The 131,674-nt window shown below is 50.3% G+C and overlaps 9 protein-coding genes and 2 non-coding genes across 24 annotated transcripts; 6 read left to right on the forward strand and 5 right to left on the reverse strand.

Annotated features, from left to right (window-relative positions):
- Nucleotides 1–846: 846 nt before the first annotated feature.
- On the forward strand, nt 847–23,383 carry CHD4 (chromodomain helicase DNA binding protein 4). Of its 8 annotated transcripts, none has more exons than XM_076347365.1 (40): nt 847–949; nt 1,994–2,160; nt 4,201–4,328; nt 4,518–4,709; nt 5,101–5,219; nt 5,637–5,878; nt 5,965–6,092; nt 6,225–6,360; nt 6,806–6,987; nt 7,119–7,358; nt 8,313–8,516; nt 8,622–8,827; nt 9,068–9,199; nt 9,502–9,598; nt 9,987–10,178; nt 10,266–10,466; nt 11,507–11,644; nt 13,681–13,802; nt 13,915–14,088; nt 14,405–14,546; nt 15,033–15,164; nt 15,277–15,394; nt 15,609–15,733; nt 16,025–16,262; nt 16,429–16,601; nt 16,748–16,928; nt 17,005–17,115; nt 17,268–17,374; nt 17,460–17,593; nt 18,641–18,785; nt 18,972–19,137; nt 19,523–19,632; nt 19,870–20,005; nt 20,264–20,341; nt 20,457–20,594; nt 20,691–20,799; nt 21,125–21,257; nt 22,209–22,404; nt 22,528–22,703; nt 22,824–23,383. In XM_076347365.1, exons 2-40 carry the CDS (start codon nt 2,064–2,066, stop codon nt 22,839–22,841), a joined length of 5,796 nt encoding a protein of 1,931 aa, XP_076203480.1. In that variant the 5' UTR covers nt 847–949; nt 1,994–2,063; the 3' UTR covers nt 22,842–23,383. The 8 variants fall into 8 exon arrangements, with proteins under 8 accessions (XP_076203480.1, XP_076203486.1, XP_076203497.1 ...); XM_076347371.1 differs by having other exon boundaries at nt 19,873–20,005; XM_076347382.1 differs by having other exon boundaries at nt 17,286–17,374.
- LOC143156000 (small Cajal body-specific RNA 11) lies at nt 19,166–19,305 on the forward strand. The gene has a single exon (XR_012994553.1).
- A 681-nt stretch (nt 23,384–24,064) lies between the features above and the next one.
- On the forward strand, nt 24,065–29,796 carry NOP2 (NOP2 nucleolar protein). Its single transcript, XM_076347518.1, has 16 exons — nt 24,065–24,221; nt 24,311–24,356; nt 24,437–24,534; nt 25,179–25,441; nt 25,737–25,780; nt 25,943–26,112; nt 26,913–27,112; nt 27,215–27,304; nt 27,384–27,471; nt 27,566–27,706; nt 27,897–28,036; nt 28,312–28,401; nt 28,692–28,814; nt 28,899–28,996; nt 29,095–29,225; nt 29,337–29,796. The coding sequence occupies exons 1-16, from the start codon at nt 24,116–24,118 to the stop codon at nt 29,588–29,590; spliced, it is 2,082 nt and encodes a 693-aa protein (XP_076203633.1). The 5' UTR covers nt 24,065–24,115; the 3' UTR covers nt 29,591–29,796.
- Nucleotides 29,797–38,267: 8,471 nt separating this feature from the next.
- On the forward strand, nt 38,268–49,082 carry IFFO1 (intermediate filament family orphan 1). Of its 5 annotated transcripts, XM_076347693.1 has the most exons (10): nt 38,268–39,044; nt 44,161–44,221; nt 44,307–44,402; nt 44,654–44,794; nt 45,246–45,308; nt 45,737–45,921; nt 46,412–46,532; nt 47,251–47,343; nt 47,547–47,677; nt 48,310–49,082. In XM_076347693.1, exons 1-10 carry the CDS (start codon nt 38,338–38,340, stop codon nt 48,410–48,412), a joined length of 1,701 nt encoding a protein of 566 aa, XP_076203808.1. In that variant the 5' UTR covers nt 38,268–38,337; the 3' UTR covers nt 48,413–49,082. The 5 variants fall into 5 exon arrangements, with proteins under 5 accessions (XP_076203808.1, XP_076203791.1, XP_076203797.1 ...); XM_076347676.1 differs by lacking the exon at nt 45,246–45,308 and having other exon boundaries at nt 46,412–46,520; XM_076347682.1 differs by lacking the exon at nt 45,246–45,308 and having other exon boundaries at nt 46,412–46,520; nt 47,254–47,343.
- Nucleotides 49,083–59,096: 10,014 nt separating this feature from the next.
- GAPDH (glyceraldehyde-3-phosphate dehydrogenase) lies at nt 59,097–63,247 on the reverse strand. Its single transcript, XM_076347790.1, has 12 exons — nt 63,188–63,247; nt 62,600–62,643; nt 61,904–62,003; nt 61,546–61,652; nt 61,372–61,462; nt 61,072–61,187; nt 60,874–60,955; nt 60,554–60,705; nt 60,342–60,420; nt 60,016–60,099; nt 59,772–59,869; nt 59,097–59,401 (listed from the first exon to the last, which is right to left on the reverse strand). Exons 2-12 carry the CDS (start codon nt 62,620–62,622, stop codon nt 59,332–59,334), a joined length of 1,002 nt encoding a protein of 333 aa, XP_076203905.1. The 5' UTR covers nt 62,623–62,643; nt 63,188–63,247; the 3' UTR covers nt 59,097–59,331.
- Nucleotides 63,248–65,124: 1,877 nt separating this feature from the next.
- LOC143164870 (C-type natriuretic peptide 2-like) lies at nt 65,125–67,497 on the reverse strand. The gene is made up of 3 exons (XM_076347900.1): nt 67,399–67,497; nt 65,622–65,912; nt 65,125–65,362 (listed from the first exon to the last, which is right to left on the reverse strand). Exons 1-2 carry the CDS (start codon nt 67,495–67,497, stop codon nt 65,640–65,642), a joined length of 372 nt encoding a protein of 123 aa, XP_076204015.1. The 3' UTR covers nt 65,125–65,362; nt 65,622–65,639.
- Nucleotides 67,498–72,749: 5,252 nt separating this feature from the next.
- NCAPD2 (non-SMC condensin I complex subunit D2) lies at nt 72,750–99,436 on the reverse strand. Of its 2 annotated transcripts, none has more exons than XM_076347450.1 (31): nt 99,303–99,436; nt 98,350–98,425; nt 98,141–98,199; nt 97,502–97,683; nt 96,890–97,029; nt 95,837–95,964; nt 95,629–95,752; nt 95,400–95,547; nt 94,645–94,842; nt 93,983–94,117; nt 93,336–93,420; nt 92,530–92,704; nt 92,147–92,265; nt 90,949–91,158; nt 88,831–89,005; nt 87,028–87,112; nt 86,742–86,875; nt 85,212–85,344; nt 83,569–83,653; nt 83,304–83,465; nt 82,841–83,058; nt 81,545–81,656; nt 81,100–81,223; nt 80,744–80,899; nt 80,347–80,524; nt 79,201–79,295; nt 76,556–76,636; nt 73,742–73,928; nt 73,382–73,508; nt 73,076–73,234; nt 72,750–72,885 (listed from the first exon to the last, which is right to left on the reverse strand). In XM_076347450.1, the coding sequence occupies exons 1-31, from the start codon at nt 99,400–99,402 to the stop codon at nt 72,803–72,805; spliced, it is 4,173 nt and encodes a 1,390-aa protein (XP_076203565.1). In that variant the 5' UTR covers nt 99,403–99,436; the 3' UTR covers nt 72,750–72,802. The 2 variants fall into 2 exon arrangements, with proteins under 2 accessions (XP_076203565.1, XP_076203556.1); XM_076347441.1 differs by lacking the exon at nt 99,303–99,436 and adding an exon at nt 98,536–98,660.
- Nucleotides 97,758–98,080, reverse strand: LOC143156007 (small nucleolar RNA U85). The gene has a single exon (XR_012994559.1). It is a non-coding gene; the product is annotated as a small nucleolar RNA U85 (small nucleolar RNA).
- MRPL51 (mitochondrial ribosomal protein L51) lies at nt 98,956–99,700 on the forward strand. Its single transcript, XM_076347862.1, has 2 exons — nt 98,956–99,240; nt 99,431–99,700. The coding sequence occupies exons 1-2, from the start codon at nt 98,985–98,987 to the stop codon at nt 99,625–99,627; spliced, it is 453 nt and encodes a 150-aa protein (XP_076203977.1). The 5' UTR covers nt 98,956–98,984; the 3' UTR covers nt 99,628–99,700.
- Nucleotides 99,701–102,189: 2,489 nt separating this feature from the next.
- Nucleotides 102,190–107,166, forward strand: VAMP1 (vesicle associated membrane protein 1). Its single transcript, XM_076347887.1, has 5 exons — nt 102,190–102,272; nt 103,066–103,195; nt 104,000–104,158; nt 104,407–104,458; nt 104,856–107,166. Coding segments are annotated over exons 1-5 (360 nt in total). The 5' UTR covers nt 102,190–102,270; the 3' UTR covers nt 104,873–107,166.
- A 5,925-nt stretch (nt 107,167–113,091) lies between these two features.
- On the reverse strand, nt 113,092–120,880 carry SCNN1A (sodium channel epithelial 1 subunit alpha). 2 transcript variants are annotated; one of them, XM_076347554.1, is made up of 13 exons: nt 120,819–120,880; nt 119,776–120,146; nt 119,110–119,365; nt 118,043–118,230; nt 117,134–117,234; nt 116,277–116,440; nt 115,823–115,921; nt 115,535–115,652; nt 115,202–115,280; nt 114,825–114,882; nt 114,642–114,697; nt 114,010–114,085; nt 113,092–113,784 (listed from the first exon to the last, which is right to left on the reverse strand). In XM_076347554.1, exons 2-13 carry the CDS (start codon nt 120,120–120,122, stop codon nt 113,476–113,478), a joined length of 1,851 nt encoding a protein of 616 aa, XP_076203669.1. In that variant the 5' UTR covers nt 120,123–120,146; nt 120,819–120,880; the 3' UTR covers nt 113,092–113,475. The 2 variants fall into 2 exon arrangements, with proteins under 2 accessions (XP_076203669.1, XP_076203660.1); XM_076347545.1 differs by lacking the exon at nt 120,819–120,880 and adding an exon at nt 120,477–120,535.
- Nucleotides 120,881–131,674: the final 10,794 nt, after the last annotated feature.

Genomic DNA, 131,674 nt, shown 5'->3' on the forward strand with positions numbered 1-131,674 from the left:
GCGCCTCCGGCCGGGGGAGGGTGGTGCCCGCTACGGGCCGCCCGGGGCCTGTGTCAGCGGGCGGGCGGGCGGCGCGCAGGAGCCGGGCGATGCCAGAGCGCTCCGGGCTGCGTGGCTGGCCCCGTGCCCCGGGACCTTGACGGTGGCGCAGAGGGCCGGGGGCCGGGCGGCGGGCAGGGCCCCGGGGCGGTGGGCAGGTGGGGCGGGCGGGGCGGGGCGGGCGCCAGGGCGGGCTGGGGGGCGGTGGCGGCGCGGCAGAGCCCCGCGGGCTGCGGGGCGGGCGGCCGCGAGTATTATGGGATGCCTGGCTGGACGGTGGCTCCCGGCGACTATTATGGGATGCCTGCCTGGGCGGGGGGAGGTGGGGTGACTATTATGGGATGTGCGCCCGGGGTGTGACTATTATGGGATGTTCTGGGGGTTACTACAGCGTGCCCCCCCCGCCCCGCTCCCCGCAGGAGGGACGTGCCTATTATGGGATGGCAAGCCGGGCGGCGCTCGTGAGGGCGAGGGGCCGCGCGGCGGGGGGCGTCCTGCCCCGGCGCGGGGTCCCGGGCGGGGGGCGAATATTATGGGATGCCGGCGCGAGGGGGTGCGAGCGTGGGGAGTATTATGGGATGTTTCTTGGGGGGAGGGGGGGGACACGGACGACGTATTATGGGATGTTCCCGGCGGGGGGGGTTATTATTATGGGATGCCGGGCCGGGCAGTGAGTGGGAAGTTCTGAGGGGAGGGCGAGTATTATGGGATGTCTCGGGTGGGGGGGGTTGCCGGGGAGACGGAGGCGGGGCCTGTTGCCGGGGTCCCGGGGCATATTATGGGATGGAGGCGGGAGCGGGGCGGGGCCTGGCCGGGTTTTTTCCCCTTTAAGAGGCGGTGCCGGGGCCGGAGCCATTTTCCCTTCAGCAGCAGCGGCGGCAGCGAGAGAGCAGCTGGGGTCTGGAGCCGGGTGAGGAGCCGGGAGGGGACGAGGGCGGGCAGGGCCTTCCGCCGCCTCTTGGGGCGCCCCTCTCCGCCGGGCGCCCCACTCCGCCGGGCGTCCCGTCGGCCCCCGGCCGCAGCTTCCCCCCGCGGCCGCGCCGTCTCCCTGCCCGGGCGGCCGCAGGACGTTTCCCCCTCCCCCACCCGACACCGCGCCGGGGAGCGGCCGCGCCGCCGGTCCCCGCAGCCCCGGCCGGCCCCAGCCGCTCGGTCCCCGCCGCTCGGCCCCCGCCCCGGCGCCTGTCCCTGGGGAGAGGCGGCCCCTCGCCGCATGCGAGCCGGACTTCCCCGGCCCCGCCCCGCGCCCCCGCCCGGGAGACCGTGCCCCGCCGAGACGCTGCCCCCTCCCGCCGCCCCCGCCCTGCGCCGCGCAGCCCCGCTCCGGGCGGGGGCGCGGGTGCGGCGGGCAGCGGAGCGGGGCTGCCGGCGCCGCCGAGCCTGCCCTGCCTTTTGTGTGGGGCTGGCGGCGGCGGAGGAGGAGGAGGGCGACGCTGGCCTGCCTCTCCGGCCGCGGCGGTGTCAGCACGGGGCCGGCGCTCCAAGTTTGGGCGGGCGAGTTGGGGACTGCCGGCAGCGCCGGTTCTGCCGCTGTCCGCCGTACCGGGCCCCGCGCGGACCGCCTGCTCCCTGCCGCGGCTCGCTGACAGCGTCCCGGCTGGCCCAGGGTCTCCTTTGGAAGCCCAGCTGCCTTCCCTGCCTCGCCGCCTTCTCCCAGCCCAAGGTAGAAATAACCGAGGGCACCCGGCTGCAGAGGACAGGAGAATTTTCCTATAGGACAGCTGTTTTGGCTTCCTCGCCAGAGATGAGTTGCTGACTCAGTTTAATATCTGGTGTCTTGAAAGCCTGCTTCATCACAACTCTAAGCTGATACTTGCTGCCAGTGTTTCTATTATCCATAGGCTCCAAATCCAGTAAAGTTGCTGTCTAAGCTTTCTCACAGATCCTCGTGGTAGCACTATTGCTTGGGAAAACGGAGTTCAGGTCTGCTATAACTTTCTCTTTTTCTTTTCAGTGAAGTACTGGCTTGACTGGCAAGAAGACGTCACCCTGTGTAAGCCCAGGCCTCCCCCAGTTCGGAGGACATGGCATCGGGCATTGGATCTCCGTCACCATGCTCAGGGGGCAGCGATGACGATGAGATGGAGATCCTGTTGAACAACGCTATCCCCCAGCATCCAGGTATGGAGAGCCTGCAGGGCATGCGTGTGAAATGGGGGTAATGCTGGTCTCAAGCTGAATATGTGAAATACATGATGTGCTGGGGAATGTTTTTTCTTTTTTACTACGAGTCACACATATGTTTTTGATTTTGATATCCGAGTCCTAGGGTTACTTCAAAGTGCGAGGCTCGCAGCTTTGTGTCAGGTGGAGCTGACTTTGTTCCAAGCTGTTGCAGGTTGTTGGGCCTGTGCTTTGGGGAAGTGTAAGGGGTGGAGGCAGAGTGTCCAGTTCTGACAGGGTACCAAAAATGCCTGTGAGTTTTGTGTTTTGTGAATGGGGAGGGGGAAGGCGGGTAGTATGTGAAAAGGCAGGGTGCCTGGCTTTCTTTCATCTGGGAACTCAGACCGGCTGACGTCCAGAGCAAACTGCCCTGGGCTGTTGCGTGACCCACTTTCCTTCATCACCACACCCAATTATTGAGGTTTCTTGTGGTTCTCGCTCCATGCTGCTTGCTCACCTTTACTCTTGTAGTCTTTGTACCTTGCCTTTTCCCTTGTGTTTGCATCCTCATCATTAACATGAGACTTGAGTTAGAGCCCTGGGTACTCTTCTGTTTTGGGGTTTTTGTTGTTGCTGCTGTGGTTGTTGATGACTTGCTCTGTGGACCTACATCTGGATTGTCTGCTTCCTTGTGAAAAGGAATAATGTATATCCTGATGTGCTGGATTGTAATACAAGTTTGAGTTTTCCTACTAACTCATGCTGTAGTGTTGTAGTGTCATATAAGAGAAATGTTGCAACTGGAAAGGGAAAATGGTGTTGTGGGCTCTTTGGTTTTTTGTTTGTTTGGCATTTTTTCTTAAGCTTTGACTCTAGGGTTTTCTGGCACCTCTGAAATCTTAGGCAGAAGGGGACTGTCAGTAAGCCTTGTAAGGAAAATCTTGGTGAAGGAAAACTGTTAAAATCCCTGCAAAGTGGAGAGCTTTAGGTAATACGTTGGAAAGGATGGGACGCTAGAGGCTCTAAATCAGAACTTGGGGGAGAAGAAGAGGTGGGATCCCTGAAGGACCTGGTGTTGCAGGACCGTGGGAGTGAAGAGACATCCGTTGGTTGGGAATATGGCAGGGGCCAGGCGTGGGACCCCAGGTTGAGAGCTTGACCTCTGCCGTTTCACCCCTGGCTGCGGTAGCTCCTCTGACCTGTGGCTTCCTCCATCCTGCCCAGCTCCTGTGGTCAGGAGGCCATTTTCCCTTGGAGGGAGAAGGAGTGACTCTGGCTGTGTGCGGTGGGCGGGGCGGCGGGGGAGGGCGGGTGGCCAGGCTGCTCCCGCAGCCTGCCACAAAGGGAAGGGCTGGCTGGCTGCTCCTGCCCCGCGGGTGGGGGGGGGGGCAGGCAGGGAAGGGGGGTGCACAGATGGAAGCGTGTGGTGGTGGGGAGCTGGCATGTGTTCCTCTGGCTGGGCAGTGAGCTTGCTAGCTGTTGGCACAGAGGGAAGGGGTTGGGGGAAGGTTGTGTCAAATCCGGATCCGAACAGGGTTGCTGAGTAACAGCTTTCCTATGGAGGAGGACAAGTAGTGGCTTACTGGCCTATATTTTGCATGCAGCTGTAGGATGCTCTGCACTGCTGAAGAGGCTAGATAGTTGTGGGTTTCTTTTGTGGAGACCCATGGACTGAAACAGTACCCTAGTCAGGTTCTCAAATGTATTCACTGTTTTGTCTCCTTTAGATGTGGCCATCTATTTTATGCTTGTTCCTCTTCTCGTTGGGTTATGGCAAACTTCTGGCCCTCAAGATCTGGGTGTAACTCTGGTTGGAGAAGGAATATTGTGGAAATAGGCGGTGTTGGGGGGAGGGGGAAAACCATGTGCAGTGGTAACTTATGATATGATTACCTAGTATCTGTTGTGAACAGTAACAGAGTAAGCAGTTGTAAACACTTCTATGTTTGTAAGTGTGTAGCAAGCAGTTAGATGAGTTGAGTGATCTCTGTGAGAAGTGGGCTATGCTGTAGTGCACAGATGAGGTTTGAATGAGACATGTCGCCTCTTCCCCTCCAGAACCTGAAGAAGAGCCAGAAGAAGAGCTGCTGTCAGAGGCTGACACCCCCAAAATCAAGAAAAAGAAGAAGCCCAAGAAACTAAAGGAACCCAAAGTGCCCAAGCTCAGCAAGCGTCAGAAGAAGGAGGTAAGGAAAAGGATGCCTAAGGTCACACTCTAAAGTATGGATATATAGGGTGAGGGTGCTTACTGTTGTTGGCCTATGGCAGCAATCCTTTGTATGAACCCTCTAGAACTTGGGGAGAGTGTGGTGTTTAGTGCTTATCCAGGGTATTTTCTCACAGCTGCCTGATCTTCTCTCTCCCTCCCTCCCCAGCTGGGGGACAGCTCTGGTGAGGGGAATGAGTTTGTGGAGGAAGAAGAGGAGGTTCTGCGCTCGGACAGCGAGGGCAGTGACTACACTCCTGGGAAGAAGAAAAAGAAGAAATTAGGGCCCAAGAAGGAAAAGAAAAACAAAGCCAAACGCAAGGAGGAGGAGGAAGAGGAGGAAGAAGATGATGACTCAAAGGTGAGAAGCTACCCTGCTGACTGAGTGCTTGTTCCTCATTGCCATCTATCTGATTTTGGGGATCATTGTGCTTTCCATTTGTGATGGCACATGGAGTTGGGGCTGTTCAGTCTCTTCTTTCTCCACTAGACCTGCTTGACTTGACCGTTTTCCCACCTTGCATTCCTTCCCCTCTTCTGCCTTAAACACACCTAGAATGTATATTGAATCCAAAGACTTTTCCCACCTTCACTGATGTTCTATTGAGGCTGTGTCCTATGGCAGTGATAAGTGGACAGGGGGAAAGAAAAATGACTCCATTGAGTCATCTGTAGATGTGTGGAAGTTCTGCTCTTTCCTAGAGCAGAACTAGAGCTTTTTTCTCAGAGTTGCTGCAATTCTCTTTGCGCAGGAGCCGAAGTCATCTGCTCAGCTCCTGGAAGATTGGGGAATGGAGGATATTGATCATATCTTCACAGAGGAGGATTACCGCACTCTCACCAACTACAAAGCTTTCAGCCAGTTTGTCAGGTGAGCTACAAGCCTGCGCTTGGAAGGACTCTGGAGCAAAAAAAGAGATGGGACAAGGACTAGGTTCCTTGTTCCTAGAGACACTAGTGTCCTACCTAGAGCAAAAACAGAAGCAACAGTAAAATAATTGATCCACATCTTTTTTGTTTTCAGTGATTGAGATGATGCAAGTCCTCACTCCCAGCCCCCTTTCTTCCCTAATATGCTAAGTTCCATTTCACCTTCCAAGCCCCTGAGCATTTGCATCCTCCACGCAGAGTGAAGGATGGGAGTGGAGAGATTCATTGGTTGTTGAGATCAGAGATTAGAAAGGAATGTAGTTTGAGATAGAGGTGCTGATGGGGGTGGTGGCGGGGAGGAATAATGATCTAGATTTCAGGGTGATTTGGTAACTCCTCCTTCCTTAACTGTACGCAGGCCACTTATTGCAGCCAAGAACCCTAAAATAGCAGTGTCGAAGATGATGATGGTACTGGGAGCCAAATGGAGGGAGTTTAGCACAAACAACCCCTTCAAGGGAAGTTCAGGTGCATCTGTGGCAGCTGCTGCAGCTGCAGCTGTTGCAGTAGTGGAGAGCATGGTGACGAATGTGGATGCTGTCCTGCCACAGCCCCCTGTAGATGTGCCGCTCCGGAAAGCCAAGACAAAGGAGGGTAAAGGTGAGATGAAGAATCTGGCAGGATGGTAGAGGCTGAGTGGTGTCAAGGCACTCATCCATCTGACTCGCAGGGTCCTCTGTTCTCAGGACCCAATGCCCGGCGGAAGCCAAAGGCGAGTCCTCGTATTCCTGATATCAAGAAACCTAAAACAAAGAAGGTGGCACCTTTGAAAATCAAACTGGGAGGATTTGGTTCCAAGCGTAAAAGATCATCTGTAAGTGACACTCCTTCCTTGACCTTCTGAGGAGGAGGTGATGATGTGCTAGAAATGCTGGGATGCGTGTCTGATTGCTGCCCCCAGCATGCGTGCCTGAGTAGCATAGCTTTTTTTTCTTACCTACTTCAGAGTGAAGATGATGATCTGGATGTGGAGTCAGACTTTGATGATGCCAGCATCAACAGCTACTCTGTTTCAGATGGATCTACAAGCCGTAGTAGCCGCAGTCGCAAAAAACTCAAAGCTGGGAAAAAGAAAAAGAAAGGTATTGATGCTTGCTGTCAGCTGGAGACAGAAGCACAGCTAAGTGTGTAGAAAGATTAGAGGAATGTCTGTGCAGAATTTGGGTATTTAACAGCATACTTGAGGGAGGAGAATTGTTTGTGAAGGAAGAACCGATATTATTTTTAATAAGGAAAAGGTTTTTGGGAGTTCTTTCCCCCCTTGGTAGGGGAACAGACAGAGTGCTGAGTTTTCCTGGCCTCAACTACACCTTTAATTTTATGGGTGGAGAATGAGGCACAAAGGGGCTTGTTTTACTCCTGTTCCAGCTCTTGCTCCCTGCCCTCTTTACGTACCTAGATAGAGCAGGAGTTTTGGATTCTGGATCTCTGTATTACTATGTAGGCTGTTGGGAGAGTACCCCCCCTTGCTGTAGGAACCCTATACCTGTGGCTTGTACTGCTGTAACTCCTCACCACCCTCTGCAGGTGAGGAGGACTCCACAGTGGCTGTGGATGGTTATGAGACTGATCACCAGGACTACTGTGAGGTGTGCCAGCAGGGAGGAGAAATTATACTGTGTGATACCTGCCCTCGTGCCTACCACATGGTTTGCCTGGACCCAGACATGGAGAAAGCCCCAGAGGGCAAATGGAGCTGCCCACACTGTGTGAGTACTGGATTCCCCCAAACTGTGCAAGAGATCATGGAAGGGGACGTCAAGTGACTTGGGGCTGCTCTTGTGTGGTAATAAAATAATCACAAATGTGTGACTGGTTTTCTGATTTCCCTCTCCTATAGGAAAAAGAGGGCATTCAGTGGGAAGCAAAGGAGGATAACTCTGAAGGTGAGGAAATCCTGGAGGATGTTGTGGGGGATGCTGAGGAAGAGGATGACCATCATATGGAGTTCTGCAGAGTCTGCAAGGACGGAGGAGAGCTGCTGTGCTGTGATGCCTGTCCTTCATCCTATCACATCCACTGTCTGAATCCCCCGTTGCCAGAAATTCCCAATGGAGAGTGGCTGTGTCCTCGCTGCACTGTGAGTTTCTGCTAGTACCATTCTATTGCTACAAGAGGTGATTGATCTAATCCCTTTGGATCATCATATTTTCCCGGAAATGCTTAATCCTCTAAAGAGTCTATCTCCTCTTACCCTTTTGTCATAAAACATCAAGGCCTGGCTTTTTGTGGCTGAATTGCGCTTTGTCGATTGGCTGCTTTCTCCAGACAGCAGGAAGGACAGGGTTACAGCTGCTGAGGCTCATAAGGTTTGCCTATGTGCAGAGTAGTTGGGCAGTTTTGGGTCCAGGATGCCAAGGCTCAATTTTCTTGGATCCTGTATGTATATAGAAGCAGGAGAATGAGTGCAAGCAAATTCAGTGCTTAAAAAAATATTTTAAACTGATGCTGAGCCAAACAGTTTTTTTTCCACTGCAAGCTCTGTAATGCCAAGCCCTTTCTTAGTAGATGGTTGGGAGAAACGTCACACTTCTCCAGGAAGTTCTTGAAATGAAGTATTATAAATGGTATTAGGTGTTTTCATTAGGTGATAAGGACTTTTTAAGATGATGAACAAAAAAGCTGCTTCAGGACGTATTCCTATGCTGGGCTGGTAGTTCTACAGCAAAATATTTTCTGTACAAACTTTTGTTGGAGTTGTGGTTGGATAGACTACTGGGCTTGTCAAGCCTAGCAATTTATGTATTTCATGTAGAATTTCTGAATTGGTGTGGCCTTGGGGAGACAACTAAATTGAGATGCTGAATTCAGTTGGGGGTTTGTCAGTCCTAGAAAAAAATACAAACTGGAGAAAGCTCCAAGAAACGCTGGAGATATGAGCTTGAAAGCTTCCAAGTCCAAAAAGCAAATTCCATCTGCATAGTAAAGCTCTAATGAAGGAAGAGAACTGTGACTCGGTATGTTTCTACTCCTCAGCACTTGTGTGTTAGAGTACGTATGCTCTGATGTAACAAGCTCTGTTTTAACTTTTCAGTGCCCAGCTTTGAAAGGAAAGGTGCAGAAGATCTTGATCTGGAAATGGGGTCAGCCCCCGGTTGGCCCCCCTCCCCCACGTCCACCTGATGCAGACCCTAACGCTCCTCCCCCTAAGCCTCTGGAGGGTCGGCCTGAAAGGCAGTTCTTTGTCAAATGGCAGGGCATGTCCTACTGGCACTGCTCTTGGGTGTCAGAGTTGCAGGTGAGTGGAGGACTCTAACCATGTCATAAGGGTGGATAGTTGGGAGGAGATATTTTGGATGGTTGGGGGGAAAACACCTACTAACTGCTTCTGTCCTGACTCCAGCTGGAGCTGCACTGCCAGGTCATGTTTCGTAACTACCAACGCAAAAATGATATGGATGAGCCACCCTCAGGGGACTTTGGAGGGGAAGAGGAGAAAAGCCGAAAGAGAAAAAACAAGGACCCCAAATATGCTGAGATGGAAGAGCGCTTCTATCGATACGGGATCAAGCCTGAGTGGATGATGATCCACAGGATCCTTAATCATAGGTAGGGTGAGGTAGCAAAGAGGATTTTCAACAAAGATCTTAAGCAGGGCTAAGGCAGAGTGGATAAGCAAAACTGCAATATGACTGGGGGAAACAGTGGGAGTTCTTTTATTGGTATGACAGACGTTGTTCTTCTGTTTCTGTTGCTTTGTTAAGGGATCCCTTCCTCCTCTCCCATTTGAGTGTATTGGGTGAAAACTGTCATTTCACTGTGCTTAGGGCTTACTGGTTTCTTCCACAGTGTGGATAAGAAGGGGAATGTCCACTATCTGATTAAATGGAGAGACCTACCCTATGACCAGGCATCCTGGGAAAGCGAAGATGTGGATATCCAAGATTATGACCTCTACAAGCAAGCCTACTGGAATCACAGGTAAGAGAAGTATCTAGAGGTTGTGTTCCTTTCCTTTCCCTTAAGAGAAAACACTGGAATATGTCAGCCCCTAGCACTGGCTGGATTAATATATGGAGATAGCAAAGCACCACCTTGTTGCTGACCCCTTATTCCTTTGGGCAGGGACCTTTTGCTTCTCCACTAGTTCATGAAGGTTCCAGACCTGTTCTCTTGAGCCTATTTGAGTTGGGTGATCGCCCTCCTATTCTTTGCAATAGTTTTCCCTCGATCTGTTACAAAAGCCATTAAACTTGCATGTTCTTGGGACTATCTTTGCATAGGGAGCTGATGAGAGGTGAAGAGGGCAGACCTGGTAAGAAGTTAAAGAAAGTGAAGATGCGGAAACTGGAAAGGCCCCCTGAGACTCCCACAGTAGATGTAAGTTACTGTTTATTGCTTAGGAGCCATCTGATATACCTGCTTATTTTGGGGAGAGAGGCAGGTAAACAGGAAACCGAAGAGTGAAGAGCATATGGCTTACAGTTCCTTCCTGGTCCAAAGAACGAATGGGTTATAGAGCCTTCAGACAAAGGCCCACCTTGTCCATTGGATGAGACACTGGCTGGCTCTTGGTGAAAGGGCTTTACAAAAAAAAAAGCTTTTTGCTGGATACCTTTGGCCATTTGGGAATTTTGTCTGGCACTAGTCTGGTTATCATCTGTGAAGTCTCATCTGCACTAGGGAATATATGGGTGACTGGGAAAGGAGTCTTGGTAGCTGTCTAACTAAGGTAAAGGATCTCAACTCTTTGTTCTTTCCACTGTAGCCAACAGTGAAATATGACCGGCAACCAGAGTACCTCGATGTAACAGGGGGGACCTTGCATCCCTACCAACTGGAAGGACTAAACTGGCTGCGCTTCTCTTGGGCCCAGGGCACAGATACAATCTTGGCTGATGAAATGGGTCTAGGAAAGACTGTGCAGACAGCTGTGTTCCTATATTCCTTATACAAAGAGGTGAGAGCTGGGAAATCACTACCCAGGGAGATTCTGCCTGTGTTAGCGGTTGCATTCATCTAATGCTCTTACTGACTCTATTTGTAGGGCCACTCAAAGGGTCCCTTCTTGGTGAGTGCCCCACTGTCCACGATCATCAACTGGGAACGAGAATTTGAGATGTGGGCCCCAGATATGTATGTAGTGACCTACGTTGGGGACAAAGACAGCCGGGCCATCATCCGTGAGAATGAGTTCACTTTTGAGGATAATGCTATACGTGGAGGCAAAAAAGCATCCAGAATGAAGGTACAGAACTCTGCTGTAACACAAGCCTGAACTGAAAGAAGAGCTGCACTAGACTGGCTTTCAGCAGCTGAGATTCAGATACTCTGATGTCCCTGGGAACTGATTATACCTGTAGTTTCTAAGGGGAAATGACTGCAAATTGATGACTAGTGGGCGTTTAGACTCCTGCTCTAGACTGTTTAAACACTCCTACTAGTCTGAACTAATTCAGTACTGGAAAAAGAGTTGATTAAGGTAATACTGACCGTAGGCGAGTCCCTCTATCTCTTCTACTTAATCTATGAAGTTGTGCATCACTTCTACAGATCTATCTCTTCTACTTAATCTATGAAGTTGTGCATCACTTCTACAGATCTAAGTCAATGTCAGAAATGCCGTTGTATGAAAAAGACAAACATAGAAAAAAAGTATAAACTTTTTTAATCTTTCTGAGGAACTGGCTGACAGTGAGGCCATACGTAGGCCATATCTGAGAAATTGCATTCTGTGCCCAGATAGGAGGGAAAAGCCTGATCTAGGTGGCTAGTTTTTGTAGAACTTTAGTCTTCCTAATAAAAGCAAGATGGGAGCTAAAGCTTTTCCAGTGGCAGAGATAGATAGATAGGACTCCTTTTGCTTCCCTTGAAATTGAACTGCATTAAGTACTAACAGTAATTTAAAGTTCCATGATAAACTACTTATCTCTTTTAAGTCTTAGCTTTTTGATGAGCCATCCTTCTCCAAATCTCGTTTTCCTAACATGCTTCTATTCGTTGCTTATTTGTTAAACTTCTGTTACAATATTTGGTAACTGTCCAGAAGTAGCAGGTACTGAGGGGGTTGAGGAGACTTACATGTATAAGAGAGTAATGGGGGATTAAAAGGCTGGAATGGTTTGGGTAGCATTTTGAATCTTGTGACAGGAAACTGTGGGTGTAAAAAGTTTTTGATGTGCTGTTTGACTAGGGCTTACCAGAACAACTTGATGGAGAAACACTGCATCTACTTTGTCCTGGGGCATTCCCCTATCCCATTACCATGTTCATCCTTTTCCTTTGCAGAAGGAGGCTGCTGTGAAGTTCCACGTGCTTCTCACCTCCTATGAACTGATCACAATTGATATGGCCATACTAGGCTCTATTGACTGGGCCTGTCTCATTGTGGATGAAGCTCACAGACTGAAGAACAATCAGTCTAAGGTACGGAGGAGCATAGGTGGTTTATAGGCATGGCATATGTTGCAGGGGGAATGGGCAGAGAGTGTTCAGAAGATTAGATAGCTGCTCCTAAGCACATAAGTTTGTCTGCCAACTCTTAGTCATTTGTTCAATAGTAAATTTGATGCATTATTAAAAAAAAAAATAAAAATCAACAGCCTCCATTTGGAGACAGATTATCATTGGCAACAACTTCACTTTTACACATATCACTGGCTAAAACAGCTTTCTCTCTGGGTGAATAGGCGACTGGTGTACACTGGAAAACAGAAAAAACTGGATGTCGTTGTTGCTCTCAAATACAAACTGGCTTCTCTGAAAGCAGGTCATATATCTGCACCATCTCTGTTCTGGAAAGGTTTACCATACTGAGTATAAAACAAGCTGCAGGAGCACAATTATCCTGCTTCCGGAGTAGGCTTGCTCTCTGCATTTGTCTAACTAATTAGATGTTATAGAAATGGGAGAGGTGGGCAGAGGTGTTAAATGCCTGGGTAGATGCTGAAAGCCATATAGCCGCTTTTATATGCGGCTGCACCTTAACTAAGCTTGTTTGAATTCAGTAGACTTGACTGTACTTTCTTAGTCCAGTCCCTCCCTAAGCCCTTGTGCCTTAATTCTGGTATTGATTTGTCTGTCTTCAGCTGGGTTCTAGTGCTCAGTATGTAAAAACAATTGTTATTGGAAATCTGGTTTTATAGGTTCTTGGAGACCGTGTAAGACAAAATTGCCTCGATTTTTATCTTTTTTTGTTTAAACGGCTTTAGCTTTTTGGATCTTGGCATGAGGCATCTTTCTGAGGCATCACAGCTGTGCTTGCAGTCCAGTTTCCAGATCTTTTTTTTTATTGTAGGCACTAAGACTGGATGGCATTCTATGCTTAGCGTCGAAATTATTGGCAGTAGTAATGAATGCTTACTATTAATATTCATTAATTGAAAGAGGATGTAAAGGCTCAAGGTTACACTATGACTAATAGTTATAATTGGTTATCCACCAAGACCATTAAATCTACCTTTTTCTAGAGCAGTTTCCTGTCCCATAAGGACAGCTTCAGGTGATTGGCAGCAAGACAGGTCAGATGCTTCTTGACAGATTGTGATTATCTACCAAAGTTTTGCAGATATAATCAGTAACTTCCATATTTGATTCCAAAATGAGAATGTTTTTTGACTATAACTATGTCGAAAGATAAATCCCTGTGGAGGCCACTAGAAGGATCCTTCTGGTGTGATAACCAAAACATAAGTGATAGTGGTTCTCTTTGTGGTTTTTTTTGTTTGCCATCTTGTAAAAGCTACTTTCATTGTTTGACCTTCTATCATGCTAAGTATAAAATAAGCAAAGAAATGGCCAAGCTCATAAACATTACTGCTTTATTGTCAATTTGTGCTTGTGAATATCGTACACTTTTGCTTTTCACTTCAGCACTTTAACTGCTCACTACCTCTGTCTGGAATTACTTCATTGTTGTGAAAGCCAGCACAAATTACCTTAAAGACACATTGGCAAACTCTTAGCTCTTTCTCCTCTGCTTGTTCAGAGCTCTGGACATTGCCAGGATTGATAGGAATAGGAAGAGTGACTTAGCTATTTCTAGAATTCTCAAGGCAGAGTAATTGTAAGAATGTGGAACACTAATTTAGCAAGAAAAAGTACATAGTATATCAGTCTGGAAATTATTGGTGGTCTGAAAGAGCTTGTAACTTAAAAGAGCAAAGGAAACCTAACAGCACCTGATGGCTTGTAGGATTTGCTGCAGTCATGTTTTAGTTATGCAGAACAATGATCCAAATGAGATCAGTCTAGTGACCCTGACTGGAACGTGAACTACTTGGAGCTCTTGTCCAGACAGCTGATGTGATCTAAATTGAACCCTAGCTTGCTGTCAACTTTTTTTCTAGGAGAAACTATTTTTTTTGTAGGCTTATGACTTAATAAGCCTTTGACGTGTTTGTGTGTTTTGTTTTGGGTTTTTTTTTCCCCCCACCACTTCTTCCCTGCTCTCTACTTCCCAGTTCTTCCGTGTGCTGAACGGTTATTCCCTCCAGCACAAGCTGCTGCTTACAGGAACTCCTCTGCAGAACAACCTAGAAGAACTGTTCCACCTGCTGAACTTCCTAACGCCGGAGAGATTCCAGTATGTCTTGCAGTGCAAGTCAGCCTACCTGTCTTGTCACTCCTATCCCCTTCCTCGTTTTTTTGCTTTTTTTCTCCTTTGTGGCTTTTGCTGAGTGTCTCTTTCTCTGCAGTAACTTGGAGGGCTTCCTAGAAGAGTTTGCAGATATTGCCAAGGAAGACCAGATCAAGAAGCTGCATGACATGCTGGGCCCACACATGCTGAGGCGTCTCAAAGCTGATGTTTTCAAGAATATGCCATCTAAGACGGAACTCATTGTCAGAGTGGAGCTGAGCCCCATGCAGAAGTGAGTGTGAGGATGAAGAGAGCACCTGCTGTTGAACTACTGTTGCTCTGTTCTGTTTCAAAGAGGATGCTGAAACAGCCTCATCCTCACTATAGGGCTTTCCACACAGTGGACAGGAGGAAGATTTCCTGCTGCCACTATAGCAGAGGGAGGACTAATCCTGTTCTCTGATGTAAGGGATAAAGAGATAGTGAATGACACTGGCAGAGCCTAGGTAGCTGGCAGGTAATGCCGGGAGCTGTGCAGAGTTTAGCAAGAGAGTATGTTAGTCATTCTTATGAGGGGTGTCTAAGCTGTAATTTTTTTTTCTTTTCAGGAAATATTATAAATACATTTTGACAAGAAACTTTGAGGCACTGAATGCACGGGGTGGTGGTAACCAAGTCTCCTTGCTCAATGTTGTTATGGATCTGAAGAAGTGCTGTAACCACCCCTACCTCTTTCCTGTGGCTGCTATGGTATGTTCAGTCACTTATTCTGTATAAGCAAATTCCCTGCTGGCTGTTATCAGGGAGACAGTTAGCTCCCTAGCGAAGCATGGAGTAGTTCCCCTTCCTCTCTTTCTGCTTCTATGTTGGTTTTTTGTCATCCTGTCTTTATGTAGACCCAACATGCTGGAAGGTCTTTCCTTTTCCAGTATCTTTGTATGACAGGTAGGACCTATCTTGTGACTCATGCAAGATGGTGAAGATGGTAAGAGTAGGGACTAAGTCAATAAGAAAGAGGAGGGCATCTAGGAATCAAATTGCAAGAGAAGAGGCACAGGGTAGCACTGATGTTTCCTATAAGTAGTGCTACACATTGTGGTTGTGCCAAGCTAACTGACCAGACATGAGTCAGCATCTGATGAACACAGCTGGGAACTAAGACCCAAGCTACATCCCTTCAAGCTGTTTTTTCCCCCATCCCCCCTTACTCCCTTTCTTTTCTCTTTTTCTTCTCAGGAAGCTCCAAAAATGCCAAATGGCATGTATGATGGTAGTGCCCTTATTCGAGCCTCTGGAAAGCTGTTGCTGCTCCAGAAGATGTTAAAGAACCTTAAGGAAGGAGGTCACAGAGTGCTCATATTCTCTCAGGTATATGGGGAAAAACCTTAAGGCTGGGAGTTCTTTTTCTGAGAAAGGAGCCTGTTGATCTGGTATTCCCTTGTCCCTCACTCTTTTGTGGTGGTGTTTTTCTGATGTGCAGATGACTAAAATGTTGGACCTTCTAGAAGACTTTTTGGAACACGAAGGGTACAAATATGAGCGGATTGATGGAGGAATCACAGGGAACATGCGACAGGAGGCTATTGATCGCTTCAATGGTACGGAGTCTCCTACTTTCTTTGCCAAATGGAAACTGTTGCCTTGTATGTGCTTAGCAGTCGACATGGGATTGTTGTGGCCCAAGTCTTCCATTGCTCTTCTGGAGTCTTAAATTAGTAGTGATTCCCCCTCAGGTGATGTGGGTCAGATACAAATCCTTGTTTGAGTAATGCACTCTCCCTTGATTACTTTTGTTCTTTCCTTTTATCTAAGCTCCTGGTGCTCAGCAGTTCTGCTTTCTGCTTTCAACTCGAGCTGGGGGTCTTGGTATTAACTTGGCCACAGCAGATACTGTGATTATCTATGATTCAGACTGGAACCCCCACAATGATATCCAGGTGAGTCTGAATGAGACCACTCAGTATGGAGTAATCCTGAGGAAGAGGGGAAATGAAATCTCAGGAGGAGTGAAGGAATGTGAGACTTCCCCTCTAGAAATACGCAAAATTAGAGCAGTGAGGATGGGTAGAAGATGGGAAGTGAAATAGTGGAGGGTTCTTACAGGGCCCAGCCTTCACTAATGTTAAGAGCCAACATGAAGGCAACTGGGAAACTTGTGGAGGTAGGTGGGGTGTATCAGACAACTACTTGTGTAGCTCTAGACTGTTCTGAGCACATCTCTTTTCTAGGCCTTCAGTCGTGCACACAGAATTGGACAGAACAAGAAAGTGATGATATACCGCTTTGTGACAAGGGCCTCAGTGGAGGAGCGTATCACTCAGGTGGCCAAGAAGAAAATGATGTTAACTCATCTGGTAGTGAGACCAGGGTTGGGCTCCAAGACAGGCTCCATGTCCAAACAAGAACTTGATGACATTCTCAAATTTGGCACTGAAGAGCTCTTCAAGGATGAGGCTACTGAGGGGGGTGAGTGCCTGGGAGTAGAACTGAAGGAGGGGAGGTCTGGCTCCTTATTTAGCGAGTGACTGTAGGCACAGTGCTGATTATAGCTCTACAGAGAGGTCTAGGGTGGCATTCCCTTTCCTAGTTCCTTGAGATCCACACGGCAACTGTGCCTGTGCTCTTCCCTCAGGGGATAACAAAGAAGGTGAGGACAGCAGTGTCATCCACTATGATGACAAAGCAATTGAGCGTCTGTTGGATCGGAACCAGGATGAAACAGAAGATACAGAACTTCAGGGTATGAATGAGTATCTCAGCTCCTTCAAGGTGGCCCAGTATGTGGTTCGCGAAGAGGAGATGGGGGTGAGTATGAGGTGGATGTCAGCTAATATCTTCTGCTGAAGTGTGTAGGATCAATTAAGCAAATTGAGCTCTGCTTTTAAGGGCAAGCAGGCATTTATCTGCTCAGGTTGGAATTTGGCTCTAAACTTGTTACCTCTCTGTGACAGGAGGAAGAGGAGGTTGAACGAGAGATCATTAAGCAGGAGGAGTCAGTGGACCCTGATTACTGGGAGAAACTGCTGCGTCACCATTATGAACAGCAACAGGAGGATCTGGCCAGGAATCTGGGCAAGGGCAAACGTATTCGCAAGCAAGTCAACTACAATGATGGCTCGCAGGAGGATAGAGGTACAAATCCACAGGAACCTGAGGGAGAAATGGGTGTAAGTATATGTTGCTGGGAAGTAACGGAGTAGCGTCTCAGGCTCACGTGCTGTTTTTCTTTCAGACTGGCAGGATGACCAGTCAGATAATCAGTCAGACTATTCAGTTGCTTCTGAAGAAGGAGACGAGGACTTTGATGAGAGGTCTGAAGGTAAGTTCTGGTGAAGCCAGAGTTCCTGGGTCACTTTCTCTGAGTGTGGGAACAGCTGGGACTTGATTTGCGTGACTTATACACTTTGTGGTGCTGCTCTGCAAGGGAAATATTCACACAACAATATGCTGTGCATTGTCTCTCCTCCTTAGCTGCATTTCTCTCTTCAGCAGCTCGTCGGCCTAGCCGGAAAGGCCTGAGAAATGATAAGGATAAGCCTCTGCCTCCCTTACTTGCCCGTGTGGGAGGGAACATTGAGGTAGGTAGTACCAGGGTAGGCGTTTGCATCCTAGCTGCTTCTGTATGGCTCTTGCCATATCTGTCTGTCTTCTCCTCCGTTCTAGGTCTTGGGTTTCAATGCCCGCCAGCGGAAAGCCTTCCTCAATGCTATCATGCGCTATGGAATGCCACCCCAGGATGCCTTCACCACTCAGTGGCTTGTTCGGGACCTCCGTGGCAAGTCAGAGAAAGAGTTCAAGTGAGTCTGCGTTAGGCAGGGATGGAAGACTGGCAACATCTAGTCCCTTTGGGGAAGAATGAGAATTGGGCCTTTTCTGGCCTTTCCTTAGAGACTACGTTTCCTTAACGTATTAATTGATTCTTTGTGGGGGAATGAAGTATAAGCTGGGAGAGACTAGGGGGTTGTTCCTAGTTCTCTTCCTTGGACTTGACTCATCAGTGACCAAAAGCAAATGCTTTTAGAGGAGTAGCACAGCCATGCAAGCATGTAATGCATACTCTCCCCGAGTCCTTTTTGGAGTTATGGTTGTTTCTGGCTTAAGACTCAGTCAGCTGTGTGTCCTTTATGTATGTAGTAATTCTGTCAGGAAATTCTCCCTTGAAGGAGCCTGGAACCCTAGAACTTGTGTTACTATGGGTTTAGGAGTCTCGGGGTGATTTCCCTTTGTTGTGGTTTAACCCGGCAGGCAGCTAAACACCACACAGCTGTTCACTCACTTCCCCCCCTGCAGTGGGATGGGGGAGAGAATCAGAAAAAACAGTAAAATTCATGGGTTGTGATAAAGACAGTTTAATAGGACAGAAAAGGAAGGGAAAATAATAATAATGATAAAAGAATATACAAAACAAGTGATGCACAATGTAATTGCTCACCACCTGCCAACTGATGCCCAGCCAGTTCCCGTGCAGTGGTCACCGCCCCCCTGGCCAACTCCCCCCAGTTTATATACTGAGCATGATGTCATATGGTATGGAATATCCCTTTGGCCAGTTTGGGTCAGCTGTCCTGGCTGTGCCCCCTTCCCAGCTTCTCGCTGGCAGGGCATGGGAAGCTGAAAAGTCCTTGACTAGTGTAAGCACTACTTAACAACAACTAAAACAACGGTGTGTTATCAACATTATTCTCATCCTAAATCCAAAGCAGCACTATACCAGCTACTAGGAAGAAAATGAACTCTATCCCAGCCAAAACCAGGACACCCTTATGTGTTGGAAAGGGTCTGATAATGCATGTCTCCAGCTAACCCGGTTTATAGTCTAATTGCTTGTTTCTTAACTGCTCCAGGGCCTATGTCTCGCTGTTCATGCGCCATTTATGTGAACCTGGAGCTGATGGTGCAGAGACCTTTGCAGATGGGGTCCCACGGGAAGGTCTTTCTCGACAGCATGTCCTTACTCGCATTGGGGTCATGTCACTTATACGCAAAAAGGTAGGTGCCTGGCAGAGCAATGTAGCCTTCGCTCTCCATACAACTTGTAGTCACTGGGGTCCTGAGCTAGTGAGTTACCTCTCCTTTCACACCTGTTTTTGCTGTGTGCCGAGTGGTCTGTCCTGGTTTGAGGACGAGCTTTGTACGATTCCTCCAATTATATGTCTGTCTTTCCCTCTCATGCAGGTGCAGGAATTTGAGCATGTGAATGGCCGTTGGAGTATGCCAGAACTGGCAGAGATAGAGGAGAACAAGAAACTTTCACAGCCAAGCTCACCCTCTCCCAAAACTCCAACTCCTTCGACACCAGGGGATACACAGCCAAATACACCTGCCCCTGTCCCTCCACCTGGTGAGAGCTCCCCCTCTTGTACAGTCTTGCGTCCTGACCTCTTCCTGGCTGTTCCCCTCACCGGAGCTGTGGTGGTGGGGTCTGGGGGTGGACGCAGATCAACTTACCCCTCATGTTAGGAGGGCTGCCAAAGACATGTGCAAGCCCTTAAAGGCAAGAGAGGACACTAGCTTTCCTTGGATGAGCTGACATCAGTGAGAAGAGAAGCCCAGCATTTGTAGGGGGCAGGAAAGGGGGGGGTCATCTTGAGTGATGTTGGTCCCATTTTGATGGACCTATCTCTGGGAGCAAAGGAGATGTGTGCTTGGTAACAGTGAGGGGAAGACCTTACTGATGGCTTCTCTTCTTTTGTCTGCTGTGCTGCTCTGGGGTGGGGAATACACAGAAGAAGGAGTAAAAGTAGAAGAAGGAGCCAGTGCTAAGGAGCAAGGAGAGTCATCTGAACCAGAGAAGGAGCTCAGTGCCTCTGCTACTGAAACAGAGGTCCCTATGGAGGTGAGTGTTGGGTTGCTTGTTTGCCTCATGCAATTGCAAATGTCTCTACTTCTGCCCCCTCTTCTGTGTCGTTCAGCTGCTGAGACAGGTGAATTCTTGGAACGATATTTAAAGATAATTCTCAGGTCCTCAGAATTGGCCTGACAGTTTTGCGCATCTTTGCTTTCCAAACTGCTGTGACTGTCTTCTGTTTCCATGCGCTGCTTTACCTCGCTTCTCATTGATTTCTGTCCTCAGCAGTGTGCCCAGCCTGTGGAGACACCGCCACAGGAAGCAAAATCCCCGGTGAACCCCACAGAAGCAGATGAAAAAAAAGTAGAGGAACAGGAGGTGAAGGAAAGACCAGATGAGCCAATGGAAGTAGAAAGCAAAGGTATCTCTAGGGAGGTTGTTTAATACCTTGAACAGCAATAAACCCCCCTCCCTCTCCAATACTATTTTCCTAAAGCTGCATCTTTTTTGCTTCAGCACTTCATCCTAAAGAAACAGGCATAAATGTAGACAATCAGTGGGGCTATTCCAGGACTTTGACCAGGGAGTTAGGGAACAGTATTAGGTTTCACAGGCTGAAGAACAAAACCTTGGACTTGCCGTGTTTCCCTACATCTCATGTTCCCCTTCTCTCCTGCAGCTGATGTGGAGAAAGTGGAAGACAGAGCACCTATTGAGAATCCCCCGGAACCTCCTGTAATCACTCTGGATGAGAAAGGTGAGTCATGATAGTTCCATTCTCTTCCTTAACCCCTCTCCTGCAAGGATTCCTTGTGGGTCCAACTTGCTGTGGTACCTGCCACGTTCTTTCTAATGATTTCCTGTGTGTACAGATGAGAAAAAGGATGATGATAAGAGAGATGTGGTGATGCTGCAGAATGGAGAGATGCTGAAAGAGTCAGTAGATGAAAGGCACAAGAAGGCAGTAAAGCAGCGCTTCATGTTCAACATAGCAGATGGTGGTTTCACTGGTATGAGAAATCTTTATATGCTTGAACTTGTTTATATGCCCCTGCTTGTGTTCATGAAATAACTTTCAACTGTTCTGGTGTCTCTTGCCTTTCCAGAACTACACTCCCTGTGGCAGAATGAAGAGCGGGCTGCAACTGTCACAAAGAAGACCTATGAGATCTGGCATCGGCGTCATGACTACTGGCTCCTTGCTGGGATTATCAAGTATCCTTACCCTGACGGACCAGTTCTCTCCCCTTGTACACAAACTATTCACGGTGAAGGTGACAGTCCTGGGTCTGACTGGAGTACATTAAGTGGGAGAGTGCTTTATCTTCTTTCACAAGAGTGAAAGTGCTGGTGGGAGGAGGAGTTTCCTGCCAGCATAGTTAAGACTTAGCAGGGCATAGTTCTCATTCCTTTTCCTTGGCTCCTGTTCCTCCCCTCTCTGCACCCCCTTTCCCCACCCCCTCTTGAGAACTGTATCTGCCTGGGCTGTGTATTCCTTTGTTCTCACTACCTTTGTTTGCCTGAGCTCATCCCATCTCAGTCATGGCTATGCCCGTTGGCAGGATATTCAGAATGATCCACGTTACGCCATCCTCAATGAACCCTTCAAGGGTGAGATGAACAGGGGTAACTTCCTGGAAATAAAGAATAAGTTCTTGGCGAGGAGATTTAAGGTAAGGATTTCTCTTCAGTATGGTAAGTGCCTTTCAGCCAGCTGGACCTCTAATAACAAGAGCTTGCTGTTCTGACTTTCTGCTAAGAAAGTGAAGGCTTCTGCAGTGCCTTTCATTTTAGGGGGGGAACAAATAAGCAATATCTCTTAGGATCACGCAGTAGCTCCATGATAGGAGCTCCCTTTACTCTAGAAATGGTATTGGGGAGCTTGGTTCAGTGTTCTCTCTCTCCAAATGTCTATTGAACAACTGGTATGCAGGAGGCTTAAGGTTCCAAGTGGCTGTTTCCATCACAGCTTCTGCTTGGTGTGCTACAACCCACTCAATGTGCCTAAGCAGAACTTAGAAACATCGTACAGATTGGTGAAAGGGTTGCCTTCAGTCTCTGCCTCAACCTATTTGGGAGTGACCATAGCTTAGTTCTGGGAGTGATTTAAGACCAACCCAAACAAAGGCCATGTAGTTCTCAGTCTTGGGGCAAAACATTAATTCAAGTGTAGTCTGGCTGGTCAGTTCTGCACTAACAGGATTCAAATTGATTTCTCCAAATGTCCCTGATGTGCTTAAGAGTTTTTAGACTCTTCCTGTAAGTAGCATGGGATACTTCTCACTCAGATTCAAAGAGAAAGCTCCATCCCCTTTGCTCCAATAAATAGCAAACAACTTGGTCTTTAAAAAGAATCTGAGGAGGAATTGAGAATCCTAGAGGATTTATTAAACTACATGTAGCCTGGTTTTCTTGTGTACCTGGCCTAGCTTAATGGAGCCCTTAATTGTTTTGGGCTCTTCAGGCTTTACTCAATATAAACAGAAGCTGGTGAAAGGAGGTTCAGATGCAGAATCTCACCTCATGAGATAGTGGAGAACTGGATCAGGAGAGACTGGGGGTGCAAACAGGCTGCTCTTCAGGCCACTGCTGCAAGACTTTCTCATTACTGCCCCATCTTGCAGCTCCTGGAGCAAGCGCTGGTGATCGAGGAGCAGTTGCGGCGAGCTGCCTATCTGAACATGTCAGAAGACCCAACTCATCCATCTATGGCTCTGAACACACGTTTTGCAGAGGTGGAGTGCCTGGCTGAGAGCCACCAGCACCTATCCAAGGAGTCAATGGCCGGGAATAAACCAGCCAATGCCGTGCTGCACAAAGGTAATGCAGCGTGTTAAACAAGGGTGGGATAGGGGTTTAGCATTTAGCATCGCTGTCCCCTCTGGTCTCTTCCCTTGTGGGGTGTCCCTTTCCCCTCTGAACAGATGTCCCTTTCTCTTCCAGTTCTGAAGCAGCTGGAGGAACTTTTGAGTGACATGAAGGCAGATGTGACTCGTTTGCCTGCCACCATTGCCCGTATCCCACCTGTGGCAGTGCGCCTCCAGATGTCCGAGCGCAACATCCTCAGCCGGCTGGCCAACCGCAGCAGTGAGCCCCCTCCACCGCCACCTCCCCAACAAGTACGTACCCTCTCTGGTCAGTAAGCAGCGTTACCTAGGGGGGGAGCGGGGCCTCCACAGGGAAAGCCAGGGTCTATTGACCAGGCATTGAGTCTCGGATTGTCTTCTCTTGCCTTACAGGTGGCCCAGCAGCAGTGAGTCCCCGGCCCAGTGCTGTTGACCTTTCGGCCAAGCTGAAGTGACCCCCCCACCCCACCCCTTCACACTCTACCCCTCTGCCTGACATTCCTGACTGGGTGCTGTTTCCCTCCATGGAAGCTGCTGCGCAGGTCTCTGGGAGGAGAAGAAACTCCTTCCTCTGCAGCCAGCCCGTTGGAGCAAGGAGTGTGCTTAGGAGAGAGGGGGATGTATGATGGACTCTGTATATAGTGACTGGAGGCCACAGCGCCATGTCTGTTACACGGAGAACCTGGCTGCATTGCTCGCTGCCTCCGCCTGGAATTCCAGTTTTTGTTTTTAATTTTATTTTGAGTTTGTTTACTGAAATGAGTGCGCAGGCAAGACCAAGCAAAAGCCAGGACAGAGACAAAGCTACCTCCATCAAGATCCTTTTTAATACAAAAACTGACCGGACTTGTCCACTAATAAGCAGCTTGAAGACAAAAACAAACAAAAAAAAAAAATCAAAAAACAGAGCAAAACCTTGGTAAAACTGAAAAATAAAGTTTCCTTGTATTTTATTTTGTTGCCACTACTTAGCAGAGGAGGGGTGGGGTAAGTGTGAGTGATCAGTTACCTCTCCCTGTAGTATTCCTGATGTGTCAGCCATGTCCTTTTTTTCCTGCGTCAGAGCAGGTTTCTGGGTTTCCTGCAGCTCTACGAATTCTTGCTTCCCCCTCGCGTACACACTAAGCCCTTTCTTTGTTGCCTGCTTTTGGTATGCTTACCCCACGCCACCGCTTAGGCTGCAGTCTGCTGCGACCGGAGGCCTTCGGGGAGGATGAAGTTGCGCGGTGCCTGTCGCCTGCCTGCTTCGAGCTGCCAGCGGACACAAGCGGGGGCCTGCTCTGCCGCTCCCTCCGACCTGCGGGGGGCGCCTGGGCCTGCAGCCTCCCCTCGGGACCCCTCGACTTCCCTTCCCTGTTCTGCTGGCCCTCGACGAGCTGCTGCCCGCCGCCCCCGGGAGCTGGGCCCAGGCCTCCCGGCGGACGGAAGCGCCTCACCGGGCCGAGGCCCCGCGTGTCCCCGCGGCGCCGTGACGCCGCCGCCCCGGAGCCCGGCGGGCCGGCACCGCAGCAGGCCGGGCGTCTGACGTTGCCGGCCGAGCCACTCAGCGAGCAGGAGCGGCGGCGCTAGCCAATGGGCGGGGGCGGGGGCGGAGCCGAGGCCGGGCGCATGCGCCAGCGTGGGGCGGCGGGGAGGCCTGCACGTGTGGCGGCGGGCCCGGTGCCGCCGGAGGGTGCCGCGGCGCCATGGGGCGGAAGCTGGACCCCACCAGGAAGGAGAAGCGCGGCCCCGGGCGCAAGGCCCGCAAGCAGCGGGGGGCCGAGGTGGAGCTGGCCCGCTTCCTGCCGCCAGGTAAGCTCGGCCTGGTCCGGCCCGGTGCCGCCTCGCGGCGCCCGGTACCGCCGGTGCGGTCTGCCTGACCGCCGCGTGTCTTTCCGCAGAGCCGGATACCGGTCGGAAGAAGCTTTCCAGTCACGGGCGGAAGAGGTGAGGGCGGCGGCCCGGCGGGGCGGGGGTCGCGGGGGTGGCTGGGCCGGGGCTGACCGCCGCTTCCCCTCCCGATCTAGGGCAGCGAAGAGGCGACTGGGAGCGGGCAGCGTCCCGGCGGGGAGGAGGCCGCTCGGAGGAGGAGGAGGAGGAGGAGGAGGAGGGCGAGAGCCGGCAGGTGAGTGCCGAGCCGGGGCGGGGGGCCGGCAGCCACCCTGCCCTGCTGCTCCCCCGGGGTGCCCCACCACCCCCGCCACCGTCCGGCTTCGGCCTCTTTTTTATGGTACGGGACAGGTAGAATTTCTTTATTTTAGACGAATTTTTCCTGATTTCTGGTCCCAGCCGTGCTTTCTGAAGAACAAACTAGTAAAAGGTCTCTTTTTCCACGTGTTAAAGCTAGTTCTGGCTTGTTCTCCATTCACGGCGAGGTTATCGCAGGCAGGTTGGGTAGCTGAGGCTTTTAAGCTCGCTGTGTTATGTCCTGCGTAGCCTAGGAAGCTGTTGCAGTAGGAAGAAGGAAGGGTAGGCAAAAATTTGGGAAGGAGGGTACCGTAATACGTCAGAGCAAATACCGTAAGAATTTTGTACCTGTGTTTTTCCTTTGGTACTTGTAGTTAGGTCTCTTTAAAGTTTCACTGGGGGAGAGGTGAGAATGTGCCCTTGTTTATGATTGAGAAAACTGATGTGGAGAACAAGCAGTCCCTTCTCTTGGACAGGCAGCTCAGGGCTAGGATGAAGGCCTCTTTTGTATAACAACTAAAAAACCAGGGCAGCTGTCTTTGAGAATAATGCCTAACTTTTAACCACTTATTCTGCCTGTAGTTAAAGAGCAGGTATCCCCACAGAAGGAGAAACATGCCGTAAAGGCAGCAGGACAAACCCCTCGTGGCCGGTCTGGCTTCAGTGATGGCAATTCAAAATGGCTGGCGCTGGCCAAAGCCAAGAAAATCCCGTCTAAAGGAAACAACGTGGAGTTATCCAGCGATGGTGAGGTGGAAGAGGGCAGCTGGGAGATGGAGGAGGAGAATGGGAGCAGCGAGGAGATGGTGGATGATTATGGTGCCTCATCATCAGAGGAAGAAGAGGTAGGAGCTTTTTGCCCTTAATTACGCAAGAAATATTTGACTTTGTTGGCTGAAAGGACCCATCAGGCCTGGGGAAAAAGGGTGACTTTACTGGGGGGTGGATGGTGAGGTGGCAGAGAGCTTTCCCCTTCTTCCCTTCACAAGAACGATTTTAAGTTTAGCAACTGATCCCAGCGTAACATTCGGTGCTTTTGTTTGTTGTCCTTTTTAAGCAGAGCAGATGAAATTTCACAGTTGGCGGGAAGTCAGGGGGCACCTGGGGATATTGTTTCATTAATCTTTTCTCTCTGTTTAGTTGCTGCCTATTGAAAAAGCTGCCCTGAAGCAGAAGTCTGACAGGTGAGGATTTGAGAACATCACCAGTCCACAGAGTCTTTCCTGGTTAGATGAGAAGCCTGCGTTGTTCGTTCTTATGTCTTCTCTGCTATCTAAGAAATGATAGTTGTGAAGTGCCTGTGTGATACTGTTGTATAAAACATCCGTCCTGTTCTTCGTCCTTAGGGGAGGCCTCAGTGAAGATGACAGTGAAGAGGAGGAGGAGGAGGCGGCAGCAGAGGAGGCAAGCAGGCAGAAAATGGGACAGAAGGAGGAAGAGAGCCCGGATCTGCAGCTCAACCTGGATATAGACGAACAATTTAAACTGCCAACAAATGAACAGATTGAGAGAGAGGATATCCTTTTTATCTGTAGCATCCATAAGCCATATGCATGCAGCAGCACAGGGCCTGGATACAACCAAAGAGCTTCATTTGGACTTTATCATGAATATTACTTAGCAAGAGCGTTTTGTGTATGACAAGGTATTTTTTAGATGAGCTGCCCTAATAGATAGTATACAACGTTGCGCTTCTGTACAGCATGGTTAGGAAATCTGTTATGCCCTGTATGGAGCTTGGAGCCTGCCCCAATTTCTTTTCTAGTCCTAAATGCATGTGGATATCTTATCGTGTAGTTCGTTCCTCTGTACCCTGATTTTCCTGGCAGGTGTTTGTCCAACCCATTTCTAGAACCTCTGATGACAGCGATTCCAACATCCAAAGTGCTTGCTCTTGGGCTTTGGTGATTTTAATTTCCTGCCCCCCTAGTACAATTTAATCCCGCCTCTTTTCATTCGTACCCCTTAGTTGCCCTTGGGGAACTTCTGGTCTCCTTTCTGCTACAGGTAATGTTTTCAGTATTAAAAGACTTTTGTTGTCGTCGTCACTGTCGTTTTCCATTTTTTTTTTCTGTTTATCTAAAGTAACTGACCAAATCCTTTTAAATACTTTGTAGTTCCTGCCTTGTAAACTTTTTCATCCAGTTCCATCCTTTGAATCCCCCCTCTGCTGAGCTCTGATGAAAGCATATTCCAACAAGGCATTTCTAGTGTGGGTGCTGTCGTGATGCAGGAGTCCTGCATGATTGATTGTGCTTGTAAAGAACCTGTGTGCGAGTTTCTTGGCTGTTTATGATTCCTTAGTGGTCTTTCTACCTGCTGAGCCACCTGACCTGCACATCATTCACCAGCGCATCAAGGGCAACATGGAGGTGCTGCAGGACTTTGTGGTGAAGCGGGAGGAAGGACGCACGCGACAGGAGTACCTCGCGTTGTTGCGCCGGGACATGGCTGCCTACTATTCCTACAGTGACTTCTTGCTCATGAAGCTCATGGACATCTTCCCACTCCCTGAGGTAGGATGCTGCCCTGCCCATACCTTTGCTGACTGATGAGGATTTGGCTGCCTCCTTGGGTCTTCATTTTTATCTCTGTTCTCTGTCCCTTCTTCCATCCAGCTGATAAACTTCCTGGAAGCCAATGAGGTTCCCCGCCCTGTGACCATTCGCACCAACACACTCAAGACGCGGCGACGGGATCTGGCGCAGGTGAGCAGGAACCTGTGGTTTTCTCCTGCACTGCCTGTCACACAGGGCGGTGTCTCAGTCCCATCTTCTTGTCTTGCAGGCTCTAATCAACCGTGGTGTGAATCTTGACCCCTTGGGGAAGTGGTCGAAAACGGGACTTGTTATTTATGACTCCTCTGTGCCTATCGGTGAGGTCGCCCTTCCTGTCACAGAGCTGAGCTGACCTGCTCTTGGCTCCCTTTCTTTCACGTTATTTTCATTTGTTCTGCCTTCCCTGCCCAGGTGCCACCCCTGAGTATCTGGCTGGGCACTACATGCTGCAAGGAGCCTCCAGTCTCCTCCCTGTCATGGCTCTGGCTCCACAGGAGAACGAACGCATCCTGGATATGTGCTGTGCCCCAGGAGGCAAGACCAGCTACATAGGTACCACCCTGTAGCCTTGGGTGGGAGGCTTGGGAGGGATGCTCTGTGAAGTGATGAGTTTCCATTGGCCTATACAGAAAGGGGGAACAGAGGGGGACAGAACTTGGGGAAAGGAGGAGGGTGGCTGTCCCTACGGGCAAAAATGCAGGAGGTTTTCAGCCCCTTGCTGATGTGTTTTGCCCTCGTGCAGCTCAGCTTATGAAGAACACGGGTATGATCTTGGCCAATGACAGCAATGCTGAGCGGCTACGTAGTGTGGTAGGGAACTTACATCGGCTGGGAGTCACCAATGCTGTAGTGAGTAACTGCGATGGACGCCAGTTCCCCAAGGTATGTTCCTGCCTGCTTTGGGGTGTCCTTACCATGCTTATCTAGAGCTGCTGTGCTGTCCCTTTAGTAAAGCTGTGTTCTCCAAAGCCACTTGTCACAGGAGGATGAGTAGAGCTGCTGGGGAGCGTTTGTTATTTGATATGGAGACAGGAAGGTGGACAGGGAGGATTGAGGGATCTTTCCTGCCTTCCCAGTCTTCTGGTTCCCCTTCTAGTCTTGGTCTTGTTCTGAGTCCCCACCTGTGAGCGTAATTCCAAATGTACATCTGCCTGTAGGTGCTTGGAGGGTTCGACCGTGTCTTGCTTGACGCTCCTTGTAGCGGAACAGGCGTCATTTCCAAGGATCCTGCTGTCAAAACCAACAAGGTGAGTGACCAGCGGGGCACAAGATGGGGATTCAGGTTTGAGTCATGAGAGGAAGGGCTTCGGGGCAGCTTTGTTCTTGAGACATGCCTGCAATAGGGACACTGACTTTTCCTTCTCTTTCCTATTCTGTGTGTTGTACCAGAGCTAGGTTTTTTGAGGTTAGTTCTGCAGAAGACTCCAGAATCTTCTATATCATACGTGCTTTGCTCTCCTGTCATTCCTCCATCCACAATAGAGGCCTGGAGTGCTTCCCTGTGCCTCTAGCATCCTAACCTATTTTTCTCTTTCAGGATGAGAAAGACATCCTGCGCTGTGCTCACCTGCAGAAGGAGCTGATTCTTAGCGCTATAGATTCAGTCAATGCTGCCTCAGAGACAGGGGGTTACATTGTCTACTGCACTTGCTCCATCATGGTAAGTCCCTTCCATGCTCTGCTGTGGTCATCTCCTACTCGGGGGACTGGTGAGCTTTGTATCCTAATGCATAGTCTCTGGCAGGTGGAGGAGAATGAGTGGGTTGTGGATTATGCCCTGAAGAAACGCAACGTTCGTTTGGTGGCCACAGGCCTGGACTTTGGCAAGGAAGGCTTCACCAGGTGCGTGCTAGGTCACAAGCTGCACAGGTGACTGTTCCTTGGTGGCCAGGTTTGAGCAGAGGCATTCTATCACTTCTCACCCCAACTTCCTCCTCCAGGTTCAAGGACCGTCGCTTCCACCCCTCCCTCAAGTCTACGCGGCGTTTCTATCCCCACACGCATAATATGGATGGGTTCTTCGTTGCCAAGTTCAAGAAATTCTCTAATGCCATCCCCCAGGCACAAAAAGGTAACCTAGTGCTGGAGCTCAGCTGAGCTGCCTGGGCCTGCTCTCGCAGGCTGCTTCCCCTGCAGAAGTCGTGCAGGTTCTTCTTAGAGCACCTTTCTCTCTTTTTTTCAGATGAAGAACCTGCTGTGGAAGCAGCAACTCCGTCCGCTGTCCCTGATACCGTCATGGAGCCTCAGCTAAAAAAGAAGAAACTTGAGGGGTCAAAAGTTGACAAAGAGCAGAAGCCGCCACAGCCTGCTTTGAAGAAGAGACATTCATTGCAGGCACAGAGGAGACCCTTGAAGGCTGGCCGGCCTTCTCCCAAAATGATGCGTCCTCAAGTCCCTACCAGGAAGAAGCATAGAGTGAAACCGACTGGACGGTGAGAGGAACTGCTTTTCCAGGTGTTGGTCCCCTCCTTGGAGAGCAAAGGCTGGGGGCTGCTGCAGCTATGCGTGTACCACCTTGTCTTTCCTGCTCTGTGCAGATAATCTCTGCAGCACTGAGCGCTTGGGACAGCTATAGCCCCATTTGCTCCTTTCCCTCTGCATCAAGGACTGATGCACTGACCCATTAAAAGTTTTATACTCTTGCTCAAGTCTTGTCCTTTTCCCTTGAACACGGAATACAGAATTCTGCCGTGTCCCCTTACTCCTCTGCAGCAGAAACCCCTTCCACTCCCACCTGATGCTCTGGCGTTTCTGGTGTCTGTTCTTACGCTCTGCGACATGGATGTTTGTGAAGAAGCAGTGGGAGCTGAAATCCTGGCTGCCTGGATGAAGATTGTATTGTGTAGTGCCTGTCAGCAGAGAGCTTCGTCAGGGCAGGGCTGGAGCTCCTAGGCCAGTGGTCCTGTGCTGGTCCCTAGTTCCCTGTTGTCACTGTGTGCTGGTCCAGTTCACTGTTGTGATTGTCCCCGTTTCACCCTTGTGCTGGTCTCCAGCAGCCTCTTGGTTCTTGGCCTCCCAGACTGCAGCAGGGATTGCTGCTGGTCCTGGATCTGTACAATCACGTTCGTTCTTTTCACCTTTTTGTTCACCTGGATGTGGTTGCTTCTCCTTGAGACGTAACAAGCAGTGGTCTGGGCTGCTTCTATTTAAACGTCAGCCCAGGTCCCTTTCCCTTGTCAGTGAGTTGATACTCTCTTCTTTGGGTCTGCTCTCTAGTGAATAAATCTTTTTCTAGAGACAGCTTATTAATAAGCTTTCTACCAAGAGCGCTCTCCAGCTTCTGTTCCGCCACAGTGTGCGTGGAGTTGGGTGTGTAACAGACCTGAAGCATAACTCTTGTTTCTATAATTGTCTTGCTAGCTCGGCTCACGTGAGACTTTCCCTTGATTTGTTTTCCTCACCAAGCTTCGGGTTCATGGGAGAACTTGGATGTGCTATTCCAGTGTCTCGTGTTAAGGACAGCTGAATGCAGCGGACTGTAGGATCTAGGGAATCCTTTCGGTCCCGGTCTGCTACGTGTGAGGCTGCTGCTTTCCCATGTTACCAGGTTCAGCAAGCAGTGAGGCTGAGCGGGAACTCCAGATACTCCTACAGACACATGCACACACACTATAGACGCAACCAGACGCAGACTGATTAGCAGAAAGCAGAGAAAAGTGCTGTGGCGGGTGCCCAGGAAAACACAAACGGCACTCGCAAAACATGAATGGCAAAAATGGCCTAATCCTGTTCTTACTCGCTGGCCCATCAAACCTAGAGCGTGCTAGTGGATTGTGTGCACACACTTTCATGGATCTCTGGTAGCTGGTCCTCAGGCTTGCCTGTCTGGCTATCCGGTACTCTGGTGCTCAGACCTCTTGCCCTACTTACAGGCTAGTTCAGCTTGCAGTTTGCTAGCAGATCACAAATGCGCATGCATGCAGAGAGAATGGCTAGGATTAGTTTAATACGAGGCCAGGACAGATGGTGGTAATCGGGTGCAGGGCTCAGCCAGACAAACACACTGACCAGCAGCCAGTCTCCGTGTGACTGGCCCCTTTTATTTATTCCTCCTCTCCATTTCCCATGCTCACTTCTCCCTGATCTAGCTTGGTGCCTCCCTTTACCCTCCTTCAGTCCTTCCCCTAAACATCCCATAGTGAGTTTTGCTCCCATAATCCTCCTTAAAACATTGCATGATAAACTTTACACAGTCCCACAATTCCCCTCAAACATCCCATAATAAATTTGCTCTTTCCCATAAAGCCCATGATAATTTTACTTTCTTATCAGCTGTGAAGTTTCTGGCTGAAGCTCTTCAAGGTTGCACTTGAGTGGTTCCTGTAATGGTTCAATCTGTCAGTGTCTCAGGAGTCCTGGTCTTTGTTACAGCCTCTGTTATCTTCTGCTTTTTAGGGCTTATGTATCTGCGTGTTTAATTTATTACAACTCTGTTTGATGTTGCCTTTTTGTGTTGAATAGCCATTAACCAAATATCCCTATACTTGAAAATTACTTTTTCCCCACGCTTCCCAGTGAATTAGGGCAGGGAGGAGCCTCTGAATGTGTCTGTCTCACTCCAGGTTTGTGTGGTGAGGTCTCTGGATTGCCTGACATACAGGACCCGAGGGAAGTTTTCCGGGGTCTTTCAGAAAAATGCTAGGTGCTATTAGGAAAGGAATTATTAGACAGCAAAAGGGAGAACGTTACTACCTCCCTGTATAAAATGACAGTGCATGCGCTTCTTCAATACTGCATTTCTAGTGTCCTCCATCTGAACAAGGATTGGAAAACTGGGAAACATTCAGAGGAGGAGAAGTACATCCAAATTTACAGAATGGTTTCTGTGAGAGGAACAGCTAGAGTCACGGTCTCTTGAAGCTTGGAAAAGAGACTGGGGGAAAGGAGCAATATAACTGCATGTAAAATTGTGAGTGACATGGAGAAGATGGACAGGGAACAACTGCTTGCTGTTTTCCAATAAACAAAACAAAAAATCCCCTTGGACCCATCAAATGCACAAAAGGTGTAGGTTGCTGTGAAACTCCTTTCTGCAGGGTACGGTGAATGCTAGGAGCTTACACAGGTTGAAAACCCAGCTGTATGCACAAGGGAAAAATGTTTTCTATAAGGGCTGGTAAACACAACTGGCTCAGAAGATCCATGAGCTGTGAACTGCTAGAGGCTGGGAGAGCGTTGTGAGGAGGGATCGCTGCTCGCTTGCCCTGGTCACAAACCCCTCTGTCCTCATCCTGTGCTGGAAACTGATTCCTGGGCTTAGACGGACTGTCTGTCTGAGCCAGCTTAGCAGCTCTTGCGTCCCTGGGAGGTGGTCCCACTGCTCTGCCTGCCCCTTAGTGCTCCCGAGGTGAGTCCTGAGCTCTGCCTAGCACCTCCTTTCCCTCAGCTGGGTCCTTGCTGCACGAGGCTTGCGTTGCTTGTGGCAACAGCAGCTTCCAGGTAGGCTGAGCCCCGCCTCTGCTCCTCCAGCCTTATTTCTTTTCCAGTTCTAGCAGATTTCCCCAGGAGTGATGAAATACAGGATTTTAGCAGAAATCTCAAAACTGAAGCCATATAGTAATCTTCCAGCTATAGGGTGGCTCGTACCTAGAAGGGCTTTTACCTCTGGAAAGCCGTGAGCCTGTCCTTTTGGGAGCGATGCTGACCTGTCCCGCGTTGCTGCTGCCGCCTATTGAGGTTCATACGGTAGCATATAGTCTTGGCTTGATAACCAGTTTATCTTGGTAACCCCAGCGGCAGGGATAGAAAGTTCTTGGTTGGGATCCCAATGTAACTGTCTGGTTTCTAGTGCATCTCTGAAGTATGTCACTCCCCTCTGAAAAGTGGGAATAGATGCTGCTTTAACCACGTCAATAAAACTACTCTCTCTTACCGAGCATCGTTCCACTTGCTTTGCTTGCCGGCAAACCTTTCATTATAGGTGGGGGGAGACAGAGGAAACTTTCAGCTCTCCTTAGTGGTTCACTCCCCTTCTGCTTTTTATTTCGGCCATTGCAGTTATCGCTGCTCAGAGAGATAATGTTGAGGGTGACATGAAACACTTCCATCGGAGGCAGTACTGGGGATGTAGCAGCTGGGGATGAAGGTTGGTGGCTTGCCTCCGTGTTCCGGTACAAGGCTGCTGGTCACACTACACTTGTGTTTGCAGCTGCCTTCTTACGCTGGGAATCTTTTGTTACCTGAAAGGTGAGATTTTGGGAAAATGTGACTACCAGAGCTGCTTTCAGTACCTTCCTTTAATGCATTTGAATATCTGAAAGCTGCTGATAACGTGGCTTGCGAGAGCTGAGGCAGAGCAAAGCAAGAACTGAGGCAAAGCAAGGGTTGAAAGCAGATCTGAGGAGTAAAAATGCCGTCATAAATTAAAAGCTGGTTGAGAGAAGTCAGTGTAATGTGTCGTGATATCTGTTCCACTGTGCTGTGCACAAACATCACTGGGGTGGCATTTAATGACTTGGAGAAAAAAAAATGGGTAAGCAGTTCTGTAATAGAGTTGCCACGTGCTGTAAAGTTATTTAGGCTAAACAAGGCCCAAAGCGTGCAAAACAAACCTGGTGCATGGAAGAGGTGCTAATAAGTTCTGTGCTAATGACTGCCAGCATGGTGGGAGAAATATCATGCACATTGCAAGATCTTGAATTCGGTGGTGATTCTTCAAGCCCTTCTCCCCAAACGGAGAGGAATGAGTCTATCAGAGAAGCCTTATCAGGGTACAATTAAGACGGCCAGCTGGCAGCTCCTGCCTGCCAGACTCTGGAGTGCTGCCAGCTCACCTCTGCAAACTGGGAGGTAGAGGTAGTGGCGGAGGAAGGAAGCTGAAGACTTCTGGGGACAATAGTGCATAATGGGAAGAGAAGAGACTCCAGTAGCAATGCGGGTTGGTCACTAATTCCAGTGATGTCATATGCTGTAATGTCTGTTCCACGCCAGGTAGGCAGCCTGCGGTTGCGTTGTCTCGTGTCAGGCTGTATCCAGAGGAAGGGACTGAAATCCTGCACTGCACGTTTCAGGGACTTGGGTATAAAATTTAGATCCTTGAGCACGCGCTCTGTCACACATAACCCCATAGATATATACACTTTTGTAGGGGCTGAATCCACAAATGACCAAGCTCGCATCAGTAGGTTTTGCTCCCCCAAGCTGTCCATCCCTGCTAGGGAGGACATGGAGAGCCCCCGAAGAGGATGTCTGCAAGTCCTACCTGCCTGATGTAGTCAATGGGGAATTGCTGAGAAGAGTAAGGTCAGTTAGGTCCCTGGCTCTTGGCTGTAGTACCTAGAACTGCCTTCACATGCAAGACCTAGCTACAAAACTCCTGCCTGGACTGGTGTTTGGGTTTTTTTAAAAGAAAATCCATTCCCTCCTTTGCTGTTAGACAGGGACATTTCTGTGTGTTGGTTAGTTTGGTGATCGCCCAGCTTCTGTTGGCGGCTGCTCCTCTGTGCCAATTTCTCCCCATTCGCACCCAAATCTAGGCAGCTAACTCCAGGCTGCCGGCTTTGCTAGGCAGCAAGGTGCCCAAAAGTTGTGTGTTCACTGCAGCACCTGCCTCTGGTTGTGGATAGAAGCAATTTTAGGGGTCGGTTTTAGTGAAGTATCCTGGAAGTTGGAAGACTTGGAGAGTTTACACTGAAATGTTCCAGCAGTGTGGTGCAAGGGAGAAGGTAGCGCTGGGGTACTCAGAGGGAAGGAGAGCAGGGAAGTGGCGTATACACACACTAATGTGACCTATGCCTTAAAAAAAAGAGCCTCGAGGAAAGCTGTGGAGCTAATTTGAACAGGTTTCACCAATGGAAGCACCTTTGCAAGGAGGATGTGTTAGCTAGTAAGAGGTTCTGTGATCTGGCAGAGGGGGAGCATCTCAAACTGGCAATGGATGTTAAAGCTAGGCAAATTCAAATGAGAGGCAAGGCAAGGCATGTGATTTTAATAGGTGATTAGTCACCTGGGGAATCTACCTTGATTTGCCTATGAAGGGTAATGGTAGAGGCTCAATCTCTTTTTACTGTGCTGTCAGCAACTAGAGACAGAGTCCCATACGAGTACCTGACTTGAGCTACAGAAATTTGCACTGTGTGTTTTGCACAGGGTCAGAAAATGCGGTGCTTCTTTCTCTGCCTTAAAATCTGTGGAAGTAAGATAAATATCAGCATGTTTGTGAATGTGTCTATTTTGATGTTGGCTACAAGTACAATTTTAAAAGCTGCAGTAAGGTGCAGTGAGCAGCTCTGCATGTCAGCAGGTGGGGTCCAGCAGTGTCACTGCTGAGCCTGAGCTGATAAACTCAGGACAGGAGCTGTTGGAGAGTCTGGAGAAGTGCCAGGGGTTTTGGTGAACCAAGAAGGGAAGATGAGGAGGAGGAGCCGTTGGGCTGGGGTGAGGTTGAGGCCCAGTGGAGGAGCGTTGTGGTCCCCTGGGTGGCAGGATTGCCTCTAGGCTCTGGGCTTCCTCAGAAGTTGGAAGCCCTTTGTCCCAGCCATCTTCTGTGTCGGGAGGAATCCTTTATCCCAGCAAGTGTCCCGAGCAAGGGAAGCTAGGAAAAAAAGGAGGCTCTGCACTGCCCTGTCCTCTCCAGGAGACAGCAGGGGTGTTGGTGGGAAGAGGTGCTGGAGGGCTGTAGCCCAGTCCCCTGCTGTAAGCAGGACTGTCCCGGCACTAGGTCACATCGCTGTGGCTTGTGTAGCTGAGCCCTGAGAACCACCAAGGATGGAGATTCCACCACCTGCTCCAGTGCTGCGCTGGCCTCCTGGTGAAAAAGCTTTCCGTGATGGATGGCGATGCCTTCCTCCACTGGCATTTCATTAATCAGCTCCGCTTGCCAGGTTTCCCCAGCAGGACAGAGGCAGGCCAAGCAGAGCTTAGGAAAGCTTTTTGTTCCACGTCTTGCGGTGTTGCTTTTCTCTGCGTTCCCCGCTGGCTGCATGCAGCAACGGATCACCCTGCTGCCTGACCCTGCTCGCCTGTGTGCAACAGGAGGGGATTGCGAACAGGCTGGCAGGTACGGGGGGTAAAATCAGCGGTATGCGAGGGGGGAGGATGCTGGCAGAAAACACAGGTTGCTGTGCATGCAGGCAGGCTGCGGCAGTGTAGGGGGCCAGTGAAGGGATGTGGCAGTGGGCTCAGCCGAGATCTCAGAGTCTGCGATGGTTTCCAGGGCACGTGCTGGGAGGTCTCCAAGCAGGAGCTGCCACCGCTGCTTCAAAACAAGTTTCTTGACCGGGATCCCTCTTGTCTGCCTGTCCTTCCCTTTTCCCTGGCTGTTTATTTGGTAGTATTGCTGCTGGGCACGTGGCTCCCTACCAGCTGCTCCTGCTGTTGCAGCGAGAGTTTTTGGAAGACAGGGATCTCCTGCGCGCTTGAGAAAAGCCTTCCTGCCTTCCTCTCCCTTGACAAAAGCACTGCTTGCCATGGCTCAGCCTCTCCAGTCAGAGGCAGAGCAAGGGAACAGCCACTTAAGAAGAGGTAAAATGTTAAAAAAGAGGTGATAGAAGGAGAAGGAAAGCTCGCTTCATTTCCCACCCTAAGCCCGTATGGGAGGGACTGAAATCCAGGTTTGACTTCTAGCAGTCATGGGTGTTCCAGGGAAGATGCAGCCAGGTTGCTGAGGGGAGAGGAGGTGTTATAAATGCAAATAGGGGCTGCTGTGGGGAGCCCAGAGTCGCAGGCAGGACGGGGGAGACAGGCAGGTCACAGGACAAAACTGATGCTGGACACGGCAAGGCAGCAGAGGGGAACAAATGTGGTCTGCTCCCAGACAAGGAAGGCAGAAGAGTAACAGAGGGATGGAGGAGCCCTGTAGGTCTGGAGGAGAAGCAGCAGGGAAAATGCAATAGGCAGACTCCAGTCAAGGCTAGCGAAGCTGGCCGTCCTCAGTGGGTCCGGGAAGTTTCTGGAAATGTGGACTGAGCCATACCCCAGATCCCAAGGGAAGGGCTGCAGCACACCACCCAACTGGAGCCTGCCCGCCTCCTGCCACAGAGTTCAACCCGGTTGCACACTCATCCCTTGCTAACGGCTCAGCTGAGATCTTGGAGGCTGGTTTGTGCAAGTGCCACGCTCAGCTGCGCAGTCCTGGGGGAACGGGCCATGCGCCCACAGACAGCAAGGTAACACAGGTGTCCACATCCATAAATGTTTCTGTATCGATTGATTTGTGCGCAGTCTCCTCCCACCAGGTAACGGCGATAAGGGACCACGCCGGTGCTTTTGGCAGCATTGCCCCGGGGCTGAGGTCGGGGTCAGGGAGGAGACGCTGTAGGAGGAGACCTAGAGAGGGCTAAAATAGGGGGCAGGAAACAAGACCCGAGGCTGCTTTGTGAACAATGAAGGAGAAAGCCAGTCACAAGCCAAGCATGATATCTGAGAGGCTGGCTGCCTCCACACAACCTCCTCTGCCCTTTGGCTCGCCATTGTCTGGTGGCAGCTCTCCGTAGGCGGGCTGCTGATGGAGCAGGGGCAGGGCTGCCTTTGGAGGGGGGGGCTCGAGTGAGGATAACGAGGGGAGCTTCGGGGGTGCAGAGGGGAAGTTATGCCGTTTTTAAGGGGGGCAGCACTGCGGAAAGCACTAAAGGCTAGGCAAAAAATAATAACAATTAAAAAAAAAGAAAGCACAGGCACACTGGGTTCGTGCTGGGTTGATGACGGGAACCGGGGCCCGGCGGGACTTCAGCCTGCGGTGCTGGAGAGGGACCCCTCCCCGCCGCTGCCGGGGCTGCCAGCGCGGAGGCCGGACCGTGCCCGCCGGGGGCTGCGGCCGGAGTCCCGCTGGACCTGGCCGCGCTGACCGCCCGTGCCCCATCCCTTTGCCCTGGGGAGCCCCGAAACCCGCCGGAGCGGAGCGCGGAGAAGCCCAGCCGCCCCCCTCTCCCCCGGGGCGAGGGGCGGGGGGACGGGACGGGACGGGAGGGGAAAGGGAGGTTTCCGCCTTGTCCCCTCCTGTTTCTGCCTTGTCCCCTCCTCTGCTCGCTCCGCCCGGGGCCGGCCGGCGGGGCGCGGGGCCGGGCGGGGGAGCGGCTCTCCGGCCCCCCCGCTGCCGCCGCATCCCCGCCGCAGCGGAAGCCGCACCCCCGCCGCCGGGGCCGGCCGGGCGCAGCCCCCCGGCGCATCCCGCCCCCGCCGGGCCCCTGATTGGCGCCGGCGGCCTCGACTCCCCCCCGCGCCCCGCTCCCCGTCCCGCCGCCGCCATGAACCCGCTCTTCGGCCCTAACCTCTTCCTCCTGCCGCAGGAGCAGCAGGGGCTGCCGGGCCCCGAGCTTCCGCCGCCGCCGCCCGCCCCGCGCCCCGTCGAGCCCCTGGGGGGGGACCTGGCCGCCCCGCCGCCCGCCGGCCCCTTCCCCGCGCCGCCCGCCGCCATGGCCCTCCGCAACGACCTGGGCTCCAACATCAGCGTCCTGAAGACGCTGAACCTGCGGTTCCGCTGCTTCCTGGCCAAGGTCCATGAGCTGGAGCGGCGCAACCGGCAGCTGGAGAAGCAGCTGCAGCAGGCGCTGGAGGAGGGGGGCGGCGGCGGGGGGAGCCGGGGCCGCGGACCCCCGCGCCGCGACCAGGCGGTGCAGACCGGCTTCGTCGGCCCCATCCGCACCCTGGGGCTGGGGCTGGGGCTGGCGCCGGCCCGGGCGCTGGGTTCCCCCGGCTGCCGCCCCGGCGCCCCCGCCCAGCTGCCTCCTCCCTTCCCGGCCGCCTCCCGCTTCATGCCCGGCACCATCTGGTCCTTCTCGCAAGCCCGGCGGCTGGGCCCGGGGCCGGAGACCACCCTGGTGCAGGGACCGGGGGTCTCCTGGGTCCACCCGGACGGGGTGGGCGTGCAGATCGACACCATCACCCCGGAGATCCGGGCCCTCTACAACGTGCTGGCCAAGGTGAAGAGGGAGCGCGACGAGTACAAGCGCAGGTGAGAAGGGGCGGCGGGAGCGAGGGGCCCGACCTGCATCCCCCGAGGGACCGAACCCATCGCCGGGGGGGCAGCAGGGCTCTACCCGCTGGGCGCCGGTGCGGGAGAAGCAGGCGGGGGGGAGAGGCAGCCCTGGCCTGACTTCCCGGGAGCGCGGGATCCAGGCAGCGTGAGGTGGGGTTGTAAGGCAAAAACATGGACCCCTGAAAGCAGTCGTCTGCGCCTGGGTCTCCTCGCTTGCCTCCTGGTGTTTGAAACCTCTCGGGATGCTCGCTGAGCCTTTTTTCATCTTACCAACCTGGCACGAGGGACTAGAAATGCCTTTCCAAGCAGGGAAGAAATAACTTGACTCCAGGAGCTGGCGTTTTAAATGGGAGGGGATCTACAAACACTCGGGAAGGAGGAGCAGACGGAAAGTAGGTGAGGAAGGTGAACGTGCAGCAGTGAGCGGGTTTGGGTTGGAAAAGGGTGTTGGGAAGAGGAGGGCTCTCTGGATACGTAGGAAGGTGCCGAGAAGCCCCTCGGCTGGGCGGCTGACTCCCCCGGGCCCTTTCCCTCCCCAGTGCTCTCCCAGCCGGCGCCTCAGCAGCAGCGAGCCGTGCGGGAGCACCCCACTCCTCGGGGGCTTTCCTCCTGACCCAAAATAGCTGTGGCTTGGCACGTGCCTCAGAGAAGGGCGAAGCAGAATGCAAAACTAATCTCTTGGCCGGTTCTTCTTTCCTATGCGGGGCGGCCGCCGCTCTCACATCACGCTGGCGGCGCTTTTGTTTCAAGCCAGTTTCCGAGGCTGCTCCCAGATCCGCACGTAGGATGAGATCAGGCAGGGGGCTGGCGTCGCTGGGTCAGGGCGCAGGGCAGAGCGTGAGGCCAGGCAAGACCATCACTGGCGACTGACACCACCCGAGCGACTGATTTTTTTTCAGAAGAAAAGTCGCTTTATGATGCTTTAGAAGCAATTAAAAAGTAACTGATTACATACCCAAAGGAGCGAAACAGTGTGCTCTACCCCCGGGAGCCGTGCTGCTGACCAGTGCTTCACAGCCATGGGCTCTGGTGCCAAGATCAAGCCTGGGGATCCAAGATTACACCTTGTGTTTTTGGCTTTATAAGGCTTTGGCTGAGCAGACTTGCCTGTCGGATGCTCCGAGGGCACCGAGCAAGGCACGTGGAAAGGAAGAGCATCTCTTCTTTCCCACTGATTGCTGCGTGTAGCTAAGGCCTTCTATTATTAAGCCAGGGGTCGGGCTCCTTCTCCAGGGGCGGGCAGCTCTCCTTGCCTTGCGTTTTCAGATCAGATAGCGGGGAGCTGGAGCCACCTTTTTGGCCCAGAGGGCTCGAGCTTCACCTGCTCAAAGCGGGTCAGCCAGAGGGGACCAAGTTGGGTTTGTCAGTGCTGCTGAAACTTTGGGAGAAAGGAGAGCTTTTCAGGGTTGTCCCGCTCTGGCAAGCGGGCTTTGGGGAAGGCTGCAGGGGGAGTGACGGAGGGAGCGGGGATGCTGGGGGCAGGCAGGGGGGCACCACGAGCTGCTGCGGGCCAATGTTGTTGGTAGGATCTATTTTTGGACTGTGTTACCAGGAGCTGGGGGAAAGCAGACCCCACCCCCAGACCCTTTCCAGCACTGGGAACTTTCTGACGGGTGCAGCCAGGTCCCAAACAGGGAACTGGGACAGGAGGATCCCATTTCCACACCCTTCCCCATGCTGAGGGCTGACACCAACATCCCCCAGGAGCAGAGACCTCCCTGCCATGGAGGGCTCTGATCTGCCGTGGGGACAGTGCGGCTGGTGTCACCCCTTTGCCACCTGCCTGGGGGCAGAGGGAAGAGACTATATTAACACAGGACTTCCCGGTTTTCTGACCCATGGCTTAGGTGCTTGAGCTTGCACTTTCTTCAGGGCAGTGTGGCCACCGTGCACCCCACGGCATTCGGAGTGGTGCAGCAGGAGGAGCTTCTCTCTGGATATGCAGGGCCTGAAATTCAAGTCTGGGATCTAGGAGGGGTGCGGGGGCAATAGGGAGGGACAAGAAGACATGCAGCAGCAGGAGAGAGGCTCACAGGAGCCACACTTGGGAGGAGCAGACTGAGGCTAGGTGGCCTGGAGAGGGGCAAAGGGTACCTGCGAGTATCGTACAGGCCCGCCAAGCGCTGGGGATCTGAGAGGCTCATCAGGTTTGTGCTGTCTGCTACACCTGTATTGCCAAGTAGTTTTTATCTTGGATGCTGCAAGGACATGCTGGAGGTGTGGGGTGAGTAGTGTTATGGCACAGTGTGTTAGAGTCACAGAATGGTTTGGGTTAGAAGGGACCTTTAAGGATCATCTAGTCTAACCCCCTGCCATGGGGTTTCACTAGATCAGGTTGCTCAAAGCCCTGGCCTTGAACACTTCCAATGATGGGGCATCCACAACTTCTCTGGGCAACCTGCTCCAGTATCTCACCACCCACATCGTAAAAAAAATTATTCCTTATGTCCGATCTAAATCTACCCTCTTTCAGTTTAAAACTGTTGTCCCTTGTCCTGTCACTAAAGGCCCTGGTAAAAAATCTCTCTCCATCTTTCTTATAAGCCTCCTTTATATACTGAAAGGCCGCAAGAAGGTCTTTTGTTGTTGTAATTGCCCTCCAAGGAGGTGCGCCAGGCTGCAGGGCATTCACCATTAAGGTGAAGCTCAAACATAGTTCAAACATGGCACAAGAGAGGGAGACGTGCAGCTTCAAGCCCTGAACAGCCCGTAGGGTGCCCCGCAGCACCGGCCTGCACTAACCGTGCAGCATAGGGTAGGGCACCCCAGTGCCTTTTGCAGTGAACAGGATTTTCAAAGATGTGGGGGTTGTTTATTTTGCTAAGTGAACTTCTTGAGGGGGCGCACCTTGCGGGGGTGGGGTGGGTGGGGGGGAGTGTGGAGCTGTAGGGACAGCAAGGCATCTTGTCACGTCCCCAGCTTTGGGAGGGCTGGCCTGTAGCCAGCAAGGAGATGGCCAGGTCTGTCTGCTACTGGGACCCTCCTCCTCTCGCTCTCTGCCTTCTCCTGTGTTTCAGCCTTTGGGCAGGTTGCTGCCTTGTGGCGGTGCAGGAAGGATGCACGTCTCCCCTTGGCATGCGCCGGTGGCCGTGGGGTTGTGTGGGGCAGCCTTGCTTCCAGCTGGCAGTGACCTAGCAGCAGCCGCCGGCCGTGCTGGGCTGCGGGTGCAGTGCTGCAGGCAGGTTATTATTAGGAGTGGTGCATTGCAGGAGGGAGCAGGGAAGAAGGAGCCAGGCAGGAGGCAAGCAGGAGAGAGGTTCGTAACGGATGGGCGTGCAGATTCGTCACTTGCGAGGTGAATCGCTGTTGCCTCCTGCCTTTAAATCAGTGTTTATCTGATCTGTCCTCATCTTCCGTAGCACTGGTGTGAAATGAATTCTTCCAAGGATTTGCAGCTATGCTTTACTTCCCCAGTAAGTCTGGGCTATGTAGGGACCCGGAGGGAGGTGGAGACCGAAAAAGAGAGGAAGCGCCATGCCGAGAAAGATGCTGAAAATTTTTTCTTATGGTGAAAGGCGTTTTTCTCCCCGGGGAGGGAGGCCGTGTTTGAACAGTTCCCATATAAGGGCAATTCTACCTTTTAACTTATTCCTTCCCTCTCTCTTCATCTCCCTCTTCCACCCAAAGGATGGGAACCCCCTTTGACTCCCCTTCTGCAGCTGCAGGATGGAGCCAACACCAACACCACAATTGCACGCTTTCTCCTTGTTTGAGTAAGGAGAAGCGTTGCCAGCCTTAAGAGCTTAGAAATTCATAAGCCAGGATTCTTCCATGTCGTCAGATTGTCCTGATACCCTGAGATAACAAGTGTGAGGGCTTTTCATGTGCTTTCTGGTCTCCTAGACTTTAGGATTTATTTTTTGAACTTGGTGTGAGTAAGCGAGAGGCGAGATTTTTTCACATTCTCGTGCAGGGTTGCAGTGCCTGTGTTAGTGCTTGCAAGCATTAAATGGAAACCAGAGATCACAGCACCAGGCAGGGCCTGGCTCTGGTTGCTTTCCCAGAGAAATCCCACTTTCTCAGAGAAATCTGGCTCTCCCAGAAGAGCCAGGAGCCAGGTAAGAATGCAGCAGCCCTGCCCCGTGCCGCACTGCAGCGGATGCTAACCCGTCTGCTCTACGGGATAGTAATTTAGCAAAGAGCAGTACAGCCTGGTGGCCTCCCAACAGACCATGGACTGGGCCAACACCGCAGCATGGCCCAAGATGATGATCTCATGCAGCGAAATATAATGTAATAATTGCTAGGCAATGTGTCTTTGTATAGCAAGGCCGGGCACCTTGCAGCTCAGCCTTTTGCAAAGCTGCAAAGCCTAATACAGTACCCACTGGCCAACATGGCATAAATTGGGACAACCCATCCTGCTTCCTTGTAGGATGAAACAATGTTCTTTAATCCAGCCTGTTATGCGGCAGTACAGCCAAGGAGACTTATGCCTCTGCCCGGGTAGCGTGGCCTGGCACAGGGCAGCCCTCTGCATTGGTACAGGCAGAAGAGCAGCCATTCGTGTTGACACACATCATGGCCACTCACGCTGTAATGTGGTTTGGTATGAGGTTGGGTTTCGTGCTTTAGGACAGCCTGAACTGCAGCGCTGCAGACACACAAATGCAGTCACAAATATGACGCAGATGGGGGCAACTCTGCAATATCTGCAGCCCGTTATTGAGTGTTGGAGCTGAACCTAATGTGACCCAAGGCCAAGGGGCTCGGGGCAGATGGAGAGGCCGGTGGGCTGCGCTGGGCCGTGGGCCAGCCCCAGCGTGGCAGGGCGTGCAGCGCAGCTGCCACGCGGGGCCTGCGGTTGGTGTCCCCAGCTCCCCCTGTCGCGGAGCAGGCAGCCTTTGGCCGGCCCACAGCAGGGACAGTGGAGAGCGTGGTGAGGCAGGGTTCGTGGCCGGGGAAGCTGATGGGCGTTTGGCAGCTGCCGTCATCTGGAAACAAGCAGCAATGCATTCCTGGGCACGTTCTCCTTCCCACCCCAGTGCCGTCATCACCCCCTCTTGGATAGCTTTGAGGTGAGCAGCTGCCGCTCTCCGGCAGCCGGCGAGGCGAGGCCAGTGGGATCTGACCAGCGCGTTTGTCTCCCTAGATGGGAAGAGGAGTACACGGTGCGTGTCCAGCTTCAGGACCGGGTGACTGAGCTGCAGGAGGTGAGCATCGCTGCCTCCCCCTTCCCCTGCACCCCAGCTGGCCCACGCTGACGCTGACTTGCACATCTCCCTCTGCCCGGGACAGGAAGCCCAGGAGGCTGAAGCCTGCCAGGAGGAGCTGGCCATGAAGGTGGAGCAGCTCAAGGCAGAGCTTGTTGTCTTCAAGGGACTGATGAGCAATGTGAGTCCTTAACCCCTCTCCAACCCAGCAGCAGTGTCCTACCCGAGTGGTGGGGCTGCGTAGAAAAGCAGTACCTTGGTGGGGCATGTCCAGCACAGAGGTGGTCTGGCAGGGCTGGTCCAGGGTGCAGTCAGCAAAGTGGGGATGCGGATGCAGTCCTGCAGCATAGGGCGGAATATGGGGGCTCTGATTGCTGTTTGCCTTGCCTAATCTTCCTCCTTTGTCCCCCTTCTGCGGCACCATGGGTTCAGAACATCACAGAGCTGGACACCAAGATCCAGGAGAAGGCCATGAAGGTGGACATGGACATCTGCCGGCGCATCGACATCACTGCCAAGCTGTGTGACGTGGCGCAGCAGCGGAACTGCGAGGACATGATCAAGATGTTTCAGGTGAGAAGTGCCTGCTGCTGCTCCAGGCTCAGCCACCAGCTCTGGGGAGGAGAGTTCCCAAAGGAGTTAGAAGAGACAACACCAGCCCCCTGCTAGGGGAGACACTTGGTCACCCTCACCCTTGCTCCTTGTGGTCCCTTGCTCTCTGTCTCTCTCGGGAGGACCAGGTGAAAGGGCACGGAAAGGAGGTGGAAAGCTCCAGATGTTGCTTTGGGCATCGAGAGTCCCCTCAACCTCTCGCTCACCTGTTGTGTTGGGCCAGGGGACCCCTCAGTGGTAGGGGAGCAGCTGCAGGAGGGAGACAAGTTGCTTGAGTGTCTGTCTCTAACTCCATCTCTCTCCTTCCCTTTCCCCTCTCCGTCATCTTCTCTCTGTCTCTCTTCTCTGTCTCTGTCTCTTTTCTCTTTCTGGATGTCGCTGCCTTTCTGTCTCGCTCTCTTTGTCCCTACAGAAGCAACTGGTTAGTTCCATTCAGTTGGGAAAGTGTACAAATTTTAAACTTTCTGTAAATAATGTTGGACTGTAAATATTGACATATTTCACCTTTTTCAGACTCTGTCTCTTTTTTCCTGTTTCTGTTGCTGTGTTTCCCTGTCTCTGGACTTGGGTGGTGGGTGATTTGAGTTTTTTCTGCAGTAAAACCACATTGTTTTTTCTCATCAGATTCATAGATTCCATCTTTAGTTGCTTAGTTTTAATTTTAGAAAATGCTAAAACCATATTTTATCCATTGCACCATCTTTAACCTGATCATAATGAGCCCGTGTCTCTCTCTCTCGCTTTTCTTCCTTCCTTCCTTCCTTCCTTCCTTTCTTTCTTTCTTTCTTTCTCTCTTTCTCTCTTTCTCTCTTTCCCTGCCTTTCTGTCCCTCCACCATTCCTTCCCCCTCCATCTCCTTCCAACTATCTGCTCCTGACCTCGGACCCGGCCTCGTTTCTGTAGTCTCTGCACTTGTCTCCCGTTAAGGTCCCAGCCTCGGTGGGGCGGAAGCGGGAGCGCAAGCAGGTCAGTGACGAAGACACCTCACTGTCGGAGAGCGATGCCTCCCGAAAGCCTGAAGAGGAAGAGGAGGACGAGACCACGGCCATGAGTATCAATGAGGAAATGCAGAGGATGCTGAACCAGCTGTGAGTGCAGCTGCTCCGCACCTCTGCCACCGGCATCTAGCGAGGCTCCAGCACCGGGCTTCCCACTGGTGCCTGGGATGGGGAGGGCAGGGGTGGGCTCCAGCTCCCCTTCCCAGGGGAGGGTGAGATGGGAGGTGCTGCCACAGGGTATGTACACCCTGTGCTTTGCGACGTGGTGGGACTGACCCCCGGGGAGACCTGAGCCCACCTGTGCCGTGGGTGGGAGCTGATCCAGCTCCCTCCTCTTGCCCCTCTTCCCGCCTTTCAGGAGTCCCTGCCTGAATTTGCCAGGGCTCCTGACCATAAGCCAGCCCCTTCCCCATCAACTGTTGGGTTTAGGCACACTTGAGCTCACCCTGGCCAAACCTTCAAGAGCTGCAGCCCTGCCTGTGAATTGGGGCAAGGCTTTCGGCACTGACATGGCCCCCTGCCTGCCCTGCCTGCTGGGGTTTTCCTGCTGGGTGCTGACGTGCTGTTCCATTGCCCCCAGGAGGGAATATGACTTTGAGGATGACTGCGACAGCCTCACGTGGGAAGAGACAGAAGAAACGCTGCTCCTGTGGGAGGACTTCTCCGGATACGCCATTGCAGCGGCAGAGGTGCAGGGGGAGGTAACGGTGGTGTCAGGTCCCCTCGGGGATCCAGCCCTGGGTTGGGACACTCAGTCCTACCTGAGGCTGCAAAGATGCTCCCTCAAAGACCAGACTTCAGCCCCTCCATCCCTTGCAGGCCTGTACAGATGCTTCCCTTCTTCACCCCATCTTCCCTACGTGAATATATTACTGTGTCCTTGTGAAGGCCTCCATGTTAGGCAGACCAGGGACCTGTAGCCAGAAAGATGTGCTGAGGGCATGGTCCACACATATGGGGAGAGCCACAGCCCTCCCAGAAGAGAAGACCTCCTCTGGCTGGTCTGGTCTCTGGTGGTCCCTTGCTCGGGCTCTCCAGCCCACCTGCCCGCTGTGCAGCAACAGTGCCCAAACAGAGGCCTCGGTGTCTGGCCAAAGCCCTCGCCATCCCACATCTTCAGCCCTCAGCAGTCCCCTGGGGATGTGTCATGCTTGGGGATGCTCTGTGCTCTCCAAAGCTTCTGCGCATTGCTGGGCTTGTTCTGGGCTGATGTGCTCACTGCCCAGTGTGACGAGTCCTGGGTCTCTCTACCCCGTGTTGGCAGGACTGACTCGTGCCTTATTTATACTACATCGCTTATGTTTCTTCCTCTTTTCCCAGTGCTGCCAGTTCTTTCTCTGATTTCTCTCTCTCTTGCCTTTGGTTCCTCATGTTGGACACCTCCCTGCCTCTAAACATGCCGTCTGCTCTCCCCAACAGCAGGATGACAGCCTGGAGAAGGTGATCAAGGACACCGAGTCACTGTTCAAGAGCCGTGAGAAGGAGTACCAGGAAACCATCGACCAAATAGAGGTGGGAGGAGGAGGAGGAGGAGGAAATGGGGAGGACATGGCACAGAAGGGGGTGAAATGGGGGAGTAGGTCCCCGGGGGAGGGAGACACCATGCTGGAGCAGGTAGTTGGTAATGGGGGGCAGCAGCCTTGGGTCTGGCCGTGCCCCCTACCCTGCACCACACCGTGCCCCGGGCTCATCTCTGCACTGTTTCCCTTGTGCAGCTGGAGCTGGCCACAGCCAAGAACGACATGAACCGGCACCTGCACGAGTACATGGAAATGTGCAGCATGAAGCGAGGCTTGGATGTGCAGATGGAGACTTGCCGGCGGCTCATCACCCAGTCTGGGGACAGGTGAGCTTCAGCGGGAGGGCCGAGATACCCATGCTCTGGGCAAGAACTGGAGCCCGGGTGGTGGTGAGTGGGAGCTGAAACACAGGATAGTACTCCAGCCCTGCCCTGGTGTGGCATGGAGAGAGGGCAGTTCCCAGAGGCCGTTGGGCTCGTGGTGACCAGCCTCCACACAGGTCGTGGTGCCACCTCTGCCGAAAGTGGGCTGCACACAGGAGTCAGTTTTGACAGCTGAAGCCGGACACCACCAATGGAGAGAGGAGCTGCCGTTGTGCAGGGACATTGTATAGGTCCCCACAGGTGTGTGGAGCCAGGGTGGCTCCAGGCTGGGGACCTCTATGGTAGGCTTTCACTGACCCCTAGCCTCACATGCCTTGGCAGGGTCCTGCTCTGGGTAGGCTCCTCTGGCATCTCCCCCAGCCCTGCTTCATGCTCTGGACCTCTTGGCTGGTGTCCTCTGGGACACCCTCCCCAGCACCCAGGGATTCCCACAGACCCACGCATGCCCCAGGGGAGTGACAGGGGCACTTCAGCTTCTCTCCTCCTTGCTCTGGTGCCCCCTGCCCACACCGAACTGGGTCCTTTCCCTCCCCCTGGGTGGTGCTGTGACCACTGTCCTTTGGTCTTCTCTGCAGAAAGTCTCCTGCCTTCACCCCAGCCTCCAACAGCGAGTCAGCCCCGAACGAGGAGAGCGAGGAGTCTGACCGCGACCCCCCCAGCGACGCTTCCATCAGATAATGAGGGGAGGCCCCGCTCCCTCGGACCCCCTTCCTGGCACAGGGGTGCCTGAGCCACGCCTGGGAGAGACTGTCAGGGACGTGGAGCTGCTGGTAAATGTCTGTCGCCCAGGCTCACTCCCGTTTTGGGGTGCTTGGCAGATCCTGCACCCCCCTGCCACCGGATGTCTTGCAAATGGGAATAGCTAGATAGACCTGAGGGCCCAGGCCACTCAGCCTCCAGCCCCTTCTCTATTCCCTTCCCCTGCTTTGGTTAAACCGCGGTTCGGGCAGGGAGGCTCCAAACCTGCCAAGGCGGCGTTCTCCAGGACCTGTCCCCAGGCTCCCCCATACCCACCTCCTCCAGCCTCTGTCCTGGTACACTTGATCTGCCCCCTGCCCTCCCTGCACCACACGGAGCCGAATGAGAGCCGTACCTCCCTGCAAACTGGACCTGACCCTGGTGCCAACTGGACCGAGCCCAGGGCTCTCTCTGGCCTTGCTGCTGGCCAGGCGCCTGGCTGGTCCCCGTGCTGTGCCGGGCACCCTGATGCCCCCCGCCTCCTCCGGGGCAGGGGCCAACTCCTGCTCACCGTGCACTTTGCTTTGCCGCACTTTGGCGGTGCGCTCACGTCTGTGTTACGGGTGCAAGGGGGGTCATTAAATGGGACAGTTTCCTTTTCTACAGCTTCGCCGGGTGTGGGCTCTCCCTGTGCTGCCGCGGGTGCTGCGCTGCTTGAGGCGGGGGGTGTCCTCCACCGGATCCCCAAGCCCACATCAATGGGGGCCTCCCATGGGACACTCCCGTCCCTTGGGCGTGCCAGATGGGACTGGCAGATGGGACAGTGGCGAGATCCCTGTTCTAGGAGCCACTGGCCCTTGATGGGCCATGTGTAGCACCGGTGCTGCGTGGGCTGCTTTGTTCTTAACCTAGAGCATCATCGATGCTGAGGCTGAGGGATTGGAAAGGAAGCTGAACATGGCTCGCGACTTGTGGACCTTCCTCTCCCAGCGCCTGGTCTCCTCTGCCACAACAGGGCATCCCAGAGCATCTTCTCGCCTGCCCTCAGTCCCACGTCCAACCTTGGCGTAACTGCAGTGGGGGTTCCCCTGTCCCACCATCTCTTGTAGCATCTGCCTGGCTGGCCGTTGCACGTGCTCCTCTGGTGATGGGAGGCTGGGGCCCGGCAGGGTGGCAGGAGGGGGCGAGCAGCCTGCTGAGAGGCAGTGTTTTGCAGGGCTGTCCGCTGAGCAGTGGACCCAGGCTGCGCAGCCAAGGCAGGTGAAGCTCCAGAGAAAAACGCTTCTCACAAAACGTCCTGAAGGGAAGAGAAAGTAGATAGCAGTAGAGTTTTTGGATCATCTCTAAGATTAGGTAAGGTAGATAAAATGGGGGCTGAGGGATGCAACAGTTTATCTCCATTGGTTTGGCTTGGGTAACTAACGCTGCTGTGCACCTGAGCTGCGAGCACCAGCGCATCTGTGCACTGCAGTACAGAGGGTCAGTGTTTGGGCAGGGTGAGGTCCTCTGCCTGTGCCTGCAAGACGTGTTAAGGCATGTGTTGGCATTTCAGGGTGGGCTAAGATAGCTGGGTGGGTAGATAGGCGGGGAGGTGAGACCCTGCAAATGGCAGAAGTTAGCAGCCGAGGAAACCTCCAGGCCAGGGTGCAGCTGGGGCACTGCTGCTGGCGCTGGGAAATGGCAGTTCCTCAGCCGATGGTCTGCTGTGGCTGGGCTCCAACTCGCGAGTGCCATCTTCGCCTTTCACGGGGAGGATGGGAGAGCATTTCATGGGAGCAGCAGGGTGCTGCATAGCAGCAGAGGTGTGCTCCCCTGCCCTGGCTGCCTGTGGCTGTGTGGGCAGATGGGAGGTGTGTGCCTCAGTGCCTGCCCTGAGACAGGGCCTTCACCATAGGCCTCACCTCCACACTGTCTTGCATGATTGTTTCTGTTTCTTTCCCTCTTCCCTTTTTTTATTTTTCTTCCTAAAAGAGCTAAAGCCAGAGGAAGTGTTTTAATCTGGGCTTTTTCTTTTGAGTGATGATGCCTCACGCAGTAGATCAGGGATCGCTTTCTATCCTGCCTGGAGGCTCTTCTTGTTCATGCAAATCCCCTTTCCCGTACATGTCTCTGCAGCATTTTCTGCTCTTTCTCTGCTGCAGAGATCTCTCTCTCAGTGGCTGGCTAAGACTGGCTTCCCCCCCCCTGTGTAATCCATGACATGTACCTTGGCCTCTCGGTACTGCTTAAGAAACCCACAGGACTGTAGAGTATGTACCCTGAGAGATTTCAAGCATGAAGCACAGAAGGACTGACATCTCTGCCTGAAGCAGTCGTTGCCCAGAGGAGCAGCTGGTGCTGCCAAATGCCCATGTACCAGGACACGTGGGGACCCCAGTCCCACACTGCTTGTCAGAACTTCACTTGCAGTGAAACTGCCATCTCCCCCACCCATGTGTGCAAGATGCCATTCTCTGGTGAATTGCATCACCAGCAATAGGCTCTGTTCCCCCACCAGTGTGACAGCCCCTGAGATCTCACTGGCAGGACACACAACACTGATGATACTTTGCCTCAGCAATGTCTCAGCATGGGAAGCACAGCCCAAAGCCTCCAGTGTTAGCCAGACCATCTCCCCTGCATCTACCTGTCCATCAGTAGTGACCCCCACATCTTTGATGCTGGATATGAGGAGATGTGGACCTTCCATCTATTTAACTCTTCTCTGTGGGCTCCTCTCCATTCTTTGGGGAGTATCTAGCCTGCTTTTCTCTACCATGAGCCCTGCTGGGAACTGTGGTGTCTAGGAACTGCTCAGTGCTGTGTTGCTTCTCGCATCCCTAACCTCATCCCTTTTCCAGGACACCTTTTGGCAGTGCCATTCATTTAAGGTCCTGTATTTTTCCACCCAGCACCCTTCTGCTGAAGGCGCTTTGTCACCTGTCCCACACAACTCAGCTTTGCATGAGTTAGCTTTTCCCCATTTCAGGATTCCTTAGATGGACCTAAATGTGATGCTGACAGCCTTCGCTGGAGCAACTTTTGATTCCCTGGTAACCTGTTTATTATTCTGTTTATTGTGTTTCTTAGCCAAGAGGTAGGAGAGATCAAAGCTGCATAGAAAGTTGTTTTGTTTCTAGATTTGAGCTGGGAGATTGGCTTTCCTAAGTGTTGTACCTCTGCTACAAAACCTTCATTTGTTCTCAAGAAGGCCATACTCTTTATATGTTTATGGTTGTTGCTGTCTCAGGTACCTGTGGCACAAGTCACAGAACTTGCAAGTGACGACCAAGTATGTCAAATCCTCTGGTTACAGGTAAGAAACCTCCTTTCGAGAGGAGAGGTCAGAATTAATGCAGAACACAGTGGAGCGTTGTCTCCTTGGAGATGCACCTGGATGATGCGTGGACAGGCTCCTGAAAACATCTGACAAGCCCCTACGCATGGTGATTAATGCTGGGAGCAATAGTAAGACAGCATGGAGAACTGGATGGGCTACAGGCAGCTTTAGGGAAGCCCAGTCACCCTTGAAAAATCTTCCAGTAGATGTATGAGACTGTGAGAGGTGTTTTAGATGTGAATTTTCTAAATGCTTAGGCCACTTTCTCCTGGGATGGGAGCGAGGAGAGGATGCTGTAGGTCCTCCGGCAGAGGGGGTTATAGATTTCATAGCTTGGAGAGCAGCTGTAACAGCTGGGAAGGTAGTAAGGTAACACTATGGAAAAGGAGCTTGAGCGGCCACCAAAAGGCATCATGATCAAGCTGAACCAATATCACAACAGATGGGAAGAGGCAGCATTTTCAGCTTCGAAAATGCAAGAGGAAATAGAAATTCTCAGGGTAGGAAGAAATGTGGTTAATTGATATTTTTAACGGTCACCGCCTCATCGCAGAACTGCTAGCTTACCAGTCGAACCCATTGGGTAAAGGTGGAATAGGCAAGAGCAACTGTGAATTGGGGTTGCAAGCTGTGCTAAAAATCACATTCACTCTAGAGCTAACAGCCAAGCAACATGCTCAGACACACAATTTCATCAAGGCATTGAAGGGTCTTATATACTCCTGAATCCCCAAACAAAATATGGTGATTTCTTTCACAAGTACCTCTCTGCTTTGTGTGAAAAGGAAAATTATGTTGTCACGGGAGACTTTGGCTGGGGATACCGAAGAATATGCTGTGCCGTGGAGAGTTTCTCATCAACTTACAAATGATGGCATGCCCAAGTGAGGCAATGATTTTAGATGTCCTTACAACAGATAAAGACTGGGTTAAGATTGATGGTTGCCTAAAGAGAAGGAATCAACTGGGAAACAAATCAAGACATCACCCAGGAAAAAACGCCATAACAGAGAACTGCATAGTGTTATATAGCCTTTTCTTACAGTGCAATTGTTTAGGGGAGGTATTAAAAAAGTATGATGAAGTGGGAGATCTTTGGAAAGAAGAGAGTTTTTTGAGTTATCCAAAAAGCTGTGATTTAGTACGCATGAGAAGATAGCTTTCAGTAAACTACTTCCTTGAATAAGTGGCCATGTGGCAATAGTACTTAGAAATAAGAATAACTAATAAAAATAATAACAAAGCCTGACCTTAATTAATAAAAATAAACCTTGCAATAACTACCACAAACTGGGTGGGGGAAAAGGAACAGAGGGACAACAAAATAATTCAGCTGTATCAAAAAGGTCTTCAGCTACTCATATCACCTCAAGAAAAAAAAAAAAAAGCTGGATTTCTAAGGCCACTAACAAGTTGTTCTAGTTATATTTAAAGAAAAATCAATCCTAGCAGTAATATAAACCTTTTTTCTTGGCTGAAATTGGAAAAAAAATATCAAAATGAGGCAAAAAAAAGAGAAGTACTCACCAGATACATCTGTTCTGTATTTGGAAAGAGCAGAATGTGGTCAGAGGGGAATGATGAAGCACTTTCCAGGCCATTAGCAATTAAGGAGGATCCTCAACAGGATCTTCTCAGAATAAACACTTCTACATTTCCAGGCACAGGTGACCTAGAGCACGCTAATGCAGAGAGGTGCGTGGGGTGCCATAGCGGTGAACAAGCCACCGCACAAAGCCTGAGGCTGCTTGGGGGGATGGAGTAAGTGATGCTGGAGGAAAGAAGAAAAAAAAAAAAAAAAAAAAGCACAGCACTGTTGCTGCGTTCCTGCAAATGGTGTTTTGCAAAGCACTCTAACCTCAGTGGTGATGAAAAGCGTTGTTTGCTGAAATCCATGGTTTGCTGATGTCAATTTTTAAATGCATTGGGGAAGACATTTAAAAAAAAGACTGGGTGGACGGGTGAACAAATGACGTCAGTGATTAGTCTGACAGGCCACATACAAAAACCAATGAGAAACCAGTGGAGAGGGGAGGAGGGTTGAAATCACAGAAGAATGGAAAAAATCTGCACAGATTTATGGAGGGACAAGGAATTGACAGACAAAACTGATACCGTTTTTGATATGTAGGAATGATATAGACTCTCAAAAGAAGTAAATATCTCGGTCAAAAATGCCAAGAGACATTAAAATACATTTTTAAATAGAGTCAAAACATAGGTTCTGTTGCCATACATATATAGCCAATATTTAAGCTATGCATAGATACATCTAAGAGCAAGAAATACTAGTGACTCACCATTCCCAGGACAACAGGAGGGCTGGAAAGACTTAGGGAGCAGGGCTCACAAGCAGCCTGGTGTGAGTTCTCAGCCAGACGCTGAAGCTGATGGCATCTTTAAACATCTTTTATCCCCATATGACATTAGTGTGCATTGTCCTGCTTTGCATCACAAGTTGGAGTAGATGGAGCAAAGACTCCTAACCATGATTCCAGGCTGGGGAAAAATGTTTTGAGAGTGAAAAGTTTAGTTATTTTTGCTCCTTAAAAAAAAAAAAAAACCAAACCACAACACATTTTTGCCCAGTGGCTAAAGTCACTTCACAATGATGGGCTAGATGGCAGTTTAGTCAAGCTGAGAAGGGCATACTAAGAGTCTGAGGAGATCAGGCAGCTGGAGGCCATGTGCATTCAGTGAGATTTCAGTGTCCGCTTGGGGTCCAGCACCTAAACCCCAACTTGGTAACTAAAAAGCTGGAAATTACAGAGATTACAAACCACCTATTTTTTTTCTGTCCCAGGACTCGGAGCAAGGCCAGCAAAGGTTGCTCGCTTGTTTGGTGGAGAGTTGGGCAACATTACAGGAGGGCTTTGAGACCTGCAATGTCAGAGTTGTGCCCCCCCCACACTACATGTATTACTTCTCATTTAGCAACCTTGAATTTCACCCACCATTTTAATAACCCAGTCACTTGGTCACAAGATCCTTCTGCACCTTTTCACAGGCTGAGTCAGTGTTGAGTGTCCTGTATCATTTTGCATAATCAACAAACTTGGCACCCCATGCTCCAAATTGTTCTGAAGGTGTTGAATAGAAACAACCCTGGGGCAGATGTCCTCAGATGCTGGCCACTCGCACCTTCTCTCTCAGTCACCACCAGCCTTGCCACTAGTTTTCAGCCTGGAGAGGGTGGTCTTCCCTGTCCTGGGGCAGTTCAGGTTCTTTGAAAGGTTTTGCCAGTCTGTTTTTTTCCTAAATCCAGTTGCTTTTCATCACATGGGGGGGCTGATGTGGGTGGTGAATTACTTACAGCACAGTTACTTGTTCATCCGTTTCATGCTGGCACCATTTGAGTCTGGCACCTGGTACTGAGGGTTTGCTGCCCTTCATGTCACAGGTACGTTCTCAAGTCCTGACACTTCGGTTTGCAACAGTGGCTTCGTCTCATCGCTGCTGAGGAAAATCTCTTGTCTGGGAATACCCCAAAGCTCCTCTGATGGCAAAACATCAGTTTTACTTTTCTGCCATGGCCTTAGCTCCCCTAATCACTCCCATGCTTTTTGGCAGCTTTCTTGTCTCCAAGATTCATTTGAAAAAGGATTTCATACTACATTTTCTATTTGTCACATAGTTTCCTAAAAATCTGCCCTTTTTTAGGCTCTTAAGTTTAATTTGCTAGTATTTATGAGTTTTTCTTCTATTTTCATTTGACTACAGCTTCAGCTTTTTGGTGGCTGCCTTTTCAAATCTTACGCAGTGAAGTATAACCCAGTACTACTGTTCCTTCTAAGAACATTTAATTGAGAATGACTCCCTCAAGAAGATAACACTTCTATAGTAAGATAATATATGGAGGTAAGTTAGCCGTCCTGTAGTAAGAAACTACATCAGCTCAGAAGAATAAGTAACAAATTATTTGTTTTTGCAGTGTGTATACAGTACAATTCTCCAAAGGTAGGCAGCTTGTTTTTGATTAAACGCCCACTTTCTGTGAGTACCACCGATGCCCACAGGGGTATTTGCATAGCCTGAGTTCAAGTCATAAACCTGCATTTTGTGAATGGCATCTGTTACAAAGGAGTTTGGAATATTATCATTTAAGATGTTTGTCTTACACAACAGTCCAATATATGCCTTGCATCACAGTCTTTCCCAGAGACCTGTATCTCCTCTTCCTTGCACAGATCTTGTCGATTGCTTTGCTCAAAGACTCATTTACTTCAGAAATGGACAGAGTATGTTTTAAATGTCCAAGACTTTTTTTAACTGTGCTTATGCAGTCACCATTTTGTTACATTTTGGTGTGATTTTTCAAGCAAGCTTAATTAGTTTCCACATCTGCTCAAGATGATTTTCACTACATGGCACTTCCACAATGCTGAAGTTTCACACTGACATCTTGAGAAGGTGGTCTGAGAACAACTAACCATTTCTTGGGGGAGTAGTGCATGCGTGCTAGTGTGTGCAAATGCCAATGAAGTATAAAATAATTCCTCTCAACATTCAAAGCTGCCATAAAAGGGAACTTTCCTGTAACACCACTGCTAATTACCATACCGCAGCATCATTTGAATTTCCTCTGTCTTAAAAAAGAAAACAAAAAGGTGCAGCTTACCAACCCTAGAAATGGTTGGCTGGCTATCAGAGAAGCTGTCCCTTGGGTCAGCCGGAGAGCTTTGTGTCAGCACAGCCCTGCAAAGGAATGAACCCATATCTCAGGTGCATCCCCCTCCCACAACAGCCCAGCACAACGAGCCCTGGTGCCTGGCCAGTCAAGGAATGCAAAGTCAAGCCTTTGGCCAGGATTGGTGTCTTTCTATACCTTCCCCTTGCAAAGCATTCATAAACCAGGATGAATTCTGGCTTATCACAGCTGCTCTTAAAGCCGTTTTGTCCCAGCAGAGCAGCACAATCACTTTTAGCTCCTTTGCTGAACAAGAGCCTCTTTATGTCTGCCTGAGCACCTGCCTTACCTGACCAAGCATTTCTATCAGTTTTCTTTAGAAATGCTTTAAGAGCAAACCTAGAGGTCCCCTACTTAAGAGAAAACTCTTCTCCAGAGAGAGAGAAGCAACTGCCACAGATCTCCTGTCTTTATCCCAATGCCATCTGCAGTCATATATGTCAATTTTTCAAACTGACAAAAAAAAGAAAAGATTTTTAGGACAGGGTTGCAATTCTTGGGCAGGCTGGCCACTGAGCTAGCTTTTCCATCTGCCCGGAGGGGCCTTGCTGCGGTGCCATCTGCAGGCACAGTGTCTGGATGCAAAATGAGGATTTTTGAGCAGAGCTGTGCTTTTTTGGGAGCTTATATGAGAGAGGAAACCGAGCCCTCCAGGCGGTCCAAAGGCTGCACGACTTGTTTGCCACACTTGCTCTCCCTGTTTCCATACAAGAGCAACCATGTTTTAAATTCTGTGATTCCTGGCTTGCCTTACATAGATACCATATCATTTTTCCAAGAATTTCAAACAAGATTGTAAACCGGTTGAAATAGTATTTTAAAACAGAGTGAACCTTTATCTGAGACATTCCCAGCAACTGTTGGTCTGAGAGCACGTACTCTTCCTCCACCCCACCTCCTAGATTGTATGAATATGCTCATTCCCACAGCAATTTGATCTCAGGTTGGATACGGCTCTTTCTTGTTAAATAACAAGAGTTCTTTGCTCTAGGTAAATTTTCAGGCAGTCTTATCTTGCTCAGGAAATATAAGACTTTTTAGAGGAAAAAGGTGACTCGTTGAAATGTTCCTACTTTAAACCAGTTCAAAATATCTTTTACATGGGAAAACAGGCATTCCCCCCAACAAGGTGTTTCAGTAGCCTCTCTGCACGTCCAGATTATCAAGCAAGGCGCTCGCTGAGCAGGCACACAAATACGCAGGCAGCAGCACACAGGACAGCCATTCAAATCACCCAAGCGCAGCAATTGAGGACAGGATGGGACAAACCCAAGACTCATTTGTAAGCCTGAAAGGCCTGCAGGCTACACCTCTTCCCAGCAGAAACCCAATTCCAGGGGGAGGGCTGCCTCCAGTTAGCCCCAGCATCAGGCAGCTCCCTTTTAACTCCAGAGTTACCTAAAGCTCCCACGGGGCCATTTGTGGGGTAAGCCAGGTATTGCTGCTGTCCCAGGGCTAACAAGCTGTTCAGAGTCCCAGCTCCTATCCAGAGGCAGGTTATTCAACCTTTTTCCTCTTTGCAAAGCAACTTTGAGTCATCGCCCTCTAGTCCAGTAAACATTTAATTTTTATGCAGCCCATCCGCTGGAGATAAGCAGCTCCAGGAAAACTATGTCCAACATACCTTGATCATGGGAGCTTAAGTCGTCCAGCTTAATTCCTTGCTCCAGATCAGGGTGTAAAGCAGCTGGGGTCCAGACAACAGCTCCAACACTGCCTGCCAGGGAAAGGGCAACACATCACCTCCGAGACCATAAATTGACCTGCTAAAAATGGAGGGCCACATGATTTTGTGCAGTGCATCGCTTATCTACCCCAGCACTCATAGGTCACAGAAGGCTCAGCCCCTGCCTGGCAGCATTTGTGCTTCCACGAAGAGGTAACACAGTCCCTGGCAGAGGGCTGACATTCACCTTGCAGAGATTTGCTGCTCAGAAGCTTAACTGCGACTGCCCCTCCTTCCACATAGAATTAAGGCAGAATTAAGACTAGCTACCACCATGGTAACACTGGCCTCTGACACGTCCCTAGGCAGCCATTTCCTCTAGGGCAAGTTGATTCATTTTAAACAAGGTAAAAGCAAATGAAAAATCCCCCTTGTAACATTTCTACTAAGGCAGGGGGAAGGAGAAGAAAGAATTCCTGTTTCTTGTGCCACTTTCCCAAACCAAATGCAAAAAGTCATCTGCTCAGCACTTTATTCTGCATGCATCCACCAGACAAGCAAATCCAGAGAGCTAGAAGGTGGATGGAGCAGCAGAGCTGCCTTCTGCTCTACCATGCAGTAGTCCTGTAAGCATAGCCCTGCACCACACCTTATTTTGGCTCACAGGCAGGAATCTTACCTCTGGCACAGGTAGCTCACTGGTCTGCATACCACAGCTCTGCTCACTGCAGCCTGGCACTCAGCAGAGATGGGCACTTGCTGTTCAAGTCAGGTATCCCAGGGACTGCACCATGCCTATACACATGACCCAAGCTGTCCAAACACCTCTTCCGCCATTTCCCTCTCTCTGCCACCTGGGTTCACAGCCTCAACATGGTGGCCACATAGTACTGCTTAGAAGAGCTGTCCCATCAGCTGCAGCCAGGCTGGCAGGGCCCATCTTAAAGCAGACACCTACATTGCTCGTTACCTCCCACTTTCTCCCATTTCCCACTGACAGACAGACAAGGCATTTCAGATGGTGATCACTTTTATTGATGTAAGGTGGTACACAAACAGATCAGTTTCTATCAGCCTCTCCACCTCCCCCAGGCTCGGGGAGAAGTTGGAGGAGTGGGGGAGACAAGGGAACAGAACTGGCCTCTCACTGCAGGATGCAGAGCTAAGCGGTGGTGAAGAAGGGCAGGGGCTCCAACAAAGGAGAATCCTGCTTCCCTAGACAGCAGGGGGGGCTCTGTGTGCTCGGCTCACTCCTTGGATGCCATGTGGACCATCAAGTCCACAACACGGTTGCTGTATCCATACTCGTTATCATACCTGGGGACAGAAACAGAAGTGCTGTCAGGATTGACCTGTTTCTTGCATCCCCTTCCTCTATTATTCCTGCTCCTCTGCCCCATCCCACACAACTGAACCAGGCAGCTTCCCATCCACTTCCAGTAAAGAAAGTAGGAAGCATCCCATATACTCTCCAAATAAGGGAAGGAGAAGGCTATAGTCATTTCAGGTAAGAAGCAATCTCACTCCAGAGAGACATTGTTTTAATATGTTGGAGCCACCCAACTCAGCAGGGGTCTACGTATAACCCTGCACTGCCAACCTGGCAGTGATGAACAGGACAGAAGTCTAACTTGTCTGCCAGCCCCTACCCCACAGTCTCCCCCACCACCCCCCAGGCTGTGCCTACCAGGAAACCAGCTTGACGAAATGGTCGTTCAGTGCAATGCCAGCACCCGCATCAAAGGTGGAGGAATGGCTGTCACCATTGAAGTCACAGGAGACAACCTGGAACAGAGAGGGAATTTTAACACATACAGTTACCCACAGCCTGAACCAGAAGTGCTCAAATCAGGATCCCAGCAAGGCTTCTCCCATCAGAAAAATGACTCGAGCACCAATAACCACAGGCTAAGAGATTAGGAGTTACTTACCTGGTCCTCTGTATACGCCAGGATGCCCTTCAGGGGCCCATCAGCAGCAGCCTTCACTACCCTCTTAATGTCATCATACTTGGCCTGAGAAGAGAGACACATTTAAGATGGTCAGATGCCAACTCACAAAATGTCTGCCGGGGGGGGGAGGGGAGAGAGACACATGGGAGCACCATAGCAGCAGTCATGCATGGCAGGTTTTATTTTCACCAAGATCAAATCTTCGTAGGAAAGAGATGAATGCAGAGGGCAATTCCAGGTAAAAGAAGTTTACAGGAAGCAGGGGCAGGTCTGGACGTTGTTAGGGCCTTGCCCACACCACTTACTGGTTTTTCCAGACGGCAGGTCAGGTCCACAACAGAGACATTGGGGGTTGGCACACGGAAAGCCATTCCAGTAAGTTTCCTGTGAGAGACATGAGTCAGCAGGGAACAGCACCTGGCACCCCTCTGCCAGCCCTCCATTCTGCTAAAGACAGGTCAGAGCCGGCCAGACACCAGCTGCCACCTCCTGACACCCAAGGAGGGACAGCACTCACCCATTGAGCTCAGGGATGACTTTTCCCACAGCCTTAGCAGCCCCAGTAGATGCTGGGATGATGTTCTGGGCAGCACCTCTGCCATCCCTCCACAGCTTCCCAGAGGGCCCATCCACTGTCTTCTGCGTGGCTGTGATGGCATGGACAGTGGTCTGGGGGATGACAGCACAGCAGTAAGAACACAGCCGATACTTTTTCTGGAGAGTATCCCAGGCACCTCCTCCCCATCCCAGGGGACACAGGGAGTACAGATGCTTTTCCTCTCACATAAGGGGACCTGGGGATGGGGCGCCCTCCTGAGCAGCAAGCTCCAGACCTACCATAAGACCCTCCACGATGCCAAAGTTGTCATGGATGACCTTGGCCAAGGGCGCCAGGCAGTTAGTAGTGCAAGAGGCATTGCTGGAGAAAAGAGAGGAAGGCTCATCAGCCAGAGGCAACACATCTACAGACATGAGATGAGACCCCATGCAGCTGGTGAGAGCTCCAGGCCAGATAGCATCTTCCTCTCTCCTTACCTGACGATTTTCAGAGACTTGTCATACTTGTCATGGTTGACACCCATCACAAACATGGGAGCATCAGCTGAGGGGGCAGAGATGATAACACGCTTAGCGCCACCCTTCAGGTGAGCCTGGAAAAAGAGAGAAGGAGGTTAGATGACCCAGAATCCCTCCAACAGCTCACTTCTTCAGACAACCTTTTCTCCCTCCCAGCCCCACCTCTTCCCCATCTTGAGCAACTCTGTACACGGTGATGCACCCCGCAGGCAGGAGCAGCAGTATCCCTTCTCCCGTGTGCCACTGTGGCATACTCACCCCGGCCTTATCCATGGTGGTGAAGACACCGGTGGACTCCACAACATATTCAGCACCAGCATCTCCCCACTTGATGTTGCTGGGGTCACGCCTGAGGAAGGACAGAACTGTAAGAGCTGCTGCGCAAGACACCTGCTTTCATCCTCCAGAGGGGTGAGGGAGAGAGATACTTACTCCTGGAAAATGGTGATAGGATTCCCATTAATCACGAGTTTCCCATTCTCAGCCTTGACAGTGCCCCGGAAGTGACCATGAGTAGAGTCATATTTGAACATGTAAACCTAGCAAGGAGAGATGAGGGAAAGTCAGGCACCCCAGCTGCCATCTCCCCAACCCTTGCTCTGCCTACACCACAGTCTCAGCTCCCCATCTCCTCAGTGACCTTGTCCAACTGCTGCGCTGTATTTGGCTCTGCCCAACCTCCCAGCCCGGTGCCTCTACCCCACACCTGGTTTTCCTGGGAAGCTGCTAGAACAGAGCCAGAGGAGACCTACTCAGAAAGGCCCGAAGGGGGCACTGCAAGGCAACTCACCATGTAGTTCAGATCAATGAAGGGATCGTTGATGGCCACCACTTGGACTTTGCCAGAGAGGATGGCAGCCCGGGTGACCAGGCGGCCGATGCGGCCAAATCTGAGGAGAGACAGACATAGATGAGAAGGAGCAACAGGGAACCTGCTGGGCTGGGCACAGCCTGCTGCCTTCCCTTGAGAGCATCCACTGCTCCCTGCCTGGTGGGGCAGGAGGGAGCCCAGCAGCCGCGTCCAAAGGCCGAGGCACCTCGGTTAAAGATTAAGAGCAACCCCCGCATCAGAAAGGTCAAGCGCTAAATTTACTGAGGGCCCTGGGGATCTGGTTACTCCTCAGCCCGGCGGGAGAAGGTCACGTCCCCCAGGCCGCCACCGACACACAATCCAGCAGGCAACCTTTCAGTGGGGGGCCGCAGCCCACCGGTGGGGTGCGGGGACCCCCGGGGGGGGCTGGGGCAGGCGGGAAGCAGCGGTGCTTCCGGGGTGAGTCACCCCGAATCTGCAGGGGGAAGTGACTCAGCAGCCCGCCCTGCCCCAGCCCCTCAGCCCGGCACGAGGGGCGATGGTGGAGCAGGACCGGCAGGGCACACACACCCCCAAAATCCCCCCGCGCCCTTGAGGCGACCTTGCCCCCCTTCCCTCACCCCCCCCGCCCCACCGGGCGCCTCCCGATGCCGCAGCCCGGCCCCCGGCACTCACCCGTTGACTCCGACTTTCACCATCTTCGCCTCTTCGGGATGTTCCTGCGGGCAAAAACCGCCGGTGAGACGCCCGAAGCGTAGATGAAGGGGTCGAGGAACCGGCCACCGCCCCCGGCAGCCGCGCCTCGCCTGCCCGCACGCCCGCCCCGAGCACCGCTAACGTCTCGCCCACCGCCGGAGGAGGAAGGGAAGGGATACACACGCTCCGGACCCGCCCCCCGACCGATTCCCCCCCCCGCCCCACGACGCCTACCCGCCCCCCCCTCAGGCGGTCTGCCCCCCCCCCCCCCAACGCCTCACCGCCACCGCACCCCTCCCTCCCCCGCCCCGCCTCCATCTTGCGGCGCGGCGCACCGCTCCGCACCGCCTTTGTGCCCGCAGGCCCCGCCGCCACGCGGCCCCGCTCCGCCGGGGGGCTGCCGCCCGCCGCCCCCCCCCCCCCCCAGCCCTCCCCCGCGGCGCTGGCCCCTAGGTGGGTGAGTTTCCCCCCCCACACACACCGCCTCCCTCTTCTCCTGCGTATCACCTCCTCCGTTCCGTTCCCTCCCCTCCCCCCGCCACCGCTCCCCCCGCCACCGCCCGTTACCTGCTGCCTGTAAGCCGCCCCGGCGCGCAGTGAGAAGGTGGCGCAACGCCGCTCCGCCGCCCTTTATACCCGCGGAGGGGAAGGGCTGGGGCCCGCCCCGCCGGGCCGGCGCCGAATGGGAGCGAGGGGGCCGGGCCGGGCTACGTGCGCCCGCGCTGCGGGTGCGGCTGCCTCGGTACCCCCCCGCTCCCCCCCCTCGCCCCCGTAAGACAGGCCCCGCGCCGGGAGGGGGAGGGGTCCGCAACGCTCCCCACGGGGCGGGGGGTGCGCGCTGCGCCTTCCCTCCGAGCCACCCCTGGGCGGGGGGGGGCTGGTGGTGATAGCGGTGGTGAGAGATGCCCCGGTGCCGGAGGAAGCCGGCTCTTCGCCCTAGGGCGGGGAGGTGTCCCCAGGGCGGGGAAGGGCGGCTGGGCCCCCGTCTGGGGAGGCGGGAAGGGCCCCCGGTGATGGCCAGAGAGGGGCTGCCTTCTCGGGGCTCGTTGCCGCCAGCGCCCCGGGGAATGGCGTGCACTGCTTTCACCTGGTAACAAAGGAGAGACACACACATACACCCCCCGGCTGCAGCCTGCTCCCCCAGCATGGCGGCAAGGGCAAAGGGGCTGCAGAGATGCTGGGGACACCCCGAGGGAGCAGCGGGTCCCCAAACGTCTCCCATTCCCCCCAGCACTGGGAGGCAGCAGGTGCTGGCTGGGAGCTCTGTCACCCCCATGCTGGGGACCCCCCTGCCTGTCTTTGGCTCCCCGGGTGGGTTTAGCCAGGCGTGCTCTGGATGGGGCCGCCGGCCCGGCTGCCTCCCCGGCAGGCCACGCGCCGCAGCGTGAGCACCATCTTAATGAGGCACTGCGGCACTGCTGCTACCCGTGGGACGTGACGGCGGAAATCCTGCCCGCCCGCCGGCCTGCGTCCGCCGCCTCGGCCCGCCTTCGCGGGCCGCCTGCGAGGGGGGAGTGCTCCCTGCATGGCTGCCGCCGCTGCCCAACCTGCCGCCCCCCATGCCGGGGTCCCTCTCTGAGCTGTGCCAAGCTGCATCCCCCCGGCTTGGTGCAGGGCTTTGCACAGCCCAGGCGCTGCAGGACAAACCCGTGTTAGATGCGAGGCCCAGAGCATGCCGGAAAGCCTCCGTCCCTTGGGGAGGGGGTCTGGGAGGAAAATGTGGGAACGGTGGGGATGCAGATCCGTGCTGGCAGGGGGTGTTGGGAGCAGGCCTGCCCCTCTGGCTGCTCGGCTGAGCCGGGCTCCAGCTGGGCTCTGAGGATGAGGAGGGAGGAGTGGGCTGGGGGACGCAGGTACCGGGGCGGGGGGCAGAGAGGGTCACGCAGCTCCAACGTAACCCAACTCCCCTTATACGGCTGCTATTCCCAGTGCTGCCGAGGGGCTGGCAGCTAAGTTTAGCCCCGGCCGAGGTTACGACCTTTTCTTAAAGGCCAGGGGACGACGGCCCGCGTGGTACAGCGGCAGGGCTGGAGGGGTGCGAGCCCGTGCCGGGGTTTGTGGCGCCCCGGCCGCAGCCCGCCGAGAGGCCGGGGGGGCTCTCGGGGGCAGCTTCTGCACAAACAGGAGGCCCCTGTGTTTGCTCGGTAAACACCGCAGCGCCGGGCGCTCTGCGCCGGGGGGCAGAGTGCGGCTGGGATGAGCCAACGCGGCCCTCCTGCCCCCGCGCCTGGCCCGCGGTCGATATCTCACCCGCTGCGCCTCCCCCCCCCCCCCCCCCCCCGCCGCCGCGGCGGCCGCGGCAGCGCCGCGCTGCAACCGCGCGTGCCGCCCGGCCCACCCGGAATGGCGGCGGGCACCCAACATGGCCTCGTGCGTGGGGGCCGGGGGGCGGCGGGCTCTGCCGCCATCTCCTGGCCTGCCCCCGCTGCCAGCCCCTCGCCCCCGCACGGTGCCACGGCCTCTCGCGGAGGCGCTGCCGCCGAGCTCGGACGCGGCGATTAGTACAGCTCTGTTTAATTAGCAAGAGAGTCCTCAAGCACGGAGAGGAGGGAGGGGGCTGCCGGCGGAGCAGGGGTCCTGCGGCCGAGGGGCAGCCGTGGAGCCAGGCAGCTCCTCCTCGTACCGCCGCGCCGCTTCCCCGCCGCCACCGCTCTCCTTCGGGGCAGGAGCTTCACGGTTTCAGCCGCCGGCGTGTCGTGCTGGTTCCCAAGCCGGTCCTGCGGGCGTCTGCATCTCCTCTGGCTGTGGAGAAGCAGGGCCGGTGAGCCGCCCAGTGGCGTGCTGCCTGCCTGCTCTTGTGCCCCGGCCGGGCCCCAGCACAACCCCAGTAGCACGGGTGGTCCCGCGTCCCAGCCTTCACCCTGGCTGCAGGGTGAAGCCCACAGCCTGCCCCACTGCCCTCATCCCCTCGCTCCTGGTCCTCCCTGCCATCCGTGCTCTCAAGTCTCCCCTTACTTCTTCCCTGACCGCTTGTTTGAGGCCTCACTGCTGGCCCTCTCACCTCGGAGTCCCTCCAAGGCTAACAGCCCAAACCACTGAAGGTCCCGATCCGGTCCAGTTTCAGCCCAAAGCAGCCCCTGGGCATGGCCTTCCAGGCCCAATCTCCAGGCAGTGCCCACTTGCGACTGGCGAGGGTCTTGCGCCAGAGAGAGGGACGGGCAGCTCTAGCCCCAGATGGGAGGAAGGGGAGGGTGGAGGAGAGCAACTGAGGGCCAAAGCTGGACCCCTCCTTTGTGTCCTCTTCTGCCAGTGTGGACTCAGGCTCCAGGGGCAGCAGCTGGGAAAGGAGCATCTGGGATAAACAGAGAGGTGAGGGGGGTGAGAGTGGAGTTGTCTGTGCTTCTGGCGATAAGCCTTGTACCCCTTTGTACCCCACTGCCCACACCTTCCCTAGGGCTCGGGCAGGACATAAAATGGTGCCTGCACACAGGCACTGTGCCTGCGACATTGCATCCAGACACAGGGAAGGGCCAGACGAGCAGCTCCTGCAGTCTGAAATGATTTTGCTGTCCAAAAGAGCAAGCAGGCAGCTGCTGTGAGCCTCTGCCTGAGTGCAGATTGCCCTGCTCTTGTCAAACTGTCCCCCTCCGTACTGGGAAGGTAATTGAGGTTTCAGTCCTTGCTCCTTTTGCTGGTGCTGAGCACCTCCATGTGCTCAGGCTGTTGTGCGGCATTTCTTTTTTTCCAGAGGGCTGGTGGGGAGGATGGACCTGCCCCAAATACCTGCTGCTAAAGATGAGGGGGAGGCAGGAGCAGAGCAGGTGTGAGGAAGGGGGGCTCCCCATCTGCTGGGAAACCTCTAGGTTATCTGTGCAGGCAGGCACGTGCTGATCGTACACCCCCAGCGCTGCCGGCAGCCTCCGGCTGTAGGGAGACAAGGGTTGGGAGGTGCATTGGGCACAGCGGAGGCATGGCATGGCTGCCCAGGGAAGCAGCCTGCGGTAGCCGTTCCATATCTGTCCCTCACGTGGGTGCTGAGCTAAGGCTGAAGATGCCTTTGTGCAGCTCTTTTCGGTCGTGAGTTAATTGAAGCGGACACGGGCATCTTCAGCGAGGAGTGAAAGCGGTGAGTCACAGCAGGATCAGTCTTGTGATTTTAGTTCACGTCCTAACTACTTCCCTGGAGCTTTCCCAGGGTGACGTGAAGGCAAGGTGTTGGGGCTCAGGTTAGGGTTTGGGTAAGAGGGAGCTGGGTAGATTTGAAAGCCAGAACATTATTGCTGTAATTGCTGAGGGTAAGAGATTTACCCAAGTGAAGAAGCCCTTAGCTGGCATCCTGACAGGGGCTCTTGGCCTTAAAGAGGGACTACTGGGGGGTAGTACTGAGCTTAGGAGTGAAAATCCTGACCTAAGAGGATGAGCCTTCCCTCTGAAACGTCAGAACCAGGACACTGAACATGATGAGGGACACGACTGTAATTTCTGGTGGCTGCTGACACAGGGCGGAGTTAGACAGGACTAGTCTCTTTACCGTTAAAAGCCTCTGCAGGCAACGTGGGGAGTCCCACAGGCAGCCTGCCCCAGACCAGAGAGCACTATAAGGCTTTTGTCTGTCTGCTCCCTTGTAGTGCTGGTGCTCCATAGGAGTTGGGTTATAAAGATACAGTCACCCTAGAGCTGAGGCTGTGGGACTGAAGGGGAGGGAGCAGTGAGAATAGACAGCAGCCTCCAGTAGCTGGAATTTGGGCCCCCCACTTATTCCAGGTTCAAACGCGACCTCCCCAGATTGCCCCTGCTACTCCTGAAACCTCCCTCAGCTCTCTCCCTGTCCCTCCTACCTGTAGCCTCTGTCCTGGTAAGGACACAGTCTGAACGCTGGCAGAGAGCAGAACTAAGAGGAGGAAAAGCGAGCAAGGCCACGACTGGAGCCTCGGCATCTTCTTCTTATCCCAGGGCTTGTGGGAGGCAAGGCAGGACCTGCAGCATCTGTGTCCGATGCAGTCCGTAGCCCCTCTTTGCCTTTATAGCTTTGGTTCTGGCAGGCGCCGGGCCCCCAGCTCTCTTGCTGAACTACCCCCCGGAGCTCCTTAACCTTTCAGCCCTTTTGTCCAGGGTGATATATTTCAGGGTGAGCTCAGCAAGACCCCTTCCCCTAAAGAAAAAGGACACAAAGGTGTTTACTGAGTGTCTGGGAAGACAAATGTGAGTTGAGCTGCTGCTGGCCAGGACCTGGAGGTATCTGTCAGGGTCAGGAACGGGGTGACACTTTGAAACACGTCCCAAAGGAGGATCTTGAAGGCTGCATTGTACAGCGATATGGAACATACTCCTCGTAGGCAAAGTGCTGTTAATGCTATTTCTCTAATCAGCGTGAGCATGAACTAGCGGTAGTTGCGCTGCTGGCTGCACGGAGCTGACACAAATTCAGCTCTGTGACAATACAGGCTCTCGTTTTTAATATTTACATCTTGGTGAGCTGGTTGGCCTGGGAATGAAGAGCTCTTGCTGCAGAGGCTGTGTGAATTCCAGCACTAACTCTACGAGATTTGTAGCGGTGACAGGAGTGTGGGTCTAGTACTAGCGGGCATATAACTTGCAGTCTGGTTGTCCTGAGTCACTCAACATACACCATCTGGAGGGCTGGGCTGAGTTTCCAGAGGAACCAGCACAGAAAAGAGCCCACCGAGGCTCAGCTTGCACTTTCTCAAGCTCAGGCGCACAATGGAAGTGGGACGGCAAGGAGCAGATTCCTACCTCCTAAATCTTCTGGCCATTAGTTCCCCCCCCCTTTGTTTGCCTCTCCCATTTTACTGTAGTTTCTCACCAGCTGAACAAGGCAATGAGGTCACTGTTTGGAGACCAGGGTGCAGAAGTCAGCCTGGGTGTGAAGGCAGAAACTAATCAGGAAAGTTTGTCGGGGAAGAGGAATGGGGTGACTGTACCCCCATACAGGATTAGTAGTGGGTGTGCTGGGTGGATTTAATAACACCTTAAACTTCCCTTTCTTCAGTATTGTTGCACAAAGCAATTGGGTCAAAACTTGACAGGCTGTGTTCTGCTGCCTGCTTTTGCTTACTTTTTTTTAAGGAAAGAAGAAAATTAGAAAAAAAAAGTCTCTTGCAGAGGTAACAAAAGTCACAGTTCAGATACTTGCCCTGTCTTTCTTTCCCTCCTTCCCTCCTTTCCTTCCCAGCATTTTGCACTTGCAGATTTGTGTGTCCTTTTCTTTCCTGCCCAAAGAGCCAGAAAGTTTTGTGGACGGTTTTGCACCCGGTCCATGAAAAGTGAGTGTGGGGCTTCAGTCTGGAGCACTGACGCTGGAAGCAGGAGAGACTTTGCACAGATGGGGGCATCCAAGCATGTTAGCTCCACCTGATACCCACGACCCGTGGGTGGTGCTGGTTCCAGAGCAGTGCTCTGGTGATCCTGTCTGGCAGTCCACTGTCACCCCTTCACCTGGGCCAGCTATCCAGGGCGTGCCAGCAAATGGAGGGGCTCCCTGGGCCCCTGGCTAACGGCCTCGACTGACACATTTCATGGGGAACAGGATTACTTTCGTACCAGCCTTTTAAACCACAAAGCACAGGTGACTGCTGGAGAGTCATGGGGTGTGCTGTTTGCATGGTCATTCAGACGGGGTGCCTGTGCACAAATGGAGCACAGGATGTGTGCGTGCAGCCAGCCCCTCCGTGTGCTGGATGCGGTAGGGTATGGAGCTTTGCAGTGTGAAAGTTTCAGAGGGGCGGGAAAGAGAGGAAGGAGGATGGGAAGCGAACACGTGTTCATCCCACATGCAAGATGTCTCAGAGGATGTTGTTCTGTACTTTCTAGTCACATTCAACCATCCAGAAGCAGCTGAGTCGGTCTGCTAGAGTATTCATGCTCCCAGCAAGACAGCCGCAGGCAGATGAATCTCATGTTGAACACACCGGTTCCAGGAGTCAACTCTTTCCTGAGTGAAAGGTAAGTGCAAAAGCAACAATGCTTTTGTTTTTGATACAAAATGTAGCGGTGGTTTGATCTGGCATCCCTTGAATGTGGTGGCCCCCATACTGCAAGAAGAATGCCAGAAATGTGTTTTGCAACTTCTCTGAATTCCAGCCCACTTGGCAGACTGAGCCCTGCAGGGATGGACAAGTGACGGGTCCCCTCCTTGGATCCAGCAAAAGCTGGGGCTAGCAGGAGGGAAGGAGTCATCACTGTCCCAATACCAAGCAAGAAACTTTGGGGACTGTAGAAAATTTGCAAATTTTCTTGCAAATTCTTGCAAATTCGCAAATCCAGTGAAGCCTGGATAAATTGCAGGTGATTAATGACTCAGGTGCCATGAAGTTGCAGCTGCTCTGCGTCCCAGTTCCTTGCTGAGACCACAGTAGGACAGAATAGTTGCTCTGACATGTCCTGGCAATGACTGTGAAGTGAAAAGGCTTTGGCAGACAATGAGTCCCCGATTGCCCCAGTTTTCTCAGACTCAAATAGGTTATTGTCCTTCTTTCCTCTCTGATGCTAACAAGTTTCCTCTGTAAAAACCCTTTCCCCTCTGATGCTGGGGCACTGATTCTAGAGCTTGCAAGACCACCAGAAAAGTGGTCTCCTGCTGAACTACAATCAGTCTTTTCCAAACAGTTCCTTATAAAGGGAAGGAGCAGGGCAACTGGAGAGTGGGAGGACTAGGAACTGGGTGAAGTACCCTGGGGGAACACCCTCTGGCCCATGGTGATGGAAAGGGCTGATGGTTGCTGCAGGCTCTAGAAGCAAGGATGATATTCACGTTGCTCCCCTAGTACCACGTGTAGGAGTCTGGAGCCTACTGTGGTCAGGAGTCCCTCAGAGAATGGAAACTCTGCTGATCTTGGCACTGAGTAATCCCACTCCCTCAGAAGTGAGGGAGTGGAATTACTCCTTCAGTAGCAATTCCTGGTCATCATGGCAGCTACCGGAATAGCTGCTTGCGAGGAATGGAAGGGCAGCAACTGGCTGCTTAAGGCAGCAGCCACAGTGCAGGTGTTCAAACTCCTCTTGGTTTTTGCTTCATCTTTCTGCAGGACTTCCTTTGTCCATGACACAGGATTGCTAAATCCTCCAATGCCAGGAGAGGCCACTGAGGAAGGGGGGACACTCCACCTAAACAGCCTGCAGAAAGGGACCAACATGAGCTCCCGCTCACTGACCTTCCACTCTCACTTGACCAGGCAGTGCTGTGCCCAGGGAAGAGCAAAAGACAGACTGCAAAGCAGTGAAGGAGCCACCATGTCAGTCCAGTCATTGACGGCCAAACCCTCCTTCCGGCGGCTGGGCGGCTCTCCTGAAGGAAAAAGTTTAACCACTTGTAGCGGAAAAGCATGGCCTGAAGGTAAGCCAATACTTAGACAGTTTTATGGCCACCTTGTTTCCTCCATCCACCCATTCCTATCTCTCCCGCTGCAGTATTGTCAACATATGATCTCATATATACGCAAGATGTACTGCACAGACTGGTAAAGCCTTGAGCCTGGGTAGAAATCCATATATGCTGTTCTTTTTCTTTCATTCCCATTTGTGAGTGACATACCCTGTAGGTGGTGGTGGGGGAATCACATACAGCACGCATGACTGTGTGTCGTATTTACTGCTAATGCCGTAGCTGCTGCCTCTGTCTCTTGGAGCCTTCACTGAATATTTTATCAGGGAGGATGGGCAAGAGGGACAATCTTGCTGTAGCTTTCTGATCTTTGTATTTCATGCAATTGTCCTGTTCTTACCAGGGTGCTCTGGATTTGGGGGGGTTATATTGGTATCTGGCTATTACACTAGTGGTGGCAAGGGGGCAGATCTTTCCAGTGAGTCATGGGACTTGAGGGTGCTGTTTGGTCCACATGTCCCAGCCCAGTAAATACACCTGTCATCCCATCACGCCCTCGTCTACTTGTTTCTACAAGCTTCTAGCATGTTTATGTCCATTCAGGTATTGGCATTAAAAAAACGTATTCCCAGGCCAACATAAAGCTATGCAATTTCTAATGTGGTTTTTTTTGGTTTTTTTTTTTGTTTGTTTTTTTTTTTTTTTTTTTTAATAGGGATCAAAATAAGCTACAGTAGTCTTTTATCACTACTTACGCAGCCAGGCCAGAGAACTGAGCAGCAGGCTCTACTTGCTGGCAAACCAAGGGTGACCACAACGACTGTAGGAACTTGGTAGATCCTCAGAGACAGAGAATGGAAGATCTGCAGGAACCTGCTGATAGGACCACCCTTCCGATTCCTGCCCAGCTAGTCACTAGTCTGCTTTCTAGGCAACTCACAGGTAGAAGGAAATAATTCTGTACTAATAGCTCTGGGACAAATGCCAATTTGCCTGCAAGACAGGAGGTTAAAGGTTTATGTGATTAACACAAATTCAAATTTAGGGCACTTCACGTTCACATGGCCGTCCAAGGAGTGCCAGGACTGACCTGAACACTGATGTGGCATTCCTGGAAGGAAAGAGCTTAAGCGTCAGTCCTATTTGAAACAATGGGATTCGCAGCAAATACATTCCAAAAAGCACAGTGAGACAACCACTGTTATCAGTATACTTGGTAACTTGAACAATCAGAGTTAGGCAAAGATAATCCTAAAGTTTTTTGGGGTTTTGTTTGTTTATTTGTTTCCTTTTAAAAAAAAACTTTTTAAAGTTGTATTTTTTTCCTAGTCACTTTGCATATTCTCTGCTGAAGCACTCTAGCTATAGTCTAAGTTAGCCTTTCTCCCCTTCCCCCCCCAATCGCTCAACTCTTCTTTGAGGAGATCTGTACAGGAAAAAGATGCAGGTAACTTTCCCTCGAAGCCCTGCTGGGCTTTGCAGGGCAAGAGCTTCAAAGAGGATCAAACATAAAAGGGCCTAAACCCAGCAAAATTGTATTGGTCCTGTGTTAAGAGAAGCCAAATGGTGTACTTATAACCACGTACAAAATGGGAAGGGAATGAGCAGTTTGTACTTGGTGGTTAGTTTGGCTCTTCTTAGAAAGACTTTCTTCCAAAGATGATTTTTTTTTAATCTGCAAAGCCAGGGCAAAAACAGTCAAAACGGCAGCTATGCTCATCACTGCCTTTCTTTGTGGAGCTATCAAAAGACAGGCTTGGAATCGCTTTAGCCTGGTGTGTAACTTCCATTTTGTCCTCATTTAAAGCACTGTCATGTTACGGGGTAGTTCAGACAAGAGAAGACGACTACTGCATAAAACAAATTTTATTTTTAGTTAAAGACAGTGGCAGATGGTTCCCTCAGCGCAGCCGGCGGGCTGAAGATCTGGTGATGGGAGTTGTTTTGGTGGGGGTTTCTTCCTCTTTTAATTCTGCTGATAGCTCTAAGAGAGTAAAATGTGTCAATAACCAGCACTCCACTGCCTTGAACAGAGAAACCTACAGGCAGCCTAAGCAGTGCTCTGAAGCCCTACACACCTTCTGCCCACTACCAAAGGAACATCCCTGATGGGCCAAATCTATACTCTTACTTCTCCACCTTCACCTTTTGAGCGTACCCGCACAATGCCTTACCGTCCTCAGAGCTGTTCTCCTCATCACTGGAGAAGGTGATAATAGCTTTTTTGGGTGGAGGGCACTTTTGGGCACGCTTATGGTTTCGGAGGGTGCAAGGCTGGGGTCTGACAAAATCTTCATCCCTGTTGGCCATGCTCAGGGGCTGGCGGCGTGAACCTGCCAAGAAAAAAACCAAAATAAAAAAAAAAAAAAAAAAGAGAAAGGCAGCAGCCATTCTGTCTGTAAAGGTGAGGAAAAGTCCCTAGGTGTCTCTGCTGGACTGCAGGATCAGGGGAAGGCTGCAGTCTCACAAAAGGAACATACTTCCTGTTGGCTTCTGCTTGGCCGGCTCTGGCATTGGAGATCCACTGCCTTCCTGGCATGTCTCTGCTGAATCCAGCCCTCGGTTATGGGAGGCAGACAGCTTCTGCTCCAGCTCTTCAGCCAGAGCCTGATGGAGGTGTAACATGGGGGGGGGAAAGAAGGAGAAGAAGGGGGGGGGGGGGGAGAGGTGGAGGGAGACAAGTATTACATATTACATCCACAGCAGAACTGCCATTATATTCTCTGATAAATTGTTGGGGGCAAGGAGTAGCCTGCTTGATATGGAGAACCACAGGGCTTTCCAATTGTGTGTAAAAAGGAATCATTTTCTTGGCCTGGACACTTGCCCCCCATCCTTACTTTAGTCTCAGGTTTGCCGCCTGCTCTGCGGAATCGAGACAGCACAGTTTGGAAACAACTGTAGACAGCTGGGTCTTGGAGCTTGTCTGCAAAGCAGTCAAAGTTGTCCTGCAGCTTGTGAAGGCCCCGTTCCGAGACAGGAAGCAGAGTAAGGCAGTGGGACAGATCCCGATATTGACGCTCAGTTCTGGGAAAGACAAAGATTGCCCTTATGACAAGGGGCGCGTAAGGATGAGCATGTCCTACCTAGAACTGCAGCACACGGGGACAAAGCGTTTCCTGCAGGTGCTTCTACCCTGCAGAACATGAGATTCAGGTTGTTCTGTTACAGGTCAGTTACAGAGTGCCATACCATACCATACCAACCACTTCACAACCATCTCTGTATTCAACCGAAGACATTGACTTAGTGTCTGTCAGAAAAACATGAAGGCTTCACTGTTAAACAGTCACTTGTTTAAAAAGTGTCAGGAGTTATTGCAGGCTAGGAGGAAAAAATACACTCAGTGAGGTGAGGACTCTTCTTGAAGGGCCTTATTTCAACTGAATGATAAAAACAACCCCTGGCTGCTCATTTTTGCATGTTTAAGATAGTCTCAAGCAGAAGCTTTATTTGATGTTCACTGTCTCCTTCCTGGCCAGTTACAGTTCAGTTACATAAAGAAGGATGTTTTCATTAAGATATAAAGTGAACAAGTAACAACTGCTGTTTCAAAGGAGGACTACACTCAAATTCTAGTAAAAGTTACTGGGGAAAAAAAAAGGGAAGAAAAAGCAAACCAACATCTTTAACGTAGCTCACTGTGATGGAATGCGAGGACAAAAAGCTAGGCCAAAGCCCCTATTATTAATATATACAAAGCAGAGGTCCAGAAGACTGTCTTGCATATACCCTCTCAGAATGCACTGTCCAAACGCAGACAGATGGAGAACAAAGCTGCAGCATCCAGGTGCTTCCACATCTAAAATCTGAATGATACTTGGCATGTTCCTATGTTTAAAGCTCCAGAAATGCTGAGGAGGGTGATGGTGGCTGCAAAATCTTTTCTGATAAGCTCCTGTTTTAGCCTGGAGTGCGAGTCTTGCTCTAGCATTACCGCTAGCGTGCATTAAACCCATCCTCTTTGTGGTACAGAAATATTAGGGTGTTTTAGTAAAGGCTTGTCCTGATTTTGGCTGGGATAGAGTTAATTTTCTTCCTAGTAGCTGGTACAGTGCTGTGTTTTGGTTTTAGTATGAGAATAATGTTGATAAAAGGCCGATGTTTTAGTTGTTGCTACGTAGTGCTTACACCAGTCAAGGACTTTTCAGCTTCCCATGCTCTACTGACTGAGAAGGCTGGAGGTGCACAAGAAGCTGGGAGGGGGCGCAGCCAGGACAGCTGACCCAAACTGGCCAAAGGGATATTCCATACCATGTGACGTCATGCTCAACATATAAACTGGGGGAAAGCTGGCCGGGGGGCCGCTGCTCAGGGACTGGCTGGGCATCAGTCAGCAGGTGGTGAGCAACTGCATCGTGCATCACTTGCTTTGTATATTCTATTATTGTTACTATTATTACTATTTTATTTTATTTCAATTATTAAACTGTTCTTATCTCAACCCATGAGTTTTCTCACTTTTACTCTTCCAATTCTCTCCCCCATCCCACTGGGGGGAGAGAGCGAGCGATCAGCTGTGTGGTGCTCAGTTGCCAGCTGAGGCTAAACCACGACAAGGCTACACATGGCTTACACGCAGATGGTTCTTTACAAATGTGGTGTGAAGAGCTCACCAGTGTTCCTGGGAGGCAATTTTGGAGAGAGGGGCCACTCTCCACTCCAGCTCAGGAAACAAAATCCAAATATTTCTGGGGAATCTGCAACTCCTGAGGCAGCTGAGCAGGTCACACGCCCAGGCACAGTGTACAAATGGCCAAGATAAGCAGACACAGCTTATCTCAAGGGCAAAGCCACAACGACGGAGAAGGAAAACCACAGGAATGGAGAAAGGCAGGGTGCACCAAATCCAGCGGAAGATAAAATGAAGATACCACTGAAAGTACATGACAGAGGCAGATAAATTTCTACTATGTTATTGGGGGAAAAAAAAAGTGTATGTCTGTGTCAGTGAAGTTACAGCTTGGGAAAAGGAGCAACAACAAAAAAAACCCCAAAACCCAGGAAGTAAAATGATATCCATGGGATGGGTCCTGCACTACATACTCTATAATCAGCACCATGAGCAAGGCATACACATCTTGCAGACAAAGCAGAGCAAAGCCATAAACGTATAATGGCACAAGCCCTCAAATAAGGAAACGGAGTCCCAGGCATAGAGTACTGAGCAGCCCATGCACACAAAACAAGGACAGGCCTGTATCAACTAGATAGTTGAGATCACCCCAGGCAGGACTGCTGGGGAGATCCCAACTTCTTAACACTGATTTCTTAGCTGAGATGCAAGGGAGTAGCCTGTGGAGTAGGACCACAAATGTGCATGAAACCCACACGTGGGGTGTCTCCTTGCTCAGCTGTAATGCAGATCTAAATTGTCACAAAACCTTTTCCCTAAGAAAGGAGGGAAGGGAGAGTGGCCAATCACAGTATAATAGGACAAGAACCCTTAATTTATACATGTTTATTCATGTATTTTAGGAGGAAGATAGAAAAAAAAGAAAGAGGGACCTAATCCAGGTTATTTCAGCATTTGTCACTTTGCCACGTAAAGAATATGATGGGAATCTGTTACAACCACCATATGCAAACTAGTTTCTTGTAACAATTCCTAAGAAGCAGACTTGCTTGTCAGGAAAATTAGGATTACAACCCACCTGGCAGTCCGGAATCGCTGACAAAGTTTCTCCACCAAGCTCTCTGTCTGTTTGTCTTTTGTAATATATGAGAAGAGATGTCTGCAAAGGAAAAAAAATGGCAAAGTTGAAAGCCCAGAGAGGAAACCCTATTTCTGCCCACACCATGGTATGCTTGCAGGTATCCTATCCAGTGGTCAGCTGGGTGGTCCTCCAAAAGAAGACAAGAGAGCTCTGTATGCCTCAGACTTGGTTCAGGAGAAGCTATAAGCATATATACATATTTCAAATAGTAATCACAGTCCCTGTTGGGGGACAGCTGCTATGACATAACATATAATTAAAACTGCATGTTTGCGTAATAGCACCTGCCTAGGATAAAACTAAGAAATCCAGCTAAAGCAAAGACACTTGCAGGTCTGGAGTTAGAAGTGCTAATGTCTGTGTGGGGTCTGAGGTAGGAGGGATGCTGAAAAGGCTGCAGTGTCGACTTTTGATCAGCTCCTTCCATCCAGTTCCAAGAGCATGCAACACCTGCAGACAATCTCCTCACTTCTCAAGTTGCACTGGCAGACTAGTATGTCTGACAAGCAGACCTTGAGGGGAGTAGTGTGGCATGCGGTATTTCCCCCCCCCCCCCCCAAAACCATTCCTGTGACTTTTTCATTATTAGTTTGCTGAAGGTGTGTTGCTGTATTTTGGATCAATGCGAAAGTGTGAGCATTACTTTGCACTAAAGTGGGAACCAAAGCCTAACAGAACTTAAATGCTAACCTGATCCCCCATTTTTCTTAGCTTCTTGAGGAACAGAGAGGAGATGTGGACTTTAACACAGTTAAGTACTTCTGTGTTTTACATGATGTCCTTTTGCATTTGTTCCAGCATCAAGTCACCTTTCTTTAACTTCTGTGACCAGAACTGTGGCAGCATTCCAGGCAAGGTCTCACCAGCACTACCAAAGCTTCCCTATACGTAAACGAGAATTAACTTGACTGCTAAAATAGCAAGTGGAATGCATCTCTAACTTTAGCCATAGCTTTACAGCAGAAGTTAAACAATTTCTAAACATTCAACCTTACACTTTGTTCTGCTAGTTTTCATCTCAGTTATTACTGTAACCCTTTCATTCTGCATGAGTTAATCCCGTAACAGTGATGCTCCCCCCACTACCCCTACCTTTTTTTACACTTCTTTATTCTCCAGTTTGGCAAGTATCCCTGGAGCATAAGCCACTGCTTCCTTCCTAGCCTGTGCTTTTGTCCACCATGGTTTCTGAGTTAAACTGGATCCTCTCCGCAATGTAAGCATTTCATATGGGAAAACAGTTCCGTTTCAACTACTATTCCCTTTTTTCCCCCGTTTAAACGATATGATGTGGTGGCTAACTGATGATCAGGTCTTCTTTAAAATGCATTAGCTTTAGACTAATTTGATACCTGTCTACTTAGTTAAATCGATACTGCCTTTTCTCTTATTTGCCAGGCACCTCCAGTTCTCTCCCTGTATGTTGTTGGAAGTCAGAAAAGTCCACCTATAGCTGTCTTAACCACACTAATCACACTTTAATGCAAGTGCTACACTTACTATTCTCTAGGTCTGTGGTAACACCTCCAGTTTGACATTTATTAAAAATTGTACTGAAAATTCCAGAATTACGTCCCATTCTTTTTATACATATCTTCTTGTTTCTCTGTGATGGTTTGCTTCCACTTCAGACACAAACTTCCCCTTCTACATGTGCTGTCAGTAGCCACATGCTGTATTTCCTATTATTTCACATTACCCTCCTTACTGAAAGCTGAAGCAAAACATCCGTATGTTTTTGCAGCCATAAATTATTTTCAGTCTCAGTTGCAGCCTCACTAACAGAGCTTTTCTGTGCCTTGCAATTCCTACCTGTCCAAAATCCCATCCCTCTTCCTAAATGCACTGGAGTCGTGTGGACAGAAAGACTAGTTGAAAAATCACTGGAAATTTTATTGTTGTTCTCTTCAGCAACAGCAATACTTTTGTTCTGTCCAACACTCCTCTCTGTAATCCACAGGGATTCAGGCAACCCAGAAAACTCCTCATGTGGTTAAGTTTCAGATGTGAGAGGAAAATTTCTGTAGTTTACCACTAAAGACATTCTTTGTGCTGTCTATGAGCAACCAATACCCTCAGACTAAAATATTCCATTATGTCTCTATACTATGGAGTAAGGCTTTCTTGGAAAAAAAAAAAACCCAACAACCCAAAACAACAACAACAAAAAAAACCCCAAATCTGTTACCTTAACTACAGCTTTACTAAAATTGCTTAAAAAAATCCAGGCCACCAAAATGACAAAGGCAGCAGAGTCTTTAAAATCTGTTATGTTCTCCTAATGTTGCATATCCACATTCCCATGCATAAACCCACCTGTTTTCCTTTTCTAGAGGGAAAGTCATTTTGAACGAGCTAGTGGAAACTCTTTGTGGAGTCTCCCCTCACCCCCAACTATGTGGCTTTAGAATCGATTGCCCTCAGCATGACTCCATTTCAGATGCAGACTGAAAAAGTCAGATCAAGGAGAACAACTGAAAAAGCATTTTGTGTATGTCACTGTAGTTTCTCTTCCCTGGATCTGGCACCCCATTTGCATAAAGAGGTCCTGGTCAGAAGAGATTTCTTTAACCCCAGAATACCTCATAATAGTGTGGAAGGATTCCTCCTCTACGCCGCAGTTAGGATCTGAGAGACGACTGATTATGTCTGGAAGCAGGTTATAGATGGCATTACCCTGTGCAGAATACAAGGTTCTACATGAGATACGGAATTATAAAGGACAGCTCGAGTCAAGCCAAATAAGCTGCCCACTTAAAATTACCTCCTTTCTCCCCACCCCAAATCTACTGCTTGAAAACATCAGCTTTTTGAAACGAGCTGTACACAGCCAACCAAACCTATCCAGGACTACTTGGCTGAAGCTAAGGGAGAAAAAAACAACCAACAAGCTAACAACAACTGCAACCCTTGGTTGGTTGCTCTGCTCTTTGGCAGACTTGGATGCAGTTTCTTTGCTTTCCAACCTTGTCACAACCCAACACAAAAGCTTCCTGATAAAGGAAGCTTAAACAGCAGTTCAGCTCAAGGAACTGCCTCCCATCTTGCCTGAAAAGGCCCAGTTGAGGTTCCTTTTCCCACTGCTTTTTCATGGTTTTGTCATAGACACTGCAGAGATAGGAAGTCAGTGCAGTCGGGTGGTCGGCTCTGCTTTTAATAGAGCAAGCCAAGATAGTAAAGCCCCAGTATTATTGCAGCTTCTCAGGCAGTAAATCTCAAACTCTGAAGGGCCCGCAGCAGCCTTCACGTTGAATGAACAGCGTATGGGGGTAATGTTGCTACCGTTCTTACCTGCTTGGGCTGTAACTGCTTCAATTTAAGTATCGCAACGTCACACAGCCAAGAACAACTTTGAAAGGTTTCAGAGATGATGCATTGTCTGAGCCATAAGGTCAGGGAACTCTGTTGTAAGGCCTAAAGGTAAACTGCAGAAAACTGTCCCCTACCCTGTGTTAGGTGTTCACAAGAAAGCAAAGGGACAAGGCACTGGTTTGGAGCCTGCCTTCTGATGTGAATGGATGAGGTCAAATTCAGCAACATCAGGGTTGAAACAAAACTCATGTTGCAAAATTTCCTTTATCTACCCTCATTTAGGCAACAAAGAGGAACAGACAGCTGCTCTACACCACTGACACACCTTCTCCAGGACTCAATTCTTGTGTGATTGACCCAGCCTCCACCAGCCCTTCCCCACTCTTGTGAACTAAGGTCCCTGAGCATCCACTTGCCTTGTTGGAGAGTTCACTGAAAAAGTTCTGAGCTGTTCCCATGATTGCCTCCTCTGGGTCTATAAGTAGAGTTGCCATTTCGCTCACTTGGCCCTTCACCTTTACCATGTCTTTGAGGATGAGGTGAGTCATCACCAGTCCAGCCGTCTGCCTCACTCTTGGGCAGGGGTCCCGCAACCTGACAGAAGCATATAGTTACCGCAGAAAGCGGCTGAGTGAGTATCTCTAAGCTACTGATACCCATGACAGCCTACTCCACAGCCCAGGTCTGTTGTCTCCCTGCACCGACACCTTCAAATTTGGTTTCCTGGGTCATTCTCACCTTCTGGAGGCCCAGTGTAACCCCTCCACAGAGCTCTCATCACCTGTCCTCTCCCAGCAATGAGTGTAGCATTACCTGGCATAGAGATGTGATGTCCAAGGCTCCACCAGGTTGGGGAAACGGATGGCCAGATCTCCTGCTGCAATAACAAGGTTGGATCTCACACCAGGCAGAGTGGACTTCTCCATCATAGTGAACAGCAGGCGCAAGTGGGCGTCACAGAACTCGGAGCTGATGAGATAGGGTACAGAAAAGGCACAGATACCAAAATTCCATTTCTCAGAGAGTAGCGAGACAAAAAAAACCCCCAACCCAAAATCTATGAACGCTCTTTTGTGTTTGTTCTCTCCACAGGAAAGGAGTTGCAATGTTTGCTTGTGCTTTAGTACTAGGGAGGCTGGGAAGAGAACACCGGCATGGCTAGGCATTACCTGATCATGCAGATTTTGCCAAGAGTCAGGGCTGCAGCAGCCGAGAGTGCCGCATCAGTGTAGAGCCCAGGGTTGTTGCAGATCTTGAGCACCAGTGGAACAAAGGCAGAGAACAAGTGCTTCCCTAGAGAGTGGGGATAAAGACCACAAGTATGAGAGCACTGTTTGCGCATCCCTTTAAGAGCAATTATTCAATTTATCGCAGAGCTCCTGCAGACTATAGAAAGTGGTTGACTCACTGTCACCGTTGAAAAACCACCTCCAGAGAGGCAGAGCAAAGAAACAGACAGCCTACATAGAAACTGACACCGGACAAAAATGACAGTGTTTCAGTGTTTCCTTCTGAAGGAAAACAGCCTTCCTCCTTCTGGATCTGTTACCCACTGTACCTGTTCTTTCACACAGGCAGACGGAGCCAGTGATCCTCGGTGGCAGCCCCACTTACCATCTAGAAGTTCTGTCTCACAAATACTGCGGATGAGCTCAGCCTCGGTGTCATCAGCTGAGGCTCCCACGAGGCCCAGCTCCTCCTCCATAGTGGTCTCATTTCCCGTGCTCTGTGCGGAAAGGAAAACTGTAAAAAAGATGACAGGCAACAATAACCCCTTCCTTCACAAAGTACTCTTCTCTCGGGCAAGAGGTGCATGTGTGTTACCAGCAGCACGACTAGAGTTGAGAACGACAGACTGACGGAGAGTTTTATAACCCACTTTTCCCTGAGAACTGAATGAAGCTATGAAGGGTAGTCCAGGATTTGCCAGTCCATGTGCCACAGAACACTAATGAAAAGAAAGCCTAAGCTACTGAAGCTACTAAGCTGAGACAGACATAGGACACATCTGCCATCGATGCCCAAGTCCAGCACAACTTAAAGGACATGCAAATCCTAAAAGCAAGAAGTTCAAAGTGGCCTTTGAATTGCTGGTCTTGTGAGCAAGATTATGGGAAACCTTATAGCAAGGCAAAAGCAACACAAGGGAAGAAAAGAGACATGGGCGTTGCACGGGGACCAAATCTGCATTCAACTGCTGCTTCTCGCAAAATCTTGTAGTAACCTCCTCCTGTGTGGGAAATGGTAGTGACGCTGATAAGCAGGGTGGATGAGGAAATGAACTACAAACTTCTCTGGACATAGCGGTGTAGGCATCTAATGGAGACTGGATACCTAGGGACACACAACTTTTTTCTCAATTCTTACCCAAGAAAGTCAGCCTCACTACACTCTGGAAAATGTTCTGAGGTAGACCTAACCAAACAGGGTATTTCTATCATACAGATCCCATTAAGAAGGCTACTATTAAACTTTCATCGTTACTACCTGAGAGAGGATAGGACCCTCGAGCCCTATGGACCAAGGTTCCAGAAGCCCTTTTCCAAAACTCAGGGCACAAATGGGTGTTCTTCACCACTAGCAGCAATTGCTAAAGATTGCACTGGTAAGAAAGGAGGTGATGAGTGAAAAGGAAATGTTTGCCTGAAGCAGGAAGATAAACATGGCCAGGACATCACCCTTCATCCTCTCCCCTCTGCCTGTTCAAAACCCAAGATCAGTGGGAGAGTTTTATTGAACAGGGTCATTCAAGGACCTCAGCTCTCCCTGTCAATCCTGACCAACACATACGTTTCTATTCCCAAAGCATGCATTACCCTGGACCTCATACATCGTCAGGAGTGCATTCTCCAGAATTTTGCTGAGGCAGCAGAAAAGCTGTCCACAGGAAAAAAACCCCTCAGTTCTCACCCGGGGTCTCTGCTTCTTCGTGCTGCTGTCAGAATGCTTCTTCGTTTTCTCCTCCTCTCTGAGGATGCGGCGCCTGCGTAGCTCTGCACTCACTGACACTTCCAAATATGCTACCTGCTGCAGTGCCACCTGTCCCACAAGGGACACCAGGTGCATCAGCAGGAATGTGGGGAGACTGCTACCACCATCAGAGACTCTGCTGGGAGAAGCCCCTGGATCTAGTGGAGAAAAATTACTACAGTTCAGTGTTGATCTAGACCTCTTCCCCCATCAGTTACTGCCAAGTCTCACTGTATAACCCATCTCCATGGTCCACAGGCTCCTTCACAGCACTTGCACCCTTCCATGCCAACACCTCCGCTAGACCCTCAGCTCTGTTTTCCTCCTGCAATTACTCTAGGCCACCCAGTCGCAGCACTAGAAATCATGGGTACAGATTTCCTTCACCAGCTTTTTTCCTCACCAGCTTTCTGCCCATCAGACTCCTGCAGCTTCTCCAGAGCTTGCTGACTGCACACCTGCAGGATGTGAGCACATATCTCCTCTGCCCCTTCTGCTAGCTGGTAGATGAGCGTTATCGCTGCCTCCATGAAGGGGATCCAGTGACCGCTTGGCTGGGCAAAGCCTGATGAGAAGAGGGAGCCGTGTACCACACATACCAGCAACAACACAGGCTGTCTCACAGCCCAACTCCATCTCCTCCAAACCCACCGCTGACTTGAGCTCACCTTTACTCACAGTCTCACTCAGGCATCCAAAGAGCATGTGGTTCTGTGGCAGTCGAAAAGGCACACTGTTCTTCCCCAGTGCTGGCTGCAGAGAGAACAGATGAGTTAGTCTTACCACGTAAGAGATCCCCCCATGCCCTTCCCAGTACTTAATCTCGCTATGTGCACAATGCTAATCAAACCCATGCTAGGCCCATGGCAGGGACATCCAGTACTGCTCTGCAACTAAACACACAGCAGGGACATTACTGTCACTTTTGAAGGCATCGTGGCAGCACTGGGTGGATTTAAAGCTTGGACAAATGATGATCCTAGGCCAAGCCAGACAGTTCAACTATTTCACCTTAAATCAAAATAACTCTTTTGAAATCTCAAAATGACTCTTTTAAAATCTGTTATTATTTACTCATTCTCCACAATGAATGAAGAGGGAAACCTTTAGAGCACCTTCAGAGTTATCAACAATAAGTCAACTAGACGCCCTTGCCTAGGGGTACTAAACAGAACCATGAGGTTTTGTTTAAAAGCAAAACATCAGTAGAAATAACAGAGGATAGCTCTGGATCCAACACCACCTCACACTTAGGCTGTTGCATATACTCTGTATCAGTCCCACCACATTTTAGGTTGGGAATAAGATAACCCAGAGAACTACTAAACCAAGTATGACAATGCCTGAGATACCCCTGCATGTCTGTGGCTGCCTGATCAAGATATACTTGACCAAAACAAGCTACTGCTTGAGGATTTACTGGCTTTCAGTAGCTGGAAGCAAAATTTCTCAGTTCACTACAATCCTACGCGCTGTACTGAACTTCTGGTTGGGGGGGAGGGGGGGGAGGGAAAGGAAGAGCTACCACAGTCATTCAAGTATCTACAGCTCAGTCCCTTCTCACATACAGACTTAACTGCAGAGTTAAGTCAACCTAAAATTGAATTACAACCTTCTTCAGAACATATAAGAATGTTGTAATACACATTAATTCATGAAGGTCTTGCAGTAACGTCCCCAGTGGAAGGGGCAAACGCAGAATGATGGTGCTGTGTGAAGGAGGCTGCTTTTATGCTGGAACTCCTGAACAAAAATGCCCTAAATGCTTGGGTCAAAACACAGTTGTTTTTTTTTTTTTCCCCAAAGTGCATTAAAAAAAAAAAGTATAAATTGTTCCCCAGACAAAGAAGCCATCAACCATCATGTTGTTGTAAGTACAACATGGACAGGTTTGAAAACCTTTCATGTTTTATATTCAGCTGTACAGCTGACAACTCCCAAATATCAATTAATAGGGAGGGCAAAAGAATCACAACACCAGAAAACATCAGTAGAGGAAAGGGCTTCATGGTTGAGGAAACACAAATCAGCTTAGAACTGGGAGCCTCAGGAAGAGAATTGAAAGAAAAACAGATTTTCTTGTGCACTGAACTCTTTACTAATTGAATTCAGCCTGTTGCCTAATGAAAATTCTTTTATTACATTGTTCACTGATGCGTGCTAAGCTTTCCAGACAGTGCTGCTGAATGGTCTCAACCTACTTAATTTCAAAATTGGTAAAAACTTAATCACTTCTCTCTCTTCTCAATACAAACCATTTTCCCCCCTTCTTTGTTTCTGAATGACCTCATGAACAAGCTAAGAGTCTTACCTTAGGGTTACTGGCAAGTTTGGAGATTGCATTGCATACTTCTTGAGCCAGACGATAGTCTTCACATACCTTCTCAGACAACCCTACTGTCACCAAGACATCCAGGTTGCTACCTATGATCTCTGGCTTCCCTCTATGGAATGGAAGGGATGGGGGTATTACATGAGTTGCTGCTGAAGGTCTACAGAAGTATGCATAACCAATAGAAATACTCCTTGCACCTTGCGGAAGGCAGTGGCTTGAGTAAGGGGGGGGGGGAATCCATCCAATGACTCAAGATACAGCTATAGGGGCAGCAAGCAATATTCCCCAGAAGCCAGTATAATCCATACTCCACTACAAGAGGAGGTTCTCCAAAGTGAAGAACACTGGGCATACTGTCTCTTTGTAAAGAAAAAAGATTCTTGACTCTTCTTTCTTATCAGAAAGGAGCAAAACTTAAAAGGGTAAGACAAAGAAAAAAGTTGCAAAACAGAAAAGAGTCCAGCAGCTCAGGACTGGTGATACGTGACACTTCCTCCCCTACTGCAGGAAACAAAACAACAACAAAACCCTCCAAAAAACCACGCCCACACACACCTCCCTTTCTACCACTGAAAGGTAGAATTATGCAGGCCTGGTCTGAGGAATATACAATTAACTGGGTGAAGAAGGCAAGAACAGAATCTAAAGTATTTAAAAAGGGAATCTAAAAAGTTCATAGCGGGCATCCATAGGACAAAAGCAAAATCACCTCCCTCAGCAGATTTGTGAAGAGCGATGCTGTTCTTATTTCACACACACATACCCATGGACTTGACACAGGATCTCATGGGATAGCCCAGAAACCTACGGTTTTCTTTAAATCCCATGATTTTAGGGAAGGATATTGATTTTGAGACAATGTCTACAATTCTACTGCAAGCACGTGGGATGGGGTGGTAGAAATACCTTGGAAGGAATATCTAATACTCAAATTGCAGAACTGGCTCTAAGCTCCAGAAATGGCTCCAACTCTAGAGCCAAGAACTTTAAGATCATCATTATGCAGGCCTATTTTTGACTGATGAAGGACTGAAGTAGGAAGAGCAAGAAGAAATCAGCAGGTAAGCTAAATGCCAAAGGGTTACTGGGCTGGGAAACTGAGGAAATGAAAACCTTATAGTGCAATTACACTCTTTTTGCCCCCAGAAAGGGAAGCAGATTCATTTCCCTCCATAGTAAAGGCTCCAGACATTTCTACTCGGCAGCTTCTCACTGTTCTTATCCAAACACAGACAAAGCTGCAGAGCTGTGACACGGTAAACCCTGAGAAGGGATGGACATTCAGAACACAAAGAAAGTAATGGTCGTCATACTCATTTGGAGACCGTGCTGGTGGGACCCAGCACAACTGTGTTTAATTCCAGGCTTCGTTACCCCATGACCTGGTTACTAATTTTGAAGCTGCAGAACAAAGGGTCAGCTGATGCAGCACCCACAGTTCTTCGATAAAAATCAACTCCCTGTTCATCCTCCCACGCACAGGATTAGACCGGGCCCTGGGCTCACCGTGCCATCATCCCCAGCAGTATCACAGCAGCACGTCGTTCTAGTGACGAGCACTGAGATTTTTCTGTGAATCGCTCCCAAAGCAGCTGGATCACAGCAGGCTTTATTTCATCTTTCTGCACAAACTCTGAGATCTGGAAAAGAAATGCAATAAAACAAGTAGGGAGAGGCAGAGGAGGATGGACTTCAAACCAACAAAGACATTAACTGCAATGACTACCATTTTAATGTAACAGACATCTAAGATCACATATACAATCCAAACCCAGGCAACGCAAGTACTCACTATTTCTTCTAAGCACTGTATCGTTCCTAGCGATGCATCCACCATGATGAGAGAGAGAGAATTCACCAGGCCCTGGGCCCTGGCCCTTTGAAGGGGAGGAAAATAAAAAATAACAAAAAAAAAAAGGTAAAGAAAAAGCAACTGTCACAGTTACTCTCCTATTCAGAGAGTTGAGGACATCTATTAGATAACAGAGCTGGTCCCTGGGGACAGGAAAACTTCCCCCTCCACAAGCTGGAGTTCTCCAAGTCACCCAGCTCAAGTGCCAATGACCATGACGTGGGCTCAAAAGTCCACTGCCTTGTGCACTGCTGCTCAAAGGCCCAACAAGAGGCACTCACCAGCCACTTCCCAGTTTGCTCTCAACCACAAGTCAAAGTACTGTTCCCTAGAGCATAAGAAACTGAAAATCTCTCTATGAACAAATAAGGCCAGAGCTCAAACTGCAGCAGAGTTGTCTCCAAGCAATACTATCAGGAAGAAATAAGCAGCAGTGAGTGCTTTTTATTGCCCTGATGGTACAAATGAGGGTGAGGTATGGTGCATCTCACCAGGGATCACACTTATCTTAGTGAATGTGTATCCAACAGGATTTACATGTGGGCAAGTGCTAAGAAAAAAGAGCAAGTGCCACAGTAGAGAGAAGACACAGCTCCTCTCTAGTGTGGAAGAAACAAGCATGCAAGCAGCACACAGCTCCCACCCCCAAATCCTCAATAAGGTTCAGCAACAAAGACCCCATTAACATCCTCTCATCTGCCACGCGTAGAGATTTGTTACAAAAAGATCTAAGATTGGTCTGAATGAAATACAAATAGAAATGTGTGTGAAAGCACCCAAACGATAATAATAATGACAACTAACCTTTATAGTGTGAGGGATAAAGAAACGGTGTATATTGAAAAATCAAGGATACAACTGACAGTAAGAAAACCAGTAAACACTGAGGAATGTGTTGTTTACATCAGAAGCAGAATGCCTACACTCAGATAAGGCCACAGCATGCATGAGTTGTCAGCAAAAATCCTGAGCTCTGGTAACAGAAAGACCACACTGTATACCTTTCCTCTTATTATCCCAACAGGATGAGCGACTACAGCCATAAGAAAATAAAATGAGGGAACAGACATTGGGCAACAACTTTTCCCACAGAGGGTGAAGTATGCAAGACACTTAGGCATGGGGTGACTCCATAACAACAGCTGACTCCCAAAGGGGTTGAAATAGCCATCCAAAATATCAGTTCATTGTTGCCAATCAAGAACCTAGCTGACATGACAAACATTCATAAATGACACCCCTTGTTCCCTATCACATAGAGACCCTACCCAGATCATTTGGGCACATGTATCTTGGTGCAGTGCTTTGTACGAGAGTGAAAATTATGAGAACGTTAAACGTGAATGCCTGATAACAGTTTCATTTAAAATAATTCTTAGTTTCTCCTTCCATAAGGTCTCACATGGAGTTTTGCTGCATGAATTTCCTACACCTGAACACTATGACAAACCAAAAGCAGAAGCTCAGCAGTAGGTCCCACAGGAAGATTGGCATACTCAGATATATAAAAACATCTTGGAACTGCACAAGTGTTGGTAACAGCTCAAAGAGAAAGCATCTTTACTAGTGGACACAAACCTTACGTTTCAGCTCAGCATGAAGCGTGGCAACTTTGATTTCTCTTGCTGTCCATACCCCATTCCCAACAGCTCCCCAAAAGAAGAAACAGGGGAGGAAAAAAAAAAAAAAAAAAAAGAAGAAAAAAAAAAGAAAAAAACCCCTTCTGATTAGGAAGAGTCATACCTCTCCGAATCCCCGCTGGGTCTCAGATAGAGCCACCTGTAGGCGTTCAGCACGGCTTCCTTAATACCAGGCTCTTTTGACCATATGAGGGGGAGCATCCTGCGGACTCCAAGCAGTGCCTGGGGCACACCAAACTGTGAGACTGTCACAAAGAACTCAATGGCTTCCTGCACCACTGCAGAGAGAAGAACAGTTGCATTAGTGCAGTTCTTTCCTAGTCCCCATTAGAGAGGCCATTAAAACAAATTCATAGGCGTACTGCTCTCACAGCAAACCCTACAAGCATCTAAGATCACTGCTACTGTCTGCAGAGGGCTCAAGTCAGAATGGGGTCACTAGTACAAAGATGTAGATGTCCTGGAGGAAAACAGGCACAGGTTAACAATATTATAGCTAAACGTAATGTGATACATTTAGGAGAAGAGCACAGAGACCCTGTCTGAGAAAGAACAAAAATCTCTTCTGGGAAACAGTAGCTTTGGGAAAAAAAAGATCTCATGGTCACAGCAGATAAAAGCAGCTGAACGTTAAGTACCAGTGTGATGCTGTAACCAGAAGAACTAAGCTGTTTCATGTATAAATGGGGTAAGGAATAATGTATTTGAGTTCACCTTGACTACTCCTGAAATATAATGCCCAGCCTTCTGCTCATAAGACAAGAAAAAAACATTAAGTTGGAGAGCATTCGCAAGAGAGCCACAGTAATGATTAGAGGGACTGTACAATGAACAGTTCATAGAGTCGGACCTCTGGTTACGTGGGAGCTTACACCAGTATAAGCCTCAACTTATAAATCTGAATAAAGATCCCCTATCAGACATATCTTTGTACCTAGACAAGCTGGTATGCTTCCTCTGCTCCCAGTCACACCAGAAGATACACTTTTGCAACAGAAAAAATAAAATTAAATCTTTAAATCTTAAATCAAAACCCCTAAATCTGAGCACAGACATCCCTTACCACTACCCCCTCACCTAGCAGCATACTGTCTCCAAATGGAGACAATGTCTCAGGTGTCCAGACACCCAACTTGCCTTCCTTACACTACAGCATAGGACAACAGGGAGGTGGAAAGTTAGTAAAAATCTGCACAACCATGAAAAAAATAAACCAAAACCCAGGTGTTTAAGTGTCAGGTGAGGAGCACCCTCTCAGCCTTGAACTTCAAATGACCTGTAAAGACACTGAACTCAGGAGTTCATTTTTGTCTGTGCAAACAGCTAATGACATCCAAACCTTGCTAGGGAAGCCCACATGCTTATTACGGGTAACACATGAGTTCTCAATACAGATGAAACCTCAAAAGCGTCTGCATGAAGCTAGGGCGCTCTAGTGCCCAGACCCATCTGTACCCCAGAACTATGCGAGTGGTTGGCAAGTGGATGTGCCAGGGAGGATGGGAGAGGAGGGAGCTGTGCCCCTCTATGCCCCAGCCCCCTCGAGGGTGCTGATTCATGATAAGCACTTAAAAAAAAAAAAAAAAAAAGTCGAACTGGTTACAGTAGTTCTAACATTAAATCTGAATAGCTGAATTAACTCAAAGGTCTACTCATCACCACCTTTCACTACAGCACTGAAGAGGACCAGGTCACATAACCTGTTGATCAGGATCACTTTTAGCTACAGAATAAAGTTTAAGGAAAGGCGAGGCAGACGAGACAAGCTGCTCAGTTCCCCTCTTTGGCCAGCATAACACCTGAAGCTGCATCAGGGCACTGAGCAGGAACAACCCAGCTTCATTGGCCATGTTTACTTTGGGAGAACCTCAGCTGAGATGATGAACATACATCCCCTCCCACAGGAGGGGGGGAGCCTCCATAAATTAAGTCATTTTGGTCAACTGGCTTTTAAAAACATTTTCAACCTTGACATTTAAAAAATGGAATCCTAAAAAGTGCATTCATGCCCTAACACCACCTCTTCATGACACCCATTTAGATGGTGCTTGCTTTTCCGATATCCTGGAAGTGCCTGTGACATCTGCTCAGTGAAGAGGAGCTCCTCCAACCTTTTCTCCTTCCCCTGGAGCTCCACCACTCCCACGTCCCCTCCTCAGCAAAGGGAAAGATCTGGAAACTCTGAACAGGGGAGAAAGGGCCCCGTGGCTATTTCACACACCTGAGACACAGTTTTCATACATCATCTTGCTGATCAGGCTCAGGGCTTCTGTGATTTTCACTGAGAAGTTGTAAGCATCTTGCAGGTATTGCACCAACATCTCCTGTTTGACCAGCTCTGTTTGAGGCTGCTCTTCTGGTACAACTTCTTCAGTCTTAAGACAACTGTTGCCACGTGGAGGATCCTCACTGTTCTCACCTGGGCATGAACCTGCACAGCACGAACACTTGTTTGTGAGCAGTATTGAAGGTACAAGAGAAACAGCCACAGTTCAGGGTATTTTAACTCTTCTCTCTCCACCCCATAGTGACACCTTCCAAAAGCCAGGAGACAAAAATCCAAATTCTGCCATCAGGCTTAGCTACAAGGACAAAATCTCAGCATGCTGTAGAGCAAGTTCCAGTACTACAATGTGATGCACCAGAGAAATGCCAACTTAATATAGGGGTGGAGAAAGGCATGGTCCAGTTAGGGTAAACTCCATTGCAATGCTGAAGGGGTTAATCTGAACTTGATAGCTCCCCAAAGATGGATGAGGCCCTAAAAGGGAATCAGGGCAGAGTAGGGAGAAGGCAAACACTACTACTCCCTAGCAAAGTTTGTGCAATTGTGGAGAGTTGACAAAGTTAAGAAGATTAAATTATTTAGACGGTAGCCTTTTGATAGAAATGAGCTCAAGGGGATTGGCTAGGAAACCTTATTCTGAAACAAACACCAGAGATAAAGCATGTGAAGTCTTAAAAAGATGCCCAGAGGTTTGAGCCCCAGATAAGCAAGACTTTGCTTGGATCAGATACTTGGTCGAGGCCGCTAATGGTAAGCATTACATGCCACCACCTGTTCAGGAAGCAGAACTCCTGACAGATTCAGACAGGACAGAAAGGTGTTAGTAGATAACATTGGCTTCACTCCCCTCAGCAGATATTATGCGAGTTAAAGCATCAGAAATGCACTTCTAGTGGGAACATGCAACTGTTCCGACTAGAAATGAAATAACAGGACTAATGTGATCCAGCGAAAATGCCAGGCCACTAGATGAGCAAATGATCCAGAGATGGTGCAGCTCTATGAGCTGTTAAGTACACACAGACTGAGCCCCACGGGTCAGAAGGAGGGACAAGACGTTCCAGAGGGTTTTGGTCTAGCTCCAGCATCAGCTTGGACTTAGGGAAGAGACAGAATGGTCTGAAGTAGTTACCCGTGTAAAGTCTCTTCAGAACGTCCAGGATTGTTGCCTCGTTTTCCTCTGTGGGGCCGCTGAAGGGCTCCTTCCCCCGGAAGCGACACAGGGCCTTCTGCGTAAGGCGGGCTGCACTCCTGGACAATGACATTGCCCAAAGAGAAGAACATCAGCAACCCGTTAGGGCAGAATACAGGGGAAGCCATCCAACTTTGCCCTGAACACCTGGGAAAGCAGCTCCTGCCAGCATCTTGTGCTGGGTGCCCATGTCAATCTCTTCTACAGAATAACACTACCAGAAATCATCCCTCTACCCTGGAGCTCAAACCTTTCTTGAACAGAGAACGAGAGACCGACACATCCCTTGGGATAAATACTCTCAAACTACAGAGCCTTCTTACTTGTAATTCAGCTTCCTCAGCAGCCCAGTGATTTGCTCTGATGTACTCTCCACTGTTTCCTCAACTTCCAGCACCTCCTCTTCCCCTTCCTGCAGTGGTTGAAAGAGCTGCTGTGTGGCAGCCCTAACTTCTGGCAGCATCGCTTCCCACTCTTCCTCTGGGGTGATCGCTGGAGCTATTAAAAAAACCCCAAACAACGGAGATGAAGAATATAGAGACTCAAATGAGACCCTAAATGAGGAGAGAAACTCAACTGGAACTTAGGAATTCTACTTTTTTTTTTTTTCCACAGGCAGGCACTATTCCCATTGCTGGTCCCACCCAGACTGCAGTAAGAATAGACAAGAAATCTTTGGCATAAAAAAGAAACCACTGAGGGTAAAAAAAAAAAAAAAAGACAGGTAGGAGAGAACCATCATTTGCTATTTATTGTTTTGTAGGCAGCATCAGGTCCAAGGCTAATCAAGTTTAAATTAATATTTGACAAAAATTATGGCTCAAGCAGTCCTTGAATGGTTGAAAATAGAAACCTGGGAGGGTGTTCATAGGTATTTTCAGTTCTTACCCTGAAAATAGAATATTTAGCTAAATGGACTGTTGATCTAAATATGGACATTCATATGGTCCTTTTATAACACCACTGTATGAAAAACTGGTGAGAGTTTAATCCCAGTTATCTGGCCTCACCGTCTCACACAAGTAAGATCTGAGACAAAAGCCACCACAACCTGGGAGCAAATTTAAGATGAGGAAAAATAAGCCCTGGTATGCCCTGGAAAGGTGAAAGAGGGAAAAAGGGAAATTACGTGCTGTAGATCTGCCACGGTCCCTCATTTCCTGCAGCTTCTGCACCTCTTTCTTCAGTGGCTCGGCCAAGTCAGTACAGCTTAACTGAAGATGCCAGGAAGAGAAGAAATACGTTACTTACCCTCCTTTTTCTGAAATGCTAGAATTCTCCTTTCTCTTCCACCCCCTGCTCTAAGTTGTCAATCCCCTCAGATAACCCTGTTTTTGGAAACTGGAATAGTAGACTCTGGCCATCATCCTAGAATGGGAACTGCTGTAAATAGCCAGTATGAGGCTCAGAAGCTCAGGAAAAGGTGCAGCTAAACACAAAGAGCTGCAGCTCTGTGCAGAACGTTCTAAAAGACTAATTCTGATCCTAAGGAAAGAAACCTCACAGCAGATTCAAATCAAACCGCTGCAGGTTTTCTCACCATCAAACACATCCCTCCTGGCCTTCAGCATACCTACCAATTACACCAAGCGAGAGGAGAGCCAGAGAAAGCAAGATCTGAACCTGGGAAAACCAGAAAGCTCCCACCTGCAGAGTGAAAGGCTATATTGTCCCTCCCACAAGACACAGAAAGGCTGCTGCCCTAGCTATAGCACACTGCAGATATTCAGCCTGCAAACAGACATCTAGCATATCCATCATACTAGTCGGAATTACCTTGCAGGAGAAGGGATTGTTGGACAAAAACGCAGCCAGGAGCTGGATCGCATTTTTAACTACTACCACAGATTTGTCTTGGAGACGCCCAACAGCCAGCGATACCACAGACTGAAACTGAGTCAAAGGCAGGGCCTAGCACACAATGAGAGGATAGACAAAGTTCTCAAGAAGGCCTAGAGACTCATGAGAGGTTATTTTACTGCAGACATATTAATGTACTAAAAGGCACAGATTATAGATTTACAGAAAAGTCTAGGTCTGAAGTGACCTCTGGACATCATCTGGTCCAACCTCTGTTGAAAGCAAGGACTTAGATTAGGTTATCCAGGGTCCTGTTGAGTCGAGTCTTAGTATATCTAGCGAGGGTAATGTTTTCCCATACCAATGTCCAAAAAAAGCTTGCATACTGTGTTCTTCCTTCTAGTCTGTCCCAGTAATAAAGAGCAGCATTTAGTTTCTGTTCCCCAGTCCCCTCGCCCCTAGGACCTTTGGTCTCTTGGGAAAAAGGAATTGCAGTCACCACAGTACACAGGGACAATACCTTTCTCTGTTAAACTTCAGTCTCTGGAGACAAAGAGCAGGGTGACAGAAAATCCCTTAGAAAACACAACAAGGGAAGGGATGACTGAGGCAACGCCATTTCCCCAGCACAGACTTACCTTGCACCGAACGATTCGAGTGAAAAGCTGCAGCACGCGGCTGCGCACAAAGCTACTGATGTCACAGATGTGGGCCTGCAGCATATTCAGGAACTGGTCCCGAGTACCACGGGCAGCTTCCTCCAGCTGGTCACCGTTCAGCACCTGCACCAGCACTTCCGCCATAGCCGCCAGAATGGCATTTCGCATCATGTAACTCTGCAAAAAAAAAAGAGCTGTTGAACAAGGAACAGACAAAAAGGCATGACTTGATATGCCAAAGGGAAGTATGGCCCAAAGTTTGGGTCATCCAAGTCCCAGGCTCCAGCCTTAAGTGAATTTCTCCATTATGGACTTTGTATTAACCTTGGGTGAACATGGCTGTGCCTGCAAGAGCGTAATCCAACCCTGCTATCCAGCTAAGTCCACAAAAGCCAAGAACGGATATGAGAAACACTTACAGTTTTTAAGGGCAGTTTAAGAAAAGGTAATAAAATGACAAACTCATTAAGTACTGAAGAACAACGGACAACAGCTGGGATCTCAGACCAGTAAGCAGTCTCCCATTCTCTGGTATCTGGGAGTGACAACCAGACAGTAGATGTCATGGCTTCTGTTTCCTTTGCATCTTTTAGGTAAGGGCAAAACCTGTTCCAAAGGGCAGGTTTTGGCTACTTGACCTCTGTGAAAGAGGTTCTGTTTTCAGACAGAAAAACCAGATAGCAGCACGTCCACCACTTGACTTCTCCAGACAGGTAATAATTGTGGAAATGTACCTCCCCATCCAGGTGACGCAGGAGAACACTTATGTTGGATAGCACCAGAGCTGGAATCTGTTCAGCCAGTTCAGTTATAAAGGTAGCATAACCCTTGATTCCAGAAGCATCATGGGCCAGATCCTGCGGACATTTCTGTCCGATTTCTCTGCACAGAAAGATGAAACAAGGAATAGGGTGCCTCAAGTTGCTAGGGATAGAAGGACAAGCCTCAGTGTATTTTTCTCACCTTAGCAATTCACCCACCAGGCTTTTCAGACCATACTCTGTAGCCCAGAGGCTCACAGCCTGTGCAAACACTGGAGCCACATGTTCAAAGTGCTGCAGCATCTGTGTGATCTTCAGAGTGGCACCTTTCGCACGTGAGGAGGAAGAAAGAGGTCAGGGAAAGTAACTGGGAATGGCTTCAGGAAGAAGGCAGAAGAGCAGGAACTCACTGAACATGTGATCATACTGAATCAGAGCTGCAGCAAGCAGATGTGTCACAGCCTCCCGTGTGGCACGGTACTTCTGAAGACCAATACTTGGATTCTCCAGGATACGGTAGCAGCTTCCTGTCATTAAGCTAAAGCCACAGAAGAGAGACAGTGAACCTCACTAATCACAATTTGCACCAACATCATTCTAGCACACTGCATGAGGCAAACAGTTCTCTCAAACCAGAGAGATTCTCCAGTATCCTTAAAAAACTGAGCAAACAACATCTGAAGTTTAGAGGCCTTCATGAGGAAAGGAAGAGGTTCCTAAAAAACATTGCTTTTGCCTCAAGACAGTGTCCCGGTTTTGGCTGGGATGGAGTTAATTTTCTTCCTAGTAGCTGGTATAGTGCTGCTTTGGATTTAGGATGAGAATAATGTGATAACACACTGATGTTTTAGTTGTTGCTAAGCAGTGTTTATACTAAGTCAAGGACTTCTCAGCTTCCCATGCTCTGCCAGCGAGGAGGTGCACAAGACGCTGGGAGGGAGCATAGCCAGGACAGCTGACCCAAACTGGCCAAAGGGATATTCCATACCATATGATGTCATGCTCAGCATATAAACTGGGGGGAGTTGGCAGGGGGGCGGTGACCGCTGCTCGGGGACTGGCTGGGCATCAGTTGGCGGGTGGTGAGCAATTGCATCAATTTTTTTCCCCCTCTCCCTGTTGTTTTTTTTTTTTCTCTCTCTCGTTCTTTTACTTTCCATTACAATTTATTATTATTATATTATTTCAAGTATTAAACGGTTCTTATCTCAACCCATGAGTTTTCTCACTTTTGCTCTTCCAATTCTCTCCCCATCCCACGGGGGCGGGGAGGGTGAGTGAGCGACTGTGTGGTGCTCAGTTGCCGACTGGGGTTAAACCACGACAGATGGTTTCCTTAGTTTCCCAGCAATCTGCACCCTGCTGAGGGCTGTAATACCACCTCACTGGCAGATTTAACATTTAACCCTCCCTTCCAGAAAACCAGTCACCCATCTCACCTCTACATCCACTCCATCCCATACCTGACAAACTCTTCTTCCACCACCAAACCACCCCAAAGCTGACGGAGATCCAGCTGCAGCAGCTGCGTGAGCAGCCGTAAGAGCGGCTCCCTCTCCTCTTCCCACAAGGATCCAGAGATCTTGGTACGGTTCTTCTTGTTCTAGAAAGGAGGTTACGCGATGCGATACATCAGCAGCTTGACAACAGAAAAAACACCATCGCCTGTTTCCCTCAAAAAAGAAAATGACTGTTAAATTCTACAGCATCGAGACATACAGTAAGATCTATGAGAAGCTTATATGCCCACATCAAATGACTGCTGCTGTCATCTTCGACCACAGAAGGGAACTCTTGAGAAATTACTGGCACGCTAAGTACCAGCCAGACACTGAAGAGCGAAAGAGAGGCCTGGGCATCTGAGTCCCTGCTGATGTTTAGACACATATTGTCCCTTTGGCTGTTTTCCACGTGCAGTTTCACAGAAATACCAGTACTCCACATGATGCACTGCTCTTGCCGGCACCATGTTTAAATAAATCCAGCTATAACATCTGACAGATACCACAGAGTTCAGCAAGCTTACACGTTTTCTACTTTTATCATCTTGCTTTCCTCCCAGTCCCCTAACCTACCTTCCCACCAGGATCCACCTCCAACAAACCACTCTTGCAGGTTTCCATTTCAAAGGCATCCACCAGGCCAGTCAGCAAATAGCAGTTCATCTTGAGAGTGTTGAGGTGAGCAGCACGGTCTGCATGGCTCAGCCCAGAATCACCCAGGATGACAGGAAGTTCATTGGAATGATGGGACACCACTGAAGAGAGGCAGAAAGTCATGAGCACTCCTTGCCAGGCCGCTCAGCCACCCTCTCTTTTGGAGACTTAGAGCAGTCATCAGATTACCAAAGACGTGTGCTCACATCTCACCAGCTGTAACATGGGCTATCCCCTGCAACCCAAACCTTGGATGCGCTGTCCTATCCTATCCCCACAGCCCCCCGTCAGCTCATAGAAAAACTCACTCAGAGCTGATGCATCCCAAAGATGTATTTTCCAGGGACGCAGGGAAGGGGATTTTCTGTCGGCCTGCCCTTACAGCGAACACGCACAGCTCTGCATTGTCCACCAAGATTACAGACCCGTATTACTGGAATGGGCTGAAGGGGTAACCCAGCTGGTAGAGTCACATTAGCCTTTATATCATCATTGAGCTGCCGAAGGAGAGCAACCTCTCTGTTACTCCTGCTTCAGCTGGAAGCAGCCAATACCCACCGTGCATCATCAGCTCCAGGGCATCCTCCTTGACAGCAGTCCCCACAGCTCGGAAGTGGCTGCAGGGCAAGCACAGTGCATGAGAGCAGCGAGTAAACGCCACCAGGGAGAGGCGCGAGCACCCGGATGCACCAGCCTCTCCGCAACCCTCCTCCACCCGCCCCGCTCCCGGTGTCCCCGGGAGCCCCGGCCCCGCGCTCTGTACTCACTGGAGCAAGCTGTAGAGGGGGTCGAAGTGCTGCAGCACTGCCAGCGCGCCCCGCGCCCGGAAGGCGGTCCGGAAGGCTACGGGGAAACACGGAGAGGGGCAGGGGGGACGACACAGGCGGTTACGGCCGTGAGCCGGCGGTAGGAGCGGACCAGGCCGAGAAGGGTGAGGGGAGGGAGGCCCTTACCTACGAGGGCGGGCGGCAGCTCGCGGACGGGCAGCACCTCCTGCACGACGTAGCGTCCGGGGCCATCGTCCCGCAGCAGGTCGGCGGGGGCGAGGGGCAGGTGGAATTCCCAGGCCGCCGCCATGGCCCCCGGCACAGCCCGACAGACCGCCACCGCCGCCGCCGCCGCCTCGGGCCCGGGCACTCAAAACAGCGCGCGCGGGCCGCGCTCGCCCCGCCCCCTTCCCCGGCCTATCAGCGCCCAGCAGCGCAGCCGCGTGCCAGCGCCTCGCCCAATCGCCGGCTCCCCTTCCCTCTTCGACCGTTAGCGCGACGTCACCCCCTCGTCCTTCCGCTTCCCGACGGCCACAGCGCCCGGAAGGGGCGGGGCCGAAGCCACGGGGCGGGCGGCCCGGCGGAACCGCTCCTCCTCCCCCGGCGGCGGGGGGACCGCCCGCGAGCTCACCCCAATGGCGGCGCTGGTGCGGGCGGCGGGGCGAGCCCTGCTGGGCCGGGCCGCGCCCCTGCTCCGGGCCGAGCGGAGCATTAGCGGCGGCGGGGCGCGCTGGGGGCCCGTGCGGCCCGGCCTCCCCGTGCCCCTCTCCTCGCCCCTGGCAGGGCTCACCCGGACCTTCCGCATCAAGGAGCCCCCGAAGCCCAAGCAGGTGGATCGGTGGACGAAAAAACGGGCCTTGTTCGGGGTCTACGACAACGTGGGAATCCTGGGTAAGGCCCTCCCGACTCCCCGCCGCGGCCCCAGGGCAGGAGGGGAAGGAGGGTGGACCCACCTGCGGGCGAGCGGCTCCTCAGGCAGCGAGAGGGCGGGGGGTGGGTGGGGGGTAGGGGCCGGCCGCCCTGGGAACAGCCTCCTCCAGGGCCTGGCTTCATCCTCTCTGCTCTGCCCTCCTGTTCTCAGGTGGCTTCCAGATCCACCCAAAGAACCTCATCGTGGGGCCCAAGTGGCTGCGAGGCTGGCGGGGGAACGAGCTGCAGAGGTGCATCCGCAAGAAGCAGGTGGTGGGAGATCGGATGTTTCTAGAGGACTACCACAAACTCAACAAGAGGATCCGGTACTTGTACAGGCGGTTCAATCGTACCGGGAAGCACCGCTAGGAGCAACCCTGGGTTCGGCACGTGGAGCGTGGTTTTGTGGCATCACGGTCAGAATAAAGCCAGCTTTCACACAGTTGGGTTCCCAGTGCTTTCTGCAACCTTCGCTGTGCATTTCTGGCCCAGGCCCAAGGTCCTGCTGCCGCTCCAGGCCTGAGCTCCTCTGTGCCAGTTCTGCCCAATCATTTCTGACATACTTCTCACAGACATCTGTTCCAGCCTGCATCCCCGAACTTGGCCCGAGAGTCCTCTACTTTTTGGCCAGGCTTCTTGGTCAAAAGACCAGGAACCTTGGTCTCTGTGAGCCCCAGGTTCTCACGTCCTGCTTGACAATTTCAGTACGCTCCATCTTAGGTTTTTCTTCATAGCCAAATTTTCAAGTTAGTGATAAGAGTGCCTGCCAATACCTCTTGCTGTTTGCCCCCTTGCCCTCCATTTATCTGTGATTACTCTTAAGCGTGAACGATCCAAATGTTAGTTGAAATGCATCAAAACCTGTCTTTGGAACAGGATTTATCTCTGTTTCACATTGATGATGACTTAACCCCATACTAACGACGCTTACTGACCAAGCGGCCTTTCGTTTATAATTTAGTCAGGCTTTGCAAAAGTAATTCAGTCACTTCACTGTTCTAAAAAACTCTAGCTTCTAGTTTTCCGTGACTGTTATTGGTTCCTTTAGAGGAGAAGTTATGGTGAGTCAAAGCTGGCATCCCTCTAGTCCAGCATCACAAAGACCATTACATACTTCAGAAAATTCTGTACAATGAGCAGGCATCTGCCTATCTCTTCTCCCTTAGTTGTTAATTTGGCTGACTTTATGTATCCTCTTACAGAGCAATGCCACGCTGTCTTTAAAAGCACTTGGTTGGAAGCGGCAGGGAACGAAAAGAACTTTCTTTAGGCCTAAGCCTCAGAAAGGTGAAGCCAAAGTCTCCATTCAGGCAGCTGAAGTCCATGTTCTCAGGGGCAGGGTGGCAGACCTGCGGGCCTCTTGCTAAAAGGTGGTGTGGGTTCAGGGAACATGCACAGATTCAAGTGGAGACTGAGCACGCACCTGGAGGAGAACAGTTGGGGGTTATTACATACGTAAACCACAGGTGTAGCAAATCCTTGGCTGAAAGATGTCAGACACTGGAAGAGTGTCGGAGAAAAGCATCTTGTACCCTTTGTCAGCTCTTGGTCCCTAAGCACCAGCTTGGCAAGGGCCCCGTGGGCCACAAGCTCCATCTTCTGCTATTGCAATGGTATTGGATCAGTCCTCAAACTGCGGCGGGAAGGTCGCCAAGCTACGGAAGCTTCTTCCGAGACTTGTCCCCTCACAGCTTGTCTGAAGGCACAGCTTAAAAACCTTCAGTTCCACTGATGCTAGTGCTAGGTTGCTCCTTAACCCCCAATAGTCCTGTCTGCAAACATCTGGCTCTAGTCACAACCCGTATTAAGTCTTCACCTTCCTTGTAGCCACGGCCTTTTGGCTCCCAGGCTGTAATTCGGAACGCCTCTATCTTGTGTATCTACTAATCTATCAGATCTGACACTAAAAACTCTTATTAATGGCCTGCATCACCTTATGAAAGGAAACTGAAGTTCAGCGTAGGTGTGAACCAGTCGCTTGCACCCTACTCACCACCCCGAATGGTGTACGGAGGGACTTCTTGCTCCAGCGCGTTCCTGTCTCCCTTTTTGTCCCGAATTGGAGTCCTTCCTTCTGATCCAGCAGGCTTCTCAAAATCTTTAGAGGGGAAAAAACCCAAACATGTAGCTGTTCTCGGGGCTGCTGCTGGAGCCTAATTTCCCCCAGCAGGCAGCGGAGGCTGGAACGCAGCCGCTTCAGGGACTCGTTCAGGTTCCCTTTTACGCCGTGCCGTGTGGTGGGAGCGGGCCAGCAGCGCCGTACCTTAACTGCAGGGACAGCGCCTTAGCCAGAGCCAACAAACACGCTGCGGAGGTGGGAGTTATGGAGGCGCTCCGCAGCCCCCGCCTGTAACGGCACCGGCTGGGCTCGAAGGGGAAAACGACGGGGCAGGTAACCGTGCTGGGGCCCTGCGGGACCCAAACGGAACGCGGCGGCAGGGCCTCGCTCGGGGCCGGCGGGGACAGCGGGTCCAGCGCCAGGCCGCGGGAGGGGCCCGGCGGCCGCCCAGGCCCTTTCGGGACCGGGAGAGGGGCCGCAGGGCGAAGCCGTGGCGGCCCCGGGCCCGGAGGGACGCGCCCCGCTACTCACCGGGCCCTCCGCAGGGGCGGGGCGCCGCGCGGCTCGCGCATGCTGTGCGGGGGGGGGGGGGGCGGGCTCTGCTCCCATTGGGCGGCCCCAAGGGCGAGCCACAGCAGGGCGGGGCTTGTCCCCTCGGAAGTCCGGAGCGAGGGAGGGGGCGGGGCTCGGCTACATCCCCTTCTTCACAGGGCGCCTCGCTCCGGCAGGGCCGAGGAGTGCTGATTGGCTGCGGAGAAACCCAAGTGCGGTGCTGATTTGCTGCTCGCGGCGAGTTCTGCCTGCATCCACTTCTGATTGGCTGTTGGCTCTAAGGGCGGGGCCCCGTCTCCTATAATTCGGGGGCGCGGCGGCCGTGCCGGCGCGCAGCCGAGAGGGTGCCGGTGCGGAGCTGACTGCAGCGGCGTGCCCGGGGGTCCTGCTCCGGTTTGGCGATGTGAGTGATCCGCCCGACCGTGGGCGGGCTGCGGCGGGCGCGGCGCGGCGTGTGTGGGGGATGGGTGGGTGGAGCGGGAGGGAGGGAACGGGCCCGCGCGGAGCCCGCGTCCTGCCCGGCGGCGCCGAGTGGCGCATTGCAGCAGCCGCAGGCAGGGCTGCCCCCACCGCGCCCCGGGCGGTCCCGCTTCTCTGCCCGGCGCCCGCCGAGGGCCCGCTGCGTGGAGGGGGGGGGGGGGGGGGGGATGATGGGTGTGCGTGCCTGGGCCGTGTACCACCGATGGTGCGCGGGGCCCCGGGCCGCCGCGCCCCCTCCCAGCCGGCGCCAGCCTGGCCGGCGGCCACCGCTGCGCCCAGCCGCCCGGGGGCTGCCGGCCGTCCTCCCCCTCCGGGGCGTACCCGCGCCGCCTCCCCGTCGGTGTGGCCCCGTCCCCCTCCCTCCTCCCGGCGCTTGCGGCACGCTGCGGGCCGCTTCCCGGTCACCTCCGTGCGGCCACGCGGCTGTCACCCCCCTCCCCGGCTCCCGGGAGGCCGCAGCGCCGGGCACGGCTGCACCCGCAAGCCCCCCCCCCCGCCCCGGGGCTGGCCCTCCCCGCTGCCCTCCTGGGCCTGTCCTTGCTCTGGGCTCGCCCGCTCCCGGTCCGGGGGGGGTCCAGGGAGGGCGCGGGCCCTCGGGGCTGCTGCTGACACTGCCCCAGCCAGGGGCACTGGGGTTCAGGTGGATTTTGGGGGGGTGTCCTCTCTCTTGAGTGGCCGACTGGGTTTTCTCTTTGCCCGTATGTGTGTTTCCCTAGGTCTGACCCAGCTCAGCAACCTGCTCCCGGGGCCCCAGAAGGGGGAGCCCCTGGCGGGGGCCCCCCCGGGTCCCTCTCCAATTTGAGCAGTAACCGTCGGCTGCAGCAGACGCAGGCCCAAGTGGAGGAGGTTAGTAGCTCTGCCAACTGTGCTGGCTTCCGTAGGCTGCCTGGACTCTTCTCCCGCTGCTCTGCAGCAGCGATGTTCTTGACAAGCGTCTGTTGCTGAGGGGGTGGATGCTCTTGTCATGCTAATACCAGAAATGCGTTAATGCTCAATACCCAAAGTATGACGGTGGACCTATAAAGAGGTTGGAGGAGAGATGAAATTTTTTTATGTTTAAAAGCTGCTTAATTCCAGGTATGACTTCTGTTAGATTTTTGGTGCCTTGTATCGTGCATCTGTTATGGTAATAAAGCTATGCAGCATCCCGAACAGCTCTTAATCCCTGCCTGCTGCTTCAAGGGAACAGTCTGTGTGCAGGCTCAATGTGTGATGTGTGGGGAACCTTGCCTGACTTTCCAGGGTCAGTGTCTGTAGCGTGGCTGCTGACGTGCAGTAACGCCTTTATGCCTCACTGGGGCAGCAACATGTAGCTCTAAGTTATCTTTGCAGTTACCGGGGAGCGAGCATATGATTACTCTCATGAGGGGGGTGGCTTAGGCTTGCTGGATTTGAGAGCTTTTAAAAACAGGCGAGAATGTTGGGCTGAGGATCTGGTTTAAGTGTACTTGAACTGATACTTTAAGAGGGGGTCTAGAATTTTTTCCCCCACTTCAAAGTAGGCAGCGATTTGGAAGCTGTGTCATATCCTTCTTTGTTTAGGGCTTTCACTTGTTAGTATCTTAGTGTTAGTTATTGGCCAAGTTACTGCTCTTGCTTTTTCAACTCTCTCTACCAATACAACTGCTGCTACTATTCTTCCTTCTGCAGGTGGTTGATATAATGCGTGTAAATGTAGACAAGGTGCTGGAACGAGACCAGAAACTGTCAGAGCTAGATGACCGGGCAGATGCACTTCAGGCTGGTGCCTCACAATTTGAAAGTAGCGCAGCAAAACTCAAAAGGAAGTACTGGTGGAAGAACTGCAAGGTGAGTTTCCTAGTGCCGTGATCTCCTTCATTAGAAGGAAATTGGGCTAGTCGTCTGCTGCGGGGCTTTGAGAGGATAGTTGGGGCTTAATAGCTATTTCACATGCTTAGGATTCTTTCACTGTGGAAAGACTTTGAGGCCTTGGTTGTCCTACCTTCAGGGTCTGGCTTATGTTCCCTGGCTGTCAGGGAAGATGTGAACTTGTCGATCTGTTCTGAGTATTACTCTCTGACAATCTCTCTCTCCAGATGATGATCATGATGGGAGTGATTTGTGCCATTGTGGTGGTGGTGATTGTAAGTAAGTACCGAAAAGCCCAGGATCAAAGGTGAAGAAGCACCAACTCTAGAGTACTTTAAACTCTTCCTTTTTGGTTTGAGATCTGGAGGGTCTTGGTTGCATAAGTGTTAACTTCAGTCCTTGGGGAAGGGAGGTGGTGGTGCTGGAACTCCCACATGTATTGTGGAAATGGTATGCTTTACATGTTAACGAAGGAATTGGGGGTGGCCATCATTGTAGAAATGGGAAATTCTGTCTGCCAGGTCAGGTAAACCTGTAAGTATGAGGGGCATTTACCCTGGAGTGGGTGGGTTGGCAAGTCCCCTTTCCCTAGTGGGGGATTTGGAGGTCTCTGGGGGACCTTTGGTGTAACTTGCCCTTTTGTTCTTTCCTTTTTTTCCTATTGCTTTGTCTCCAGTCTACTTTTTTACTTGAATGTATCTCCTTCAGTCTGCAACCTACTGTCCCCTTGCCTGTCTCTTCTTGCCCCTGAATCTTTCCTTCCCTTCCTTTCCACCTAGCTTCTTCATTGATTTCTTTATTGGTTTTAATTTGTCTTCTGTATAGGACTCTGAAGCGCTCTACTGAACATGGTTAGACTCTTCAACAGCTGCTGCAGCTTTAGGGAGGGTCCTCTGAGTTTAGAGGAAAGGGAAGTAGAGGAGGAGTGGGTAGCTATTGCTCCTGCTCTTCTGCAGGGAATTTTTGTGGTTTATTTTTGGGTGTAAGCTTGTCAAATAGTGCCTGTGTGGACTCTAGCAAAATAAGAATGCCTTAATGCAGTGCCTTTGGGGATGAAGGACTTCAGCGTGTGAGATTCTTTAGTGTTCTGCCTAAAAAGAGTGGCAGCATGACTTAAGCTTTTCATTGAGCTTCTGAAATAAAGGCTAGTTTGTGGTGTTGGTCAGTGACTGTGAGCCATCTGACTGAGCTAGATGTAGTCATCTAGATTTCTCTAGCCATGGAGAGATGAGCATTTAAAGAAACGATTTTATTTGCCTGTCCTTATTTTCAGATGACTTGCTGTCTGAACATGGCCATTTCAGTTATAAAGGAGAGCCTACATGATTACCTCAGTCAAGTGCAACAGACTAAACACAGTTAAGTGAAAGTAGTTTTGTTACTATCTAAAAGGTGTGTGTAGGAGTAAAATCTCCTGCCAGAAGGAACGAAAGAACAACAGTGAGGAGTCTGGTGGGGGGTGTCAAATATTCCTTTCATCTATGCAGACACAAGCCAGGACCCTGTGGCTTTCTACTATCTTGTAGCTTTCCGGAAGACTTTGGGGTAGTGGCAGAGTGGGAGTGGGAATGGGTGTTTTGCTTTTGTGTTACTGAGTTGAATGTCAAAGGAAGTCCACTATATTGCAGATGGATGTGGAGGAGACTGGAGGTATTCCAGATGAGACTGAATGAACCACACAGCTTTCTGATTATGAATACCTGTTCTGTTTCTGCTACCACAAAGCCCTAACTTTCAGCAGGAGTTAGAAAATAATCAGAATGGTTAGCTAGGGATTCAAAGGGAAATGCTGCTCTGGGCATGGGTATTGCAAAGTGACATCAGATGTCCCAGTTTGGCAGCTTAGATCTCTAGAGATCTTGCCTATCAAACTGAAATCCTCCTACTTGCTATGGGTTCTCTTGAATTTAGATCCAAGATGGTCTCTGCTGGAAGTAAACTTGCAGCATGGAATGCTGTGGCTTTCTGTAAGCGATCTCCTTGTTCTTCTCCTTCAAAAATAACAAAAGCCCTGAATTGCTCGAATGTGTTGTCAAACCTGGGGTTAAATGAGCTGCCCTGTTCCTCAGTTTCTGCAGAGTCTTCTGAGGAATGTGCATCTTGTCTTTTTTTACAAGCTGAGCTGTAGCCTGTAATCTAGACTGGAAAGAGGGCACTCCTTTAATTTAGGAAGCTCTACCTCGGTTCTAGAATACACTGGGATCTGTCTAGGCTTAAGATGATGCCAGGAGGTAGGGGAGACCATCACTGGAGTTCCCAGATGGGAGTGAAGTACAAAAGATGGGAGGAGCAGATGTTTTTTCTTTCATTGGGTGTGCTGGGGGGGAAGCCCCTTTCCTCCTCACAGAGCATCTGGGAAGGGGCTAGGTTTTGCATGCTCACTTCCATGCCCCAGCATTTCATTTGCGCTGAGTTCATCTCCCTGCAATTCCATCCCTCTCCACCTTGGGTGAGGGCAGAGATGAAGATCTGGAGTGAAGCAGCCCTCGTCCCCTGAGCACTTCCCTAATTCCCTGTGGAACTGAGATGTGATGGACGGTCAGAAGTGCATCTACTGAAGAGGAGCCAGGGCCTGCTTGTACTACTTACTGCTGTCATTTTAGGGGGTGGGCATACAAGCTTGAGGCCCCCAGACCAGCAATTCTCTTGAACTCTTCTAAACAAGCTTTTGGTGCCCCATTCCTCCTGTTCCTCTGGGGGCTGAGGTCCCCCCTAGGCTGTCTCTTCCATTTCTTTCTCTTAGATGTTGTATGTTGCCTCTTCTGCTCCCTTTCCCCTCCTTTGTGTCTCTATGCATGGGCAAAAAAAAATCACCAAGGCCCTTTGAGTAAAAGCAAGGGACTCTGCTGTCCACAGCATTACAGCCACTCATGCACGTGCAGTTTATTTCCTTCCTCTATAAACACAGCTGTAACCTCCTCTGGCATGTTATAGTAATCAGCTCATGTACTTTAAATGGTCTCTAAGAAACACAATTCACCACCTTACTGAGTCTGTCTGGTCTGTCAGTGGGTGGGGAGGGGTTGGATACCAAACTATTTTTGGAACATCTGGGGTTTTTTGTCACTTCCATACACACACCTGAAGTTCTGGTCCTCAAAGCGGTGGGTGGTCTTCCATTGCAATGATGGTAGTTCCAGTTGTACAGGAACCATGTGCTGGACTGACTATGTGGTAAGTCTGTAACAAGATGTATGGACCAGCAGCTCTGGGGGAAGAGGCTGCCCAATCCAACTCTACTTTTATCCACCAAATGTCCAGCCACTGTGTAGTGCGTAGGGAGGTAGTCCCCTGAATGGGAGGGTGTGTTGCTGGTAGCTCTAGTTCTTTGGGCTGTGCTGCCTTTGGGTTTCAATAACCTATCCTCAGGTCCTTAAACCCAGAAAACAATTCTCCATTGGTGTTGGGACATGTGTTCATGATCCAAATGACCCCCAAGAGTAGGATGCTGTTCACAGTGTATCTATCTTGGAGCATGGCTGGAATAAAGGTAAGCGCCCCCTTGTTTTGCTTCACCGTACACTTGAAACTCATTAAAAAGCAATGATGGAGCTTTGTCCAGTGCGGACTTATTTTAAAATGAGGTACTTGTGCCCTTATATCTCTCCCACTGTTACAAACTTCAGGTTGTACAACAGTACTCCCTGTGGCTTGTGGTTCCCTTATGACCAATCTTTGTCCAGTCTTAAACATCACCAAAATCATACCAGAACAATGTATGGTCAATGGTGAATTTTGGAGCAGTACAGCTAGGCTAATTCTTTCAAAGATGAAAGTCTTCCAGGGAAAGGAGGGTGTCTGGACTGGCTGGTGGATTAAAGCAGCATGTACAGTCTAAACTTCAGCACAGAACAGGCCTGCACAACCTGAATGAGCTAGTCATGCTACAATTCCTGCCAAGTTGTGTGTTGTCCTGTTAGTTCTCAGCCTTGCTCAGGTAGGGGTGTAGGAAAAACTTTTTCTTGGAACAGATGTGTTTCCAGACCGTTGACTACATAGTGTCTTAAGTCCCTAGCCAAACCTAGGGACTTGAGCGCTCACTCTCCAAAGCTGGCCAGCTGCTCTGGAGCACAGAGCTGGGGCTGAACATGCTGCTGAAAGCTGCCCCAGAGTTGTGCCCAACTTGAGTCATCTGCAAGCTTGCAAAAGGAGTTGCATGGGAAAAGAAAAGGTAGGTGTACCATGCTCTGCTGGGAACTCGCCTTCTGAGGTGCTATCCTTTAAAGCATCAGCACTGCTGCTCCTGCAGAGTCTTATCCTGCATGAAACATGGCTTTAAATGTGCACTAAAAGCAAGGCCGAGGCTTTGGCAGAGTAGTTCTTCATATGTCTAATTAGAAATTCAAGCTCTGCATTTAAACATGCAGCTCCCATATCAACTGCTTCATCCTGACACCTTCAGATTTGGTGGAGGAAAAGCCTCAACTATAATGCTCTTAAATGGATATGTCTTAACCCTTCATCTTTCTAGATGCCCTACACCTTGCTCTGGCCTTTCCTGAGGTTTCAATGCACTGATCAAAGTAGGCTGCATGCTTTCATCTTTGGGGTGTTTGTTTTCTTGTCTCAGCTGGAGAGTAACTGAATGATGCTGGGGAAGACAAAAGATTTTCCTTCAGAGTAGGAATGCAGCATCAGCACTTGTTTAATGGACCTAGCTTCCCTGTGAAGTGACAGAGGTCCCTGCTCTTGACGTATCCACTGGGGTTGGAAGCCTTAACTTGGTGAAGAGAGGCAATAATGGAGAAGTACAGAGGTTTTATCTTTGTTCTGACCTCTGAGCAAATAATTACTCTCTGAGAGATGTAACAGAGAGGGATATAGGTTTTACAAAATAGGCAGCTCAGCTGTGTCTTTTGGACACATGAGTTCAGCCCAGTGTTTATTCCAGGTTACCTACAATGCTTCCTCTTGGAAGAAGTAACTGGGTCCCTTCACAAAACTTCCCCTGTTTACAGGCCAAAATAAAGTTGCACTTCAGCCTCCATACTTCTGATAATCTTTGACCTATTTTTTGCCAGAGATAAGAGTTATTCGGAACACCCTTATTTGCTCCCCAGGTTTCTGATATGAACAGTCCCATAACATCCTTTCCTTCAGTGCATAGACCCACTAAATGATTCTTGCAGAGGCCAAAATGACTCTTTTCATGTTCTCTCCTGCCAGGCTTCTTTACCAAAAGCCCTTGTACTATTTTTTAAATAAATTTGCTATAATCTCTAGATACTAAGCTTTTTTTAGTTCATTGCCTTTAAGTATGTACTTGGAAGCTGAAGGTGCTTTCCTCTTTTGTGCTCACAAGACCCCTTTAAATACTGCACATTGGTAAGTATAAAGAACTGCAAGACCGAACACAGCCATCCCTCTGGTGTATTCCTGATCTCTGTGGTTCCCCTCTGTCCTTTCATCAACAGCACTGCTGCCCTTTTCATTTCTTGATGTAGCACATCTCCACCCCTTAGATTTTGTTGAACCTGTCCCAAGAGCCTGGTAACCCTTTCCTCAAATTCTTTCTAGGTTTGACCTCAGTCTGTGCAGACAAACCTTGCACCTATCTGTCCAGCTTCTCCAAGTACTCCAGCAAGCAGAGTTTAGTTCTAAATGTATTGTTTATTTTCTGAAGCGGTGGTTTTCTCATTTTCTAGCTTCTCTAGACACACTTGTGTTGTACTTCCATGCATGTCCTCTGTTACCTTAATTCTTATGGGAAAAAATAGTTTCGGTATCTGTCAAATTGTGACTGTCACACTTTTAAGGAACAAGTTTTCAGCAGATAGCAGGGTATGCCTGCCCACGGCTCTCTGTCCTTGTGTTCCCTGCTTTCTCAACCATCCTGTGCTTAGTTTTCGTCCTTCCTGGAGGGGCTGGCCCATTCTTCCCTTTCTTCCAGTACTTCTTTCCATTTCCCCAGTCTCACTACACTTTAACCTTTCTCAGGGGTTCTTAGATCCTCCAAATTCATCTGATCTCACAGTTGGAACCTTCAGAAATGTCAGTGTCTGTACATTTCCCAGACTGTCTGTATCCCTTTTCTCTGCTAGTACATGACTTCCAAATGCTTAGCCCTCAATCGACTTGCAAATGTCTGCCACCATGGTCCCACAGACACCCTTTATACCCTGTCTCTGTGGGTTGTTCCACATCCCAAAAGAGCTCACCTCTCTTTCCTTGTATTTCAGCAGCACCAAAGAGTTCCACAAATCCTCTGCTATTGTTTTTAAGCTCCTAAACACTCATCCCTCTTTTTTTTCTCTGTAATTTCCCCGTTGTATAAACCTTCCTTTTTCTCATCCTCATTCTTCTCCTTAAGCAGGTGGAACTACCCACTTCTGTGCTGCTTACTCCTGCAAACAAACCACTCTAATACTCCAACTTACCCACAAAAGGATCTTTCTTCTCCTGCACTTCCCTTCCCCCTTCAAGCACTTGCATTCCTACTTCTCTGCCTCCCCCTGCATGACAGATGCTCCCAGTCCAAAAAGACACAACTTGTTTTTTGTCAGTGTCCTATGACCTACAGTTGCTCCTTGCATGTTTCCCATGTCCTCCAAATAACTGTGCTATGCTTCTAACATACCTATGACTACTGAGCATTTACATCCACTCAACTTTCTCCTCTTTTACAAATTCACCTCAGCTCAGACCTTTAATTTGCCTTTTGCTGACCAACAAATTCCTCTAAATGCATGCTTTCTCCCCTTTTCTGTAGCATTTCACATTCATGGTGAAACACTCCATTTTCTGCACTCTCACTCTGGCACCGCTGGACTCACCTCTTGTTTTCAGCCAGACCGAGCTCACTATACATCTGTTGAGCTGATATTTTGTGGTATTGTCAGCCTACAAGAAGTGTAGGGATGTTCCTGGGAGGATCACCTGATTTCTCCCAAGATGGCAATTTTTGCACTGATCCTCAGGACAGGGAGGGCTAGCCTATTTACCAGCTTGTATAACAGCTTCATGTTTCTACAGGCTTTTAACTCTGGATTTACAGCTACCCAGAATGGGGCCATTACTTTGACTTCATCAGTCAAAGCCCATTTTTTTGCATTTTAACACTTTTACAGAAGAGAGAGATGATATGGTGCAAGCATCCCCTAGGGAATCACCTTCTTCTACAGCTATATTTCTTTATGGCGTTGAAGAGAATTTAATGTTTCAAGTAGTTATGTCTCTGATTAATCTTCCTTTAATTACCCACTTAACTATGCATGATGCAGTGGGTCACATCAATTTTATGGTTATCACAAGGTACTGCGTGATGTGAAGAATCGTGTCTTCGGATATTCCGGAAAGATCATGCTCAATGTATGAATCATCGTACGTGTATGATATACAGAGACTGTTTCAAATGTTGCATCTGCTCCTTCTCCTTTCTTGACTTGGAGGTGGTTTTGTGAAGCAAACAGCTTTATGTGTCCAGTGTCAGGTTTTTACTTCATTTAAAAAATCTCCCATAAACACAGAAAGTGGATTTTTTTTTTTATGTCTGTAGAAGTCCTGATTTTTTCCAGTGGGGGCCTCCCGGGGGGGATACATGTTCCCACACCTCTACGTGCCCGTGGTTGTAGGGCTCTCCCTCCTGCCGGGCTGCCCCCCTTGCTGAAGGATATCCCCTGAATTGCTCGCTTCTATTCCCAGCAGAGAGATATCACCTCCTCTTTCAAACAAGGGGCATCAGCTGAGCACTGGGATAAAGTTTGAAAAACCATGAATATTTGTGTAATAAAAGAATATAGTGTTCATGTCTGTGAGGAGAAAGAAAATCACTGTGCTGGGAAGTGAAAAGTGCATTTAGGTAATCAAGGCAAGAGCAGTATGACAAGCATATGTTTAACATCTCAAAGGGAAGAATTAGGCAACAGTTTATATGCTGCAGTAAAATCCTCCAGCTTCCCAAGGGCAGTGCATCTACCTTAATTTTTAAAATATCTGAAGTTTTTCTTTTGTTATGATTAACTAGTTTTTAAATTCAGAAGAGTCTGTTTGCAATGTGATTGGGTACATGGTACCACAGGTCTTTGCCTAAACTATATGCTTAAATTCTGGTATCTGTGTTTGTGTCAGTCAAGTGGATAATCCTGTTTGTTAAGGACATCACCCTTGCTCTCTTGATACCACATAAAGTGCTGTGTAAACACTATTGCAGCAGAAGTCTGAGTATTTGTACTATATTTGCCATAGTATGGCAAGCTTACTGCAAGAAATAAGATGTGTGGTCTTATGTGAAGAACCCCAAATTAGTTCCTGGGAAGAGGACCATCTTTGTCCTGGCCTTGATTGCCTATGTGGCCCATTCCAATAGGCTAAAGCTTTCCCTGGAAGTATCTTAGATTAAAGCCTGCAGCACTTCTGTGCTTCGCAGTCCTCAGCAGAGCCTCTGTGAGTGAACCAGAGAAGGGGTGAGTGGAGCAGAGCAGGCACTGCGTGACCTGCGCTATTCTGAACCTCTTTTGCGGGATCTCATGGCAGCAGAGATACCGTTTGGGATGTTTTTGAGGGTATGCATAGCCACTTTGTTTCCATAGCTCCTATGTAGAGATCAATTTATCCTGAACGCTCTGGCAAATGGTCAAATGGCTGAATATACATGTGTATGGTATATCACAAGGAAGGAGACTGCTATACAGCTAAGATCTACCAGTGCCACACAGGCAGCTTAAAAAGGGAGACCTTATTCTGCCAGGGGTGTTTTGTCCTGACCTGAGAGTGACAGCAAGCATCGACCACCTCTCCAGAATATTGTGTGTAATATAGATTATGCATTGGGATCAGAGCTGGACATTAAGAACTAGGAAACAGCAACCAGTTTCCAACATTAGGGAAAGCTTAACAAAGCTCAGCGTGTTGAGAGACTTGTACCCCAGCTGAGACTCCATTCCTGTCCCTTGTCATACCACAGAGGAGGCCAGTCACGCCTGCCAAACCTCTTTAATTAACGACAGACCAGAACTGTGGCAGCATCCTTGTTGCAGGGAAAAGAAAGCATGCATGCACCATGCATGCACGTGTAAGTGTGCACATGCAAGGAGTGTAAGGAAACTAAGTGGACATCTCCCCCATATATACACTAGATCAACTCTCATCCCTGGTGACCCCCAGAGCAATAGTATTTTATGAGACCGAAGGATTCACCTAGAGTAGTGAAAGGAATGGACCCAGGCCAACCACAGTGCAGTCTTCTGCTATGGTCCAGGTAGAGCACCCCAGAAAGAAGGAAATGCAGGTCCCACAGAGAAAGTGTGCAGCCTTTGCTCCAATTGCCACCCATCCAAACTGTGGAATAAGCCACTGCTTCACTCGTGTCCCACCTCACGTGGTTCCAGGCTGTTGTAAGATGGCAGCATGGTCACTACAGCCTCAACAGTGAAGCGGTGTGGTGCACTGAGACCTGGTGCCTCGTCTTGGAAAGCAGTGTTATCGTGACTGTTTGGAGGGGGTCCCGGTGGAGAGGGCTGCTGCCGGGAATGGAACCAGCGTAAGGCCAAGATAAAGGTGATGGCAATGAAATCCAGAATCAGCTCTGCAAGCTCCATCACAGACAGGACAGAGGATCCAAACCAGAGACTCCACTGGTTCCCAAGCTGGGACAGCAGAGTCACTACCTGCAAGAGACAGAAAGGGCAGTGAGGACAGCCCTTGTTCAAGCCTTTTGCCTCCCTGCCTGCTCCCCCTAGCAGTGCCCCCATGGTGCTGGGGGGTTCCTCCCGCCCTGCCACAGGAAAAGAGACTCAATAGCCAGCAATGCTGTGGGAACAAACAGCTGCCAATATGGAGGGACATCGTGGGGGAATGGGTGGCTAGGGAGGACATGGCAGTAAAGTGTGTACCGTGAAGGCTGGAGACTCCCCATTGGTCTTGTAGTTCCACTCCTCAAAAAAGATATTCACTTTGGCAACTCCATTCCTGTAAATGAAAGATGGGGCTCAGTAACCCCAAATCTGCCATCCCTGCATTTCTTCACCAAGCTTAATTGTCTTCTCTGACCCCTTCTGCCTCCTGTCCTCCTCACACATATACCACCCAGAGGCTTTTCCCCATCTCCGCAGTTCCCTCATTCTGCACAAAATACAATCTTTGGTATTTACAGTGCACTTCTGAGCCTGCACTGTGAAACCCAATGTTTGTGGCATCCTACGTTGGCTAAGTACAAGCTCCTGTGTGGCTCTGCTTCCCACTCTTCCACTAGCCCTTACCGTGACTCCAGACCACACAGCAGCCGCCTGGGGCTCACTATTTTCATACTAGTGGCTGACCCTTTTCAGACTTTTCACTTGGATTCCCAGTCCTTGTTGAAGTCTCAGTTTATCTCTACTCTAACTCAAATCCACTGGCCTTGTCCACGGGTCCCATGCCTAATCTCTTCCCATCAGTGATTTAATCTTAACTCTGACCCCCTGACACACACACTCCACTGGAATGGTTTCTGGTTTGGATGCAACCTCTGTTTAGGGGCTCTCACCTCTTGGATGTGATATTGTATTTGTTCTGTTGTGAAAGCATGTAAAAAACCCAGTCCTGAAATGAAAGTGCAATAAATTGTGTTACATGATCACAGTCACCTCTTGTAGGTTTAGTACCAGTTGAGGAAGGACTACATGGGAGGTCAGAGCGGTGCTGGGGAGCCAGGAAACCCTCTCCTTACCTCTGAGACAGCAGAAGGCCAGCGGGAGTATCCAGCTGACAGCTGGTATTCCGTCATTCTGGAAGACAAGAGGCCGTGTTAGCTGTTGAAGCTGTAGGAGCCACACGGCCAGGTCTCTCAATCCCCAGGCACACCTGGAAACTCCCCCCCATGCTGAAGTTCTGCCCACTTCCCACTGAGCTCCTGCAGAGTCCTCGGGAGCTCACCTCCAAGCCGACATTGATGTTCCTCAGCCATTTTGGCTTCCTGATGGGAGAAATACCATTTCGGGTTGCAGCTCAGCTATTGGCTCAAGCTTTTGCCCTGGTCAGCGAATGCTTTCCAACACTTTTAGGAATAAAGAGTTCCCAGTCTACCTGACCGACGATCAAACTTACTTGCAAGGTTTCCGACATTTGTGGAAACAGCCCAACACGTCAGCTTTGAATTCAGCCAGGAGTTTGTAATAGCAGTAGCCTGAGCAGCAGAGAAAGTAAATCCAGGTAAGCTCACAGTATCTGTATACAAAAGGCGACGTGTGACAGTGAGGGGAATCCAGAGAAGGCTTCCTTCAACAAACTTAGAGGGACTGACCATCCAAGACAAGAGTGTCTTTTGGATGTCCCACAGCAGGAAGCTCATTGCAGACAATGAGGAGATGTACCGGGACATGAGGTGGACCAAACAGGTTCAGGTGGGCATGAGCTTTACTATTCCTCCTGTCCACTTACCCCAGGCTATGTGCTTTGTGTAGTCACAGTACTCTGCTCCAGCAGGTAAGGGATAGAAGTAATACGCACAGCCACAGCGCTCTACCATGTTGAGCTGAAAGCAGGAGCGAATGCAGACCTGGGAGGCATATGAGGTGGAAAAGGCTGAACAAGGGAACCAAACCCACTGCAGCCTGTATCACATCATACTATTAACAAAGCCCACGGACAAGTATGGCTGTCAGGGGACTGAAGCATTTCAGGAAAGTAGGGAAACAAGCTGGCACAGGACCAGTGATAATGAGTTACCTGTTCAGTGTAGCGGGATGAGTACAGATTTTGCACTGGCACGTCTCTGCCATCCTCTGTGCAATCACTGTAACTGCCCCCAAGACGCACAGTCATCTCCTAGAATATCAAACAGTCATTACACAGAATGACTGGCACTTTGCTGTTCTCTTTCTACGCTTCCGTGCCGCACACTGCTTGTCCATCAGTCTCTGCTCTTTATGCTTTCCTCGGGATGCCAGCTCCCCCTGCTTTCCTTCATTTCATTGTTCACTGATAAATTGCAGCCAAATGCTTCTTGTTTAGTCCAGTTTAGTCCAGTAAGCTGCTCTTCTTCCCCTCCCTTCACTCCATGTGATTAATCCCCTCCCTTAAACACACACTGGGTCCATGACAACCCATCTGTATCTATCCACCAAGTTAAACCTCCCCCATAACCTCACATACACAGCTCTTACCCCTGCTCCTTCCTCACCTTTCTCATGCTGATGGAGGTCTCGATACCCGGCCGCACGTTGAAACCCCCATCATCCATGAAGGCTGGCTCATTCTGATCGTGGACCATGACCCTAGCTCCTGTCACCGTGGACAACAGAGGGATGAAATCGTTCTGTTCGGTGCGCACCACCAGAGAGAGACCTGAGGGAATGTCAGAGAGCAAGGGAGGTCATGGCTGGTCATCGTGCAGGACAGGGGAGAGAGCAGAATGGTTAGAAGTGAGTCCGTAAGAGAGAAAGGAAGAGAAACATCAACCAGGGCTGCACCAAAGCTGGGCAGCAATGGAGGGTGGCTGGAGGGAGGCCAGAGACAAAGCTGGAGGCTCCAGGAGAAGCCAGAGAAAACTGGATTTCTTCACTGTGGCTTAGAAAAAGCAGAACTGGGAATTGAGAGAGATTCCATGGAGAGACTTGGAGCCGGATGGAAGAAAAGCCTGAAGATTGGGCCTAGAGAGGTTTCAGGGGCGTTGGGAACACAAACAGGTCAGTTGCTGGAAACAGGAAAATGGGGAAGGAGGTGGTGAAGACCAGGCTCTCAGGAGCACAGCACTACAGCTCAACAGGGGACTTCAGGAAGGGCCACCACAAGTCCAGAGGGAGCAACGAACATAAGGATCAGGCACTGATGGGAGAGAGAGAGTTCAGTGGGGCAGCAGCGAGGGACAGCCATGTCCATGAGACAGCCATCTCCACATGGGTGAAAACAGAGCTTGGGCAAGACAGAGCAGGGCTGAAATCTGCCACCACCAGCGTTAAGCACAGCAGGATGCCTGTAACTCCTGGGGAAAACAGAGCTGAGCTGTTCTCCTTACTCACCAGAGTGCCTCTCACCCACCGTTATTGATCCCAGGCAGCGAGGATGTCCACAGGCTGCTGCTGTTGTCGTTAAAGGTATAGCAGTTCCCATATAAGGGATGGTGGAAGTGTGTATAATTCCTGAGAGGGGAACAGAAACATTCACACGGGGTGAGAAGGGCTGCGAGACCAAGGGGAAGTGCTTTCTGAAAGGAACAACTCTTGTTTTCCACCTGCAGGGAGAGGGGCTTACAGCAGATGGGCAGTATTTGTTATGTAAACTCGCCCGAACGGGGAAAAGCAATTAAAATGTGCTGTAAAAAATGTCCTGGGAGCTGGACAGGTTTTTACACCAGGTTTTTCATACCGCTAACTCCTGAGAGCCCAAATGGGTTTTAGCAGTACTAGCAATTACTGTATTATCTTCCTAATATTGACAAAACTCTTAGCTCTTCCTATGCCTTTTCCTCCCTTGCTGATGGGTTTCATTCCACTACCTCTTTGGGGCTTTTTGACCAATAATGGCAGGAGAGAAGTAGGATATTTTTTTACTGTCTTTTTGTAACAACTCTCTCTTCTCCTCCTCCTGTATGTGGGCTGATATGTCCCACTTTACCACTGTAGAGAGTAGAATAAAGAGACTTCTACACTGTACATCTGTACCCACTTTGGGGTTTGTACCAGGATAACTATTTCACTTGTGTGAAACCCAGGAAAAGGAGAAACCATCCCCTGAGGTCCATAGTTTCAGGTCACAGAAACTGTGACCCTGGTGAGCACAACCCACAGGAAAGACTCAAGAAACATCATTCGAGACAATGGGAACTGAACAAGGAACGATCCCACCTTGGGAAAGAGGTTCTCTAATGTGGGTTTCTTGATTCCCCTTGGACCCAGGCGTTTTAGGGGTGTTTTCAGGAAGACTTGGTGGGATGTTTCCACCACTTACGCCTTGTCACATGTTGCTTCATTGAAGCGGCAAGCATAGATGAAATTCTCAAAGTCAGACTCATCCAGGGCTTTCGCATCAGGCATCTGCGCCAGGATATTGATATAGTGAAAGCTGTACCATTCCCGCACGGCATCCACCCCTGAAGAGTACGCCTGATGGAAACAGTCCTTGTTGTTTTCACTGCACTGTTAAGAAGAGAAGGAGAAAACCAGCCATGTCAGGGAAGTCTTGTCCAGGAGGCAAGGCTGTGGCTGTGGATTAGCTGTGCTCCCTCAGCATGGGCAGAAGATGAAGCTGAGGGAGTGGAAGAGCTTTGCAGGGCTCCTGCGCTCGACCGAAAGGCGATCAGCAGGATGGGGAAAAGCAAAACCAGCGCAGCTCCTCCATGGAAGGGAAACACCAGGTGAATGAGCATGGCTGAGTAAACCCCAGGAGGCAGCAAGTCGCAGTGAGGCGTGCAGGGTGATCTACAGCACATAAATTCTACCGTGGTATAAAACCAGAAGCTTTAAATTCTTGTGTGGGGAGCCCTTCCTTCAGGGTATGTCCAGAAAAACTGTGGGAACTCCAGTTAACTGGCAAGTGATTAGTGTCAGTCTTTCAGTGTCTTTTTAAATGCAAACACAGATACCCTAGGGCGAAGAAGCTGCTACCTAGGAGCAAATGCGACCATGACCACATTTCACGTGGCCCACAGCCATCCAGTACTTTCCCCTTTGCTGTTATTGGGCAACATTGCAGCTGATGTTAATAAATGGCTCTCCAAAGGCAACTGCAAGGCTGATGTAGCCTTCAGGAAGGACAAGGTTTCCCTGCCCTACCTAGGAAAAGATGGGCGCTGACGTGGACAAGTCTTCTGGGGCCCCCATGGACAGGGACAGGACTTGGGGAGCAGGACTGCATTGGGCAAAGGATTCAGCTCTACCTTTATCTGTCATTAGCAAAAGCCAGTGCAGCTTAATCAGACTTCTATGTAGGGAAGGGCACGGCCAAGGGTTTAACAAGACAGAAGTAGCTAGGCAGAGACCGGAGTGCGTAGGACACAGGATATCTAGGGATCTCACCAAAACAAAGCCAATTTTCCAGTCGTTCTTGTCCACTGAGGGACTGTTCTCTGGCAAGTTGACTAAGTTATCCCGCTTCTGCCTTCGCAGTGGATGGCGCTGGACATGATGGAGCAGGCTCCTTGAGCTACGCTTTCGCGTGGACAGCGTAGACCAGTCACTTCGTGCCAGAGACATGTTGTAGTCATAAAGGTCTAGCAGTGTCTGATGGGTGATTTGGTCCAGCTCATCCAGCTTCTTTCGGATGGCGCTGTATCTATATGGGGGGGCGGGGGGGAGAGAGGAGCCTGCAGGTTTAGGCCTGGATGCACATAAACAGCTTTAGATAAGACATGCGGCAAAGTTTGCTGGGGTGATTCTGGACATTCCTGCCACCAGCTGCAAATTCAACCCCTTGCTGGAGGCCTCCATCCTTGTAGAAGAGAAGTAAATGCATCTGCTTTTGCCCTGTGGCAGTTTACAGTGCAGCCTGCTAACATACTGCCTAAACTAACATGGCTTACTGTGAATGCCCTGCAGCAGCAAAGGCCTGTGAAAAGTGTCCTTTCCACCGGCACTGCTACAGAAGGGGACAGTCAAGGACCATGAGGAGGACAAGAGTACATGCTTTTATCCTACACCCGCAGAAGTCAAGGCAGTCGACAGCCCTAGGAGTCTATTTCTTACCTGTATGGATTGAGGGTGCACAGCGTCACGGCTGGGAAAGTCAGCCTGTCGGAGTTGAGGTTGAGGTTGAGGTTGACAGGGTAGCTGAAGTACTCCCTGTAGAGGATCCCAAACTGCCAGTACATTAAGCCGAAGGTGAGAAAGAAGAGAACGGACCAGAAGGCTGTCTTCATCTTATTCTTTTTGGAGCACACCAGGCGGATAGCCCCATGGATGGTCGTGTTGCTGCAGAAGAACTGGAACAGCTCCTGGTAGGAACCGTAGAATTCGATGAGACCCTCCTGCTCCTCTTCTTTCTGCTGCTGCTCCTCTTGCTTACATTGCCTTGTTTTCTCCCCTTCTGGCATCTTCCCTGTCTTCACAGACCCAGCCTACAGCACAAACTCAGAATTAGGGGGTAGCCCTGCAAGACCATGGCTTTGGGAAGCCGTGCCCGGTGCAAAACCTGGCTCTGCATCGCCGTCTTCCCCAAACCTTGGTGCTTTCACCCCCTCCTCCCTGACCCCCATCCCAGGCTGCAGATCCCCAGCCCTCCATGCACACCCGCGCCCCCCCCCCCCCCCAGTCCTCCCCTCCCACAAGTGACACGGGGGCAGATCCTCCCCCACCAAACAGCTCCCGCGTCCCTCCCGCTGCCCCCCTACACCTGCGCCCCCGGCCCGGCCCCCTCCCGCCCGCCCCGCCGGGGCCGCGGGACTGACGCGAGGCGCCGTGCCCACGGCGGGCGGCGGCTGCTCGGTCCGGGGCCGGGGCCGGGGCCGGTGCGCTCTCCCTGAGCGCTGCCTCCCGGCGCTGCCGGCTCTCCCGCAGCCTCCCCGGCTGGGCTGGGACCGGTTCCTTTCCAGTTCGAGCCAGCACCCCGCCCGGCTCCTGCCCTGCCAGCCTCTCCCCGCCCGCCCCTCCTTCCTGCTCCTGCTCCTTCTCCTGCCCCTGCCCCTTCCCCCCGGGCGCCGCTCCCGGGGAAGAAAAGCCTCTTTAAACTCTCAAGTGTCCGCGGCCGGGCAGAGGCGGCCGAGGGACCGGGGACGCGCCGGGGCGGTGACCTTGGCGGTGCCGGCGGGGGTCAAGGCCCGGCCGCCGCGCTCCCGGCGGGCAGCGAGACCCCCCCCGGCCCTCCCCGAAGGGAGCCCTGCCCCGGCCAGGTACGGCTGCGGAACAGCCTGTCCCTCCTTCTCCTCCTCCTCCCACCCCCCGCCCGGCGGGGACGCGGCGTCCAGCGAGCAGAGGTGATGCAGAAAGAAAGTTGGCAGCGCTTGTCCCAAGGGCAGCGGGCAGCCGGGGGCAGCGCCGGCCGGCCGGGTCCCGGCCCTCACCTCCCGGGGGCGGCAGGACCCCGCCCTGCACACGGATGGGGTGCACACACCCCGGCGGTGAGGGCTCGAACGTGGCTTTGATGGCCAAATTTTGCTTTTCAAGGGCAAAGCCGAGGTAGATGGGGAGAGTTTTGGGTGAATTTTGCAGGAGGGATGGGGCTGGGGCAGAGAAGGCTGGTGGCGACTGGGTGATATGCATGAGGTAGCATCGCCTTTGCTGGTTCATTAATTAAAGAAATCTTTAGTATCCAGAACTACCTGGCCCAACCATGAGTGGGAACATGTTTCACTGATCTGTGCCTGGGAAATTAAGGCCTCCCGTCATTACCCAAAGCCTTGCAGCGTTTCCTCAAACCACAGAAATGAACACCCGTACCCAAACGTGACCAGGAGTCCCCAGCACCCCCCGCCATTGTAAGAGTGGAACCTCTTTCCCAATCCTTTCTCCAGATGATTTTCTCCTAAACTAGCTCTGTCTGAGGTTTTCACATCTTCCTTTCCTTTATGAGTACCTCCTTCAGATCAGTCCTTGTTCAGAGTCACCTGTCACTGAATTTCGATCCTCATTGGAGTTAGCAGTGGTTTGGTTAGTGACTCAACATGCACAGCCACTTTTACCTCTTCATATTGCAAAATACCATGCTTGAAAATGGCAAGGAGTACACTTTGGAGGCCGGCAGTTGAGTGACAGCATGCCAGGAACAGCCTTGTGACAGCTGCTTGTTACAAACCTACAGCCACAACTTAGAGCTTTCCTCTAGCTCCGTCCCGTGACAAAAAGCAATGCAAAGCAAAAGCATCGTTTCTTCTGCAGTTCTAAACTTAATTGTATCTCAAGTAATTTATTTTGAACTTTCATTAAAGATGAGTTGCAAAAAGTGGGAGGGGTGGGGGGAATGAACCAACGTTGTATCAAATGCCTATTACAAAGCAGCTTCCTCGGAGCCTTGGAAATGCCCTTCTGGGTCGGACCAACGGTCCGTATCCCATCTGGGGCAGTGCCATAGGAGATGCCATTTAGCGGAGGGATATGAGCTCTTTTTACTTGTGCCATTTGTGTGTTTTACGCACCCAGACAGACCTGGAGAATCCCTGAAGATGCACATCAGCCTTTTGAACCAGCCTTGTAGCCTACGCCTTAAACTCTGGAACATACACAGAAGTACTAACAATTATGCAGCATCGGCGGTTACAATTACCGGTGTAACCTGTGGAGCTGTAATCCAGTCATTTCATGGACAGCATGTTTATAACTTGTTTGACTTACATTACTGTAATTTCCTGAAATTACTCAGTTACACTGATGGACCATCCTCCGAAACTGCCTCTCTCTTACTGGAATTGTGCCTCGGTCTTACTGGAATGACAAAAATTATTTTGCCCCTGAAAATGCCCGTTTTGCACTCATTTAAGTTAACAGCACCCACAAAGCAACTACAGCTGAATTTGGTAGCGCTGATACTTAGGACTTTTCTGATTTCCACAGTATTTAAAAACATTTTCAACTGTCTTCAACTGATCTTTGCAAATGAGTTCAGAAACACAGTCCTTTTTGCTGGGTGTGAGACAAGGTAACTTACATTTTTTGATTTCTTTTGACTTTCTTTTGAGGAATAATTAAAAACTCAAATATCTGGACTGATTTGCTGCATCCAAATGACAGTCTAAAGCCATTTTCTCAGCATTTTCTCATGGCTGACAATTTCCATCACCATCTTGTTTGGAAGAACTTTCGGCCTTTGCCAGTTTGGACAAGAACGGCAGATAATTAGGGTGTGGGTGCACGTATCGTGTGTTTTATTTTTACATGTGTATAAATGATGTACATAATATATCTATGTATCTCTATATGCACATGTAGATACATATTTGTTTTATTTTTCAGAAGATTTTAACATATGTTGTATTTTTTTCCTAAAGAATTAAAAAAACGCTCGCTGGCTCTTTCACTGTTTCCAGCTGCCGTGTCAGCCGTGATCTAAGCAATTCCCTTTTCTCTCTTTCTCACGCCGGTGAGCTGCTCAGGCTGCCGTACGTTATCTGCTGTTGTGGCACACCTCAGAGCACGTATCAGCCCTGAGGTGACGTCCAGTCATTTCAGGCATGTGAATATCACGCTTTGGCCGTGGCTTTGTAAAAGTCCTTACCTTCTCATGTCACACAGATGTGCTGCACATTGATTGCCACCTCACAAAGCAACCAAAAATTTATCTTTAACATTCCTACAACCAAAATTACCACTTGATTCTCCAAATACTTTTGAAACAAGGCAGAAAACAAATCTCCTGTTGCCTTCTCAGCTGCCAGTCTCAATCTCCATTTGCAGAACATTAGAATTTGCTAACTCTTCAGGTCTTTTTTTTATTTACATCTTTCCAGCTTTTGTTCTGTTTTTTTTCCCAATGTATAGATGAACTAGATCACTCGAGTGACCATCTTCTGGCCAAGATTGTCAATCATAAATGGTACCATCTTCCTCAGGCATGCTTCACTGTGACAGAAGATAGTGACGTGGAATTATTACTGTAGTTCGTGAGAGCGACTCCTGTTGATATTTTAGGTGATTAGATACGCTCCTGTCTTGAACTTACCTCACTGCAAGAGTCTTCTGAGCATTTTGCCCATCCACAGGTTTCTGGATATTTGTTTGATGTATTGACCTATCAAGGTGAGTCACACCTGATAGAACTGGTTTTGACACTGATGGTTATTTCCCCCACCCCCGTTCAGGCTCAGCAATTATAGGATAAATGGTCTTCTGAAATCCCGAGTCTTGTGTTAGGATGAAAGATCTTCCATCAGGCACTACAAATCCTTTTTGGAAGTTTTGATTCACAGTATTTACTTCACTTCTAACAACATTTTGAATCCAAAGAGCTTTATACTGAAGAGGTCCTTTTCCTTCAGATGCTTGTCACTAGGTCCTTCTCTTTTGAAATGGGAAGCACCCTGTTGTTCTGGGCAGTGCTTCTGTATGTTGTATCTTCACAAGCTGAATGCATGATTGCTTTTTATTGCTACTGAGCAACCTTTGAGTAAACATGAATGATTTTTTATGGCATCAAATTTGAAATGTTTCCTTACCAGCTATGTCTATTATCTGCCCGGGTAGGAATGTGATAATGATCTGTAATGCACACATTTTAAAATAGAACAAACTTTTTTCAACAAGGTGCTACTGCGGTGGGAAAAAAAGAAAGGTTTCTCTCCAATACTTGATCAGTCTTGAGTATAACAAATTATACACCTTTTTTAACTACTTGAAAGGCCCTAGATCAGTGTGGTTCTTTTGTATATGCATATATGCAATTGTGTTTTCCTTCTGCTGCAAGGTAGAAGCCAGTGATTATTTCTGGATTACTTCTGGATTAGCTGCAGCTGGTTATATTTTTCTGCATTAGAACTAGCAACCCAAACTGTCAAAAAATAGCAGCATGCATGGTGCTATAAGTTTAACTGAAGTCTTTGGCCAAAGAAACACCAGCCTTGTAGCTGATAAAGATGGGTAGACGTGAGGCTACACTTTGTACTGCCATCATTTTTCAGTGGGGAATTATTTACCCAGGATTCGTGGACTCCCTTGAGGCAGAGGTGGTGACCTCTAAAGAGGATCGTTATTAAAAAGCCATCATGGATTTGCAAACCAATTTAATGGGCTGTTGAATGCCTTCTCCCTTGCTACTGATGTAACCTGCCAGGCAGCAGTGGTGTCTGTCCCAAATAGCCAGTGCTACTACAGCAGCAAGAGCATGTCCGTGTACGCGCTCCCACACCTTTGTGTCCCGAGGAGGCTGCTTTTCAATGTATTTATTCATATTTACCTTGTAGGAGCAGAGTGGCTGCAGAGAGCTGTTCTGGTGATGCAAAAGAGAGCCCTGGGGAAAAACCGAAGCAGTGTGTGTTACCCCATCTTTCAGCATGAAAGGTGGGAGACTGTAGGGTAGAGCTCATGAAAAAAATATTGTAGGACCAAACAAATCCTGCTGGAAACTGTGTGGAGGGAACCCAGTCTCTCTTCCTAGGAGAATAAAGTTAGCATGAGTGAACTACAGAAGACCTGTACGGATCCTCTTTCGTTGCTGTTTGCACACTGCAATGCAGTATGAAGCCCGGAGGAGAGCCTGTATAGTGGCTGCTCACGCTCTGCCTCAGCTGGCAAATCTGAATTAGCTCCTGAAAAACGTAGCTCTCTCCCATCTCTTGTCTGTATTGCAGGACAAGGGATATTACCTCCTGAATCAGCTTGGGTGCTGCAGCAGCCCAGTGACGCAGACCCTGTGGTATGTTAGCCATACTACTTTGTGTCCAAGTCAGCTGCCACCTTCGCTACTAGTGACCTGTGCTCCATAAGAAAATCACCGAGCGCTGAACGTGGGCCTTCAAGCTCTACCTCTGCTGCATATTCCCTAAACCCAGGGTCTCATCAGATCCTCAGGATCTCACTCAGCCAGATCAACAGCTCCTCAGATAGCAATCTCAATCCAGTCCTATTGCAATAGGATCGACTGCAGAAACGGCCAGATGAAAATTCCCGCCCACTGGCGTAGCTAAGCTAAGACTAATGCCCATCTGGAAGCTGGCTGTGCAGTCCAGGCTGAAACAGCAGAGAGCAAAGCTATAGGACTGGATGTCAAAACCAGTGATTTCTCTGGCTGCTTTGTCCTGAGGAGCAATTAATGAGTAGGGAGATCAAGATGGAGCCTCCTTGAGTTCCACCCCCTGCCCCGTTCTCCCCAGCTGGAATCCTTAATTTCCTCATTCCAGCCCTAACAATATAACTATTATCACAACCACCTGACTCCTCAGGCCTGTGTCCCCACCCCTTTCGTGATCTCTCCTGCGTGTTCCTGGAAATTCGAGGCAGATGCAGCCACCTCAGACCAGTTTTTCTTCTGACACCTGCTGCTCCCTGGCAAACAGAGATCACAGGGCTGGGGCTGGTCACCCTCTGAGCCCAACGCAGCACCCGGTACAGCGCAGCAGGCATTTGCTTGATAGACACAGATGCTCGCTGCTGCCCACCTGGAGCTTTGCTAGAGCTGATGTTAGGACAACCTAGTTTATGTTTACCTCCAGTTTCGACACTGCCCCACGTAATTCTCCAGGTGCCCCCCTCAGTCACTCCCACCTCAGTGGTTTCATGGTGCTTCTGCTTCTTGGCTCTGCTCTGGTGATGGTGATCTTGTCCTCCTCTGGAATATAAGCTAGACGTTATGCCCTCAAAAAGGGAATCCACAGGGAATTAAGGCCTTAAAAAGAGAAGTTAATCCATAAATCCCATTTCTTTTATGGGTAAGGCCAGATTTCATAGCCAAATGGCTTGAGGGAACACTTCCCACCACACCCTTCTCACAAGGCAGAGCAAAAGGCATCATCCCCCTTTCCCATCTCCTTTTTAATTGTTCAGACGTGTTCAATTCATTCCTCTGCTTGAGAGGTTTTATGTCTTCCTAGGCACTATGAATCCTCAGAAGATCTCAGGCTAGCAGTTATGTGAAGCTCTGGAATGGTTCATAAAGCAAAGAACCTAAATCTTTTTCAAGGTGTAGCTTGATAATTTTTTTTTTTTTGCTTTTCATCCTTTATTTTAAGCAGAAGAGGTTGGCCAACAAAACATGAATCTTAGTCAAGCCATGTGACCACTTCTAGTGATACTGAGAAGAGTGAGATTTTGTCATTATAGTCACTGTCCCATTCTGTCACCTCTTCTTTTAACTCTGTATCAAGACTGAAACTGTTTCAGATACATCTCACATATAAAGAAGTTTATATCCCTGGGAACATTTTGGGGTCAGGAAGGGATTTTCCTCAAGTAAGACACGCAGGGCTGGGGGGGGGGAGGATTTTGCTGGGGTTTTCTTTTGAGAGAAAGAATCTTCCCCTGTAGCTTGAAAAATGGTCCACTTCACAGAGTCTAGGGCCTTTTGCCTTCCAAATCCCCTGCCAGTAAAGGATCTCAAAGTATTTGCAGCATACCTCCTGGTATGAGGCTGTGCATATTTGTCAGTTGAGGCAATTAATCTTTCATGCCAAGGACTTAGTAAGATGTTGATGGTATTTCATGGGAGACAGGTGTGTGAATATGATTTGGATATATACAAAAGTATAAAAAAAGAGAAAAAATGCAATTCATAAAGAAATCAATACTAAGCAAACGCATGACTTCAGAAGCATTTGAAAAAGAGGAAAAGAAAATGGTAAAAAATGCCGTTGAAAACAGAGGAAGGGGAAGGAGCTGAATCAAAAGAACAGCAATGAATGAACTCAGAAAAAGAAGAAAACCGTGCCCTCCTTCCCCACGAACTGCACCTGGTTGTGGTGGGAAGGTCTGCGTCGCCTAGTGACACTGAAATACATGCTGGCAAGTTACATATCTGCCAGAGGATGACTCATGCCAGACAGTTTGCAGCACAGGAGGCTGAACTTAATCCACAAACTCTTAAAACAATGACGTATTGCTTTTCCTGCCTTTGCAGTCATTTTCCCTTCCTTTGCTGCACCTTGTCATTGTTGGCCCAATCTATCTGGACCTCTCCTCAGCTGTCCGTCAGCATTGTCCAGTCCTGCCCTGCTTCACTGACAGTAATTGCTTTGAGCCACCACGTGCCAGTTACTGTACCATACAATCCTGTGCCACTACTCCTCACTGTCATCCCTAACCCCTTCTGCCACCTCTTGCAACACTACGTTGGTACATCAACCGTACCTGTTGGGGCAATGTTGCTGTTCCCTCTTACTTCTCACTCCCCCTCTCAGTGTGACATCCCAAGGCCCAGGGTCATACTCCTGTTTTCCCACCTGATGTCTTCACTGCTGCTAACATCCTGCCCTCTACCTCTTGTTGTTTTCCAGCCAGTTCTCTTCTTCCCATTCTGCGTTGGCAACCTTTGTCATTTTGACCTCTTGCTTGGCATTGATGGCCTGCACCAACACCTACCACAACTGTTTTCTTCTGTCTGTCCAAAAGTGCCACCCCTTTTATATTTTCATCTTCATCACCTGAATTCACTCTCTGTCACCCTTTGCCATCCTTACTAACTGGGCACGCTCATGGCATACTAACTGGGCATACTAACTCATCCCCTCTAGAAAAATGGGATGAACACCTTTCATGTGGGATACAGAAACCATTGTTCAGTGGGGTAAGGGAAGACACAAAAAGCATCTATCAAAAAAAGCTGAAGTTGTCTACAAATGGGAAAAGAAGAGAAGGATATAAACTTTGGCACATTGTGTGTAGAAAGACAGTAAGTCAGGTCAAACAAAGCTTCAAGGAACTACTAGCAAAAGGAATCAAAACTAACGTTAGATCTTTCTTGAAATGTATCAGGAACCTGGCAGATGTTCTGAAGGGCAAATTGGTGATAGGGCTATGAGAGGAGTGCATAGGGGAGATAAGGCCATTGCAGAAATCTCTGCATCTGTGTTGTGTTGAGTGACGAGGTCATCATGGCAGAACCCATTCTTCAGCAGGGTGGGGTTCACCAATGAACATGTCTGAAACTGAAGCGGCTGTGGAAAAGGCTGTTCAACACACTGAGAATGCGAACAGTAACAACTTGCTGGGAGCAATGGCATTTGTCCAAGAGTCTTAAAGGAACTCAAGAATAAAATAGCTGAACTGCTCCGAGCAGCGTGTAACCCATGCTTACTGCCACTGTGGTACCTGAGGAGGAGAAAGTGGTGAATGTGATGCCAATTTATAAAGACTTTATATGGGCTCAAGGGGAGAATGGACAGCTTCATGGAAAAGAAATCTACAGAGGGTGAATAAACCACAGAAACCACATCCAGTCAGGAAGTCCCTGACCTGAAAATGTTTGAAGACTGGAAGAGTATCAATGAGAAGTATGGTACGTTTGCCCTGTTCATCTTGAGCTTTCCCTGAGAAGGAAAGAGGAGGAGGCTAGAGGGAGAGAAATCAGGAAGAAATCAAATGCTTATGGTGAGGAATGAGCGAAGAGGGGGAGAGGATAAGGTGAAAACATAAACCAGAAACTTAAGAGGGGTCACAGAGCACAGCATCTGCAACAGTACCCACTGCTTCCTGAAGGCATCTGAGGGTGCCAGGTGGTGGATGTTGCCCCGTGGTCCTCTGCATAGAGTTGTAACAGCACAAGGCTGTGCAATCACCAGGAACACCCCTGCAATCAAACATCCTCCTCCTGGAGCTGCAGGTGGCCAGTTTGGCCAGGGGCAGGTGGTGGAAGAGGTTCTGGGACTTCTTTGGGCTTCAGATGAAGATAGCATGAATAAAAAGGTGAGAGGGAAATACAGTTAGAGTCTAAGAGGGTCTGAAGGAACTAGTAGAAGGCCTGAGCCTGGCACACCACTCCATGATGCTTGTGTCCCCAGTGGGCTGTGAAATCCATTCTATCATCTGCCAGCCTAAGGGTGGTGTGTGCTGTTGTCCATCTCCTGAAGATTTGGATGCATGCTTGGATGAATGCTGCCTGGTAGCATTGGAGCCAGCTGGGACCTGCAGAGTTGTCAGCTCTTGCTGTAGGATGTAAGGGGTATTGTGGTCCGGGCACTTTGACCCAGCTGCTGGTGAAGGGGACAGCAGCAGTGACAGAGGGGTGTGTTTGTGTCAGCACCAGAAATGAAGTTGCTGGTGGTGGCCCTCTCCTTTCTCCTCTCCTGATTCAGGGGCTGTACAGGCAGAGTATGAGAGAAGGACCTCCCAATGCTGCAACCATTGCATCTACCTGGGGACATGGGTGGGGAAGGTCCTCATTCCTCTGCTGTCTCTCCTCACCAGGAACTGCTGGCAACTACTGCTGGTCCTGGAGGCTGAAATCAACCCTCTCCACTCCAGATGTGCTTTTTGAGCTTCTCAGATAATTTTTCATCCCAAGGGGGCATCTGCCATTTTTCAGCATCTGCTCATCATTCATTGAAGGAGATGCATGGGAACCCACCATTCTGTGTGCTAGGAGAAGCTGAATTTTCAGCTGACCTGGGAGGAAAAGCATGTTTTTGCAGTGGGTAGGAGCTGGACTGATTTAGCATGACACATAGGCTGTGGAGTGAAGCATGTGTCCCATGCTTTTGTCTGGGACACAAGTTAGGGAGTGGTTTTAACAGAGCTTTGGGAAAAGAAGAGCCCAATCCTTTCCCTTTTTCCCTTTTTCCCTTTTTCCCTTTTTCCCTTTTTTCTTTTTCCCTTTTTTTTTTTTTTTTTTTTTTTTTTTTGAGAGGGGAAGAGTGTGGAATATTACAGAAGATCCATTACCCATTGTAGCTTGTCATTGCTCCTGTCAGTGAAGTCCAGATGAAGGATAGGCCAGAGAAAGTGATCAATGCAGAAGATTGCTGTTACTAAGAAAAGCAAACGCACAGTGCTAAGTGAAGACGTGTCTTTGATCAGCATTTCGTACTCTTCACAGAGAAAAGCCCAGGGGCAGTGTTCCTGCAGGCAGTGCTAGGGAGGAGAAGCAGCCATTATAGCTGTGAGATGACCTTCTCTGTGAAAAGAGGTATCCAGCTATTGAGAACTACCTGATGTCCGTGGGCTTTCAAGAAGCTGCAGCCATGTAGGAGTCATCTTACTGTGTACAGGTGTGAATCCCCTGCTGCTCACTGTGCCCATCCAATGGAGGACTGTGATGACAAGCTCTTGCAACGGAGCTTGCTGCTTCAAGCTTCTGATCTGGAAGAAATGCACAGTGGGAGAGCATGAATGCTGGCCCTGATGCTTTGTCCTGGCCCACCCCTACCAAGCGGGTTGCAGTGATTCCTTGCAGTTCATTGACCAAGATGGGGGAGATGTTGGAAAGTTTGGTATCTTTTCTATGATCAGTGTGGAAATTGGTTTCCTGTTGTAAGCTAGGCTTGAACGAGTTACTGTCCATCGTTGCCTGGTGGACTATGGGAGAGGGGTTTTAGCTTTGAAGTGCATTAGGCACTTCACTGTCTCTTCTAGTTAATGCATGTTCTCTTTGAGGCACGTACCAGCTGAGCTTCAGCTATGTTCATAAAGTGCATCTAAACCAATGTAGTTAGACTGCTCTCAATTCACGTGGCCAGGCATTGCTGCCATGTGGCACTTGGCCACAGCACGTTTGACCTTGGAAGGCAGCATGGCTCTCTCCCAGAGATGCAGAACGTATAATATTATTTATACATGTCTTTACAATGCAATCAAGTTTATCTTTGATGAACTTTCAGTCTCTTAGTGCTATTTTCTGTAATAAGTGTTTTATATTTAAAATATAAGGAACGTTGTTAAACACGTCACTTTGTTTATCAGTAAGAATTACTTTTTCTACTTTAGGTTATATGCTTTACTTGTTTTTGTGGTTTAAATTGAGCTTGAGACCTTCAGGGACTCAGTAATTGTGGACTCCCCATAGCAAGTCTAGTGGGGAGCATCAGAGAGCAGGCAGTCGGATAAAATCAAGTGCCATGGTATATTTCTCCTTATGAGGAATACAGCCACTCCTAACGCATTTCTTGCATCTCTCCCTTATTTTTTTCTTTCCTTTATATCAGTTTATGGGTCAAAAAGGCAGACAAACCACCAGCTCTCACTTCATGTGTAACACAGGCCTTGGAATTTTACCCAGTGTCTCTTTCAACTGATG

This window comes from Aptenodytes patagonicus, chromosome 1 (genome assembly GCF_965638725.1).
Source record: "Aptenodytes patagonicus chromosome 1, bAptPat1.pri.cur, whole genome shotgun sequence".
NCBI classification, from domain to species: domain Eukaryota; kingdom Metazoa; phylum Chordata; class Aves; order Sphenisciformes; family Spheniscidae; genus Aptenodytes; species Aptenodytes patagonicus.

Bases quoted from the DNA above. Each gene is read 5' to 3' on its own strand.
- GAPDH (XM_076347790.1), bottom strand. From the start codon at position 62,622: ATGGTGAAAGTCGGAGTCAACGG. The intron at 62,004-62,599 runs GTGAGTGCCGGG...GTCTCTCCTCAG, and splicing joins GTGAAAGTCGGAGTCAACGG to ATTTGGCCGCATCGGCCGCC. The intron at 59,870-60,015 runs GTAAGTAACTCC...TCTCTGTTCCAG, and splicing joins TGGCGTATACAGAGGACCAG to GTTGTCTCCTGTGACTTCAA.
- CHD4 (XM_076347365.1), top strand. From the start codon at position 2,064: ATGGCATCGGGCATTGGATCTCCGTCACCATGCTCAGGGGGCAGCGAT. The intron at 8,517-8,621 runs GTGAGTGGAGGA...TCCTGACTCCAG, and splicing joins CTTGGGTGTCAGAGTTGCAG to CTGGAGCTGCACTGCCAGGT. The intron at 16,602-16,747 runs GTGAGTATGAGG...TCTCTGTGACAG, and splicing joins TTCGCGAAGAGGAGATGGGG to GAGGAAGAGGAGGTTGAACG.
- NCAPD2 (XM_076347441.1), bottom strand. From the start codon at position 98,659: ATGGCGGCGGCCTGGGAATTCCACCTGCCCCTCGCCCCCGCCGACCTG. The intron at 97,684-98,140 runs GTGGGTATTGGC...GCCTCTCTTCAG, and splicing joins CCTGGAGCTGATGATGCACG to TGGTGTCCCATCATTCCAAT. The intron at 93,421-93,982 runs GTAATTCCGACT...TGGCATCTTCAG, and splicing joins ACAATCCCTTCTCCTGCAAG to TTAAGCTGTACTGACTTGGC.
- VAMP1 (XM_076347887.1), top strand. The intron at 103,196-103,999 runs GTTAGTAGCTCT...TTCCTTCTGCAG, and splicing joins CGCAGGCCCAAGTGGAGGAG to GTGGTTGATATAATGCGTGT. The intron at 104,159-104,406 runs GTGAGTTTCCTA...CTCTCTCTCCAG, and splicing joins ACTGGTGGAAGAACTGCAAG to ATGATGATCATGATGGGAGT.
- MRPL51 (XM_076347862.1), top strand. From the start codon at position 98,985: ATGGCGGCGCTGGTGCGGGCGGCGGGGCGAGCCCTGCTGGGCCGGGCC. The intron at 99,241-99,430 runs GTAAGGCCCTCC...TCCTGTTCTCAG, and splicing joins CGACAACGTGGGAATCCTGG to GTGGCTTCCAGATCCACCCA.
- IFFO1 (XM_076347693.1), top strand. From the start codon at position 38,338: ATGAACCCGCTCTTCGGCCCTAACCTCTTCCTCCTGCCGCAGGAGCAG. The intron at 44,795-45,245 runs GTGAGAAGTGCC...TTGTCCCTACAG, and splicing joins ACATGATCAAGATGTTTCAG to AAGCAACTGGTTAGTTCCAT. The intron at 45,309-45,736 runs GTTGGACTGTAA...TCGTTTCTGTAG, and splicing joins TTAAACTTTCTGTAAATAAT to TCTCTGCACTTGTCTCCCGT.
- NOP2 (XM_076347518.1), top strand. From the start codon at position 24,116: ATGGGGCGGAAGCTGGACCCCACCAGGAAGGAGAAGCGCGGCCCCGGG. The intron at 24,535-25,178 runs GTGAGTGCCGAG...TTCTGCCTGTAG, and splicing joins AGGAGGGCGAGAGCCGGCAG to TTAAAGAGCAGGTATCCCCA. The intron at 25,442-25,736 runs GTAGGAGCTTTT...CTCTCTGTTTAG, and splicing joins CATCATCAGAGGAAGAAGAG to TTGCTGCCTATTGAAAAAGC.
- LOC143164870 (XM_076347900.1), bottom strand. From the start codon at position 67,497: ATGCCGAGGCTCCAGTCGTGGCCTTGCTCGCTTTTCCTCCTCTTAGTT. The intron at 65,913-67,398 runs GTAGGAGGGACA...TGTTTATCCCAG, and splicing joins TACCAGGACAGAGGCTACAG to ATGCTCCTTTCCCAGCTGCT.
- SCNN1A (XM_076347554.1), bottom strand. From the start codon at position 120,122: ATGCCAGAAGGGGAGAAAACAAGGCAATGTAAGCAAGAGGAGCAGCAG. The intron at 115,922-116,276 runs GTGAGGAAGGAG...TTGATATTCTAG, and splicing joins CCTCCATCAGCATGAGAAAG to GAGATGACTGTGCGTCTTGG. The intron at 113,785-114,009 runs GTACACACTTTA...TGTCTCTTGCAG, and splicing joins GGGAGTCTCCAGCCTTCACG to GTAGTGACTCTGCTGTCCCA.